General features: G+C 38.9%; 1 protein-coding gene across 1 annotated transcript; it reads left to right on the top strand.

Annotated features, from left to right (window-relative positions):
* The first annotated feature begins 44,452 nt into the window (after nucleotides 1-44,452).
* Nucleotides 44,453-105,817, top strand: fgf12a (fibroblast growth factor 12a). The gene is made up of 6 exons (XM_079379759.1): nucleotides 44,453-45,390; nucleotides 46,324-46,371; nucleotides 48,146-48,256; nucleotides 74,690-74,793; nucleotides 97,887-98,085; nucleotides 104,124-105,817. The coding sequence occupies exons 1-6, from the start codon at nucleotides 45,195-45,197 to the stop codon at nucleotides 104,237-104,239; spliced, it is 774 nt and encodes a 257-aa protein (XP_079235885.1). The 5' UTR covers nucleotides 44,453-45,194; the 3' UTR covers nucleotides 104,240-105,817.
* Nucleotides 105,818-144,179: the final 38,362 nt, after the last annotated feature.

The following is a 144,179-nucleotide window of genomic DNA, read 5'->3' as shown; positions in this document are numbered from 1 at the left end:
TATAAACCTAAGACATAAACTAATCTAACACATGAACACAAGCATTCACATGTTGCAGAAAGAGAGAGAGTGAGGAAAGGATGAGTTTAAGAGAATGAAAATGTGAAATCCCAAGTTTACAGCAATATATGCTATTGCATCGACCTGAACAACCATCAATCACTTATTTAACCCTCGCTTTGAGTTTCTCAATGAGGCTAAAATTTGTATTAAACTGCACCGACTCAGCAAAAGTCTGCAGGTTACTTGCTTGCTTTGCCTCTGGGATTCCCTTTTGTCGTCGCCAACACAGGGGGTGGTTTTTCCAAGTTTGCTGATTGGTTGGATGTTCAGTAGTCGTTGAAATGACGTCTTGGGAAGCCAACGGTTGTGCGTTGGCTGAAGATGCAGAGTTGTGGCTGGTAGAAGTTTTGAGGCGGTCACAGAAGCGAGTTGAACTGGGAGACAAGGTGTGGCGGCAAAACTTAAACTGAGAACACGAAACTCGCAACGGAAAAGAAAATAAACTAAAATAAAAGGATAAAAGGATGAAAAGAGACTAGGTGTTTTTTATTCTCATTGTGGTGTCAGCTGGCACGTAGACCAGAGCACGCTCAAAGAGCAGCATCAAAACGCGGTGGCAAAAGAGAAGAAAAGGAGAAGGGGACTAAGAAAGTATGATGTTGATATTGATGGTGTCCTGAGTTTTTAAACTTGGCTTTCAGACCGTCCCATCTGGACGTCTTGACCAATTAGATACTGTCCTTGCTTGGGGTGTTGCTCTGTTCCTCTACCCAATCAATAAATCAACATGTTATTTGTTGAGTCAGAGGTCCGAACTTTACAGGCTCTTGCAAAGTATACTTTTGAACATGATTTCTATAACAAGACTATGATGCATTTGACAAAGAATTGATTGGAAGAAACATTTAAAGCATGATTTTTCAAACTCATACATACCAAACACACATCTGAATCCTTCAGCTATTCAATAGTGATTAACAAGACATACATAATATTTGATTAAAACATGATAATCTAATGTGTGAGTTACAAACATAATATAGGCTATTTTTATGCTGAGAAATAATTAATAAGTCCTTTTAAAATGATTTTAGTGCATATGAAAAGATTGTCTCTGTGAACGAATGACTTTTAGTCTGGTTATTTGTCTTCTGTGTGGGGGGAAAGTCAATCTAAAGATGCTCGTGAATTCAATCGTGGAACACGTGATGGTCATCTCTTTGACCATCAGTCTTGATTATTTGCCGCAAATTTGACAGTCTTTTTCCTGAATTGGAATTATCAATAAGTGTTCTTTTGTCTCAATGTTGCAAGCTGTTTTGTGAAAGAGGCTTGCTGGTTAGGCTTTTTTCAGACTAGTTGGCGCTAGGATCTGGACAGATTTATGACGTCTTGTTGGGCCCCTCTGGAATTTAAGCTTCTCATGTTTCGATGTTCTAATCGAATCTTAACTTTGTCTGATTTGGTCTCTGATATCCTACAAAATCCCTGTCAGGATTCAATCAGTCAATCCTGTATAAAATATCACAGATTCCAGAATATAAAATATTAAGCAGCACAATTGTTTCCAGCACTGACAATAACCAAATTTCAAATCAGCACATTAGAATGAACTCTGAAGGATCAAGTGACACTTAAGACTGGAATAACGGCTGATCAAAATTCAGCTTTGCATCACAGAAATAAATAAAGAATTTTAAAACAAAAACAATTATTTGACATTGTAATATTTGACAATATTACTGATTTTGTCTGTATTTTTGATCAAATAAATGGAGGCTTGATGAGCATAAGACAGTGTTAATTTCATTGACGAAGACGACGATGAAAAATATTCGTCAACAAACCTTTTTTCTGTGACTAAGACGAGTCTTCGTTAACAAGACGAGACGGGACTAAAATGTTATTTGAGGACTACCGGACATTCAAAATACATCCTATAGGCTAAGTTAACTGTCTTGTCTTTCAAAATGTGCGTCTCTGTCATTGAATAAGGGGCGTTTGCATAGCTAGTCTCAGTATGGCAGCCGCAGTGGACGGATAGCCTACCAAAACGCGAACTAGCGATCTGAAACAATGGCCTCAGCACCCGAGGGGTTAGGGAGTGGGTGACCAGACGTCCCGTTTTTCCCGGGAGTCACAATTCATTGTCGATTAACTTAAAGTTAGTGAAGGTGCGATAGGCAGAATCGCGCTGATAGAAGTGCTCTCTCTCGCGCACGCTCCACTTCTTCAGTTCTCATACAGCGCGCGATCAGTTCTCAGTGCTCAAATACACACACAGCAGTCCAAATGTCTATCATGTAGAGCATCTCACGGAAATACAGTCCGTTATGGTTTAAGTGAGCTTAAACAGGTGGGTGAAAACTGAATGTATGTCAGTAGGCTATTACATACATACCTTCCGTCTTAAATGGACAGCATTCCTAATTATCTGTCATAAATGTTAACCAACAAAACATGTTAAATAAATGTATACTTGTTAAGTAAACCTACTGTATCTGAAAAATGAGTTTAATTTATATTTCTACCAAAAAATTAAACTTTATTCCAGTTTTTCAAAATTCAATCCTTGATTCAAATTTCTCATAACTAAGCTTAATTGTTTTGGTCTAAAGAGAGAAGTATTGATGACTATTTTTGTTGTTAGAATACTACATATAAAATAGCTACCAAAATAAATGTTGGTAACTGCAGTTTGACTAAAAGTTGACAAAAATGCAATGACTTTTCGTCGACTAAAACTATGATAGACTCAAATGACTAAAATGTGACTAAGACTATTAAGCATTTTCGTCTCAAGATAAAGACTAAGACTAAATCAAAAATGCCTGCCAAAATTAACACCGGCATAAGAGACTTCATTCAAAAACATAAAAATAGAAATGCGTCCAGACATTTGACCTGTACTGCATATAAACAAAAGACAAAGACTGTTTCCAGCATATTTATTAACATGATCAATATCAAAAGCAGCAGGCCGACCATGAGCAGCTTTGAGTACTACATTGCATTTCATCCTCAAGTTCTCAAACACATCTGGGTATTCATATGGTCACATGTGGTTTGGCACTGTCCTGTCTCCCTGTGGCACGCACTGTCTTATGGCGCTTTTCCACTGCGTGGTACGACTCGGCTCGACGCGATTCAGAACGGCACGACACGGCTCAGTTTGGCTCGTTTTGTGTTTCCACTGCAGTTTAGTACCGCTTTAGAGTGGGCGGGATTATTCATGTCTCGTTATAGTTGTGCCGCATCTACTGCCGTGACTTCTGAAAAACTTTTTAATTCTGCGTCACTCCATCACGCTTTCGCTGGATCCGCTCCTCGGCTATCAACGAGAGGAACATCTGTACTTCCTCAACAGACGAAGAAACAGACATTTTTTGGTTGTTTAAAAAAGGTGCGCTCATTCAAAACAGTTGCGTTCGATCCTTCGCTGGCTGTGCTGATTTAAATTTAGCGGGTCTGTTGTGTCTTGTGCTGAAAGTTCAATGACGCAGGCAGTGATGATTTTCTCTGGCCAATCAGTGATCAGCAGAGTTTTCACATCATGTTTTGGTAACTGTATGGCTCACTTGGAACCTCGGCCGAGGTGGTACTAAAAAAGTACCAGGTATCAGGTACTGTTCCCAGTGGAAAACCCGCCAAAAGTGAGCTGTACTGAACCGTGCCGTGCCGTACTATGCAGTGGAAAAGCGCTATTAGATGTCTTACATTACAGATGATGGCTTCCCTAAAGACAAAAGTAGAAAAACAATTATTTTATTTAATGCACAATATTTACAAATAATACTATTGTTGTTTAATACATCAGTACATGTTGGAAGTAACATTAGACAAGCATAAGTGATGAAAAATGTTTACCGTTAGCTTTTGTAAACTACTGCAGTTAACTGATTGGAGTGTTTTTGAGGCTGCAGCTACTGATCTGGATGAGCTCACCGATGCCGTGACGTCCTACATTGGTTTCTGTGAGGACATATGTGTACCCACCAGGACTCATTTAACAATGACAAACCTTGGTTCAGTACAAAACTCAAACAGCTCCGCCAGGACAAAGAGGATGCTCACAGGAGTGGGAACAAAGCCTTGGCCAAATACACAGGCCAAATACACACTGAATAGAGAGATAAGAGTGGCAAAGAAAAACTTCTCTGAAAAGCTAAAAACTAACAGCTTTCAAATAACGACTCTACATCAGTGTGGAAAGGCCTGAAAGCCATCACCAGTTACAAGACCCCTCCCCCCAGCACCGAGGCCAATCAACAACTGGCTGAAGACTTCAACAAGTTTTATTGCAGATTTGAAATGCAAAAGCCTGGTCTGACACCCCAAACCCACTCTGACAACACAGCCATCAACACCTTCCCCCTCCCCCCCCTACTGTTTCTCAGCCTGTAATCAAGATCTGTGAAGATGTAAGCAAAGTCTTCAGGAAACAGAAGATTAGGGAAGCCAAAGGCCCAGACGGTGTCTCTCGAGCCTGCCTCAAAGCCTGTGCTTTCCAGCTATTGTCCATCTTCACACTGATCTTCAACATATCACTGGAGCTGTGTGAAGTCCCCTCCTGCTTAAAATGCTCCACCATCATCCCTGTACCCAAGAAACCAAAAATCACAGGACTTAATGACTACGGATCTTGCTTTAACATCTGTGGTGATGAAGTCATTTGAGAGGCTTGTGTTGACTCACCTGAAGGACTTTACTGGTCCCTTGCTGGACCCCCTGCAGTTTGCTTACCGAGCAAACAGGTCTGTGGATGATACAGTTAATATGGGACTGTACTTCATCTTCCAACATCTGGACAAACCAGGGACTTATGCAAGGATCCTGTTTGTGGACTTCAGCTCCGCCTTCAACACCATCATCCCGGACACTCTTCAGAATAAACTGACACAGTTCTCCGTCCCCACCTCCGTCTGTCAGTGGATCACCAGCTTCCTGACAGACAGGCAGCAGCTAGTGAGGCTGGGAAAACTCACATCCAACATCAGTACTGGCGCTCCTCAAGGCTGCGTTCTCTCCCCACTGCTCTTCTCCCTCTACACCAACGACTGCACCTCTAAAGACCCCTCTGTCAAACTTCTGAAGTTTGCAGATGACACTACAGTCATCGGCCTCATCCAGGACGGTGACGAGTCTGCTTACAGACAGGAGTTTGAGCAGCTAGCTGTCTGGTGCAGTCACAACAACCTGGAGCTCAACACGCTAAAAACTGTAGAGATTAGAGATGATAGTGGACTTCAGGAAAACCCCCCCTGTTCTCCCCTCACTCACCATCATGAACAGCACTGTGACTGTAGTGGAGTCATTCAGGTTTCTGGGCACCACCATCTCCCAGGACCTGAAGTGGGATACTCACATCGACTCAATCGTGAAAAAGGCTCAGCAGAGTTTGTACTTTTTTTGTCAACTGAAAAAGTTCAACCTGCCACAGGCGCACATGACAGTTTTACTCTGCTGTTATTGAGTTGGTCCTGTGCTCTTCTATAACTGTATGGTTTGGGTCAGCCAACAAATCAGATATAAGAAGACTGCAGCGGACTGTTAGGTCAGCAGAAAGGATCATTGGTGTCCACCTGCCCAGCCTTCAGGACTTGTACTACTCCAGAGTGAAGAAACGGGCAGGTAGCATCATCACAGGCCCCTCTGACCCTGGACACGACCTGTTTGTGCTTCCCCCCTCAGGCAGACGCTACAGATCTCTGTGCACTAGAACATCTAGGCATAAAAACAGTTTTTTTCCCCCATGCCATCTCCAGCCTAAACAACTAACACAGGAATTATTACCTGTGTCCTGTTTTTCATGCCTGTAATTCATTCCCCATCTCTAATTATTGACTCTCTCCCTAGTACTTTGTAAATATATATACATATTTTTCTAAACAGCTGTATATATAGAGTAAATGAGGCACAAATCTGTACATAAATCTTCTGTTTCAGATTCTTACACATTATTAATATTATTATTATTATTGTCAAGTCTTATTTAAAGGTCCCATGTTTTTTGGATGCTTTTATATAGGCCTAGGTGGTCCCTAGTGCTGTATCTGAAGTCTCGTTCCCGAAATTCAGCCTTGGTGCAGAATTTCAGCCACTACGAGCCAGTCCCAAAATGAGCTTTCCTTAGGACGAGCCATTTCTGTGTCTGTAGCTGTAAATGCTAATGATGAGGAGAGAGGCGGGGAAAGGTGGAGGGTGGGTGTGTGTCCTGCAGCTTGCGGCCACGGTACCATGCGCTAATGTTGACAGTGGATGTATCGCAATGGCTCGTAGACACGCAGTCGTTCAAGCTTTTCAGTTTGACCCAGAATCTGATCCGGATGGAGAAGCAGCAGATGAAGAAGTTGCAACTCAGCGGCTACAGCAGGACGTCTCTGAATGGTTTGGTAATAGTTTAAAATATTGTGTCTGGATACGGTCAGTGTTTCCCACACATAGACTTTACCTGGGCGGACCGCAACAATATCCACCACCCGCTGCCATCAGCTCCCGCGTCTCACACACACGAGTGTAACTTTAGCACAATATTTAGTAACTTTCAGACCCTTTAAGCGGCTTTTTTCCCATAACGGGTACATACTAACAAACCTAGTGACTTAAAACAAAAACAAAACAAAAAAACCTTATCATTCAGTTGGAAGATGTCTCCAGTACTGCCCCGCGAGAGTGAGGTCTCTCTCCTGCCGCAGTGTCGCCTCTCTCAACTTCTGTTCTGAGCAACGAGTGGCAGAGAAGCAATGCTTTCAGTTTGCCTTAAAGCAGCAGACTCATCAAAAAATCATTTACAAAACAGCGTTTACAAGCACTTGTCGCTTACTGACTGTCTGAACTTTTAAATATGAACATAATTTGTCTGTTAATATGCGCAGTTTATTACTCAGACGCAAAACAGTGCTTCGCTCGTTTGCAAGCCATGATGTCTCTCGAGGAAAAAAAAAATATTGCGCTCGCCTCGCACGGTCGTAGCTCATTTTTTCATGGGCGGGCAAAGCAGAGAAAGGGAAGGTAACCTTTCCCCGTATGACGACATAAGGGGAAGATTCCAGATCGGGCCATATGAGCTTTCATTTTCTCAAAGGCGAAGCAGGATTCCCAGGGCTCGGTTTACACCTATCGCCATTTCTAGCCACTGGGGGACCATAGTCAGACTAAGGGAACTCATATTAATGTTAAAAAACCTCATAAAGTGAAATTTGCATGCCATGGGACCTTTAAATGCTTCTGTTCTCATGTCAGATATGTATGTATGTATTTATATATGCATGTATGTACCAAGAGCTTCTTAAAATCCACAACAAATTCCTCGTGTGTTTGCGCACATTGGCGAATAAAGCTGATTCTGATTCTGATTAACTGTTTCACTATTCAACATTCAAGTTTAGACAATACATTTCTATAACATGTTACACACTGCATTTATCTGCTGACAAGATAGCTAGACAACTAATGAGAACTCATATTTAATTATAGCCTACATAACGCTTGCAATAAAACGGAAATAAAAGCTTGGCCTTTTTCACTAAAAAAAGAATCGTAAACAATGACAAAAACACAATGCTGCATCATACTTGAAGAGTTAACGTAAATAAATACAAAGAATCAAATGGAAAAAACAAGAACTTTTCCTTACCTGAATGGAAATGTGCGCTGCATATTCTAGAGCTGCTAGTGTCTATTCTGCTTATCGCTTCACTGCTGCACTACAGGCGCGTTTCTCGGACATCTAACCTTTAATTTCCGATTATTTATAAATTAATGTTAGTTCCAGCCCAGAGGGATCACCCAGCCACCGAGCAACAAGGATCTAATTTTAATTTCGAACATTTTTAAAAGCAGGATTAAATAAATTAATCGCAATCCCACTGTGCATCAAGATCCTGCCGCCATTGTTTTGAATGCGCTCAAACGCTAACCGGAAATGTCCGAGGAACAAAGACGTCCTTCCTTATACCTCCGAATATCCGTTGAAATGGTCTATAAACGAATGTGTCCGCCCCAATGTGTCACCCCGCCCCAATCGTCCAGATTGCACTCTGGAGTACTTGGCTATGATTGGATATGATCGGTTATGATTGAATGTGATTGGTTCGTGCGATAAATCCCGCCTCTTGTTTTCATGTGAGCTCTCGGCATGAATGAAGGAAATAATGTTATTGACTAATTATAAAATAAGTAAACAACTCTCCCGCTTAGCTTAGATATCTCTGCTTTGTGTCATGTCAAAATGAAACATGAAATGGCTTGAAAACATGATTGTGCCAGTTTTTAGTGAGCATTCAGCTTGATGAAATGAAAGATGTATCTTCTTGGCTGTGAGTCGTGACAATGTTTGTGACAGGGCTTTTATGACGTTGACCCAAAACTAAGTTGACTGTTAAAAAAACCGCTGAGCATCAGTTCACAAATAAAAAATGGTGTGTCTATTTACAAGTGCACATAAAGCGCCTTGTTGGCCACGGCTACTTACGCTAACTCCGCCCACCAACATGTGATTACAAAACATTAGTAAAGACAGTCATCATGTAACAACTCCAGTAGCGCAAATGGTAAAGTACATGGTGGAAGTCCTTTTTGACGCGGTTGACCTTGGTTCAAATCCGTGTTTTGCCAAACTTTTTTTTTCTACCTTTTTAAATCAGATATCACGTCGGAAAGGAATGTATTTTAAGTAAGAATGAAGGAAATAATCTAAAAGTTGAACTTTAAGTATCGGGTAGGGTTAGGGTAGGTGTAGGGAGGGATTTATTGTCCCAATAAAGTGACATCCATTTAGCAGTTTGAATTAAAATTATAATTATAATTTTCACTAGTATAATGTACTACAATACGGAGGTGCAGATAATTCCCACTGTTTGCAATAAGTAGTATAAATAGCAGAAAATCCAGCTGTAAACAGAATATATAGCTATTTGCACTTCGTGTAAACACATTAAGTGTAACAGGGACATTAATTTATATATATATATATATATCCTATATAAACTTATAACTGCCTCCTCATTTTAAAACGCCACCGCAGGGCTCACACACACACACACATCCATATAGTACAGTATAATAGTATAATACAGTATGTATATATATGTATCTTGGAGAGGTTAGGTATCCAAGTCACAACATCTAGCTACTTGGGTGCCTCAGTTCTTGGACCACTTCTCTTTTCTGTCTACATGGCATCACTAGGTTCTGTCATTCAGAAACATTGCTTTTCATATCACTGCTATGCTGATGACACTCAACTCTACCTCTCATTCCATCCTGATGATCCGACGATAGCTGCTCGCATCTCAGCATGTCTAACAGACATTTCTTGCTGGATTAAGGACCATCACCTTCAGCTAAGCCTAGCTAAGACAGAACTGCTTGTAATTTCAGCAAACCCATCAGTTCATCAAAATTTCACCTTCCAGTTAGGCTCATCAACCATAACCCCTTCAAAAACAGCCAGAAACCTTGGAGTTGTGATTGATGATAAGCTGAATTTCTCAGACCACATTGCTAAAACTGCCCAGTCTTGCAGATTTGCATTATACAATATTAAGAAGATCAGGCCCTTTCTCTCTGAACATGCAACACAGCTCCTTGTTCAGGCTCTTGTTCTGTCCAGACTTGACTATTGCAATTCTCTCTTGGCAGGTCTTCCAGCCAATTCCATCAAACCTCTACAATTAATCCAAAATGCTGCTGCAAGATTAACCTGAAAAGAACGCACTTCACATCTCTGTTTATCAATTTGCACTGGCTACCAATATCTGCTCGCATTAAATTCAAGGCATTAATGTTTGCCTACAGAACCACCACTGGCTCTGCACCCCTTTACCTAAACTGATTACTTCAGACTTATGTGCCCTCTAGAAGCTTGCGTTCTGCAAGTGAACGACGCATTATTGTGCCAACCCAAAGAGGCACAAAATCACTTTCACAGACTTTTTCATTAACTGTTCCCATCTGGTGGAATGACCTGCCCAACTTAATCCGAGCAGCTGAATCGTTACCCATCTTCACGAAACGGCTAAAAACACATCTCTTCCATCTTTTTTGACTCTCTAACTCTAGCACTCTCTATTCTAATTTTATTTTATCTATCTGTCTTCTTTTTATTTAAAAAAACACACATTTGACCCTCTATCAATTGCATATTTGTTCTCTAATTGCTAGCTTTTCTTGTAAAACTAACACTAGCCTTCTTTTTTCTATTCTACTTGTTTCTTAAAAAAACAACAACAACAAAAAAAAACACTTGGTTTCTTTTTTCTATATTCTATCTACTTGTTTTCTTAAAAAAACAAAACAAAAACCTTTCTATGTGTACTGCGTTAGGCTAACCAAGACTTGTCATAGCACTTGCATGTTGTTGCTCTTTTGTTGATTTTGATTGCTTCTTATGTCCTTATTTGTAAGTCTTACAAGCTTTGAGAAATGGAGACAGTTTCAAAAACTGTGTAAGCATTTTCAAAAAACTGTAAATGGATAATAAAAACAGAGAGGAAAAAAAAGCATATAGTAAAATAAATGTTATCAATATCAGCAACATCTTTTCTCTTTTTTCTCTGTATAATGTTGATATGGTAACTAGTAAATATTGTAAATTTTGTTATGCTAGCATGTATGGAATTTTTTTAAACCACATGTGTTACAACTAACCCCGCGTTACTTTGTGCCCCATGCTCTCCTATTGCTTAGAGTTATGACACATAAAACCCCAAAGGCCTATGCTAGAACGTTCACATGGTTTTTACGCTTGTCATTTCATGAAACATGCTCTGATTGTAGAAAATGTCATTATTTACAACAGATTCTCCCAACTGAAATGAGTCCAAACTCAAAACAATACGTTGTGTATTTAGTGTGTAAATAATACCAAAACTCATAAGTAGTGCTGAGTTATTTGCTGATAAATAGAATGTTTTCATAATTTAATAAAAATAAATGTTGTGCTATGTACTCTAATATGTCAGAAATATCATACAGCTCAGATAATCATGTGTCATATGTCATTTGAAAGGTCTCAGAGTAGAAAAAACAAGCATAATTGTTGGGGCTTTGACTAAACTTGATTGAGGCATTACTTCAAACTCAGAACAATTTCAAAACTGACAAGGGCTAAGAAAAAGGCTACCTTGGTTCCAAATGCTGTAACTTTTTATTTCTTCATGACTTCACCACAAAATTTAATTTACATACAGCACACACGTTGGGGAACATCATCAAATTTTTTTTTATTATTATTTCTTTCCTGAGGTGTTGAATGTCAAATAAGAATTATATGAAACATTTCCCTTGACCACATTCATATTTCTTACATTTCATCACCATTTTTAAACATGAGAATATGCAAATGTAAAGACCATACACCACAACATCAGGCCTTTGAGTGCCATCACAGACTGACGACCCAGTGCAACAGCCAAACAGCTTCAACAGACTGATGAACCAGAAGGACTTCCATCCCTTCCCTTTTCATGCACAGGTGCTGCATATTTATTTGATCACTATAGAGACTGCTTCAAATTTTGTTATTTTAATAACTGCATTAATCTTGCTTATTCACTGGTCTCACAGCAGTTCTCTGAATTCTGTGTTTCTGATGGGCTCCAGTCTCGTCTGCTCCACCCTGGTGGGCTCCTGTTCCGTCTGCTCCACTCTGGCCCTGTCCTGGCCACTGGCTCTGCCCTGGCTCCGCCCTGGCTCCCTGCTCTGTCAGTGTCACTCTGGGTTTCTGCTCCGCCTTGGTGCTCTGCCCTGCCGGCTCTGCCTCAGTCCTCAGTCTCTCTACTTACACATGTATTTGTATTTGCAGTGCGTTTCTTTATTTGGTTGTGAGCATTTGCAGTGCGTGTGTTGTCAAATTGATGAAGTTATTTTTTTATTTGCAGGTGTTTTTTTCTGTTTGCAGTGCGTTTCTTTATTTGGTTGTGTTGTGAGCATTTGCAGCGCGTGTGTTGTCAAATTGACAACAAGTTGTTTTCTTAATTTGCAGCGCGTTGTGCTCTCTCGGCCACTGTAGTTTTTTGATAAATGTGACTCAATATAACAGTGCGACTACACTAAAAAAACTTTACTGTTATAAAAACACAGATTTGTGAGCATTATTGGAATTGAATTGTTAGAATAAACACGTAACACACATGCTTGTCATCACAGACTCTGACCAATCAGAATAAAGTGTGTCGTCATCAAGGCTTTCGCAGCCGATTTTAAGCTCGTTTTGCTCTTGTGGTACTTTGATTGCACATATAATCGTAAGGTGGCTGCAATGCCGATCAAAGTCGGACAAGCCTACAGTCTTTTGAACCAGTCTGCTTCAGTCTCTGTGTCAAACGTCCCATCTCTAAAACAAACACATGACCAAACAGGAAATGGAACACAGCTGAACCAGTTAGACACTAATAAAAACACAGCATGAATGGAGTCTATGACCAGAACAACAGACAGGAACACAAGACACAGGAACGCCCTCTAGTGCCTCACAGTGGTGCAGGCAACCGGGTGTGACACCTACCTTTTGACTCTGCTATGGTTTTGGAGTTATGAATCATTATTTTTGTGTATGTCTATCAGAAAACAACAGTTTTTAAAATGCCTTCAGGTAGTCAAGGGCTGAACAAAAAGGCCTCTTTTGTTCCAAAATGCTTTTGGATACTTTATGGAATTACAAAATTCAAAATAGATACAGCTAACATCTTGGATAACATCACCAAAAAAATTATTTTCCTTCCTTCGGTCCTGAGATATTGAATGTCAAATAAGACATATGAAAAATTTCCATTGAGAGCACACATTTTTCTTACAGTTTTCTCAGCTCTTTCTCAGCAGGAGAATGTCCAGATGCAGACTATTTTTTCCCCTGAAAGTACAAAAAGTTTTCTATCAAACGATAACAACCTTTTGACTCTCCTTGCTACAGTCTTGCAGTTATGAGTCATTATTTTTGTGTATGTCACTCAGAAAAAAACAACACCTTCAGGGAGGCAAAAATGCCTTCAGGGCTTAAAGGGTTAAACCCAGTTCGCTATTGTAAAACAAACTTTTTGCAAAACTCTAAACACAGTTATCTACATCACACACATTATTTGAAACTAACAGCTTTTTTGCTTCATTTGGGAAACACTGCCATTTAAATGCCACACTCATTTCCTGAAGACCTATAGCCAGTAATGTGTGAAAACACTTATACATAATTTATTCAGATTTAGATATCAAAACTGTGTTTATATATATGTCATTCTACAGCTCATGTCAGTTCAGTATTGATTCAGTTAAGTTGCATAACTGTGTAACATTCATCAGTTCTACATACATACTTTATATACAGTGTATGTGGCTAATTATTTTATGTTTGTGTGTAGAGGTACTACACAAAAAGACTATTTCTAGAAAAGTTAAAAAGCTTTGCAAGATGTGTGATATATATATATATATATATATATATATATATATATATATATATATATATATATATATATTAGGGCTGTCAACGCATGCGATTAATCTAAAAATTGTAACGCATTAATATATTTTTTTACGCAAATTAATCGTTTGATAAGGTTTGACCCCAACTTTTTGCCGTCATCGCAGCGCGGAAGGTTCCGGATTGCCTGAGTCCCAATATGCACACTATCCATCCTAAATTCTATGTGATATTAGTAATTTTCAGTACTATTTAGGGCAGATAGGGTGTATAGTATGCACATTGGGATGCAGGGATTGTGTGATTATGACGCTGGGCTAGATGAAAGTGAAGCGAACGTGGAGAGAGAGAGAGAGAGAGAGAGAGAGAGAGAGAGAGAGAGAGAGAGATTAGAATACTCCTATGTGATAAGGGTACAGCGAACCAGTGTTGCCAGGGTCGCGGTTTTCCCACACAATTGGGCTATTTTGAAAATACAGTCACAGGAAAAAATTACAGAACCGTGGGTTGCGGTTTTTTGGGCTACTTTTATAATGTACCGCGGCCGCCCAAAGTGTAGCCTATATACAAATGTGATCGCAAAAGGAAGTTATCACAAACACTCGATGGTGGTTTAAAGTGAGTTCTGAGTAAAAGTCTACTATTAATCTCTTAAATTGTCTTATGTAGCATGATGCTAATGTTAGCTCTAATGTACCTGCAGAACAGGTCCAATTCTTCTTCATAATGCATTTTGTCATAATACTTCATGTAAGGTCGCAAGAAAATATTTTATTTATTTAGAAATACTTTTGAAAATAGTTGTGTAAATGTACTGGGATTGAAGCGATGTGGCTTGGTAAACGTTTTATTGCCAATATAAAGGCTGATAATGGCTGAATTGAAACAAAAGAATAATAAGGATTATGTCTCATACCTGGCGGAGATGTGAAAGGTTATATTTCCTTAAATTAGTTTGTCATGCATTCCTTTACTTCAACACATTTACAGGTAAATCCTAGTTTTTAAATTTGCGATTAATCGTGATTAATCACAGTCCAGGACTGTGATTAATGCAATTTTTTTAATGGATTGACAGCACTAATATATATATATATATATATATATATACAGAGGTGGGTAGTAACGAGTTACATTTGCTTCGTTACATTTACTTGAGTACATTTTTTGGGTAACTAATACTTTTAGAGTATATTTTAAAATGGGTACTTTTATTCTTACTCAAGTATATTTTTAGAGAAAAAACGGTACTTTTACTTCGTTACTGTGGGCGACTCTCCTCTCGTTACTGTATCTTAATGCAATACAAGTTAAAAATGCTTTGGTTTATTCCAAACGCGCCGTCTACTTTTCTCTGGGCAATGAACGATGCCCATTCGCGAATGATTCATTCTTTTGAGTCGATTCTGTTTAAAGGCTTAATCAAACCAGTTGGCAAACCAGTGAATCGGTTCGCGAATCAGTTTGAATGATTCGTTCAGTTCCCTGCCGCACGCGCTGAGTCTCTGAAGCGGTTCTCACTCAGATAACAGAGAGTTTAAGAAGATCTTTTATTAGATGAACACCGCGTGTGCTGTCTACTGTTCCACAGGTATAGGCCACGATACCACTAAGACATTACCAGTTTGTTGTACATGTACCTTACATTAAATACAATGTATCATTTATACATTAAATAAGCTGTCACAGAGTATGAAATGAACACCCGCGGAAGCCGCGTTAGCTCTGTGCAGCGGCGCGTGGCCTGCTCTAGACACAATTAATATTCATATTTTTACAATATTTACGCTTGCAAAAATATAGGCTACATTTGTTTACAGTTTGCAGAACAGAAGATCCGTCAATATGCATTTGTTTCGTTATGTTCAGAGCAGTCATGTGAGGCGTTTTCAGAGGTTTCAGTGTCAGAGGTTATAGGATAATACATAATTAATTTACTTTAAAATATAATTTAATTCAGTGATGCAAATCAGAATTTTCATCAGCTGTTACTCCAGTTTTCGGAGTCATATGATCCTTCAGAAATCATTATAATATATCGATTTATTACCAGTGTTGGAAACAGTTTTGCTGCTTAATATTTTTTGGAACCTGTGATATTTTGTTCAGTATTCTTTGATGAATAGAAAGCTAAAAAGAGCAGCACTGATAATAAATCAACATGATTTCTGAAGGATTATGTGACTCTGAAGACTGGGGTAAAGGCTGATGAAAATTCTGATTTGCGTCACTGAAATAAATTACATTAAAATATATATATATTTTGAACGGCAGTGTGTGTGTGTGTGTGTGTATACACATACACATTACATAAATGTAATCTATATATCTAAATAAAAATAGACTATATTCAGTACCTACCAAAGTAACTAGTAACTAACTACTTGAGTAGTTTTTTTATCCGATACTTTTTTACTCTTACTCAAGTAACTATTCAGACTATTACTTTTACTTTTACTTGAGTAAATATTTCTAGAAGTACTTTTACTTTTACTTGAGTACAAATTTTGGGTACTCTACCCACCTCTGTATATATATATATATATATATATATATATACAAACATCACGTGACTTTATAATCACGTGACTTTCCCCCATTCATTTCAATGAGCCTCCAGAAAAGTCACCACACGCTTTGGGGTCTCTGTAGAAAGTCTATGGACTGAAGGGAGACAAGCCTCCGCTGTAACTTTACCTGCGGGTGTCGCTGTTGGACAGTGTTACTTTATAAAAACGAGTGACTTTTAAACTTTTAATGTCATAGAAAATTCGTAAGCATAGCGTGCCAGCTAAACGCTAATGCCCAATTGTCAAAATTTTGATAGTAAGTGGCACAAAAATGTAAACAAAGTCATCAATCAGTAATTTTTTCTCTTCTTATATATAAAAATGTCTATAACTCCAAAACAAAATGAGATATTTTCACCAAATTTGACACACATATGCAAGGGCACACTTTAAGGACACATAAAAATTTGGTCGGATTGTGTCTCTTGGTGGCGCTATAATTGAACAAAACAAACAAACATGAAATTGCCATTGACTACAATAGAGTTTTATGATATAAAATGTTATATGTTTCTAATGCATTGGTGTACCATTACGAATCTTTGTATGTACCATTGAGACCATGATCTGAAAGTATTAAAAACGTTTTGAGACAGTTATAATGAAATTTCAAATAAATGTTAATAGCTTTCTGTGAATTTTGCCTATTATAATGAGACTGATATTAATAGATTCCTTGGGTCATGCTGAGAACAGTGATACCAATGCTGCCATAGTCAGCCAAACTTCCTGTCTGCCATTTTGATTTATATTGAAAACCTATTTTTTCAAACTCCTCCTAGACTGTTGGTCCGATTTTCACCAAAATCGAATCATATCATCTTCAGACCATGCTGACAAAACGTTACGAATTTTGTGTTGATAGACAAAACCGTTTTCGCATACCACAGCAATGAATTTGAGGCATGATGTCAAAATGACACTTGAGGCTGTATCTCTGCAATGCTTTGGCATATTGACACCAAACTTTGGCATATTGACACCAAACTTTGTGTGTGCCATTGTCACCTCACACAGAACACACCACGTCGAATTGATAATGGTGCCACCTGTTGGTCAAAAGTGAAAAGTAATTCAATCATATTACTAGTAGTTTTAAATGATTTTTCAGCCATTTGGACTACAATAATCTTAAAATGGCTTCAATTGCTCATTGCTGCATTTGGTCTGTTGCTTGTAGTCTAGTGCTTGGCCCCTTAATTGCTGCTTGCAGCTATATTTCTTCTTGTGAAATTTGGCACACTGATAGAGAACAGTCTCAAGACTAACCACAACAAGTTTGGAGTCTCTAACTCAAACTCTCTAGCGCCACCACTTGTCCAAAGTTTCATTCAATTTATGCTAATAACATTTTAACCGTAAGGCACAGAAGGAACATTTTTTTTTCCTCTGAATCCTTGGCACATGTAAGGTTTTTTTTTTTTTGCTATTTTCAATTGTTCATAAAAACCTACTTCTTCAAACTTTTCCAAAAAGCACACAAAAATTGATCTGAGGCTATATCTCCGCAACGGTTTGGCGTATTGAGACCAAAATTGGTGTGTGTATAACAAGCATGACCTGAGAATACCTGCAGTGTTTTGTCGCAGTGCCACCTAGTGGTTGGGAAATATGAAAAATGGTTATTTTTGCTTACAACTTCTCAATGGTTTGGCCAAAAATCACAAAACTGGTCTCTTTATATTCAGTACATCATGCCGAGTCTAAACATATCCAATTTTCGCATGTCAGCCATTTTTTATTTTGTAGTAAAATGCTATATTTTACGAATGCATTGACGTATAATTACCAAACTTAGTATGGGTCATCAGCACAATGCCCTGAAGGAGCCTGAGAAGTTTCGAGTAAAATCAAATATTCACATGCTTATAACTTTGGGTGTGCTCGACTTATTTTCATGGGAGTCACCTTTTTAGACTCCAGAATCCTTGCTGAGTCCAGCGGTACCAAACATGCCAGGCTTTGCCTTATGATTTGTGCAACATTGCATCTTAGCGCTTAAAAAACATTTGCCAATATCTTAGAAACCGTTACTCCAATCGACATGAAACCACCATAGGAAATTCGAAAACTTAGCGTGCCAGCCACATGGTAATGCCCAGTTGCCAAAATTTTGATAGTAAGTGGCACAAAAATCCAAACAAAGTTGACAGTCATTTTTTCTCTTCTCGTATATAAAATGTCTGTATGTCTGTAACTCCTAAACAAAATGAGATATTTTCACCAAATTTGACACATATGTATGGACACACTCTAAGGACATAAAAAAAAAAATGGTGGGATTGTGCCTCTTGGTGGCGCTATAATTAAACAAAACATGAAATTGCCATTTACTACAATAGAGTATTATGAAATAAAATGCTATATTTTAAGAATGCATTGGTGTACTATTACAAAACTTTGTATGTACACCAAAATGATTTGATTGCAGCACCACCTGTTAGTCAAAACTGATCAGCCATTTAATCGTATTACTACATTTACATTTACATTTAGTCATTTGGCAGACGCTTTTATCCAAAGGCGACTTACAATTGGAGAATACAAAAAGCGATTAATCTTGAAGAGGCAATCAGACAGAGGAAGTGCTCGTAACACCAAGTCTCAGTCATTGTTCAAATAAGTACAAGCTTATGAGAAAGATGGTGGAGAGAAAGATAGAGGGAAAGTTTTTTTTTTTTTTTTTTTTGAGTTTAGGATGAAGTCAAGTACTGCCGAAAGAGATGAGTTTTCAGTTGTTGCTTGAAGGTTGCCAGGGATCCGGCGTTCCGGATAGGGGTGGGAAGATTATTCCACCAGCCAGGAATGGTGAACGAAAATGTTCTGTATAGTGATTTTGAGCCTCTCTGTGATGGTACCACAAGGCGTCGCTCACTAGCAGATCTCAAACTTCTGGAGGGGATGTAGGTTCGTAATAGTGAGTGGAAGTAGGAGGGTGCAGAGCCTGTGGTAGTTCTGTACGCAAGCATCAGTGACTTGAACTGGATGCGAGCTGCCACTGGTAGCCAGTGCAAGGAGATGAAGAGAGGTGTAACATGCGCTCTTTTGGGCTCGTTGAAGATCAGTCGTGCCGCTGCATTCTGAATCGTTTGTAGAGGTTTGATTGTGTTTGATGGCAGACCAGCCAGAAGAGCATTGCAGTAGTCCAGTCTAGAAACAACAAGGGCCTGGACAAGAAGTTGTGCAGCATGCTCTGTCAGAAAGGGCCTGATCTTTCTGATGTTGTGTAGTGCAAACCTGCAGGAACGAGCAGTCTTTGCAATGTGCTCTTTGAAGGTCAGCTGGTCATCAAAGATTACACCAAGATTTCTGACCGAAGTTGATGAGGTAATCATTGATGAGCCGAACTGAATCGTGAAGTCATGCCGTAGAGTCGGAGTGGCAGGGAAGACCAGAAGTTCCGTCTGATGTTCTTTCATCCACGCCGAGATGTCCGCCAGGCAGCCTGAGATCCGTGCAGCTACCGTTGGGTCAAAGAGAGATAGAGCTGCGTGTCAAAGGAATTTGTTTTCATTACAGAAGCTTCCACAGTGCAACATAATAACAGTGACAGAACAAAAACACAGATAATAAAAGAAGAATAAATAATAGAACAAGAAAATAGGGAATAACAATATACAAATTGACAATTGTATGTACAGGTGTATCACAATAGACAGTTTTGTATGTACAGGTATATTATGTGTAAATGAAATGTAGACTAAGTATGTGTGTTAGATAAATAAGTGTATACGTGTATAAATAGTGTGTGTTCCACACTTATTGCCAAATGTTCATGAGATGGATTGACTGAGGGAAAAAAACTGTTCCTGTGCTTGGCCATTCTAGTGCTCAGAGCTCTGTAGCGTCAATCAGACGGCAACAGTTCAAAAAGGGAGTGTGCTGGATGTGAGGGGTCCAGAGTGATTTTGCCAGTCCTTTTGCTCACTCTGGATAAGTACAGTTCTTGGAGAGTAGGGAGGTTTGTACCAATGATTCGCTCAGCAGTCCGGACTACCCTCTGTAGTCTTCTGAGGTCAGATTTGGTAGCTGAGCTGAACCAGACAGTTATTTAGAAGCAAATGTGAACAATTTTGAATTATTGTGTGTAACAGATGACAGCTATGTTGCAGTTGTGTGTACAGTAAAACTATAAAATCATATAATAAGTGAATGAATGAGGCATTTATTTAGTGCTTTCATTGTGTATTGCTGTACACCCAAAGTGCTTTACAATCGTATAGGGATCTCTCAACCACCACCAGTGTGCAGCATCCACTTGGATTATGCGACGGCACCCACAGTACAACGGCGCCAGTGCATTCACCACACACACTTTGATTGCAAAGACACTATTTAAACTTATTGACACATTATTTTCCTTTTTTGATATTGTGCAGTGCTTTGACACAATTTGCATTGTAAAAAGCGCTATATAAATAAAGGTGACTTGACACCAGCTACAGGTGGAGAGAAGAGATAGTGATAGAGCCAATTCAGTGGATGGTACGGTGGCCAAGAGAGCTCAATGCACTGCAAAATGAAAAAAAAACACCTGAAAATTAAGAAAACAACTTCATCAATTTGACAACACACGCGCTGCAAAAGCTCACAACACAACCAAATAAAGAAATGCACTGCAAATGGAAAACAACACCTGCAAATTAAGAAAACGATTTCATCAATTTGACAACATGCACTACAAATGCTCACAACACAAACAAATAAAGAAACACACTGCAAATACTTACAGCAGAACCAAACAAATAAACACACTGCAAATAAAATTCTTTAGTGGTTGTGTTGTGAGCATTTGAAGCCCATTTCTTTCTTTTTTTGCGCTGTGAGCATTTGCAGGACCTGCTGTCAAACTGATGAAGATGTTCTCTTGACTTGCTGGTGCTTTTTCTATTTGCATGTGTTTTCTGAAGTTGCAGCGCGTTGAGCTCTCTCGGCCACTGTAGGATGGGGATTAATTGGGGGCCATGATTGACAAGGGCCAGTAGAGGGAATTTTGGCCAGGACTACACCCCTACTCTTTTACGAGAAGTGCCATGGAATTTTTAATGACCACAGAGAGTCAGGACCTCGGTTTAACATCTCACCTGAAGGACGGTGATTTGATTTTAATTAAAATCTGGTCGTGCCGCCTTTAGCAACAAAATCTGCAAAGCAATGGTTCTGCTAACTTGAGATCAGTCTTGTACAGCGTTGTTGTAGAGTTTTGGCCCAATCTGCCCATTCTTCTTGCCCCCCCCCCCCCCCATGCCACCCCCCACCCAAAACAAAATCCATACTTGATGAGCTCCTGTCTCGACATCTCCACAGCCCTCTTCCTTTATGGCTGGTGATGTTGATCTGGACAACTATGTCAACACCCTTTCCCTTATATTACAGTTTTTTTTTTTTTTTTTTTAATCCTTACACAACAGTTTTTGAAACTATGCTTCCATTTCTCAAAACACAGCATGCAAAACATCACAAACATCTTGGTGTTTTTTCATAGTAACTCTACACACAAACATAAAATAATTAGCCACATACACACCAAACAACACACAGATGTGAAAAATGTAAAACACTACTCTGATGTGTATTTAGCTTGTTCAGAGTGCAGTGGAGTTTGTATGTATGTACAACTGATGATTTTTACAGTTATGCAACTGAACTGAATCAGTCAATCAATACTGAACTGATTTGAGCTTTAAAATTACACTATTGACTTGTTAGAGCTGCTTTACACCAGAATTTGAATTTGATACTATTGTGAGGCTGCTGTAAAACAATCAGTATTGTATAAAGCACTTTGAATATGCATTACACACATAATTTATATGCATATAAATTTTGAATATAAATATTAGCAAGTCAACTTTATTTATAAAGTGCTTTATATAATCTAGATACAATGTAAACAGAAATGCAAGGTTGTAAAAATCATCTTTCTTAAAAAAAAAAAAAAAAAGTTTTGTACAAATGATGTTTCACAGTGCGTTTCCACTACAGCATCAAATCTGCACTCAGTGCTGCTGGCAACGCTACAACGCCACTGCTTTGGGGCATGTCAAATTTAGTGCAGAGCATGACTCTAAAAACAATGTTTACACCCTGTTTGCGTTTCATCTTCCTCTTTTCACAACGATTGGTTTTCGCCAGGCATTTTTCGCTTGATATTTGCATAAAGTTACGGAGGTTCTAAGCGGCCATACATTATTATAATTTTTTTCTTTCTTGTTTTTTCGTGAAAGAAACCACAATTTTCTTGTGATCTCGACATAACAAATATTGTTTTCTCGTTATCACGACATTGCTGTTGCTATAGTAACGAACACAACCTTGACAGGAACATTCTAAAATACTTAACCTGGCTTAATGTGTTAATTGAGAGTGTTTTTAAAAGACAAAACTCAGTATACAGTCATGGCCAAAAATATCAGCACCCTTGCAATTCTGTCAGAAAATGCAACACTTTACTCAGAAAATTGTTCCAATTCCAATTTACATGCTTATTGTTTTTGTTTGCACTGCAACAACACACAAAAAAAAAAGAGAAGAAAAGTCAAACTTGATAAAATTTCACACAGAACTCAAAAATGGACTTGACAAAATTATTGGTACCTTGTCAAAATTGTAAGAAATAATTGCTTTTCAACATGTGATGCTCCTATAATTTGTATTTAGATACATTTGTGGCAAGTTACAGGTGTGGGCAATATAGCAATCACACTTGCAACCAGTTAAAATGGAGAAAGTTTGACTCAACCTTTGTGTTGTGTGTCACACTGAGCATGGAGAAAAGAAAGAAAAGAAAGAAGTGTAAAGAGCTGTCTGTGGATTTGAGAGAAAATAATTGTGGAAAAACATGGACAATCTCAAGGCTACAAGTCCATCTCCAGAGATCTTAATGTTCCTGTGTCCACTGTGCGCAATATCATCAAGAGGTTTACAGCCCATGGCACTGTAGCTAACCTACCTGGATGTGGACGGAAGAGCAAAATTAATGAAAAATTACAACGAAGGATTGTTCGAATGGATAAAGATTCCCGATTAACTTCCAAACAAATTCAAGCTGATCTGCAGATACAGGGTACAATAGTGCCAGCTCGCACTGTCTGTCGGCATCTGAATACAAAGGGACGCTATGGTAGGAGACCCAGGAGGACACCACTGCTGACACAAAGGCATAAAAAAGAAGACTGGAGTTTGCCAAAACTTATGTGACAAAACCGCAATCCTTCTGGGAGAACGTACTGTGGACAGATGAGACAAAAGTAGAACTTTTTGGTAGAGGACATCATGGCACTGTTTACAGGAAAAAATAAATGAGGCCTTCAAAGTGCTTCTGGCACTGGATGCCTTGACTGTGTGAATGGTATCATGAAATCTGATGATTACCAAAGAATTTTGGGGCACAACGTAGTGGCCAGTTTTAGAAAGCTGCGTCTCCACCAGAGGTCATGGGTCTTCCAGCAGGACAATGACCCGATACACTTCAAAAAGCACTCAGAAATGGTTACAAACAAAGCGCTGGAGAGTTCTGAAATGGTCAGCAATGAGTCCAGACCTGAATCCCATTGAAAACCTGTGGAGAGATCTCAAAACAGGAGTTAGGAGAAGGCATCCTTCAAATCTGAATGACCTGGAGCAGTTTCCAAAAGAAGAGTGGTCCAAAATTCCAGTAGAGAGGTGTAAGAAACTAATTAATGGTTACAGGAAGCGATTAATTTCAGTTATTTTTTTTCCAAAGAGGGTGCTACCAAATATTAAGTTAAGGCCAATAATTTTGTCCAGTGCATTTTCTTAGGTTCTGTGTGGAATTGTATCAGATTTGACCTTTCTTCTCTGTTTTTTTTTTTTTTTTTTTCGTCTTGTTCCAATGCAAACAAAATAAAAATAAATAAATAAATAAACATGTGAGTACCAAAACATTTGCTACTGCAACAATTTTCTGAGAGAAGGGTTGCATTTTCTGACAGAATTGCAAGGGTGCTGATATTTTTGGCCATGACTGTATACACATAGTAATTCATACAGACAAAAAAAATGAGCCCATAATAAGAACGCAATTCGTTTAATTCCGCATTAAGCGTTTTCCTCCCATAGAATAGGCTTAATGTGTTAAGGCAGTGTTTTAAAAGACCAAACTCAGTAAACACATCATTAATAAAGCATTCCATGTACAGAAAAACAAATAAGCCCATAATAAGAACGCAATGCATGTAATGCGTTAAGCATTTTACCCATAGAAAACAGTTAGGCTATAAGAAAAATGCTTAAACTGCTTGGATTAAACTCACTTCATTTTTCTCTGTCGTTTAAAATTATATATAATAAAATAAAATTATTATATATAATAAAATATAATAATTTATTTGTGATTTTATTAGTCATGTAGGATAGGCTGTAATATCATGTGCGTTACAAGCTTATGCTGCTATGTGTGTGTGTGTGGTTTACAAAGAAATGTAGAAAATACAAAAGATTAGGCTACGACACTGTATAACATCACTGAACTAAAATATGGACATATGGAAATATCTTATTAATATACATTTATTAACAATAAAGATTAAAAATAAGAAAGATGCACATTAGAAATGGGCTATACGCCATAAATGAGAAACAGTGATGAGTCGTGCATCAGTAACGTAACAATAACAGATAGAATTTCAAGCACAATGATCATATTTATTCAAGCATTTAACATTTATAAGTTAATTAAGTGTCAATAATGAGTAATAAAAAGTTTGTTGCCTCAAGACAACATTGTACTACAACGGACAAATTTAAACATTTGACATTTTCATGCATAAAAACAATTATATATTTATTGTTAACATCATTTTCTTTAAACAAATACTTGAACAGTATAGTTAGTTTTATCTAGTTTTTCATGTATTGCATATCTCATATTTAATAAAATGCAATTTCATATACAGATGTTGCCCTCAGCCAACCATTGTGGATCACAGGTTGAGTTGTTTCAAGGTAAAAGATTAAAAATCAGCATAACCTTATCCTAATATGCACCTTATCCTTACAAGCATACACATACACACAGAAGCACATGCATGTAAAATCTCCTTCCAAGTAATGACACCTCACTGCTTGTGAAAGCCACCGAGAAAGCAATTCCTCTCAACAGAAAAATCATAATATGTGCATATTATTTTTACAAATGCATTACAAAATTTTGCAAATGTGCAAATACATTTAGATAATTCAAACTCTTTTCCATACAAATATAATATACTTGAATTATAACCTAGTATGCCTGCATGGCCTCATGTGATTTCATTATGGTACAATGTTGCCTTGAGTCAAGTTTTTTGTAATTTCCTAAAATACATTTGATTATATATAATGTAAAGTTTTTGAAAATACTTCTTTACTTATTAATGAAGGTGACTCAGAGTTTTGTAGGCAATTATATGGATGACAATTGATGGTAAATGCACTTTTCATTGGAGAAAATAGGGAGTCATGTGACGTGCAAATGTTCTGATATTGGAAGCAAAATGGACCCCAGTGGGTCATGTGACCACTTTTTTTTTTTTTTTGCATTTTCATTGATTAGTATTTGAGTTCCACTACCCTGAGATAGCATTTATCAATTAAATGGGTGTCTCATTTTATGAAAAAACCCTAAAATAAAGTATGTTGCCTGGAGGGTTAAGTATTAAATTATAATTATAGGCTATAAGCTCCTTAGAGCTTGTGCGTATTTGTGTTGCCGTGATGCACCAACACTGCTTAAAATAGAAATCGTTATGTTACGTTTCTTCCTGTTGTTTCAAAGATTAAAGACAAAAACACTTTCCCAAATAGTCTGCAGTAACGTGGTAAACGCTAAAATGTGGGGTTTTAATAATGTTAGCGTTCTGACACTTGGAATTTTAAGATGCAGAATAGTAAAAAAACACCTGTTTGTATTGAATAAACAAACGTTTTTGCATGGTAGTCTTATATATATATATATATATATATATATAATTTTCGTTTGCAATGTACAAGAACAGCTTCATATTTAAATGATTTGGTCTTTAATCAGATGAGAATATAGCTATTAAATATAGCCTACTATTTGTGTAATATTGATGATTAAGTTAGAGGTTTTTTTTTTTTTTTAGGCCTATTTTTAGACAGAATTTTTTGTTAAAAAAAATTAAAAGGGGACAACAGCGGAAATACATTCAAGATTTCTCCAAGAAGAAACCATGTCAAAGACAGGTAGATGCAGTAAAGTGCAGTGCATGTCAGAGCCAATCCACCAGGCAGGGCCAAGTTGGCCAGCAAATTAGCAGCCCTGAATCTGGCAGCACTGGTCAGAGCCAACCAGAGAGGGCCAGTGAGGACTACACCAGCAGCCATCTATCTGCAGCGACAGGTGAAAGTCAGAACATGAACAATTATTACAAAAAGTTCACTAGACACACACACACCGTCTTGTTTGGACAATAAAATAAGTTGAGAACAAGCCTGTTCAGTTGTTTTTATTTATAAAAAGAGAGATGAGTTGTTCAGGCACTTGTGCAGTGCTATTTTTTGTGTTGGGCCACATGACTTTTCCCATGCCCCCCCCCGGCTGGTTCTTGGTCCCCCCTGTGCCACCCCATTAAAAAAATCCTAGAATCGCCCCTGGTCGAGATCACAAGAAAACAAAAAGGAAAAAAAAAGTAATGCATGGCTGCTTAGAATTCCCGTATCAAGTCGAGGAATCTCTCAATGCTGTCTCTGCGCCACTTTCAATCCCATAATGCACCACGCAAGCATTTAAGCTCAACTTCCATAGGAATGAATTGAAAACGCTCGCTCCGCTGCACTCGTTACATGCCAGTGGAAAGGCACCGTAAGTGTTTTCACACATGATCACTGTGTGTAGGTCAAAATGAAACACAAGAGCTTTTAATTTTAAATGATGTGTGTAATGTAGAGAACTGTGTTTAGAATTTTGCATGTTTTACAACAGCAAACTGAGTTTAAAGCATGTATGTGATTGTAGTTTTGCAGACTTGGTCTAAAATTTAGGGATATGAGTGAATGGTTTCACTAGTGAATAATTTCACCTCAAGTACTCAAGTCAAAGTACCGTCTAAGCATTTTTAAAAACCTATAATACTCTAAAGCAGTGGTTTTACCTCCAGCACTGCACATTTTGTATACATGCCCTTCAATGTGCATGCTATCCACCCTATCTGCCCTAAATAGTATTGAAAATTACTACTAATTTTCTATAGTACTAAGTACTAATATCACATAGAATTTAGGATGGATAGTATGCACATTGGGACTCAGGCTATCGGTGCATTCCAAACGGGATATATCGCCCTCCAAAGGGCACTTCGGAATGAAAACAATCATGGCCGCCATATTGAAGGGTCATTCCAAACCGAAGTGCTCAAAACTAGCCACTTCAAAGGGCCCTTCGGAATGAAGGATTTCGAAGGGTACAACTGATGGACACTTCGGGCCCCCATGATCCTTTGTGCAGATTCTTTCCATGATGATGGCGCCTCCATGTGGACATGGGATGATGATGCAGTTGTTTGGTCCCCTACACCCTTCAACCCTTCAAAGCTCTCACTCCGGAGGGTAAACCCTTTGAAGGGATTAGGGCATAGGGATAAGCCCTTTCGAATGGAATGCAGGGTCTGTCTCCCTATATCTGACACACCCACTTCAGTTCTTGCAGTCTCCACTAATGAGCTGATGAGTTGAATCAGGTGTGATAGATGAGGGAGACATACAAAATGTGCAGGGCTGGGGGTACTCCAGGACAGGTTTGAGAACCACTGCTCATGAGCAATTGTGATAAATGTGTAAACGATTAGGAAAACTGCTTTTCCTGTGTTGTGTGTATAATTAACTAGTTCATTTTAGGTTTAGGGCCAATTGAAAATATACCAGGTTCTTTCTTCTTATTGTGTAATTAGTCATGTCCTTTGGAGTGTTTTTATATGCCATTTGTGTTGTTTAGTTAATTTGTATCAGATAATTTGAACGTCTTGTGTGTTATCCATATGGTGTTTTGTGTTTGTGTTGCCAGTACATTTTACAATAACAAACATGCTTTAATTGTTTAGATTGGTTGGCACATTAAAATTTAATGACACATAAGAGAAACAACCTCACTGTGCGTGTTTAACAATAAACAACCAAAAATGGGTCAAAATGCTATTTATCATTATCATTTATTACATGTGGTAAAAAGTAGGTTACAAACTGACCATCTTCTGCAAGATTCCAGGTTCAAGACTGAAAAACTCATTTTAAAACTGTACGGGTTAGGCCTACCATCTGCAAAGGGACTCTGTTATGAATTTACAAAATTGCCATTGTGAATATTTGATGAACAGTTGTCCTTGCTTTGATAATTAAACTAAACTGCTCAGTTACATCCCCGTCTGGCAAGTGAAAATGTTGGCCTGCAGCGTCCTCTAGCGTTCGCAGTAGCTCAAGGCAGGTGCGAAACTTCCTTCCTGCGCTAAAAAAAAAAAAAAAATCTTTGTCTTTAAATGTAGGCTGCATCTGACGTAGGCTCTACGCCTTTTTTGGCTCCCTACGGACACGAAACAATTGGCGTTTTAACTATTTATGCCGCCTTTTACCCCGTGTCACCAAAATACATTGCGCGCATTACCTCATCAGCGGCCATCCTGTCATTCATCCCTGCAGTTGAACTTTAGCGTGCATGGGGCACTCATTACACGCCTGCTAGACCGAGGCATTTGCAAATTAATCTAACGTCCTTGCGCAGCCTGCATCTGGAGATAACTAAGGGGAGTATTTACTAGTCTGCTACTGGAAAACAAGTAGCAAGATGCACTCGAGATGCCTCACTCGAGGCTCTCTTCCTTTGCCCTTTGCTATTTTTGATGCTCCGAACACAGAAGCTGCACTGTATAGCTACTCGAGGGGCTCACACTACAGTCACCCTCTGTTGTGATCCTGTGCTCGTTTGCGTGGATTGACGAGGGATCCACACCAACTCAAATCAATGAGGTTTCTGAGGCTTTTCCTGAAGAAAGGAGCGCATATGCTGCAGTGTCTCTGTGGACAACGATCGGAGCCGACTACAACCACCAGCGGTGAGACATTTAGCTGTGCATGCTCTCCGCTGAGCGATGAAAACGCTCTCATTGGCCGCTGGCGCTGGTGAGCACATCTTCCGTGTCTGCGGTGCTATGCGCTCCCACTTCAACGCATTTGTGCTAACTTGTTTGTGAGGGCTCATGCGACTTCTTGCGACCACTCATGTCATTCCATCTCACATCTTATGACACGAAACACATCTCCATCATGGTCATGAGCACGACCGCTGCTGCAATCCCAGCAGTTTATTGCCGAAATCCGTGTCAAGGACATTTCTTATTGTTACCGGGTGCAGGGTCAATGTAGGAAACTATTGATGCATATGCAGTAAATGCGGTCTGCGAAGCTACGGCAGACATACACGTCCTGAGCTCAGTTGAGGTGAGATGAGCTTTCTAAAACAGGCACCGGCAAAAGAGCTGGAGTGTCCTCCAGGACAGGGAACTTCTGCACGTCATTCAGCACCCTGGACAGCAACTCAAATCCGCATCGCTCCCAACTCTGCTACAACTGACACTCGCCTCCTTCAGAGTAGCTTGTGCTTCTCATTGCACATTTCTGACCATAAGAAGGTCCGTCCTTGTAATCATATCGTAATGTGTGTCTATTATAATAGCTTTCATGAAAGCATTTCTTAAGTGCATTTGTAAAATTCAGAATATATTTACTTCTCAGAAGATACCTTCTATTCTATACTTACAAAGAAGATATATACTATACTAACCCAACAATTATAGTATTTACACAAAAGATCTTTAAAGGCATCCATACTCTTGTTCACAAACATCTTAAAGAAAAGAAAGGAAATTCTGTTATGATTTACTCACCCTCATTTTATTACAAATCTCTCTTCCTTCATGGAAGAAGATGATACCCTCAGTCTCAGTTTTTACATTCACTTTCATTGTATGAAATACCATTGAAAGTGCATGGTGACCGAGTTTGTCATCTTGGCCAACGTCTCCCATTGTATTCCATAGGGAAAAAAAATATTAAAAAATCTCATCATTACAGTAGTAAATTATTTTAATTTCAGTCTTCACTTTGAGGATTATTAAACATCCTTATTATGTACAGGTACAGATAAAAAAAAAATCTGCCTGTCAAAAATAAATAAAAAATGAATAATGTTTAATTAAACATTATTTCCACACATATACAACATTTACAAATGCGTGCAGTAACAGAGAGTGTGCATAACTCTTACGCTGCAGCTATATAATCCTTCACTTCATTAGGCTTCACCTTCATTAAACCTCTGCTGACCTATACACCTTTTCTTTGTATCCATTATTTTGAAGGCAACTTAATTGTGCACAGAAGATCAGTTCTGTTCAACTATGCTGCAACGCATACAATCTCTTACGGTAATTTTTACTGCTTTGAATGGATTGTATATCAAAGTGCGCAGAAAACAGAAACATTGAACTCAGTGTAAATATGAAATATAATAAAATAATGTAGCAATTTTCCTCACAAGCAATTATTTATTGTAAAAAATATAAATATTTGTTTAAAATGCGTTATTATATTAACTACAACCAAACTACAGTATATGTATTAAAGTTAAACTAAATGTTTTAGATAAAATGATGATTAAAAATGTAATGTACAAGAATGCTATTCTGTAAGTGATTTTAATTTTTTTTTGCCTTATAGACATTTTTCATGAATGCCTGAAGTCACACCTGACTCTTAACTGGAAGGATGCATTGCATTTCTGGTCTCCAGTGTTTCTAGTCAAATGAGCATATATTTTGAGCTGATAATCTAATGTTAAACCTATTTAAATGTTTTTAAAAAGCACATGGCTCCATAGCGCCATCACTTTACATTGTCAAAATGACCTTCATTTGTCAGTGCCTCACTCCTCAAAGTTTAATGAGTGTGTAGATGGCACGAAGCTGCAAACGATAGCTACATTAAAAAAAGATGGGCACTATTTGAATGGGTTCCTATGGAGACCGGAACAGAAAAGCATCCAATCGGAAGTTATAATTCATAATGGTGGTGTTTACATTGCCATTGTTTACTTAGGAAAAAGGTCTATTGCACAAGTCTTTGCAATGTATTTTAGGAATGTAATATACACATTGTAATATGCTAAGCCTATGCAACACTAAGATTTCTAAAATATGTTACATCATGTCTCTTCTCCATCATTTTGTCCAGTCAGGGGCCCTTGTCCTGTAAAACGTGTATAGATCACTGCCTTATTGACTGTTGTGCTTAATAATCACACAAAACAAAATGAAAGAGCCAAAAGTAAATATATTAACTGTTAAAAACAAACAAACAAAACAACAACAACATCAACAATGGCATATACCAGGGGTGTCCAAACTCAGTCCTGGAGGGCTGGTGTCCTGCAGTTTAGATCCGACCCTAATTAAGTAAAAGCACAGAAGTACTTGCTTTTAAAAGTGCTTAAGTACCAAAAGTAAATTTCCCTTTTTACGTCAATGCACTGTTTTATTGTTGTATGTAATACTTGGATTACCTCTGAAGCAACATACAATACATTATGCTTACTGAATACACAGACTAGCTTGTAGTATATTAGGAATGAAGAGCTTTTAGTGTGTTAAAAACCTATGAAAAAAATAATAATAATAATAATAATAAATATGTATATATATATATATATATATATATATATATTAACACCCTATACCCAGCCCCACAAAAGCAGCATGGTAGTGATCTCACACAGCTCTGGCAGTGTGTGCACACATCTATGTGTAGCCATTCATCCACATTTTAACTGACTGAACAGTGAAATTGCTGTAAATACAGACTGATAAGAAAAAAGAAAAGAAAATCAAACCTGCTTTAAAACCCAGCTACACAACTGTAGCTGTATAACTTTACAACAGCAACAATGCTTTAACAAAAAAGCAAAACAGCATGATTTATTTGACATCAAAACAAACATTCAAAAATGCTGTCTAATCACTCTCGTTGTACTTTGATGTCTTCGAGTCAAACACCCATAGTGCTTTGTTAGTAGAAGCACAACAGTTCTTCTGTGGCTTTATAGGTAATATTTTTGTTTACACAATTTAGCAAAATCAGACAATATTGTGTCTAATATTAACTTATTATTGAGTTGTTGTAAATAAATATCACATTTGCAACTGTTCGGTGTTCAAAAAATGCTGGAAAATCACTTCATGTAAGCCTACAAGAGTAATTACTGATAGACTGTCTGAAAAAAAAAAGTCACATTTTAAAGAAGAAAAAAAAAAAACCCACTGACTTTCAAAGCTGCTACATAGTAATAACATTCTACTTCAAGGACCTTGATAGAAATGTAGAGGAGTGAAAAGTACAATATTTGTGACCCTGGACCACAAAACCAGTCTTAAATCGCTCGGGTATATTTGTAGCAATAGCCAAAAATACATTGTTTGGGTCAAAATGATCAATTTTTCTTTTATGGCAAAAATCATTAGGATATTAAGTAAAGATCATGTTCCATGAATATATTTAGTAAATTTCCTACTGTAAATATATTGAACCTTAATTTTTGATTAGTAATATGCATTGCTAAGAACTTAATTTGGACAACTTTAAAGGCAATTTTCTCAGTATTTAGATTTTTTTGCACCCTCAGATTCCAGATTTCCAAATAGTTGTATCTCAGCTAAATATTGCCCTAACATATCAATGGAACGCTTATTTATTCAGCTTTTATTTGATGTATAAATCTCAGTTTTGAAAAATTGACACTTATGACTGGTTTTGTGGTCCAGGGTCACATTTGTCTTTCAAATGTAGTGAAGTTAAAGTCATAAGTTTCTAGAAAAAAAAATTATATAAAAAAAAAATACAGATAAAAATGTACGTAGTTACTGTCGGCCTCTGGTGACAGTCAAGTCAAGTCAAGTCAAGTCAGCTTTATTGTCAATTCTTCCACATGTACAGCACATACATACAGAGAATTGAAATGGCATTACTCTCAGACCCTTGGTGCATACAGTTAACATTAAACACGTTCAGATACAGATAAATACAGTTTAAACATATGTACATACAACTATACAAATATACAAATGAGGATATTGTAGAAAAAAATAAGAATTAGATCGATAAGTGGCATAAGGCGCATGGCAGATAGAGTGCAAAACCAGTTAAGTAAAAACAACACTGTGTAGATATACTGTGTAGACAGTGCTCCTTTTTTGCATTTTTTAAACTATAGAATGCAGTTTTTTAAAAATTAATCCATGTTTGTGTAAAACCTGATGATCCTTTTTTATGCTAGCATGATTTAAAAAAAATAGTGCTTCTGTGAAAACCAGAACATCTGTGTGACCTAGGTAGGAAGAGTGCAGAATCTTAAATATTTATTAACTATTTTACATCATATGGTTTGTTTTACATTTTTTCCAAATACTAAAGCTTTCAGTTTAATTACTTGATTTTGAATCTGAGATTTAGCATGTGTTTGTCTACCTCTGGACTGTACCATATATTCCATTTTCTTTGTGCAGTATCCAGCCATCTCTTACTGCACCACTTTTGCTTCAATCCTACAGCACAGAAATACAAATAAGTACACTGTGTTTAATTGATGACTGTTGTGAGACATAGGGTACAACGGGGCTAAAGACCCACCTTAAGAAAAAAGTGCTATTTACTGCACCTAAAATGTATAATTACAGAAAAAATATATACGTTGTATTGAACATTAATGGAGCAACAGATTTTGTTTGAAAATAAATCATTCAAGTTGTTTATTTTGTTTAAAAAAAAAATTTATAAATGTAAGAGGTGGCAGGGGGTATGGGGTAAAAGGCACACGGTATTGATACAAATACTTCAGCTAAAATAATGTTGTTGTTTTTTTTTTTAAATAATAATGTTATATAAAGTTAATACTTGTTCAAAACAATCACTTTAGTAAAGTTTGTACTATTTTCTACTTATTTTGAAAAATAAAATAATTTTTGATCAATAAATATTGTTGAATTAATGAGGAGAGTCATAGAATTACAACATTAACGCTTTTAAAAGCCACTTTTTAGTGTGTTGTCTATTCAATGTCACTGTCTAAAAGGATAATTCATCTTTTAATTGTTTATTTGGGGCATTTAGAGTTTTTTTCTCAGCAAATATTGATAAATAATTGTTTGCAGCTAATTAGATTAATTAATGAGCAAATCGTGTAATTATTAAGATTTTTAAAACATTAATTGACAGTCCTAATTCCTACTCAATGTGTCATATAATGACATATTATAAATACAACTTATCCACTACCTGGTAAGAACATCACTAAACATGAATTACAATTAATTTAACATACAATTTTTATTTAAACACTTTTGGAGATTTTTTGAAGCCAGACATTTACCTACTTCAGTCATAACTGAAGTAGAAATGTGTGTGCTTAATGCATGAAAACAATGATCATTGGTTCTTACATCAAGCACGCACGTTTGAGCTTCCGTTTACCATATTTAATGTGCATAAGATAAAATGAAAACGTAATGTACTTTTCAAGACAAAATAAAATTGTAAGGAGTAAGTTTTTTCTTCAGAAATGTAATCAAGTAAAAGTACAAGTAGTCAGTTTAAATTGTACTTGAATAAAGTATGTATGTATTTTACAAGTATTTTACACCTCTGATTATCTCTAATATGGACACACAACATAATATATGATATTTAGCCTACCATCTGAATCTAACCATGGCATGTCAACAAATGGAAAAGTCAGCGATCTGTTAATTATCATGTTAATTACTGTGCACCTTTAGACCCAACAGCAGGGATGCTTTTTACCCCAAATACCATACATTTTCTTTCGTTATTTAAAAACTGTTGCTTTAATTATCTTAAACAAAACTGAAAATCATAAAGAAGACTTTTGTCTCAAAATATTATTAGTGATTCTCATTTGCTACTTAAATCTACAACAATTTAAAAAACATAAAGATCAAGTAAACCAGTGGCATGAGCAAAATGTGCTGATGATTCACAGGGATGCTTCACACTTTGACTGGATATGGCCCCATGACTAAATTGGGTTTTGAAACCAGGACAGGAGTTCTCAGGAGCATGCTCAGGAGACATCATGCACAAACCACCATATCTGCCATATGTAATGAGCTGTCACTTCTCGGTTGAATTTGCTGAAGCATCATGGGAGAATTCAACATAAATGTACATATCTTGCAAATGATGGAACTATTGTATAGGACATTATTATGAACATGCAATACAAGTAAATACTTGATTAATGCTGTTTAAACATTTTACCATAGTAAAGTGCTTGATCTATGCCCTTTGCATCATGCAGTGGGCATAAAAACATTAGCAATAACATGATTTCATAGTGAAAACCCCTCGTGCTTGTTCAGCTGATGGAGGTGCATAATGCAACACACTCTCATCACAAAAGAAAAAGAAAAAGAAAGAAAGAAAGAAAGAAAGAAAGAAAGAAAGAAAGAAAGAAAGAAAGGAAAAGCTAATAGGTTGATGAGAGGGGCCTTTTTGCATTCCCATACTGTGAACACTAGGAGGCAATATTTCTTTGAAATATGTCTTAATACGTTCTTGGATTTGATGCTCCTGATGCTTTATCTCTCTTGGTTTGAATGTGGAATAGTTTTGGTGATGCAAGTCTTTTGATACCTGTATTGGACTTTATGCCTATACTTACATAAGTGATTCTAAAAGAACTCTGATTATTCAATGTTGTAGTCAGTTATATCTCACGTTCAGTCTCTGTAGTTGGTGTGCTTCAATTCTATTTTAAATTCAGACTTTGTATATTTTTCACATGGTGAATTCATTTCTCAAGTTTATTACATTTCTTGAAATGTCTTTCACTGTGTTTAGCTGGAAGAACAATCAATAATAGTTGAGTTTTTAGGCAAAATTGTTATAGTTCTAGAATTGTATAAGGATCCTTATCCTCTCTCAAAACTGAGGTAGTACAAAACAGGATGTATTGTGACAACTATCATGTACCATTCTGTCTCAAGATCTGCTTTTGTGTCAGAGATTAATGAAAAAAAAATGCTTTGTGTCATTTGTTCAGTCCTCTGAAATAGAGGTACTTTTATCTAATATACAGTATCTCACAGAAGTGAGTACACCCCTCACATTTTTGTAAATATTTTATTAAATCGTTTCATGTGACAACACTGAAGAAATAACACTTTGCTACAATGTAAAGTAGTGAGTGTACAGCTTGTATAACAGTGTAAATTTGCTGTCCTCTCAAAATAACTCAACACACAGCCATTAATGTCTAAACCGCTGGCCACAAAAGTGAGTACACGCCTAAGTGAAAATATCCAAATTGGGACCAATTAGCCATTTTCTCTCCCCGGTGTCATGTGACGCATTAGTTACAAGGTCTCAGGTGTGAATGGGGAGCAGGTGTGTTAAATTTGGTGTTATCGCTTTCACTCTCTCATACTGGTCACTGGAAGTTCAACATGGCACCTCATGGCAAAGAACTCTCTGAGGATCTGAAAAAAATAATTGTTGCTCTACATAAAGATGGTGTAGGCTATAAGAAGATTGCCAAGACCCTGAAACTGAGCTGCAGCACGATGGCCAAGACCATACCGTGGTTTAACAGGACAGGTTCCACTCAGAAAAGGCCTCGCCATGGTCGACCAAAGAAGTTGAGTGCACGTGCTCAGCATCATATCCAGAGGTTGTGTTTGGGAAATAGACGTATGAATACTGCCAGCATTGCTGCAGAGGTTGAAGGGGTGGGGGGTCAGCCTGTCAGTGCTCAGACCATACGCCGCACACTGCATCAAATTGGTCTGCATGGCTGTCGTCCCAGAAGGAAGCCTCTTCTAAAGATGATGCGCAAGAAAGTCCACAAACAGTTTGCTGAAGACAAGCAGACTAAGGACATGGATTACTGGAACCATGTCCTGTGGTCTGATGAGACCAAGATAAACGTATTTGGTTCAGATGGTGTCAACCGTGTGTGGCGGCAACCAGGTGAGGAGTACAAAGACAAGTCTGTCTTGCCTACAGTAAAGCATGGTGGTGGGAGTGTCATGGTCTGGGGCTGCATGAGTGCTGCTGGCACTGGGGAGCTACAGTTCATTGAGGGAACCATGAATGCCTCTGTGACATACTGAAGCAGAACATGATCCCCTCCCTTCGGAGACTGGGCCGCAGGGCAGTATTCCAACATGACAACGACCCCAAACACACCTCCAAGACGACCACTGCCTTGCAAAAGAAGCTGAGGGTAAAGGTGATGGACTGGCCCTATTGAGCATCTGTGGGGCATCCTCAAACGGAAGGTGGAGGAGCACAAGGTCTCTAACATCCACCAGCACCGTGATGTCGTCATGGAGGACTGGAAGAGGACTCCAGTGACAACCTGTGAAGCTCTGGTGAACTCCATGCCCAAGAGGGTTAAGGCAGTGCTGGAAAATAATGGTGGCCACAAAAAATATTGACATTTTGGGCCCAATTTAAACATTTTCACTTAGGGGTGTACTCACTTTTGTGGCCAGCGGTTTAGACATTAATGGCTGTGTGTTAAGTTATTTTGAGGGCACAGCAAATTTGCACTGTTATACAAGCTGTACACTCACTACTTTACATTGTAGCAAAGTGTAATTTCTTCAGTGTTGTCACATGAAAAGATATAATAAAATATTTACAAAAATGTAAGGGGTGTACTAACTTCTGTGAGATACTGTATATTATAATACCATTGTAAATATTCTCATCCTTGCCTTACTTCCATAACTGTTACGTAGCCGACATAGCTGCACCACCACAGCCCCCTGTCAGGCTCGCACAATTAACTTAAAAATAGAGCACTTCAACCCCGCGTCTAACAAGGTGCCCGGAGTCTCCTCTCCCACTCTATCAATTTAAATAAAAAAACGTCCAGATACCAATGTATGTGTTATAAACAGAAAATATTTATTAATACATTAATAAGAGACAAAAGGAAAACATAAACTTCGGGAGGGGGGATAAAGCCAAAATAATAAACATAACTCCCAAGCTAACTACCGCATGAACAAAATAAAGATCAAACAAAGATCAACAAAATAAAGATCAAAGAAAAAACAGACTCTTACCTCTTTTAAAAGGGTTTACTCGATACGGATGTTGCCTAATCGGACTTGTTTTCCCCACATCAATATCATGAAATAAAACATTTGTTTGTAATGGAACATCAGAGAATATAGTAGGAAATCCTTCAATTAAGGCTGAAACATCTGCACGTTGAGACTCTGACATATAATTTAAGTACAAACTCAAATCCTGCAAAATTTTAGAATTTTGCAAACGTCCCGTAGGAATGGGGACGGACTCCACACTATCCTCCTCACTTTCCCCTACTGTAGTCACAAAAGCAACGGGAACTGCCGCACTCACCGTGGCTACTTCTGACGTTTTCCCCTTTTCTCTTTCATGATACTGTTTTAACATATTAATGCGGCACGTACGCCGATCTCGTCTACGTTCAGGCGTACGAATCACATAGGATGTATCAATCAACTTTCTCTCCACGACGTACGGCCCAGTGAATCTATTCCGTAATGCTGAGCCAGGAACAGGCAATAAACCCAATACCAAATCGCCAGGCTTAAAGGAACGTTCAACAGTACGTCGATCGTACTGAGCTTTCATTACCGCTTGAGCTAAAGTTAAATTTTCTCTAGCTAAATTACGGATATACTTCAAGCGCTTACGAAACGTATCCACATATTCTGATACAGACCTCGCCGTAGGTTTAGTAGCCAGGAGTTGTTCACTTAAGAGCTTTAAAAGGACCGCAAACGGTATGTCCAAAGACCAGCTCCGCAGGACTATACCCAAGAGAATCTTGTACAGACTCTCTAATAGCGAACATAAGCAAAGGAAGACTTTCTGCCGAGTCCCGACTAGGGATGGGTATCGTTAAGGTTTTAACGGTATTACTACTCTTATCGATACTGCTTATCGATCCGGTACTTTAACGGTATTCTTATCGGTACTTTTTGTTTTACTTTGTTTCTTTGTTCATATTCTTACAGTATCTTATCTTATGTATATAAAACACTAAAAATGCCTGCACTTCATCAATTTGTAAATGCACCAGTGTGCAGGTATTTTTAGTGTTTTATATACATAAGATAAGATACAGTAACAACATGAACAAAGAAACAAAGTAAAACAAACTGACAAATACAATAAAACAAACACACAAACGAAATGAAATAAACAGTGCTTTCATTTTTCCATGAAGGTCTACTAATATTAATGTTCAGGTAAGTAATAGTTACAAAAGTAATCAAATGTAAATGAGCACTGCATAGTTTTCACTGTATGTACTGATAGATTTATGCTTATTAAAGCTATAACGTTGTTCAGATTAAGAGCTGTGGGTGATTTTCTCTTTGCATTTTGTTCTTTGATTAACATTGATGGCTCAAGCTCCAGTCTGACACTTTAAGACAATATACTGACACGCATCGGATTTTCTCCCAACTGTTCTCGTCCACTTAAAACATAAAAGTGAAGACTCTCATAACCGGCCATTTTGACACATTGTGTGTGTATTTTTTGGCATATTTTTGTGTGTTATTTCGACGCGCCCGAAGCTCAAAGTGTGCTTGTCCGGCCGCGCAGGCACACGCGCGCACACACACGCGCGCACACACATTTCAGCCTGGGGAACAGCAGATTGTACTTTCAACGTTTTACTATCAAATATGTCCTGCAATGTAGCAACAGTAAAGACGGCATTTTATAACAATCACTGATTGAGCTGATTCAGATGTTAAGTTTTGATTCGGAGGAACGAATCCGCGCCGCTATGAAGGGAAGGGAGTTGTGCTAGAAGAAATGCGGCTATAATCCTTGGAAGCCAAAATCGAAAAAAAAATAAAAAATACTTAGCTTAATATAACAGCCACAGGCCTAAAGTGTGAGCAGATGTTTGAATAGTTGGTTCTCTCTTCTATCATAATTAAACAGGACTTTCATGTTGCGTGTGCTGAAGCTCCGCGTGAGCGCGATCTGGCTTCTGAATTGCGCATAGCAAAAATGCATCATAGACAAATGTTTGAATATTATTGCACATAAAAACAGCTGGCGACATATATATATATATATAGAGAGAGAGAGAGAGAGAGAAAGAGAGAAACAATAAATGTATGTGTGTTTTCTTAATTTCTCCAATACCGACAGAAGTACCGATAACGTCAGAGCTTATCGATACTCCGGTCTTTCATAATTTAGCCCCGAGACCGATTTAATACAGAGTTTCGGTACCCATCCCTAGTCCCGACCAGAATCCACGCAATGTGTTTTTAACATGGTTTTGAGCGTTTGATGAAAGCGTTCTAACGCTCCCTGCGACTGAGGATGATAAGCGCTCGAAGTCACCTGCGAAACCGTAAGATCTAGCACCTGTTTGAATACTTTCGACATAAAGTTAGTTCCACGATCTGTTTGTATCACCCGTGGTAACCCAAAAAACGAACAGAATTTTATGAGCTCTTTCACAACTGTTTTCGCCTTTAGACTGCGTAATGGTACAGTCTCTGGAAAACGCATTGCTGCACACATAAAGGAAAGGATATATTGATAGCCCTCCCGTGATTTGGGTAATGAGCCCACACAATCCAAAATTAACCTTTCGAAGGGTTCCCCCATGACTGGTATAGGGCACAAGGGGACCGGTCGAACTACCTGGTTAGGCTTGCCTAACATCTGACATTCACGGCACGAACGACAATAATTCGCTACACTAGTCCGCAAACCAGGCCAATAAAAATATTTAGACACGCGTTGGAAAGTTTTATTAACCCCCAAGTGACCTCCCATTATATGATCATGGGCTAACTTTAAAAAAGCCACCCGGACTACAGAAGGTACTACAATCTGATATCTAGAGGCCTAATTAGCCTTTTCGTTTGTCACTGAATTCCACTTGCGCATCAAAACATCATTATCCCAATAATAACCCACCCGGACTCCGCCTAGTTTACTTTTGTCAGATACTGCCACCTCTACACAGGTTGATAACGTTGAGTCAGTTTTCTGAGCAGTTACAAGCTCCGCCCGACCTAACCCTAATTATAGGGACTTCAACACCAGCCCTATTATCCACCTTAAGAGTACTGTCCACGGACAGCGAAAGCTCGGTTGGATTTGTAACTTGCGAGAAATGAGTCAGACAAATCCACCAAATCTTCATAATTTCGTCTGAGAACATGTCACAGCACAGACAGGGAACACATCGGGATATTCCACAGCTATTTTCGAATCACACACAGGAATCTTCATCACAATTGGGGAAGGAAACACTTTGCCTCCCGCTAAATTATTACCGAGGATGACATCAACTTCATCCACCGGAAGTTTTTCACAAACTCTCACATTCACCATACCTTCAACCAAGTCCGACCTTAAGTACACCGAATGAATTGGAAGTTTAACACATCCCAATTCTATGCCGCGAACAAGAACATCCATTCCAGTATACGTCTCAGCCAAGAGAGGCAGAATTCCCTTCCTAATGATAGATTGCCTGGCACCCGTATCCCGTAAAATGGAAACGTACTGTTTGTCTCCATTGTCTGAAAGAGAAACCGTCCCTCTCGTCAAAAATGGGTTAAAATCAGGCAACTTCAACTTAGTTTCTAAATTTTCTTCCTTTGGAAGAACCCCCACGTGCGCTATTTTCTTTATTCTAGACGCATTTTTCTGTTTCCACGCTTTACAGTCAGCTATAAGATGGTCAGATTCAAGACAATAGAAACAAGAACGTTTTCTCTCTGCACCTCTCTCAGGGCTTTTTGGAACAATTTTCGTCCGCGCTTCTGATTTTTGCGTTGAAATTAAAAGAGTTGGAACTCCAGATTAAGCAACAAGAACATAAAAATCGTTTACTGTATTTAAGAGAGCTTGAGTTGCTCCGTGTTACGATGCAGGAAGAGCGTGCAGAGGGTGTTCAAACTATTCAGTCTGTTGGTGTTGTAAATTCTGATCAATTTGATCCAGGTCGATATATCCGATTAGTCCCGCCGTTTAGGGAAACGGAGGTTAACGCTTATTTTACAGCTTTTGAGCGTGTAGCTGGGAAGTTAAATTGGCCGAGGGATATGTGGGCACTTATGTTGCAAAGTAATCTAGTTGGTAAGGCTCAAGAAGTTTGTGCCGCGATGCCTATCGAGGATTCTTTGAACTATGACTTAGTAAAGACTGCAGTACTCAGGGTTTATGAACTTGTGCCTGAGGCATAGGCAGAAATTTCGAGGTCATAGTAAATCTGATAATCAAACCTTTCTCGAATTTGCAAGAGACAAGAGGAATATGTTAGAAAAATGGTGCGCTGCGTCAAAAGTGAATACTTTTGAGGGTTTGCAGGAGTTGATTCTGCTTGAAGATTTTAAGAACTGTCTTCTTGAAAGTTTGGTGGTACATCTTAATGAGCAGAAGGTTACATCTTTGGCGGAAGCGGCAGTTATGGCTGATGAGTACGTGTTGACTCATAAGAATATGTTTGTAACGCGTGCACATCAGAATGTAAGAGCGATGCCAAATAAAACATTAGTGTTTTCAAATACGTAAAAAACAGACTCTTACCTCCCTACTAGCCTCAAAACAGGAGAAAACAGGAGAAAAAGCAAAACGGCTCCCTCCTCCCTACCTAAGTCTCCTTTGTTAAACAGGCAGTTCAACGAACTGCCACACCATCATTTGTATGACATCAACATAACAACAAGCTTGGTAACACAAGGCTACAAAATAAACCACCAAGCAGGGAGAGAGGAGAACTCGTGGATAAATCTTCCAAACAGGCTTAAATCAACCGAGCAGAAATGCCACCACGCTGCCGCTGACGTCACCGTAACTCCGTGCACCTGTGCGCATTAATCAGCGCTAATAGGAGAAAAAGGAAGAGAGAAAAAATCCACAACACAATAATAATCAAACAAAATATACACAACGTAAAAACAACCACATACTCATTAAATAAAGAACACATGTAACATTAACATTTAACAGTTTCAATAATTTATGATAATTTTTATTACAAAAGTCTTAGCTATCCCATCTCCTAATTTTGTTACCAGATTCTCCATAGTATTTGGAAGATTGTTAATCCAGAGCAAGGACCTTTTAAGAAGAAGAGCATCAAAGTGCCGCTATTCTTACAAGCATTTTACTAAGTCCATGATGATGCAAGGAGATGGCTGGAAGTGAATTCTTAGCCCCACATTAAATTTGGAAAAGGATGAAGGAGCGTATTCCCAAACTGAATTTTTAATGCTGCTATTTTGCACGAGGCAAGGCTTTTTTGTGTCAGAGCCACGTGATCCACCCACTGCAGTGTCAGAAACCAGTGTGTACCCCACATAGGTACACAACCCCCCACCCCTCCCCCCGATTCTCCCGTCTCTGTTTGCCCCACCAAGAATACCCTCTGAAACCCAGTGCTGAAGAGCTTAGCACTTTAGTTAGGCACAGTGCATGACATAAATGCAGCATTGCTGTGTTCTATGATAGTTAGATCTGTATCTCTAAAGGGGAGGGGTTGTGTTAATGCATTAATTACTAAAGTAGAACAATACATCTCTGTAGCAGTGTAAACCTGTTATTAGAATTATGAGGCACTATAATCTAAACACATTTCTATATTACTATTATCTTGTTATATATCATTGATACTTAAAAGGATTATCTGATCCGAAAGCAGCATTCTACAGTATCCCTTACAATATAGTTATACCTTGTCAACAACTTTTGATTAGATATGTGTGTGAGTGTGCATATATATATATATATATATATATATATAATTAATTAATAAGTTAAATCACACAGTCCCGTCAGATGGAATAGCAGTTTGGAAATTTCGTTTTTACAAACTTCAGTTTTTGAAATTAGTTTTCTGCAACGGTTAATCTGTAAAAATGACATATAAAAAAGTAATTGCAGAGTGGGCGGTTATTGGATTGTGTCAGCCAGACCTTAATATAATGGGCTGCCACATTTGCACTAAATACACTGAACAATACAGTGACAAACAGAAGGCGATCTGTATCATTAGGGTGTACTTTAATCAAATTAGTAAACAGATGGGCAGACAATTAATACATTATTTGGATAGATGACAATGAGATAACAAGCAGAATCTGAACTGAGATCATTCTCTGTTACTGTATGTGCCACATTCACACATAAATAATGAGCCAGAGATGACCATACAATTCTCTCCTCTCTCTCTCTCTCTCTCTCTCTCATATATATATATATATATATTCTAACTCCTTCACTTGCTCGCTCCCGTTTACCCCTGCGAGTACCTCATACAAACCTCAATCACGTATGATTGCGTAGAGAGAGAGAGAGAGAGAGAGAGAGAGGGGATATCACACCCCATTTACTTGCTCAGTGTAACTGTGAAAGAGACAGCACTAGTCTCGATTTTACAACATTCCGCCAGGATTCGCAGTGTTCTCGCTGTGCTAGACACGGGACATTTAAATTGCAACTCGTTTTGAACAAAATAAGAAATTTCGACGTGAAGAGCAATGCAATGAACTCTAATAGAAGAACCATGAAGAGCTGTAAAATAATTTGGAGAGCCCAGATGTTCCGTGAAGTTGTGTGCGCACCGCTCATATACGCCTATAGAGCCTGAGAACGCGCGTTCTTGTGTCATGGGCTCTATTTATTATGAGGATTCATGCAAAGATATCTGGAATGAACTAGACATGTGGATCATGTAGCACTCGCTTGAAAGAGGAATTACGCGTCTGCTGTCTTCGGCACCTGGAATACCTGCCCATGGTTACCCATGTTCACATAGGACGGTTTTTAATTGTTGTTGTTTTTTTATTTAATTGTTAATATTATTGGTTTTTTTATTTTTTGCTTTTAAGACGGAGAACGGAAATATGCTTTATGTAATCGTGTGTGAAACTCACAGCCGTCTGGGTAGATCGTCTGAGAAGGGAATGAGTTTTCAGTCCTAATTCACAGGATTCTTTGGATTTTTCTCAAGGAATTGGAATGAGATCTGGCTAATTTTGCGCAGACAATACAGTCTTGTTTATTTATTATTCCCAGTTATTGCGTTAACAGCTGCACCCGTCGAACAGCTCGTTTAACTGAATAGGCTACTCGAGATGGCCGCGATCGCCAGTTCTCTGATCCGACAAAAACGCCAGGCGCGGGAATCCAACAGCGATCGGGTATCTGCCACCAAACGCCGCCCCAGTCCCAGCAAAGACCCCCGCTCTCTCTGCGAGCGACATTTCCTGGGGGTCTTCAGAAAAGTCCGCTTCTGCAGCGGCAAGAAAAGACCTGTTCGCCGGCGACCAGGTCAGTGGTGGATGCTTTTTAAGACATCAGCCCCCACCCGAAGCCTCTGCTGCAGTCTACAGCTCCGCTGGAGGAACATAGCCTATATCCTCCACTGTATTTTATATTATTTATTTATTTATGCCTCCCCAAAAAAATCCCACCTGTTTCATAGCTCACGTGCTGTCTATTGCTGTTCACCAACCGATTTGCCATCCTAGCAATCTGACTGCATTGTCGTTTTATGTTGATATATCTGATATGTTTTATTAATGTTATTATTACTGTTATCAATGAATTCAGTGGCTGACATTTTGACATTTTCATCAGAGGCTGTGTGATTGGTAAAAGAAGAAGAAAAAAAAACTTATTTTTATAGTACAACAATACAATTTAGTAATAGCCAGAATCCAGTGGCACTGCAGTGCACCAGGGCATTCTTAGATTAAATGTTTAATGGTACATGTTTGCCTGATGGAAGATCCAGTTTAAACTGGAAGCTGTTTTGAAATGTGACAGAACGATCTCGAACCAGCAACAAACAAGTGACTAGCAGGTCATACCAGCTTAAGCTGTTCAAGCTGGTGTTTACACCAATTAATACTCATTTTAGACCAGCTAGAAACCACAGCTACCATCTTAAGTTGGATTTTCCAATAGGGACTGCTTTACTGCAGTATAGGGAGGGATTGTACACTTGTTTTATTGAAGGACTTGGTCTCACTGCCCAATGAACCAATGCCCTATTGTTCTTTTTTAGCTCACATAAAATGGCACAATGCATGTGAAACGAAAGAAAAAAAAATACAAAGCTGTCCTCTCTTCCTCCTTCAAAACACCTTCTCATGATGTAGAACTAGAACATCCCCTCTTCCCAACATATGATCAGTTATTTGACGGCTGTTGCTGTAGGATTTGTCTGTAAAAATGTTGTTTTTCCTTCTCCCCCGTAAGATGCACCCTCGAAACCTCCACAGGTGTCCCGTAAGGGCGTCAGGCTAGGTCAGTAGATCAGCTTCCATCCTTGTGCTGTGTCTTCCAGTTATCCACCCCATTTCGTGCTCATGGGGGACTAGCTCCTGTCTAATGGCAGTCGCCAATGTCTGCCTTGTCCTTGTAGTATGCTTCTGACTATTGTTCTATCTCTCTGTCTTTGTGTTATTTTTATGTACAGTATGTCTTCTCCTCTCTGTCTCTTTTCTCCTTTGTACCTTCTTTACTGCCCTCTGATCCCCTTTTTTGGTCTCTACTTATTATGTTTCTGTCCCCATTATTATGTGTGCTCTGTCCTCTCTGTCTGTTTCCGTGCAGTGAGGCTCGTGTATGCTCTGTGCTGCCGATGTGTCATGTTTCTTCCGTCAGTTGTGGTGACTTAATTAGTTGAGGATACCATTCACCATTTCATGATCATGCCATCATTTATCAGCACATCCGATTGTAACTGTTTTTATTCATGAAATGGGGCAATATGGAACATTTATGGTTCAAATAAATTATATTTGCAAGTGGAAAGTATGCAAAGTGTTGACGCAAATATGACATGCATTATCTCATGCATACATCCAGGTGAACACATGCTCAAATCCACATGTGAGTGCATACATTCTTATAGGAGTAGAGACATGCATGTACATTAATCTCACAAACATATGAGGAATGTGTCCGAGTCACATTTCACCCCAAAAATCCAGTCAAAGCAGAAATATTATTTTACACAAAGACATTTTATCCCAATTTAGTGTTTTTTTATATTGTGACATTATTTCATAATAACTATGTATTTTTTTTATTTTATTTTGTAATGTAAAAATCATCCTCATTACTGTTATCTACTTAAAAAATACTTTATTACAGATCTAATATTTGGATTTACATTAAAAAGGTTTACTTTAAAAAAAGTCTCCAGATTCATTAGGAATAAGAATTTGTAATGACAGCCAACACACACACACACACACACACACACACAAAATGTAATCATCATGAACAATGTTACAGTGGGAAAAAAAAATCTTAATAGTCCTTCAACAGTCTCTATTTTTTATGCTTTATTTATTTATTGTTTGTTTGTTTTTGCTTCAGGGGAAGTATGACCTGGACATGTTTTCAAGAGATTCAGCACACACTGACCCACATACATGTATTAAACCCAAAACCTTCTCCCCAGGTTAGAGTCATTTCCTATGGGGTCCCCTATGCCAGTTTTTATTTATAGAGGTGTGGATTCTGTATGTGATTTAGTAATGTTCTTCCTAATGGATGTAGACAGGCTCGTTTGTGTGATTGATGGCCCTTCCAGCCTGTCAGAGATATTGCGTCTGCAATGGATAGATGGGCCCTAGATGAATAGCTGATCATGAACTTCATAGACATTCACAACTCTTCTGAGCTCTGGTATTGAACGCTGTGGGACTCTTCTGCATGCCAGGTCATCCATGTGGCCTCTTCACTCCTCACCTCTCAGGCCTGCCTTTAAACATTTATTGTACCTACTTGTACAGGTCACCACTCCATCTGAAAACACCTGTTATGACTACAGCTGGTCTTCTAAACTCCAGGTGTCCATAGTGAAATTGATTAATGAGGTCACAGAGAGCAAATATGCAGAGCTTTATCAATACAGCCATTCACAAGTACATTCACTGCCATCACTGGATAAGAAGTCAAGAATGTATTTAAAATAATGTATTTCTTTTGTTCACATGCTGAAACAAATTGTTGGGGTGAATTCTGACAAAAATGTGGGTTGGGGTGGGGCTGTGTGTTTATTTTCCAGAGCCGCAGCTGAAAGGCATTGTGACACGACTGTTCAGCCAGCAGGGTTTTTACCTGCAGATGCAGCCGGATGGAACCATCGATGGCATCAAGGATGAGAACAGCGACTACAGTGAGTGATTGGAACTGCACCAAATGTGCATGCAAAGCAGAGTTCATTGTACCACACTAATTGCATATAGGGGAGACCGGGGCTTGGTGTCACACATTTTACCTCAGCGAACAATCTTCAGGGTTGATTTATTTATGAAAGTCTTTTTCTGTACAATCCTTCAGCACAATACTTAAAAGGATAGTTCACCCAAAAATGAAAATTCTGTCATTAATTACTCACTCTCATGTCAGTCCAAACCTGTAAGACCTTTGTTCATCTTTGGAACACAAATTAATTATTTTTGATGAAATCCAAGAGCTCTCTGACCCTCCATAGACAGCAACACAACTGCAATGTTCCCAGGTCCAGAAACGTAACAAGGACAATGGTAAAATAGTCCATGTGTCAGCAGGGGTTCAACTGTAATTTTAAGAAGCTACGAAAATACTTTTTTGTGCACAAAGAAAAAAAAAAAAAACTGTTCTTTATTCAACAATTTTTCTCCTCCCCATCCCGTCTGCTGCGGTGCACCGCCATTTGGAGAAAGTGACACACAACTCATGTGCATGCTTCCTCTTCATGTAAACGATGCATGCGGGGGCTGACACATGTGCATGTTCAACGTAAGCAGCAGCCAGTTGTTTACATGAAGAGAAGCATGTGCATGCTACGTTTCTGGACCTGGGAACATTTCAGTTGTGCTGTCTATGGAGGGTCAGAGAGCTTTCTGAAGGGATAAAATAGTCTAGAAGGTTACTTATTTGGTATACAATTAGATTAAACATGTGTGGCATCTTTTGCACTTTACTTTCAATCGTCATAATATGTCAAAGAATAATGAACTATCAATACCTTGGCTTAATAAATGTTAATGATTTCTCACAAACATTTTATTTATTTTATTTTTTTATATTCAACAATCAATCCTGGAAAATGTTTCAGAAAAATTGATAGAAATAGGCTACTTTTCCTATCATATGATACTGATATTTATCACAATATTAATTTACCATTAATGGGGAAGAAAATGTGATAGATCTAAATGTAAATAATACATGTAAATACAGCTTTAATATAAATAAAGCTTTGATCACAATTAAACTCCAGAGTAAACTACCTTTTAATTTACGCCCCCATGAAATCCATTTGATTTTTTTCCCTGATATTGTGTTTTCTGTTAAATATTTTTATGGATTCTTGTGATTCAATACAAATTTATCATAAGAATAGTGTCTAATGAAATTAAGCAATTTAATCAATCTTTTAAAATGTAAAAAAATTAAAACAATTAATTTGCAACATTTTTATCTTTGTTAAATGAGATGCTGCACAACAGAACTGTAAAATTTTATAAAACTTGGCTGTATGATATTCCTTAAAATATTATAATATTATTATTATTAAATTGAGAATTACATTTTAGTAGTGATATTTCTGTCATAACTTCAAGTTAAAACAAACTTTTAAACCAAACTATTTTGATGGTTTGTCATGAAGATCTTTCAGTTTTAGTGTGGACTGTATTTGAAGGCAGTTTTTTGGAACATGAAGTTCATGTGTTCATGTCCTCATATATTGAGACAGCTGCTGAAACACTGCGAGCATATAACGTTTGTTTGAGTTTTTGTGTAATAGATGGAACCATGCCATTCATTTACACATAGACATGAAAAACATGCAGACATATTAGTGCATTGACTGGCTGCTATCACCTTTATTTCTGCTGTGTGGTCAGCTGTTCGATTAATATTGGACCTCTATGGAATCGTGCTAAAGTATTATCATTGCTTTTTAATTACAGGTGGTTCTTTTGAGAACCAGTAAGTTGTGGGTTTTAAACTTCTACACCAATATTTTAGAATAGACTAACAATCCCCTGTGAGGCACCAGGTTCAGAACTAATGAACTGTTCTTTCCAGGGCCCTGCAGGTCATCCCTATCCCATTCTATACCCAACAACATCTGTGTCTAAAACAGACTTTGGGGCAAAACATAAAGGGCTTCCCAAAATCCTCTAAATAGTTTTTTGATGGCTTTTGTTGGGAAGGATTTTCACTGTAGATGTATCCTCACTCATCCACGAATACTCTAGATCTGACCCACTACTACAGTAATTGTATTATTATTATTATTATTGCTTTATGTGCACAAAAATGTTTTCACAATAGTAATTTATTGATAGCTGGGGTTAGATCTAATGCAGCTTTCTTACCTTTGTTGTAACATTACTGAGTCCAGATTATACTACATGAATGGGCATGCCTGCAATTAGCATTTACCATAATACACGCCCACATAATCTCCATAAAAGGGCTCTATTCAGAACTTCTGCTGCACAGCCATTCTTCACTCTCTGCAAACATATATGTGACCCTGGATCACAAATCCAGTCATATGTTGCATGGGTATATTTGTAGCAATTGCCAACCATACATTGTATGGGCAAAATGATCAATTTTTATTTTATGCCAAAAATGATTAGGATAGTAATTAAAGATCATGTTCCATGAAGATATTTTGTACATTTCCTACTGTAAATATATCAAGTTTTGATTAGTAATATGCAATGCCAAGGACTTAATTTGGACAACTTTAAAAGCAATTTTCTCAATATTTAGATTTTTTGGCACCCTAAGATTCCAGATTTTCAAATAGTTGTATATCGGCCCTATCCTATAAATATATTTCTGTATAACACGCTTCAAATCGTCAACGACAAAAATAATATACATTTTTGCTATATTTCTTAACTGAAAATATCCCGTCTTTACCACAGAGTTCACTTGCTTATCAAATTTAAACTCCAATCGAAGACCACCCCATGGTTTCTTACTTGTTTATGTAGATTTGAGGCAGTAGCAACTAGACCGATTAGCATATGTGAGGACGGTATAATGGATGTGCCATCCATAACTTAATCTCATGGTAGCAAGTCATGAAATCACCTAACTCATCATGATTATCTGCATTCAGTGGAAGATTGAGTTGTGCAGTTGTGAATCCTCTGCATTAAAATGGTATGCAACATTGTATTTCCGGCAAATAAAACCAAGCGGAAGCATATATAAAGAAAATAAAATGGGCCCCAAAATTGAACCCTGGGGAACCCCACAAAAAGAAGCTGCAGAATCAGAAAAGTAGTTACCCAGCCATTTGAGAGCAAAACCATTTTAGAACATTTCCCCATATGCCTACCCATTGACTTAACTGATTTAAAAGGATGTCATGATCAATCGTGTTAAATGCTGCCGCAATGTCAAGAATTGATGACAGAATGGCGGTGCAGTCAGACGCAGCTCTGGGTCCCAAAAACGGTGCTTTTATGTCTTTTAATGTCATCTGTTCGTCTCCAAATAGTGTAAAATTACCGCTAACTCACAAGGAAATCACTCCAAAACACATATGGTCGCCAAAGCCTTTTGGATATCGGCAACGCATACAAACTCTAACTCTCGCCGGCGGCTACTGAGAAGCTACGAGGCCTCTGTTTACTGCTGATGCTACCCGCACAAGGCAGCGTCGCAAGCGGTGTGAGAGGACGGAAGCGTGGTAGCGCGGAGGTATACGAGCTAGGCTAAGGGCTAACCCCATAAGACCGGCTCTTCCAACACTCATGCTCTCAAACGTTCGCTCTCTGGAAAACAAACTGGACTTAATTCAACTCAGTCGGTCTACACAACATGAGGCAAGGGATTGTTGTGTGTTTGTTTTCACCGAAACATGGCTAAACGACAATATCCCGGACTCCACCATTCAGCAGCATGGGCTAACCAGCTACCGAGCGGATAGAGATTCATTACTATCTGGTAAGACCCGCGGATCTGGCTTGTGTGTGTGTATATCAACAAAGACTGGTGTAACAATGCTGCGGTATTATCAAAACACTGTTCATCGCTGGTGGAGTTTGTTTGTGAAGTGTCGACCGTTCAATCTGCCGCAGGAGTTCACGGCCATTGTTATTGTCGCGGTTTACATTCCCCCGTGTGCAAACGCTAAAGATGCGCTTCGTGAACTGTATAGCACCATTAGTGAACAACAAACAAATAACCCCGACGGCTTCATCATAGCCGGTGACTTCAACCACACAGACTGGAACATGTTTAAAGAGGCAGGCTCTGGCTCCCTGTCCGCGGTGGGCTCTGGCAGCTCCGTGTCGCAAAGAGGTGGTTGACTGGACTCTGGGTTGTCGGCACTCACATGTGGTGACCCTGGGCTGGAATCCGCTTCACCCAGGGTGGATGCTGATCCGGCGGTCCACAGCGCACAGTTGATGTAATTCTTAAGCATCCAGCACGGATCAGCTCGGGACATGAGGAAGCGGATCTCCTCATCCAGCCCGCACCAAAATCCCTCCATTAGGGTGAGGTCGTCACATGTGGCAAGATGGCAAAGATCCACAAACTCTACCACATACTCCTCCAGGTCACGTCCGTCTTGGAACAGGAAAATAGTAGCCACCGAAGCGCTGACACTCGGGCTACGTTGATTGAAGCTAGTCTGTGCTTCATACTGTTTAGGTCGGTTATTCTGTTATGTACTATCCAGGTAGGCAGACAAGACAAGGGCAGGCAGGAATATCCAAAACGAAAGGCTTTAATAACAAGAACTAGAGACGTGTAACATTAAACAATAACTGACACCAACTGAACAGAGCGGAGACTTTAAATAGGCAGTAACTAAGGCAAAACACAGGTGAAGGGGATTAACTAATAATGAGCTAACGAGGCAGATGAATAAACGAGCTAGGAACAAAACCAAATAAGGCAACACAGGAAAAGGCATACAAAACAGAAAAAGACAAAACTAAAATCCAATATCCTAACATATTTAAAACCAAAGGATCCAGTCCTGGGCCCGTATTCATAAAGATTCTAAGAATCCTCTCAGAGAGCTCCTATTTTATCTAAATTTCTAACTAGGAGTCTTATCTTAAGAGTGATTCAGGACCAATCTGAGAGCAACTCTGAGCAAGGAAAAGACAAAAACTTTTATCTTAGTGAGGAAGCAGGGCTGACCCCGTTGCTAGGAATGACACAGTCTTTTGAAGATTGTGATTGGTTGGTTGTCAAGAAGGAAATAAAAGAGCGCTTTTAAGAGTAGGGCATATTATAAGCCTTCACTTTGAAATTACATGCGTAATTTTTCCTCTCTCTCTCACACACACACACACACACACACACTATATATATGTATATATATTCTTTATTTACCATGCTGTCATACTTGTTTTATAGGAAATGAACAGATACATAGCCTATTAAGTGCTGTAACAGACCCAAATCATCACTGCTGCATAGTTGCATTTTTCCAGTTGCCAAATATGTTAATGTAGTGATTACGTCCATTTCTGGCGCTATGGCATTTCAGCGTGGTGTCTGAGATGTTAGCATGTCTTTAATAAGATCGGTCACAAACATGATCCCTGCATGATCTAATGTGTAGTGTCTTATTAACTCACTGTCATGCATTGTGTGCAACACATTTCTTCTCCCTCTTCATGTTTCGTCCATTTTCTCCACTGCTAAAGAAACTCTTAAGCCCCTTAAAAGTCCTCGTCCGTACTCCTAACAATTTTGGACCTTAAGACCTCTCTTAAGACCTCTTTTTTCTTTACTAGGATCTTTTCTTTCATTTTAAGCGGAAACACCCACATTTCTACGAATTTTCTTAGAATTTTGTTACTAGGAGCAACTCTTAGCACTAAGATTCTTCATGAATACGGGCCCAGGCTTTTTCAAAAGAGGTTGTATAGCATGTTTTAAGCAAGATGGAACTATACCATTTACTAGGCTACTATTAATAATACTAACAATGTTTGGGCCTACAACATCTAAAACTTGAAGAAGACGAGGAGAAGGAATGACATCTGATGCACAATTTGTATGTTTTTTAAACAATTGTTTATTGAATTTTATTCTGGGAACAGTTTAACAGAACAAAAAGCAGCTGTACAAATTTAGAACCCACCACAACCCATCCCATCCCCTGGTAGACTTAAAAAAAAGTAAAAAAAATAATAATACTAACAATAAATTAATTAATATTAATAGATAAATAGCAATAAAATATTTTTACAAAGATTTTAGAAAAGATGACACAACATTAAAAGCTGAATGCCATGAATTTACAGTTTTCACATTAGATCCATGTATACGAGAAGTTGAGAGTTCCATCGAGATAATGTCCAACAAATACACAGTCCAGGTTCATCTGTCCATTGTGTGAGGAGGATTCCAACTTTTTTGACTAGCAATCTTTTTGCTTCTGTGAGAGCAACTAACAGGAAACATATTTGTTGGACGAACAAGGTGAATCTAAAAATGTGTGAGAGAGAGGGGCACTCCCCAAACAAATGCCTAAAACTCCTTGGGAACAGAAATTACACTTAAGAGAAGACGACAGATTCATAAAAAACGTTTCACTGGAGTCAAGTAAACCCTATGCAGCAATTTCCAATGAATCATTTGGTGATAGGGTTTTTAGAAGACAATTTAAACATACCCCATTTCTGATCCGAAAATAAAACATGCACATCCTAATTAATATCCTTAGTCCAAACAGTTGTAATAGATAAAGGTTTGTATGAATGCTCAAGAAGAAAGAGATAGATGACTGAAGCAGAGGAGGGAGATTCCTCAGAAGGAAGGATTACTTTGCGCAAAGGGTGAACAGGCAGTTGAGAGTTCCAAGGCACCCTATATGCCCGTAGGGCCGATCTAATGCGCAAATATATAAAAAGGAGGTGCCTGGCAGATTATATTGAGTTTTGAGATTCTGGAAGGATTTTAAACCACTGTCATCATAGATGTCTGTCACAAGCTGGCTCATGGCCTGTGGCAAAAATGAGGGGACACAAACAAGAAGTATAGGCCAAAAAAGGTTGTCTTTATTGTAAATCAAAACTATTAACTTTAAACAAAGAAAAGGAACTGAGGTGTGGAAATGTCATAATGTAAGGTGTATGTAAAATGCATGGATGCGTGAATCCGTGTGTGTACATGACTGAGTGGAAAAACTAAGACATAACTATAAAGGAACAAACAAAACAGGATCATACCTGGAGGAGCAGAGAGAGAGAGAGAGAGTGGTTAGTGAAGCAGTTTAAATACCCTGAGCCCAGGTGGCTCCAATCACTAACGACGCTCCTCTGTCTGCAGGAGGAACCGCCCCTGCAAAGCAGAGGAGGGGCTGTGACACCCCCCTCCTTAAAATAAGGGTCCCACCCTCAGCCCAAAATGTGGCCCAACATATTTAAAACAAATCCAAAATTCCCCAAAATGAAAATAAATAAATAAATAAATACCAGTCCCAGCGTGTTTACTTAATAAACAGAGTGTTTATTATGAGTCCATTGCGGACAATGAAATGGAGTACTGTTTAAAAGATTATTATTGTGGAAAACAGGCCTATGCCATATTGTAACTAGTTGTGAACGTCTTTCAACATCCCTCCATGTGGAGAGGAGGTGGGTTACAATGGGACCAAACGAGATTTACACTGCCTAAGCGGAACCCCCGAAAAAAACAAGATGCTTAAATTTATACGTATAAACAATAGATTCCTCATTTGCTCTCCAAGACACAGAAGCATCAGGATCAAACCAAACTGATAAAGGGCGGAGGGAAAAGGCTTGAGCATACAGGCTAAAATTAGGGAAAGAAAGACCTGCATGTAATCTACATCGTTGTAAGGTAGTCAGTTTAATACGAGGACATTTCCCATCCCATATATATCGTGAAACACATGCATCTAGTTTGTTCCAGTAGCCAACCGGTGGAGTGTGAGGAATTATGGAAGAAAATAAATTAATACGTGGGAGAACATTCATTTTAATCACCGATATACGAACCTGAAAATAAGTAGGAAGACGAGACCGATTTTCTAAATCTGAGGATACTTTGGCTAGAATACTGTTATATTTTTTGAGACAGGACAGGACATTTCCTGTAGGGAAGAAAAACATCTATCCCCAAGTACTTAACGTTTTGAACCAATGGAATAGATATAGAAAGGGAGATGAATCAGTTTTAGAATTGAGGGGAAGTAAACATGACAATAATTTCAATAAACTCAGCAAATTTATTTCTGAATTGACTCCAAAAGTTTTCATGCTGTAACAATTTAGGGTTAAATCGCCTTTTAGTGGCACGAGATGACAGAGGGATCAAAGATAATCTGCACAAATTTAATAATGATCCGACAGAGATAAGGAACAGATATCGGCATCACGAACAGCTGAAAATAAAGAAGTAGAAATTAAAATATAGTCAATTCGCGAATAGGATTTATGAGTAGCAGAAAAGAAAGTGAAAGACTTAGCAGAAGGATTTAATAAACACCAACTATCCACCAATGAGGATGAGGTTACACATTGCCAAATTTGTCAGAACAAAAAGCTTGAGAGTGTGATTACTTTGGTCCAGATCTTGCTAGGATATGTGACATTGCAGAATTCGTATCTGCACCCAATACAATTTCAAAATCCGAAAATTTCAAGAGATACTTTGACAAAACAGAGAAAAAAGTAGGGTCAGGAGTACAAGGGGCATAAACTGAAAGCAATACAATATTCATATTATCCACTATTGTTTTTATATGTTATTCTACCATCTGTATCACAACCTTTATCTAAAATAGTCATATTTAAAGTCCTCCGCACCAATATTAGGACATCCTTGGTTTTAGTATCTGAAGATGAGTGAGATACCACTTCATAAAACTTATTATTACACCTGTGTATATCCTCCTCTTTCAAATGGGAATCTTGAACTAACACTATATCAATCATTCTTCTTCGCAAAAAAAACAGAAAACCTGTACGTTTGTGAGGTCCATTTAGGCCATTAATATTACAACTCAGAATATTAAGGTCAGTCATAGGTATCAAACAGAATTACAGCATAATGAGACAAAATACAAGTTTGAAAATGAAACCATTTGAGTCTACCATAAAACCACCCCCACCCTTCCTGTTACTATTTAAACAAACAAAACAAACACATTCCCATGAACTATGGCAGATCAAACTAAGAACAAACCGTGATCTGCCAGCACCACTTAATATGGTCCGTGGCGTCAACAAAAGCCTGCACATTACTGAAACACCAACATTAGCCCCATAGTCACAAACTGACTAGATAGTATCTCTATAAAAAAAAAGAAAGAGAGATAAAGAATACAACTAAAACAAATAAAATAACATCATAATCAGTAAGCGATACTGTATGCACAATGAAAGCTTCTACTAACTATGAATTAAGAAGTGAACATTAAAGTGAACAGTGAAAGACAGTTACCTTTATTTATATAGCGCTTTTTACAATGCAAATTGTGTCAAAGCACTGCACAATATCAAAAAAAAAAAAAAAATGGAAACCTAACCATTTAGAGTATCTCTTCTCTGATTAGACAGCAAATGTCCAGCTGAAGTTCTGATTACTGCCAGACCTGTTGAATCAAGAAATCACTTAAATAAAACGTGTCTGGCAAAGTGAAGCATGCTTAAAGAGCAACACATCATGCCGTGATCTAAAGAAACTCAAGAACAGATGAGAAACTAAATAGTTGACATGTATCAGTCTGGAAAGGGTTATAAAGCCATTTCTAAGGCTTTGGGACTCCAGCGAACCACGGTCAGAGCCATTATCCACAAATGGAGAAAACTTGGAACAGTGGTGAACCTTCCCAGGAGTGGTCAGCCTACCAAAATTACTCCAAGAGCGCAATGACGACTCATCCAGGAGGTCATAAAAGAACAATATCTAAAGGACTGCAGGCCATACTTGCCTCAGTTAAGGTCAGTGTTCATGATTCAACAATAAGAAAGAGACTGGGCAAAAATGGCATCCATGGGAGAGTTCCAAGGCAAAAGCCACTGCTGACCAAAAAGAACACAAAGGCTTGTCTCACATTTGCTAAAAAATATCTTGATTATCCCCAAGACTTTTGGGCAAATATTCTGTGGACTGATGTGACAAAAGTTGAACTTTTTGGAAGATGTGTGTCCTGTTAAATCTGGCATAAAACCAACACAGCATTTCATAAAATGAGCATCAAACCAACAGTCAAACATGGTGGTGGTAGTGTGATGGTCTGGGGCTGCTTTGCAGCTTTAGGACCTGGATGACTTGCCATAATTGATGGAACCATTAATTCTGCACTCTATAAGAAGAATCCTGAAGGAAATTGTACAGCCGTCAGTTTGTGACCTCAAGCTCAAGCGCACTTGGGTTATGCAGCAGGACAATGATCCCAAAAACACCACCTCTGAATGGCTCAAGAAAAACAAAATTAAGGTTTTGGAGTGGCCAAATCAAAGTCTGCACTTAAATATGATTGAGATGCTGTGGCACGAGCTTAAACCGTCCATTCATGCTCGAAAACCCTCCAATGTTGCTGATTTAAAACAATTCTGCAAAGAAGAGTGGGCCAAAATTCCTCCACAGTGATGTGAAAGACTCATTGCCAATTATCACAAACACTTGATTGCAGTTATTGCTGCAAAAGGTGACACAACCAGTTATTAGATTTAGGGGGCAATTTTTTTTTTCACATAGTGCCAAGCAGGTTTGGACAGCTTTTTTCCCTTAATAAATGGAATCTTTGTGTAATATTACAATTTCTTTGATCTGAATCATTCAAGTGTGACAAATATGCAAAAAAAAAAACCTAAAAAAAAAAAGCAGGAAGGGTTTTTAATTTTAAAAACTTTTTCACATTACTCTCTCTCTCTCTCTCTCATGTGAGAATGCTGTTCATGGACTTCAGTTCTGCATTTAATACAGTAATCCCCTCCAAGCTGATCTCCAAGCTCAGCCAGCTTGGAATCAGCACACCCATCTGTAATTGGATTCTAGATTTTCTGACTAACAGACCTCAGTCCGTCAAGTTAGATAACCTCTCCTCCTCCATCATCACCCTGAACACCGGCGTGCCACAGGGCTGCGTACTGAGCCCTCTCCTGTACTCCCTCTTCACCCATGACTGTGTTCCTGTTTATGGCTCCAACACCATAATCAAATTTGCAGATGACACCACGGTGGTAGGTCTGATCAAGGATGACGATGAATCAGCCTACAGGGATGAGGTGCAGCACCTGGCTGTATGGTGTGCCACCAATAATCTACAGCTAAACACCCAGAAGACAAAGGAGATCATTGTGGACTTCAGGCGGACTAGGAGTCATGCACACACACCCATCTACATCAACGGAGCTGAAGTGGAGCGTGTGTCGAGTTTCAAGTTCCTTGGCATCCACATCTCTGATGACCTCACCTGGTCCCATAACACCTCTACTCTGGTCAAAAAGGCACAGCAGCGCCTTTACTTCTTAAGGAGCCTTAAGAAAGTTCACCTGAATCCCAGGATCCTTGTGGAATTCTACCGCTGTACCATTGAGAGCATACTCACGAACTGCATCTCAGTATGGTACAGCAATTGCTCCGCATCTGACCGCAAAGCACTCCAGCGGGTGGTGAAAACTGCTCAACGGATCACCGGCACCCAGTTAACTTCCATTGAGAACATTTATTATAAGCGCTGTCTGGGCAGGGCAAGAAACATCATCAAGGATGCCTCTCACCCTAACCATGGACTTTTCACCCTCCTTCCATCCGGCAGGCGTTACAGGTGCCTACGCTCTCGCACCAGTAGGCTCAGGAAGAGCTTCTTCCCCGAAGCTGTGACACTTCTGAACGCCACACCACCAATCTAACCTGCACCTGCTTATTACTGCACTGGTCACAGTACTTTAAACACATGCATTTGCACTACTCATATTTTGCACAGACTGCACATCGTTCAAGTCATTACACTATAAACTGTTTAAAGTTGTTACTGTACAAGCACAGTAAACTATTTCTATAAAATATTGCACTACTGCTATTTTGCATAGAATACATTGTTCTATCAATACTTTGCACACTCATCCAGCTGTATTTATTTATTACCACTGTTCTCACGTTTCTGCTGTTCATAATGTGTATACATAATCTGTAATCTATATAATCTACATTGCTCTGTTCATAATGTACATACAATCCCTACACTGCACTCCTATTTTATATTCTGTATATACTCTGCTCAATACTGTATATAGCAATTCCACTGTATATTCTGTAAATCATATCTTCACTTACTCTGCACTTATATGTATATAAAACACTATATTCTTGCACTTCTGGTTAGATGCTAACTGCATTTCATTAGCTCTGTACTTGTACTCTGCATAAATGACAATAAAGTTGAATCTAATCTAATCTAATCTAATATATATATATAGATACACACGTGTATATATAGAGTGGTGTGAAATGTGTGTGTATGTACAGTGCCCTCCAAAAATATTGGAACAGTAAAGGCAAAATTGTTCTGTTGGCTGTGGAGTCAAGAACTTTACAAATATGATTAAAAGATGACTATGAGACAAAACTACAGAATGTCACATTTTATTATTAGCCGTTTCAACACATACATTTTTTACCAGCTAAGAAGTTCAGCACTTTTAGAGTTTCACCCCCCTATCTGATATGAGCATAAGTATTGGAACAGTTGCCTCACAGGTCTTTCTAAGTTGTGTCTAAGCTGTGTCCTGTTGCATTAATTCTTCAGATATTAAAAGCAGGGAATGTGTTGTATCAGTTATATCCATTACTTCTCTATTCTGAATCTTGCATTTGATGATGACACACACAAACCAGGATGAAGATGACGGAGCTGACTTTGAGAGAAAAGCAAGCAATTTGGATGCTAAAAGAAAAGAGGAAGTCAATTAGAGCTATAGCAAAAATAAAGAGCATGGAGAAATCAAGAGTTTGGAAACCACCAGCGACATCAGCAACCAACAACTATCTGATCGCCTGAGAAAACAACAGTAGTTGATGACAGACAAATAATAAAAGCTGTGAAAATGAACCGTAAAAGACTTATCTGTAGAATCACCAACAACTTCCAGAAAGCTGGGGTGATGCTCTGACAGTCTACTCTCCTCAGGAAACTTTGACACAGAATTACAGATGCTACACAGCAAGATGCAAACCTCTGACCAGCACCAAAAATAGAAAGGTTTATTGGGAAGGAATTAGAGTTTGCAAAAAAGCACAAAGGTGAGCCAGAAGAGTTTTGGAACTGTGTTTATGGACCGATGAGACAAAGATGAACCTTTATCTAAGTGGTGGGAAATCAAAAATGTGGAGAGAAAAAAAGGGAACTTCTAATGATCCCAAGCATACAGCCTCATCTGTAAAGCATGGTGGAGGTGGTGTCATGGCATGGGCATGCATGGCTGTCTCTAGAACAGGCCCTCTCAACTTTACTGATGACTTAATGTATGATGACAGTAGCAGAATGAATTTGGAAGGGTACAAAACCATCTTGCCTACCAATATTCCAGAAAATGCCACCAGATTCATTGAGAAGTGCTTCATACTGCATCAGGACAATGACCCAAAACACCCAGCCAGTTCAGTCAAGGAATTTATAAGGGCAAAGAAATGGAAAGTCTTAGATTGCCCAAGTCAATCTCCAGATTTAAATCCGATTGAACATGAATTTCACCAGCTGAAGAGGAGAGTAAAGGCAGAAACTCCCCAAAACAAACAACAATTGTAATTGGCTGCATTAAAGGCTGGGAAAAGTATTTCAAAGGATGAGACTGTCAGGGTTGTGGGGAGAAGGGATGAGGTGAGGACTCAGTACTGCAGAGAATGGGCTTTTATTAATAAAAGCCCATTCTCTGCAGTACTGAGTCCTCGTCTCGTCCTCTCCCCCCACAACCCTGACAGTGTGAACTGGCCAAAAGAGAGGACTCAGCAGAGCAATGGGCATCTTCCTGTTCCCATCTCCCTGCCCCTCCGCTCATCAGATGACTGCTCAACGCTGGAGGCTCCTTTCTCTTCGGCAAGGGGGAGCCAGTGTGAAGGATTTTGCTTACCAGTTCCTGTTAGTAGCGGAGGGACTCAACATCAGTGATGCAGAGCTCAAGGACATGTTTAACACCAGCCTTAATGAGCCTGTCCATGCCTGGGAGATGGGAATGCTGGGGATACTGTCCTTCTGGCAGTTTGTGGGGTATGTCTACCACCGTGGAGAAGAGGGTGGCCTTCCTCCTCTTGGCCCTCCTCCCATTCCCCTCACAAACCACCTAGTCCCCAGTCCTCTGATGACCCGTAAACGGAGGAGGATGAAGAATGGGCATGCTGCAGTTGCGCCCCCAGAGGTAACCCATGATGCTGCAACTATGCCCCAAGAGGCGACCGAAGACGTTGCAGTGGCCCAATTGATGGCCAAGGAAACTGCAGCACCCCTGGTGGTGGCCATAGAGGTTGCAGCACCCCTAGTGGTGGCCGACGAAACTGCAGCTCCCCCAGAGGCTGTTATGCCTCCGCCTCGCTCTCGTCGGAGGAGGAAGAGGAAGGCTTCTTCCACCCCTCAAGGCCCGGAGGCCATTCCAGAGCCCTCTGCTGGTCAGGAGACCATCTCTGAGCCTCCCAGGTACCTTGCCCTGCCAGCTCACCTTGCCCTGCCAGCTCCACCCAAGCTCCTTGCCCTGCCGGCTCCACCCAAGCTGCTTGCCCTGCTGGCTCCACCCAAGCTCCTTGCCCTGATGCCGGCGCCGCCCAAGCTCCTTGTCCTGCCGGCACCACCCAAGCTCCTGGCTCTGCGATCTGTGCTCAAGCTCCTTGTCCTGCCGGCACCGCCCAAGCTCCTTGCCCTGCAGACTCCACCCAAGCTCAAGCTCCTGGCCCTGCCGCGCCGCCCAAGCTCCTTGCTCCACCCTTGCTTCCTGTCCTGCTGGGCCCACCCTTGCTGCCTACCAAGCTGCTGGTCCCGCTCTGGCCTCCTGCCGGGGTTTCAGAGGTGCAAGAGCCCGCCTGGTCCGTCCCTCCAGCTCCCCCCTGGTCCTCAGCCAGGTCTCCTGAACGGCTGGAGCCCCACTGGTCCGTCCCTCCAGCTCCACCCTGGCCCTCAGCCAGGACTCCAGAACTGTTGGAGCCTCCCTGGCTCAACCCTCCCGTCCCACCCTGGACCATCCTAAAGACTTCCTGGGCTTAGTTACTGGCACTGGCTTGGCTTCCATGGCGTCCCTTTGGGGGAGGGGTAGTGTCAGGGTTCTGTCACTTCGGTCTAGTTTAGTCATGGTTTTGTGACGGAGCCCTGACAACTCCCTCCTTGTCTTGTTTTCTGGTGAGCGCGCGGCTTCGAGTGTGCTCGAGCTGCGTGCTCTCTTATCTGCGTGCTCTGTTTCATGTTGGGGCGTAGTGTTCGGATCCCGGCACTCCTGTCTTGTTCAGACTCTGTTCTGGTTTCGTGTCGGGGTTCGGACACTCACGCTCCAGGTTTGTTCTTGCTGGGGAGCGTGCGATTTCGAGTTCGCTCGGGCCGTGCGCTCCTCTGTGTGTGTGTTTTGTTCGGCACGCGGTTCGGTTTCGGCCGCGTGCTTTTTCTCGTTTTGTTTTGCTCTGTGTTGCACGCAGTTGGTGTTTTTTCACTGGCTGCGGGCTTTCATGTTTGTTTTTTGTGAACACGCGGCTTATGAGTCTTCTCATTAGCTGCGTGTTCCTGTCCTGTTTTGCACATGGCTAGTTATTTGTTTTGCTGGCCATGTGCTTGTGTTTTTGTTTTGTTTGAGCACATGGCTGGTCTTGTTTAGTTCTATGTGCGATGTGCTCTCATGTCAATTGTCTTGACCCCACCCACCTTGTTTCCTGATTATTAGTTAATTTGCCCCACCTGTTACCTCATTACCCTCCTCATTTGCACCCTTTATAATCACCTTGTGTTTTCAGTCCTGTGCCAGTTCGTCGTCGTATGTTCACCTGTCATGTGCTGATCCTGCCTTGCCTTGTCGTGCCCTGTCCTGCCTTGCCAAGCCTTCCAGCTGTCCTGTTTTTCCCCTACGGGGTAGTTTTGGTTGGTTTTGTTTATTTTTATTATTAATAAAAGCCCATTCTCTGCAGTACTGAGTCCTCGCCTCATCCTCTCTCCCCACAACCCTGACAGAGACCAAGAGTCTGGTGATGTCTATGGGTCACAGACTCACTGCTGTGATTGTGCGCAAGAGATCTGCAACTAAATAATAGCTTTTAATCTTTTATATCTGCCTTATGTTCAACTGTCCCAATACTTATGCTCACATCAATGAGTTGGATGAACTCTAAAAGTGGTGTTCTTTTTATTTGGTAAAACATGTATGTGTTTAAAGGCTAAGAATAAAATGTGACATTCTGTAGTTTTGTCTCATATTCATCTTTTAATCATATTTCCAAATGTCTTGACTCCACAGCCAACAGAGCAATTTTGTCTTTACTGTTCCAATACTTATGGAGGGCACTGTATGTATGGCTAGCGTTTCCCAATCCGTCACGCTGTCTCATCAGGAAAATCAGACTTGTCTATGTGATTCAATTTGCCAGGCATCTGCCCAGGTTCAGTAGCATCCTTTTATCTCTGTGGCAGGTAAATATGCCCTTGTCCTGCATGCGGAAATTGTGGTCCTATTGTGAAGGAAGCAATAGAGACTGCCTCTCCAGCTGAAATGAAAAAGGGGTTTTGCAGCCCTTATTTCATCGTACCAAAGAAAGGTGGTGGGTTACAACCAATTATAGACCTGCGGGATATGAATAGGGCCCTGCACAGGCTCCCGTTCAAGAAGCACATGTTGGCTTAGGCATACAAGTACAAGGTCTTCCCCTTCGGGCTGTCCCTATTGCCTTGTGAGTCCAGAATGGGGCAAGGCACCCCAGCATGCATTGTGTGGCTATCAAACCAGTCTGCCTTTGTAGGTTCAGCCTTTGGACTGGGGCGGTGCCATGATTACTAGGCCCCATTACCAGCATATAGACTCAGGCCCCCACTCGGTACAAATCATGGACCGGGGAGAGGGGTGTTTGTGTTGGTCCCGGCCAATGAGCCTACTTGCACCCACCCGGACATGGTTCTCTGAGCCAATGCTCCTTCCAAGAGCCCCTCACTCAGGCTAGATCCCCCTCTATGAGCCAGGCCTATGATTTGAAGTAAAGCCTCCATCAGCGAAACGTGCCTTGAGTTTGGTCTGGCATACTCTCATGTAATTGTAAGACCCCAGTCAGGCTACGTGCCCAATGATTCCACTACCCCTTTTAGGGACAAAGTGATGAACTTGCAGGCGCTGTCTCAAGACACAGCAGAGCCAGCCATATCATTGCTATGTCCAGTGCATGCTTTCCTTATTTACTTGGACCACACAAGTTTTAGAGACTTTGTTTTAAAGAACAGCTCTTTGTATGTTTTCTGGGACAGCAGAAGAGGAAGGCTGTCTCCAAATAGAGGTTGGTCCAGTGGATTGTGGATGCTATTGCCTTGATATATCAAGCACAGGGAATGTGCCATACCATTGTGGAGTTCCAGCACATGACACTGTAGCAAATTATATAGCTCAAAAAGGAATTGTATATAAATAATTACAATTAATTATGATTAATTACAATTATTTATATCGGCTGACAGTAATAACTGTAGCAGAATTAAATTGCCATCAACTGATCTGTCCGTCCAGCGAACATTCAGTGCAAGTTCATATCAACTCTAAGAAAGGATATTTTCTTGGCCACAGAAAACACTTTCTTAAGTATTAATACATTAGAACATGTAGTAAGCGTCAAAATCGTAAATGGACATTAACCCTCTGGGGTCTGAGGTAATTTTGGGGCCCTTGAGATGTGTTGACATGCCCTGATATTTGTGCTTATTTCAGCTACTTATAATATACTATTGACCAACATGTATTTTTTTTTTGTATTCAGCACAAACTATGCTACAATAATATGTGACTAAGGTGGATGTACATGTTTGCATTTGTTAAAAAAAAAATATTATGCATGGTTAGTAAATTTTGGGGGAAAAAATGTAGCTGAAATAAGGCCATAAAACCCACACTAAGGGAGGGAGTGGTAATGGGCTTGAATATTAAGTGATTTTCACCTGAGAGACAAAGGGCCCTCCCCTAAAGGCTGCTAATAGGCCATCAGTGTGACTGTGACTGAGGCAGGTAAGAGAGTGTGAGGAGACTGAAATAATGGGGTTTTTAAATTATTTGTATTTTATTTACAATACAGTATAATCAAAACATACATAATGAAGGTCAAAGACACATTATTGTGCACACTGATCTAACCACAGAGATGTGAACAGACTTTGAGTCATTCCTGCAACAGATTCTGTTCAACAAGTGAAGCAAGTACCTGACATTTACTTATTTCCGTGGATCAAGAAGAAAAAAACATAATCAGTAGTCAAGGATCTTGTTTTACCATAGAATATCAGTGTAGCTGACCATCTGATGTTGGTACAGTGATCTCAGAGGAAAACATCTTGAAGAAAGTCAGCAGGATTTATCTGTGGTTCAGGTACCTGATTCAATAAAATCGTCTCAGGTTATGTATGTAACCATGGTTCCCTGAAGGGAACGAGACGCTGCGTCGAAACGCATGTGGGAACGCCTTCAGCGTGACCAGGCTCTGAATATGATGTGTAATCAGTCAAACAAGGGCGAGGCGTCACGGGCGGGGTGACGTCACGACCAGGAAGTATAAAAGCACGTGCGGCGGAGCCGGCGTCAGCTTCAAGTCATGAAGCAAGCGCTGGCAGGGATGCCGGAAGTGTGGCCGTGCCGTGCTGTCGGTGCGCACCCGCACGTGGTGATCTCTTAGGTCTGGGAGGAAGTGCTTGAGCGCACGGAACACAGCTAGGATCTCTAGCTGGTTGATATGCCACGTCAGGTGGCGACCACTCCACAGACCGCGGGCAGGGTGGCCACTCATGACTAGGGGTCGACCGATATGTGTTTTTCAGGGCCGATGCCGATACCGATTATTACAGACCAAGTAGACCGATAACCGATATATTGAACCGATATATATGTCTGGTGTAAAAATTAAAATGAATGTCAAAATTAAGAATAACAAGGGCTCTGACAAAAACGGCCTTCCCTAGTGTTGGTTGCACTTCTTACTCTTGTCTTCCCCCATGCATCCATCTACAATAAGGGTAATATATAAATAGAGAGTTAAAAGTGGGGCCACTGTATGCTTCATGATTAAGCCTATGAATACTAAATACTACAGCTAAACAGCTTGGGGAAATGTAAGTATTTGGCTTCAATAATTTACATGTTAGAAATGTATGTGTAATAGCATAACCTCTCATAATTCTTCATTAATTATTTTCGGTTGACTAAATCATAACCTAGAAGAGGTGACTATTCAATTCATCATCTAATGCACATCAATTGATTAATTTAAAAAGCGCAATGTATATAATACGTGTAAATTATTTAACTGTCTTCATAGCTCCATTGTAGAAGTTGCGAAGAAGACCGCAACTATTTTAATGAAACTATAACCCTAATAGCCTGTTATAGGCTAACTTGGTTCAATAGCCTATTGAAATGTCCCAATTTCCGTCATCCTAATCTTGGCCTATGTGACAGTAATTTAATCTTGGCCTATGTGACAGTAACTTAATCTTGGCCTATGTGACAGTAATTTCCATTAGTTTTCATTTACAGAGCAGTGCAAATGAAGGCATAAAACATTATTTTAATTTATCTTTTAATCAAATGAGAGTTGAACTATTTTTTGGCAAACAAATGTGTTTTCTATTAAAATTAAAACATGTAAGAAATAGCGTATTGTATGATTGTTCTTTTAAACAAAAGTTGTAATAATTGTAGTAGCATTAGTAAATAAACCGAACTTTTATTTTGACGGGTTGCCATGAGGACCTCTTAAGTTTCTGTAGCCTATTTATGATATGACGATCGTTTTACTCAAACGAAACAGTCAAATGCTCATGAAGTAACTCTCAGAGCAGTTCTGGGGATGATGTTCATGTATTTATGTCCTCATTTAGTGACATGGCAGATGCGGAATACACCGCGAGCGTCGCGCACTTCAGTGTGTGTGTGTGTGTGTGTGTGTGTGTCAAAACCGCGCGTCTGTGCCTTTCACATATACAGAGACACGCCGAACATGCAGAATTCATATTTAAATAGTCTTTTTGCAGCTTAATGTTTACAGATAGTCCATATCATGAGTCGATTTAAGTGTACTGACCTACTTTTGATTAATTCATCCAAACTTTGACTAATTCCGTGACTCCGCGTTATACAGTAAATTCCATATGACTGGATTCCGCGATTCCCCCTGCGTTTCCCCCATCTCGGAAAAGCATAAATAGATAAAATTGAGGTTTTTACAACTTCAGTGTAGTGGATTGTAATTTATTGCAACTTGTGCAAGGTCTGCTGCTGCCTTTGAGAGAGAACTGATGCGTGATGAAGCAGCACCAGTTAGCAAGCGCTTTCGGTGTGAGAGCGCCTTTAGTCTTCCACGTTGATTGGTCGGACTCCTGACTCTCAACAAATCAGATGCGTGGTGGGCGGAGACTGCTCTAGGCCACAGAGTGGTGAGTTCGGACAGGCTGCATCAGAGCCAAATAGCGCGTTTCAAAATTAAATAATTGTATCGGCACATCGGTTTTGAAAATGACCGATGCCGATTATCATAAAAATGCTTAATATCGGTGCCAATAATCGGCCAGGTCGATAATCGGTCGACCCCTACTCATGACCTCACCCCAACTGGTGAGGGAAGCGTCCGTCGCTAGCGAGACGCGGCGACAAGGAGCTCCCAGCACCGGGCCCCGGGACAAGAACCAAGGATTCCTCCACATGTCTAAGGCACGGACAGCGGCGTGACACTTTGACAGCGCGGAGCGAGTCTCCCCTCAGGGAGACCCCCTTGGTCTTGAGCCACCACTGTAGGGGCCTCATGTACAGCAGGCCAGAAGGAATCACGCTGGATGCAGCTGCCATGAGCCCAAGCAGTCTCTGAAACTGCTTGACAGTGAATGGCTGGCCTTCTCACACTCTCTCGACTGCTGTGAGGATCGACTCGATCCGAGCAGGGGTCAAACGAGCCTGCATCGTGGTCGAATCCCACACTACACCTGGATAAGTGGTTCTCTGAGCTGGAGAAAGCACACTTTCCTTGGCGTTTAGTCTTAACCCCCCAAATCTTTCATGTGGGCGAGAACGATACCTCGATGCCGAATCGCTGCCCGCTCTAATTGAGCGAGGATTGACCAATCATCGATATAATTGAGTATGCGGATGCCCTGCAGTGGCAACGGGACCAGTGCCGCATCCACGCACTTGGTGAAAGTGCGGGGTGAGAGTGCTAGGCCGAGGGGAAGAACCTGATACTGATACGCTTTGCCCCTGAAAGCGAACCTCAGGAACTCCCTGTGAGAGGGAAGGATGGGTACATGGAAATAGACATCTTTGAGGTCTATCGTGACAAATCGGTCCTCGGACCTGATTTGAGACACAATCTGCCTGACAGTGAGCATCTTGAACTTCAGCTTTCTGGCTGAGCGGTTCAGAAGACTCAAATCCAGTATGGGCCTCAGCCCCCCATCCTTCTTTGGAACAATGAAGTACAGGCTGTAGAAGCCGGCGTGGACATCGTGAGGAGGAACCAACTCGATGGCTTCCTTCCTCAGCAAAGTATCGACTTCCTGTTCCAAGACCAGAGCCTGCTCGACCGTAGTCACACAGAGGTGGCCCATCGAACTGGATGGAATAGCCAGCCTCTACCGTCCGCCGGACCCAAAGAGACACATTCGGCAGTGGCTGCCAGGCTGCCAAACGATCTACTAAGGGAATCAGTCTCTCGAGACTGACCTCTGGTGTTAGAGAAGCGGCCAGACCGCTGCCTCGCTGCGGCGCACCGGCAGGAGACGCGTAATCTGGCGGCCGAGGCGAGTTTCTCAGGCCCGCTGAAATCACACGCGGAAGAACCTGAGAGTAATACTCGCTGGGACCTGCTGTGCCCTGGAACTGCAGGGTTGACAGACAAATCCCCGGAGGGCACCGAGGGGAGACGGTCAACCGTGTGCCGCGGTGTAATCCGCTCCACCCCAGTAGGGGTCGTCCTCCGTAGTCCTGGGGCTCACCCGTCAGGACCTCTGAACGAACCAGACCCTGCAAGGCAGGACCCAAAGAGACACATTCGGCAGCTCACTGCCCAATGATCTTCTAAGGGAATCAGTCTCTCGAGACTGACCTCTGGGTTCAGAGAAGCGGCCAGACCGCTGTCTCGATGCGGCGCACCGGAATGAGACGCGTAATCTGGCGGCTGAGGCGAGTTTCTCAGGCTCGCTGAAATCACAGGTGGAAGAACCTGAGAGTAACACTCGCTGGGACCTGCTGTGCCCTGGAACTGCAGGGTTGACAGACAAATCCCCGGAGGGCACCGAGGGGAGACGGTCACCGTGTGCCGCGGTGCAAGCCGCTCCACCCCAGTAGGGGTCGCCCTCCGCGGTCCTGGGGCTCGCCCATCAGGACCTTTTGCGTGAGGAGCTGGTATGCGGAGGAGGCTGCGCCCGCCCAGCAGCCACCTGAGTTTAGAGAGCCCGCATACCCTCTGCCCACCAAAAACGTTGTAAGCAGAGCAGGAGCCTTCAAAGGCGATGCCGTAGAGGGAGACAGATAGCTCGCAAGCGTCTGTTCATCCCGCGGCATTGCCGCATACCGCGCTCATTCAGTTCCCGCGGGAACGAATGGCCAGGACGAAAAGATTTCACCCGCGATCTCGACACCTCAGTGAGAAGATCAGGGAAAACGGAAGGCTCCTGTGTAGAAGTAGCTCCTCACACTGGGGCGAGAGAGGCAGCGAAACCTCGTCAACGCTCGTCACATCAGCCTTCCTTGTTTGACTGATTACACATCATATTCAGAGCCTGGTCACGCTGAAGGCGTTCCCATATGCGTTTCGAGGCAGCTCGAAGTTCCTGGAAGGGAAGCAGAAAAGTGCTATATAAATGTAATGAATTATTATTATTATTATTATTATTATTAGCTTGATGCTAATTGTACCTCTAATTATTTCAGATGCATTCTTGTAAGCATTATGGATATTTTGTGTTTCTGATGAAGAAACACAAGTTATTTATCTTAATTTAATGCTGTATATTGAGCAGCGGACGATGTAAAGCACACGAGATACATACGCTACATGATGAAGAAATGCGTTGTTGGTCTGCACCATCTAGTGTGCAGACATGAATAAGCAGAAGGCGAACATTCGTTTCACACTCGGTGTGAAAGCAACGTTCGCAGGTGATTTGCCTCGCTTTTTTGCATCGCGCTCAGTGTGGAAAGGCCTTCACTGTAAAACAAATAAATAAAATAAATTTGGTAACTCTTTCTATAAAGCCCATATTTATAACACATTATAAGGCTAATTTAAGGCATTATAATGAAATAATAATGCATTATAAAAAACCTTATAATATGTTATATCATCTTATGAATATTCATAAGAACAGTTTTAATGTATTATAATATTTTCTAATTAGTGGTTATAGCTTTTAAGAGTATGATGATTTATAACACACAGTGAACACATTGCATCCACTTAAGTTACAATGGATTATATTTCTCATAGTTATCATGTATTATAAGTCTCATATCTTGCCACCTTTCTTATGCTAATTTACTTAAAGCCATCAATGACTATTTATAAGTATAGTAATAATAATAATAATAGTAAAAAAAATTCTCTCAAACAGCCATGAGATCAGATCAGGTGAATGTGTAATATGACACATTTGCTTTTAACTATTTTTATTTTAATATCAGATGGATTATTTTGATGGTACCCTTTAGACAGCTGTTGATAAGTAACTCTGCAACTTCATGTTAACTAGCAGTCATTGGAGTATTAGTAGTATGTCTACTAAATATGTTAACACTTTATTTTGATGGTTCCCCAAAAGACAAAATGACTTTAATTAACTTTGCAAGTATGTCAACATTCTACCTACATGTCAATAGACTAAGGGTACCATCAAAGTAAAATGTAACTTAAAATATAAACATTGCATTTTTATAATATAAGCATTGCAATTATTAACTAGCTCACATAAAAATTAATATTAGCCTCACAGGGAACACTCAAATAACACTCCAAACCTAACCACTTACAAGATGTACTGTAGTAAAATACTATGCAGATCTTAAATATTGTCAAGATATATAGTCCATTATCAATGAAAGCGTAGATTTAATGGTGTTAATTGTGTTATAAATAATCATAATCTTAAAAGTTATAACCACAAATGTGTAAGCATAATAATGTATTATAATTGATGTTATGATTATTTATAAGACGTATACATAACGTTTAAGACGTTTATATAACGTATGAAAAGGTTTTTTTTTTATAATGCATTCATTATAATGCCTTAAGAATACCCTTAATGTATTACAAATATGGGCTTTATAGAAAGTGTTACCAAAAAATTCTTATTCAGCTGGCAGTTGGAACATACCTCTTTCCTCCCATTGTTGTACAATGGCTTTTGTACATTGTACAAAGTCCATGGCTTTTCAGGCAAATTTACACCACAGAGCAGCAGGCACTGATATTTATCAAGTGAGATCAGCTGAGTGGACAAGAGCATGCTGGCAGCTTTTCAAGCCACGATACCAAGCATCAGCAGACTGGGCTCGTTCCTTCACTTGAGAACTGTGTAGAGGAAGGAGGAGTATGCCATTTTTATCTAGGATAATGCATATTTCTTGTCTTATCTATCAAACTACAGATTACTTGAGCAGTAAATTGAGTTTTATGTCTATGTATACCTATGCCAGCTACAGTATGTAAACCAAAGTCTAAGGATTATCCATGAATTTTCCCAAAATGGTAGTTTGAAAGTGTAAGATGATTCTTGGCTTCTAAGCTGTGCCAGTGATTCAGCCAGTTGTGCATCCAGTGATTCAACCAGTTGTGCATCCAAATGTTGTAAATGCTACTACAGTGGTCTGCCAAAATGCCAAATGTCTATGAAAAATCTTAGACAGTGCAAACTCATAATTCAATGAAAAGTATCAAGGATTTTTTTTTCTCACAAGGTTATGTGTTGAAGAAGCTACAGTACCTCATCATCACAAAGGCAAAATGAATGTGTGATAATATTTTGGTTTGCCCAGTCCAATCAGGCATGATTTTGTTAACGTTTTTCCCGATCAAGATTCAATCAAGTGAAAAAAAAAAAAAAAAACGGTTGAACAAGATTTTAATGCATTTAAATATAATTAATATTAAAAATGTTCCTAGGTAGCTTATGGTTCAGAAAATTTTGACTACAGTAAGACTTCACAATTGAATCGTGTATTTTTGTTTGAACTGCAAATCATTTGTCTTACCTCTTGACATTACTTGTTGGACAAACTTGTTGGACCACTTTTGTGGAAGCCATATTTCAATGCTATAGATCCATATTTATTTGGACACTGACACAATTTTCATAATTTAGGCTCTGCATGCCACCAGAATAGATTTAAAATAAAACAAACAAGATGAAATTGAAGTGCAGATTTTAAGCTATACAATGTGTGCAGAATTATTAAGCAATAAAAAAGTTGATATTCAGGTCATTTTTTTCCCCAAGAACATTTTACCAATTCCAAACCACATCAATCTTAATAACTACTATTAATGTTGTATTTAATAATTTATAAGTGATATATAATTGTCCATGAAGGCTGATAGTCAAAAACTCCTTATTTCAGGTGTGCAGAATTATTAGGCAGGTTTTCTTTTACAGATAAAATGAGCCAAAAAAGAGATTGAAGTCAAGAATAAAAGTAAAAAAAAAAATAATAAAAAAAAAAAATATATATATATATATATATATATATATATATATATTTATTTATATATGCCCATGAGAAGGATGCAATACTAATGCAATAATAGAATTAGCAAAGTTAAGGCATGACCATTGGGCAGTGAAAGCCAATTGGCCAGTCATTGGGTCAGCACGGTCAGAAAAAAACAGGTGGAGAAGAAAAGACACGTTAACTGCAAAAGAATTAAGAATTAATGTGAAGAACTAAGTGAGAAACCATCAGGAACCATTTAGTCTCCAGCACCATCATTTTTCAGAAATGCAACCTTCCTGGAGTCTCCACAAGTGCAATGTGTCAGGTTCTCAGAGACTTTGCTTGGGCAAATTTTTTTTTTAAATTTTAAATTTTTTCACTTAATAAGAATAACATGCTGAAGTGTTGTGAAGTACATGAAGACTGCTTTTTTATAGGCTTTATGGACAGATAAGTTGAGAGTGACTATTGAAGGACCAGCATCACATCCTCTTGTGCCACTGTTTGAAGAATTTATGTAGCTCATTTTTAATCAATCCTGCAAGACAGACTTTTCCGGATAGGAGAGCTCCCAAAACTTTCTGCCAGATTCTGGAAGATAAACTCTTAGTTTCTATCAGAAATGCTAGGTTAATTAAAAGTTTATCACTTTTCCCAGTGTGGTTCAAGCAGTATTGTTTATTATTGTATTGTATTATTTTTCAACCTATTGTTTTGTAATGTTTACTCTTTGATTTCCCTAGCTCTTTTCAATCTCATCCCCGTCGGCTTAAGGGTGGTGGCCATTCAGGGAGTCAAAGCAGGTTTCTACATCGGCATGAATGCGGAAGGCTTCCTCTACAGCTCAGTAAGATTCTCCTTTCTCAGTTTGCATGTATGTGTGTGTGTGAATGTGCCATAATGCTGTTTTCTTGGATCTCATTTATTTTGAGAGCTCAGCCTCATTTGCATAAAAAGTGAAAAGTACCGCATTCCTGCAGAAAATCTTACCTTTGCCATCTTGATTCAGTGGTTAGTTTTGCAGTCTAAAATCCAGAAAAGTGGCTTCTTATAGCATGGGTTACAGTGTAAGAGCGCAGTTTAATGCTGTGTTCCCTGTTGGGTAACACTTTACAATATGGTGGCAATAATATGCATTCATGCTTAAAGGTGCCATAGAATGAAAAACTGTCTTTACCCTGGCATATTTAAATAATAACAGTTCTGTACATGGAAATGACATACAGTGAGCCTCAAACACCATAGTTTTCTCCTTCATATGTAAATCTCGTGATTAAAAAAGACCACTGAAAAACAGGCGAATCAGAACATAACACCGACTGTGACGCAACAGTCGGGATCACTACGCCCCCAACATTTGCATAAACCCGCCCTTGTTCTAAGCCGGCCGAACCATCAGAAGCTCTGCAGGTATTGTAAATAAACAAACGCGGACAACAGCGAAAATAACAAAATCAATTTTATGTTCCAGGCCGTGCAGGGGGTGTGAAGTGCAGGGATGGGTTGGTGTCTGTATTCAGAAAGGCACAGAAAGCAAATAACGCGAGCCACTAAAGGGACATGGTTAGCTCCTTGCTAGCGGCACCCTGTTACAGTACATAAGATTTCACTCTCAGTAAGGAGAGATGAGGATGATGGCGAATGACTTACAGATCCTGAGCACCACTGACAAGCATCTGATCTTGTGAAATGTGTGGTAAGTACTGTTGCTCCATAATGTAAACATAGTTTGTGTGATCGCGTCTCTTGAAAGTGAAACTATAACGCGATCGATGGATCGTTCAAAAGCAGTTTCAATGCCTCGCATATTAATAACGGCTCCCTGATGCCCGCGTTTTATATACAGTATAATTACCCCACGATATAACTGCGAGAGAAAGTATTTAAATATATATTTTCCTCCCTGTGCTTCATTCTTGCTGATGAGCCGTACTGTGAAAAAGCCAATCAGAGCAGAGCTCAACATTGAGCAGCACTGTGAAACAGCCAATCAGAGCAGAGCTCATTATTATTCATGACCCTGCCAAATAAGCCAATAACAGACCGTTTCATTCTAGGGAGAAATCCTAGGGTTGTAAATGGACATGTAAAATCGTTTCTGGAGATTTTTTGCCCTTACCTAAGCCACATACCTTCTGTGTAGATATCAGAGAACAATTTAAAATGCTGTATCAATGCATTCTATGGCACCTTTAACTAATGCACAGATGATCATGAGTTGATATATAACTCATGAAGAACTAAATTATTTATTAATAATTACTGCATCAGCAACTAATTAACATTCTATATGATTCATAGACTAAGTAATCAATAAATTGTTATTAGTTAAATGTGTCATATTGTATTAATTACTTAGTAACATATTATATTAAGTAATAGTGTAAATTCATGTGTTAATTACCACAATGGGTCGAAGCCATACATTTCACATTCCAATTGCTTTAATTAATCATTAGCTAATGATTTGCAAAGATATAATTATGTTATTACTTTACTTGTTGAGGTGCTTTTTGATGTTTTGAGGGAAAACAATGCATAGATTTTTTCATAGTTATTACAAGGCTTTTTAATTGAAGTACACAATTGCTTCCGGCTTCGCTACTGTTCGGAAGATCTTGCTTACTGCTCCGTGCTTTGCTCCCTGTTTATGTACTTTTCTCACATTTTTCTAAGATTTTAACTTCCGCAGATCAGCGCAGTACTCAAACAACACATTTTTGGCAAAAAACATTAAACTAAAACCTTTTCAGGACTGGAATAATACTACTAAAAATAAGACACTTTGCCTCCCACTGCCAGCAGCTTACATTCCAACATGACACAGCTGTCTACATTCAAACAGACGAGAAAGAAAATGCCTCTTGTGGAATCTACTGGCTGCATGAACTGCCACAGACTTCTACAAAGGATTTCGGTTCTTGAAACAAAGTTAGTTTGGATTAGCTGGATTTCCAAAACAGGTGGAACACACAGCAGATCATCATCATGGACCACCTCAGCACATAGCCGGAGAGTCCCATGAATCTAGTGAACCTAGACACAGTTTATACCAAGTGTAGAAGAACATCGTCTCTGATGTGAACAAGGCACTTCGGAACATTCTAATGAAGCACAAGACTGCAAATCAAATAATCATCCATGTGAGGAAGAATGATATTTGGAAAGACCAGTCAGAACTCCTTAAGAAGGATTTTAGTGAACTATTTGAAAGTTTGGAAGTTCAGTCGTTCATCAGTGGACCACTCCCAGCAAGGGAAACTAACACGTTTTCACGGTTGCTTGGGCTGAATACATGGCTACAAAAAACCTGCAGTATAAAAGGGTCAACTTCATCGACAACTTCAGTCATTTCTGCAGCCACAGACAACTGTTTAACCCTCTGGGGTCTGAGGTGATTTTGGGGCCTTTGAGATGTTTTGACATGCCCTGACATTTGTGATTATTTCAACTACTTATAACATACTATCGGCCAACATGTACTTTTTTGTATTCAGCACAAACTGTGCTACAATAACATGTGAGCATGTTTGCATTTTTTTAGGAGAAACAAATATATAAAAAAAAAAAAAAATCTATATATATATATATATATATATATATATATATATATATTATGCGTGGTTAGTAAGTTTTGGGGGGAAAATGTAGCTGAAATAAGGCCATAAAACACACACTGAATACTTCTGAATAAGACTTTTGAGTAATCAGTCTTGTGGGCTAGAATATTCATGCCAAAATGATGTGAAAATCAATGTGCTTACTCCTTGATATCACAGATCGACCGGGCTCCATCACCAACCCATCACAATGATCTCTGTCACCTGAATTCTAAATCACATCCACCTGCACCTCATTAGCACCCAATCATCTCCGCACTATATAAGCACACACCCCACGCCAGTTCATGGTCCGATCTCGACAATTCGAAGTGGACTCTCTCAGATCTTCGCTGTTACTCACCTGATAACTACCTGCTAACGTGCTTATCTCCTGCTCCTCTCCTTCGTGGTTCCTCCGTGCCTCCCTCATCCATCTTCCTCCAGCGATCATCCTGCATTGTCTCCATCATCCGTCTGGGGTGTGTGCTGCCTTCAGTCCTCCACGAGTTCCTGGCAAGATACAACATCCATCAGTATATCCTTTCCTGTTACAATGTTCACTCTCCATTGAGATGCAACCTTACTTATATCCCACAGATCGCGTTCATCATCTCTCTCCTTTCCCGGCAAGGCGCTTCAGTGGGCTGAGACGATCTGGGCTCAATTGGGTAATGTTACCCACTCGTTCGATAACTTTATCGCTCATTTCAGAGAAGTTTTTGGAAGGCCCTCTGGTGATACCTTCATTAGTGACCAGCTGTACCATCTCCAACAGGGGTCCCTGTCCTTTAAATGAGTATGCCTTAAAATTTCGAACCCTTGCCGCTGCAAGTGGATGGAATGAGCGATCGTTGATAACCACCTACATTTACATTTACATTTAGTCATTTGGCAGACGCTTTTATCCAAAGCGACTTACAATTGGGGAATACAAGAAGCGATTTTTCTTGAAGAGGCAATCAGACAGAGGAAGTGCTCGTAACACCAAGTCTCAGTCATTGTTCAAATAAGTAAAAGCTAGCAAGGGAGGGAGAGAAAGATAGAGGGAAAGATTAAGGTTTTTTTTTTTTTTTTGAGTTTAGGATGAAGTCAAGTGCCGAAAGAGATGAGTTTTCAGTTGTTGCTTGAAGATTGACAGGGATCCAGCATTCCGGATAGGGGTGGGAAGATTATTCCACCAGCCAGGAATGGTGAACAAGAATGTTCTGGAGAGTGATTTTGAGCTTCTCTGTGATGGTACCACAAGGCGTCGCTCATTAGCAGATCTCAGACTTCTGGAGGGGATGTAGATTCGTAATAGTGAGTGGAAGTAGGAGGGTGCTGAGCCTGTGGTTGTTCTGTATGCAAGCATCAGTGTCTTGAACTTGATGCGAGCTGCCACTGGTAGCCAGTGCAAGGAGATGAAGAGAGGTATAACATGGGCTCTTTTGGGCTCGTTGAAGACCAGTTGTGCCGCTGCATTCTGAATCATTTGTAGAGGTTTGATTGTGTTTGATGGCAGTCCAGCCAGAAGAGCATTGCAGTAGTCCAGCCTGGAAACGACAAGGACCTGGACAAGAAGTTGTGCAGCATGCTCTGTCAGAAAGGGCCTGATCTGTCTGATGTTGTGTAGTGCAAACCTGCAGGATCGAGCAGTCTTTGCAATGTGCTCTTTGAAGGTCAGCTGGTCATCAAAGATTACACCAAGATTTCTGAACGAAGTTGATGGGGCAATCATTGATGAGCCTAACTGAATCGTGAAGTCATGCTGTAGAGTCGGAATGGCAGGGAAGACAAGAAGCTCTGTCTTTTCCAGGTTGAGCTGTAGGTGATGTTCTTTCATCCATGCCGAGATGTCTGCCAGGCAGCCTGAGATCCGTGCAGCTACCGTTGAGTCATCTGGTTGAAAAGAGAGATAGAGCTGTGTGTCATCGGCATAGCAGTGATAGGAGAAGCCATGTCCATGTATGATGGGACCCAGTAATGTAGTGTATGTGGAGAAGAGGAGGGGTCTAAGAACCGATCCCTGAGGATTTCCAGAGGATTTCCTACCGGTGAGATAGGATTCAAACCAGCGAAGTGGAATCCCAGTGATGCCCAGTGATGAGAGGGTAGACAGGAAGATCTGATGATTGACAGTGTCAAAAGCAGCAGAATGATCCAGCAGAATGAGGACTGATGATTTGGAATCAGCCTTTGCAATTCGCAGGGCTTCAGTGACTGAGAGTAGTGCAGTCTCTGTTGAATGGCCACTCCTGAAGCCTGACTGCTTAGCATCCAGTTTGTTGTACTGTGAAAGAAACAGTGAGTGCTGGTTGCAGACAACTCGTTCGAGTGTTTTCTCTACAAATGGAAGGAGAGAGACAGGCAGTGGTGGACGAAGTACACAAATCAAGTACTTGAGTAAAAGTACAGATACGTATTATAAAATATTACTCCAGTAAAAGTAAAAGTACTGCTTTTTCAATTTTACTCAAGTGAAAGTACAAAAGTACTGATAGATAGATTTATTTTGCAATTTTATATAGACTACTTGATTTAATTTTATATTAACGTATATTTTTATAATCCTACTGCTCACCTGGGATTTTCCCAAAATAACCACTATATGGAGTCAAGATATATATTTTGTTGTTGATATGGCCTATGTTGACGAGAGTGATGTAGTGATGTTCACTGTGAAGCTTACATTGTAATGAACCTGAGAGAAAACTTATCTGACCGTCTAATTTTCACCAGTAAGAATTTTTTTTTTTAAAGCTGGTTGTTTTGCAGAATGTCACATATGACACGAGAATTAGGCTGAAGTTAGGAAGAACATTTAAAGGAAAATATAATTATATTTTCATAATGATTTTTTTTTCTTCTCAAACCTTGTCTGTGGTGTAAAAACACCCCTATCCAAATGCCCCCAGAGGGCATCACTTCCCACTTTGATAATTACTGTAGTTACCATGTAATCAATCTGGGTGGTTGAATAAAATATTTGGACTTTATATCTAAAATTACCTCAACTTGGCACCAGCAAGTTTGCTAGCTAGACAGTTAGCATCAATCACAATATTTACTTATTTTCAGTATGGTTATGAATAAACATTCATATCTGTCTGCTCGGCTAGTTGATCTAAACAATATAAAAATGTATACTGTTGATAAACAATATAAAACATAGGGCTAGATGCGTAGCATTTTAATAAAACTGCTAAAGTTACAGCAGTGGGGAATATGAACGTGCATCAATTATTTTATTTAATCTGTGTTATTTTAATGTTTAATTTTTGACCTAAAACATAGAGACACTGTCATTGATCTGTTTGCATTGAAGCATTTCAGTGGGCTTAAATAGATCCCCCTTTACAGCAGATTTGACCTAAATATGATTTTCAGTTACAATAATTAATCCTAAAATTCGACATTAGTAACTTACTTTTAGCAGCATCAGTTGCGCGCACAAGCGCTCACAAGATCTCCAGTGTTTACTTGTGAGTTCAGTTCACTGGAGACTCGATCTAAACGGTTCATTTGAATCAGTGAGTTGTCGACTTGAGAACAGCTGCAATCGGATCATTCCAATTCGTGAATGAATCGTTTGTTGCGATTTGCGAACCGATTTAACAGGTTCATTAAAAAGAATCAGTTTGTTCATGAATCAGACACCGCTTCTGCATCTTGGAGCTCGTGATATATTTTAAGGAGTAACGATGTGTTTTATGAAATGTAGTGAAGTAAAAAGTACGATCTTATGCTTTGGAATGTAGTGAAGTAAAAGTAAAAGTTACTCAAAATAACCTCATCCGGATACGTGAGGGGGACGAATGGAAAACCGCTTTTGTGACCCCTACTGGGCACTATGAATATTTGGTGATGCCGTATGGCCTAGTCAATGCCCCCTCCGTATCCCAAGATGATATCCTCCTCTACTCTCGGAGCCTGGCCGAACATCGCCACCACGTTGCGGAGGTCCCTCAATGTCTTCGACAGTTCCAACTCTTCCTCAAAGCCAATAAATGCTCATTCCAAGATTCAAGATTTGCTGTCCACAAGGGACATCAAGATGCGCCTGCATTGCAAAAAGCTCACTCCCAGATTCGTTGGCCCCTTCACCATTCGGAGACAGATTAATCCGGTCACCTTTCAGTTGAATTTGCCTCCACGTTACAGAATTAATCCCACCTTCCATGTTTCCCTCCTGAAAACGTATCACTCTCCTGTCTCCACAGACAGGAATTTTTAAAGGCATGTTTTGTTATCGAAAGCCTGTGAGGGAGTGACAATGGCCTTGAATATTTAGTGATTCACACTTGAGAGACAAAGGGCTGCCCCCTAATGGCCCATCAGTGTGACTGTGACTTTGAGGCAGGTAAGAGAGAATGTGAGGGAATTGATTTAAAAAAAAAATAAAAAAAATATTTGTATTTTATTTACAACACAATATAATCAGAACATATACAATGAAGGTGAAAGACACATTATTGTGCACACTCATCTAACCACAGAGATGTGAAAAGACTTGGAGTCATTCCTACAACAGATTCTGTTCAACAAGTGAGACAAGTAAATCATACCTGATATTTATGTTGTCAAGTCACTGTTATTTATATAGCACTTTTAACAATGCAAATTGTGTCAAAGCAGCTTTACTGATCCACCATCTGATCTGGATATGGACTGGATCCGGGTGGCTGCTGTGACCATCTGATCTGGATGCAGTCTGGATCTGGGTGGCTACGGTGACCTCGGAATAAGAAAGAAACAGACTAGCATAGATGCCATTCTTATAATGGTTTAACAAGTGCAGCGGGTGTTTTGGGAAGTGTTCCCGGTTCCGGTTGACCTAATTAATGCAGCCTAACAATCCTTTAACGGATTTAAATTATAGAAATGTGATAGTGTATTATGTGTAAAACAGATTAAAGAGATGGGTCTTTAATCTAGATTTAAACTCGCAGAGTGTGTCTGCTTCCCGAACAGTGTTAGGTAGATTGTTCCACAGTTTGGGCACTAAATAGGAAAATTATCTCCCGCACGCAGTTGATTTTGATATTCTAGGTATTATCAAATGGCCAGAGTTTTGAGATCGCAGCGGACATCGAGGAACATAGTGTGATAAGAGCTTACTCAAATACTGAGTAAAAGTTCAAATCAGCATACGCAGTTGGAATCAGTTCCAGAAGAGATCATATGTGCTAAAACATTATCCACATTTAAATCCAGACTCAAAACTCATCTGTTTAGCTGTGCATTTATTGAATGAGCACTGTGCTACTTCTGAACTGATTGCACTGTAGGGTAACACTTTATTCCGATAGTCCACTTTAGACATTCTACTAACAGTAAGTAACTTTGCAACTACATGTCAACTAGCAGTCATTAGAGTATTAGTAGACTCCCTGCTTAATATCTTCTAACACTTTATTTTGATAGGTCCACAACATACAACATACTGACTATTAGAAACTTTGCAAGTATATGCCAACTTATTCTACTAACCCTAAACCTACCCTACTGAGAGTTAGTAGACATGTAGTTGACATGTAGTTTCAAAGTTACTTATAGTTAGTAGAATGTCTAAAGTGGACTATCGAAATAAAGTGTAACCCAATGTAGTTTATGTATGATCATTGTACATTTTTAACTGTTTTAAATTCATTTTAAATATTTTTTTTAATAATTTTAAAAGTTTTTAAATTCCTTGTTTTATTGTTGTGATTATTTTTAATGATTATTTTACTTCATTTTATGTAAAGCACTTTGACTTGCCATTGTGTATGAAATGTGCTGTATAAATAAACTTGCCTTGCCTTACCTTATTAATTTTTTTGTATAAAAATAGCATTATAATTCATTTAGGTACTATTTATACACGATTTGCTTAAAGTTGTCTTGTGTTTGATGTGAAATAAACCAAAAAGATTAAGATTATTAATCAGTTTGCACATAAAGAAATTATTAATTAATTAACTCATCAGTCTGGTACCAGCAAATTACTTCTTCTCACCGGTGATTTTTTTGATGATTTTAGAGGACAGTTACTCCTCTTCACCCCCTGCCATTTCAAATAGTACAGCGGCGAACGCAACAAGTATAAAAACCTTGTCTGTTTGGGAAGGTGTACGCGCAGTCAGAGGAGACTCGCGGAGCGGAGCTATGTGAAAGTATAAATCCCGCTTCTCTTGGATGTTTGGAATTTGAAAAGCACGATCGGCTCGTGGGCGTGAACACATTAGAGATAATGAGTTTAGATGGGAAAAACTTGACATCACATTGGTTTCACATGAATTACTTTATCAGAGTAATATTTGTTTTGGACGTCACTTACTTCATTTAAAAGTAGACTTCAAGTCTTCTATATATGTATTTCTCATGTCTTTGAGGCAAGTATTCACTGAGATTCAGGTTGTTTTATTTATGTGTCTATGAAGAGAGGTGACAGAGACCGAGGCAGCAGAGAGCGCACCCGGTTTATTTTCTTTATTTTACAAAAGCACATTTTTTTGCTGTTATAATGGCTATACACAAATAAAAGTAGATCCTTTGCAGTTTCAAACGATAACGTATTCTTATCTGTACGATCAAAAATGACAGAGTATTTTTAGTTCTTTTCGTGGTCATCAAGAAAATATGAGACAGACCACACTGCTGCAGGCTTCGACTCCAGATGGTTAATTAGACAGCCCACTGCTGGTGGTCTTGGCAGTTGCAGCGGTCCCCTTTCCTAAAGCCTAGGTGTGAGGATCTGAGGCTGTCTGCGGTCTGTGCTAGTTCAGTGACTGCTCCTCTTCTTAGGATTTTAAGTAGCGGTCTACTTGAGCTCTTACCTAGACAGTGCTGTCTCCCCTCTTTGGGATAAGTAAATAGCACTCTCTGTGGTCTGGATAGTTTCAATCAGTCCCCATTCTGATAGCCCTTTCCTAGGCACATAGCTATCTGAGGATATCTATGTGCTAGCCCAGTGACTGTTCCCCTTCTTAGGGTCTTTAAGTAGCGGTCTACTTGAGCTCTTACCTAGACAGTGCTGTCTCCCCTCTTTGGGTTAAGTAAATAGCACTCTCTGTGGTCTGGGCAGCTTTGTGTAGCTTTTTCAGTTGCTTTAGCCTCGGATTGAGTTATAATAATGAATAAAAATAATATTGAATAAAAAAGGAATAAAAAATATTAAATGTTGGGTGCTTGGCAGGTCAAAGAAATGTTGATACTGGAGCTGCATAAAATATCTGTTAGAGAGTCAGTCACACCTGAGGAGCATGGAGAACCAGCTTTTAAAAGGCCTCACAATGACCAGTCAGACACCAGTCAGGACTGTTTTTGAAGAATTTGCAGATGTATCTGTATCTGAGAGCATAACTCCAACAACTGCTACCATATAGCTGGAAGCATACCTTGAAGAGACCACTGTGCATTGTTCAGACAAACCCTTCTGGGCAGTTAATAATCTGCAATTTTCATCTGTGGCTCAAATGGTACAAAAATATCTTTCAGCCACATGCAGTAGTTGTCAGGGTTCAGCCATGTCCAGCCATGTTCGTCTCGTTATCTATGATTATCCCCTGTATATTAGTCCTGTCTGTTCAGTTAGATTTCGTCTGGTCTACTCGTTACTCCCCGGTGTTGGATGTCTGTGTCTTGCCCTGCCTTGTCTTGCCCTGCCTTGATGTCTCCAGTAAAGGACTATTATTTGAAGTTATATCCTCGTCTGCGTGTTCCTGTGTCCTCCCTCGTGTGTGCACCGTGACAGTAGTATGGAAAGTGAAATTTGTTTGTGCTTTTTGAGACTTTTTTTTTTATCATGCCCTTGGTTTGGTAGTGGAGGTTATCAGATATTGTGACATTTATTTTAACTTGTTTGTGCTTTGACCCATTTGTTCCAAATGTAGCAAATTAGCTCAAAAGGGAATTGTATTTAAATAATTACAATGAATTATGATTAATTACAATTATTTATATCGGCTGATAATTGTCGCAGGAATAAATTGCCATCAACTAATCTGTTCGTCCAGCGAACATTCAATGTAAGTTCATATTAAGTCTAAGAAAGGATATTTTCTTGGCCACACAAAATACTTTCCTAAGTATTAATACTTTTGTCACGAATCTGGTCTGTGGACTTCTGTTTACTCACCACCAGAGGTCACTCCTCCATCACATTGACTCTTGCACCACACCTCTGTTGCACTTCACCCACGAACTACAATTCCCATCATCCATTGCACTGACGACACATATACAGCTGATTGCACTAATCACGCTCAGCTGTGTTAGCTGCCTTACCGAGCCATTCTGTGTGTATGTCTAGCTCTGAGTCTGGTTCTGCGTATAACACTCTCCAAGTGTTAGCTGCCTTACCGAGCCATTCTGTGTTTTGTAAGTCTAAGTTTAGTTTGTTTTGTTTATAGTCTTGTTTCCTGTTTCTGCCTGTGTTTCCTGGATTAACCCTTTGCCTTGCCCTTCGGACTCTGTTTGTACCTCTCTTGGACCACTGCTCGTGTACCTGGATTATCTCTCTGCCTTGCCCTATTGGATATTGTTCGCCGATCGCCGACCCACGCTTGCCCTAGGATCTCTCTTGTGTCAGTTAACCACCTGAATAAAACCATCAGCTCTGTTTATAACAGGGTCTATAACTTATACTAAGCCTCTGTTTTGTTTAGTTAAATGTACGATACTTGTATTGCCTTTTGGTCGTTGAACATATCAACATATTTGATAGTGTTGCCGCTATCAAAGCAACCTGGGCATCCATGCCACCTCAGCAGTGCCACAAACTGATCAACTCATGCCACGCTGAATTGAGGCAGTAATTAAAGCAAAAGGAGCCCCTACCAGGTATTGAGTACATATACAGTAAATTAACATACTTTCCAGAAGGCCAACAATTCACTAAAAATGTTTTTTTATTGGTCTTATGAAGTATTCTAATTGGTTGAGATCGTGAATTGGTGGGTTTTTGTTAAATGTGAGCCTAAATTATCACAATTAAAAGAACCAAAAACTTAAACTACTTCAGTCTGTGTGCACTGAATTTATTTAATACACGAGTTTCACAATTTGAGTTGAATTACTGAAATAAATGAACTTTTCCGCAACATTCTAATTTATTGAGATTCACCTGTATATGTTGCATAGGTATCAACATATAATATAAACTCTCAATTAGATCATCCGAAGATGAATTGATAGAGACCAAACATGGTATAAATAAGGTAATATTAACTAGTGATCTATCATAAGCATGCATACAACAGGATACAATATACAAGAACATATACAAGAACAGTAATAATATACACAATGACCTGAAGATATGTGTGTTCATTCAAAGAAAGGTTTTTCTATGAATTAATTAGAGAAGAGTACATTTTTTGGCATAATGTCTCTTTTCTAAGGGGATATGAAGTGAGTGCTGCTCTGCCCGCATTCCTTTGAGCAATAAAACTAGTGTTATCAGATCGGTTGCCATGGAACCGGGGACCTGAAGTCATTGACAGACATACTAGCACCCAGTATGTGTATTGGGTGAGGGGTCTGTGACTATGTGTTAATCTAATAACTACTTGATTTGTTAGATCAAATGCAAAATTGTGTGTCTGATTGGTCACAATGTTGTTTCACAATGTTGTTTGTTACTGTTGTTCATATTTATAACTAAAATCATTAGTCTCAATGTGTTGTAGTTGGAAAACTGCCACACCACAAAAAAGTACAGGTACAAGTACAGGTATTGTCAAGTACCAAAGAATATATCAGTACTCATACTCAGTCTTTAAAAAAATATATTGATGTACTACTATGTACTATGTACATTTAAATTAATAATTTGACCCAATGCACTTTTTGTGTACATACATGTTTTTACATTGTACTTATAATTTTAAAAATAACTATATGTAATTACATCTGTCTAATTTCTGTAATTACATTCATAATGTTAACACTTAAACCTTCCCATACCACCAAACCTGTCCCTAACCTTACACATATCCCACCTCAATTGCAGCAAAAGTGTTTTTCAATACAATATGACCACGAAAAGTACATTCTACTTCTTTTTTGATGTAAGTACATAGTAGTTAAGGCCACCTAATATAAAGTGTGACCAAACCATTTTGTAAATATAATCTACACTTTTTTAAATATTTTTTTTTTGCACCTTAAATCAGGCTCATATAGCAGGGGTGTCTAATCCTGCTCTTGGTGGCCCAATGAAGTTTCTAGTAATGTTGAAGACCCGAAGACGCCGGTTCAATGAGGATTAGAGCTAAGACCTAAACCATTCTTTTCTTTAAGGCAAAATTTCTCTTTTTTTTTTTTTTTTTTTTAAGTAGAACAGCTTTTTCTTGGAGAATTCATGAGAGATCCTGAATCAATTCATTTTCAAAGTTGAGTGAATTAATTCAATTATCAGACTCATCTGGTTCTCAAGATCACCTGCTCAGTGATGCAAATGATTGCAGTGGTTAAGGGCTCACTGGAGAATCACTCTGAACCCCTCACATCCAGCACACTCCCTCTTTGAACTGCTGCTGTCTACAGAGCTCTGAGCACAAGAACGGCCAGGCACAGGAACAGTTTCTTCCCTCAGGCAATATATCTCATGAACATTTGAACACTTAACAATAAACATGAAACACACAACACTATCATACATTTATTTATTTAACACACATACTTATTACATTTCAAATTTGCACCTAACATACCTGTACATACTAAATTGTCTATTTTGTATATTGTGTTTGTGTTATTTTGCACCAAAACAAATTCCTTGTATGTGCAAACATACCTGGCAATAAAGCTAATTCTAATTCTGATTCTAAAGTTGTTATTGCATCTGCTTATCTCTCAAAATGTTTGTAAGTGGTTGGACGATAGATAGACATATGACAATAGACAAGTTTATATTGTGATTGGTAATTTGGAGAGATCAGCAGATGCAGAACAACAAATTCATAGATCTGGTGATTGATAATTTGGAGAGATCAGCAGATACAGAATAACCAATTTATAGATCTGATGACCATACAGTACTAAATGGGAATTTGTGAATGGAAAAATCAAGTAAACCCAAAGTAAATTGCATTCGCAACGTACATTTTAGTACTCAGACCTTTCAAGGTTCACTTTAAAAGGTTTTTAAAAGGTTTAAAAGGTTTTTTTCTCTCTATTTTTTGAAGACTTTACATATGGTCCAAAAATCTAGTGAATCGCATTCAAACCCATAAAAGGACCAAGTGTAAAAATATCCTTAGGCAGTGTTTTGCCAGTTGTACTCAACTGTGCTTGAAAGCAAATGTAATTAATATTTCTACTGTAGATAAGATCTGTACTGTACTGTACTGTAGAGCGGTCATATAAACAAAACAGTTAACAAGTGGTCAATATTTGCTGCAGGCATGTAGTGCATTCAAAGAGACATTTTAGCTCATAGCTTTTGCGTTAGTCTTCCTGAAGGACTTTGGTTTGTAATGTTAACTGCTGATTTGTGTGGGAGTTTGGGTCTAGATCTATATTAAGGAGATATTCTCCATTATTTATCACGCTTTCACTGTGACCTACTTGACAACAGAGTGGTAACCGCAACTCTCTTTGTACTTCAAATGCATGTGTCTTTAATGAATGCGATATTCTCCGTTATTTATCACGCTTTCACTGTGACCTACTTGACAACAGAGTGGTAACCACAACTCTCTTTGTACTTCAAATGCATGTGTCTTTAATGAATGCAACCTTTTTAATGATATTATTATTACAATATTATTTAATTAATGTGTCTGTAAATACATTTCTGCAACACCATCTGTATTACCCTGATTGAGGTACGTATTACGGCTGTTCAGAATTCAAAAATCTGGGGAGTGTCTCTAAAGGTTAATACTCTATCGTGTTGGCAATATCCCCTACACCAAACCCAACCCTAAACCTACCCGATAGTGTTAACAAATGCAAAAGTGTTGCGAAAATGATTTTTTTTTTTGTGAACAATTATTTTTATTGAGAAAAATATAAAAATAAATAAAAACAAGCCCACACCAATTCAGAAAAATCATTTAAGAAGTAAAGATCTGTAGTCAAAACCACATCCTTCCCTAATCAGAATGATTTGTCATGAGCAAGCTGAATCCAGAAAAGAGAAAGTGCCGAGCATTCCCCCCAAAAAGTGTAAATATGTACCAAGTGCCCCCTGCAGACATAAATTGCAATTTGGGAAAGGTGACACATGCATATAGAAGCGTTTTAAAGGGGACAGATAGCGTCTATGTAGTAATTACCAATGGATCATCTGATGATTTGGGTTTTTTGAGGATGATGTGATTGTCCCAGGCAACTCCATATGCGCGAAGCGCTGACCTAATACGAAGATACATGAAACAGGAGGTTCCTGGTAGATTAAAGAGAGCCTTAATATCTTGAAATGATTTCAGGCCTTTATCATCATAAATGTCACCAAATAAATTTAGTTTACATTTATCCCATTGTGGACAGTAAAATGGGTTTTTACCCGATAAAAAAATTATTATTATGGAACAAAGGTGAATGACGATGCCACCTCAAGTTTGGCTCTATCTTCCTGGTCACCGTTCTCCAAGTAGAAATAAAATGTGTTATGATAGGGCCAAAACGAAGTTTACATTGTCTAAGTGAGACACCAGCAAAAACCAAATGCTCTATATTGTGTGGAGAAAGAAGAGATTCTTCAATAGCTCACCACGAGGTTGACACATTTGGTTTAAACCAGGCTGACAGTGCACGAAGAGTAAAGGAGTCATCGTATAATTTAAAATTTGGAAAGGACCAGCTACCATCTGATCTGCTGCAATGTAAAGTAGGTAATTTAATTTGGGATTGTTAACCATTCCAAATATATTGAGAGATTACCGAATCGAGTTTTTTCCAATAGCCAGCAGGTGGGGGTAAAGGAATCATAGAGGAATAGAAGTTAACGCATGGAAGGATGTTCATTTTAACAACAGAAATTCTTGCATGGAAAGAAGCCAGATCTGAGGTGACTAGCCAAGTTTTCGTTCAAATGTTTTGAGACAATATCCTGCAAGGACGGATAGATATCTACACCTAAGTATGTGACAGAATGCACCACTGGAATAAAACCAGAAAATGTTGCAGACCCAACACAAAAATTGAGAGGGAGCAGATATGACTTTGTCCAATTAATTTTGTACCCTGATAGATTACTAAACTGATTGAATAAATGTAAAACTGATAGAACTGGAGTGTCTAAAAATAGCAATATGTCATCTGCAAATAAAGATATGTGATGTGAAGTGTTCTTAATGGATATAGGAAGTATAAATTCTGACACGTACAGCTCGAGCAAGAGGTTCTAGAGATAAACCTCTTGCTCGGGGGAAGTCGTGGCCTAATTAGAGACCCTAATTAGGGTTAGAGAGTCGGACTCGTAATCGAAAGGTTGCGGGTTCGAGTCCCCGGCCGGCAGGGATTGTAGGTGGGGGGAGTGAATATACAGCGCTCTCTCCACCCTCAATACCACGACTGAGGTGCCCTTGAGCAAGGCACCGAACCCCCAATTGCTCCCCGGGCGCCGCAGCATGGCTGCCCACTGCTCCGGGTGTGTGTTCACGGTGTGTGTTTGTGTGTGTGTGTGTGTGCATTTGTTCACTACTCACTGCTGTGTGTGTGCACTTGGATGGGTTAAACGCAGAGCACCAATTTCGAGTATGGGTCACCATACTTGACAATACGTCACGACTTTAAAGCAAATAGTAAAGGTGAAAGAGGACAACCCTGGCGAGTGCCTCTTCCAATTGGAAATGATTGTGAATTTATCTGGCCAGTAAGAATGGTGGCTGAGGGATTACCATAGAGGATTTTAATCATACTTATTAAGTTAGAGCTAAAACCTAGGTGATCTAGCACTGCCCACAAATAGTTCCACTCCAAATGGTTGAATGCTTTCATTGCATCTAAAGAGAGTATAGCAGCGGGAGAAGTCAATTGTTCAGATGAGGAGATTATGTGCAGTAGTTTTCGCAGATTATCTGAAGCAGAACATGATTTAATAAACCCCGTTTGATCAGGATTAACAAATTTAGTCATAAAGCCTTCTAGGCAGCAGGCTAAAACTTTTGCATAAATTTTAACATCTGTACCAATTAGAGAAATTGGGCGGTAACTAGAGCATAAAGTAGAGTCTTTATCTTTTTTAATAGGAGAGATATAATGGCCATGTTCATATTTTGTGGAAAGGATCCTTGATCAATCGAATATTGCATCATATCTAACATAAGTGGTCCCAAATCGGACCAGAAGGTCAAGTAGAACTCAACTGGTATGCCATCCAGGCCTGGGGACGTCCCCTTGCTCATAACTTTAATCGATGATTCTAATTCAATAAGTGATAAGGGCCTATCTAAAGACTCAGAGTCTGATTCTGACAGATGTAGAAGATTAAGATTAGATTATAAGTGTAAGATGTGGGTTCACATTTAGAGTTGGAGCTATATAGATCACAATAGAAGGAACGAAAAGTGTCATTTATGCTCTTCTGGTCAGTCAGAACCTCACCGGTTTGAGATTTCACCGCTGTAATATTAGCAAATTTTTCACTATATAACGCAGTCTTATAACCAGTAAATGGCTAGATCTGCTACCTTGAAAATAATAATTCTGTCTGGATCTTTGAATAAGAAGTTCGGCTCTCTCTCTATATCACAAATTAAGTTCTTTCCTAACAGTTTCAATTTTAGCTGCCATACGATCAGAAAAAGTGTGTTGGTTTGCCTGTTCTAATGATCGTAGATTGGATTCCGGGTCAGAGATTTTCTTGCAGTGAATTTTCTGGCGAAAGGAGGCAAATGATATTGAAAAATTCTTTATGAAGCCCTTTGTCGCCTCCCACAATATCCGTGGGTCATCTACTGAGCCTTTATTGGTCAATAAATTCACGTAGATATCTTTGCCCCAAAGTGATGGAATCCAAATCGGCAGTGACCGTTTCAGAAAGCCGATCAGGTCATCCTTCTCAGCCCCTTCATGTAGTCCCATCAGGCGGTGATTACTGTGTCTGCTGCGGTCCTGTAGATCAATCACTTGTTGTTCGAGGGCATCCAGACGCACAGTGTGTTCGTTGATCACCTTTTTCTGCTCTCTCTGTTCCCGGATTAAAAAGTCAATTTTAGAGCGTATATTCTGGATTGTAGTCATGTGAGAGGAGAATTCGATGCGCATTGCTGCTAATTCAGTTTCCAAAATGTCCTCAAATAGCTGATACAAACGCGTGATACTTACTTTGTCTGGAGTTAACGTTCACGCATGAAGCGTTGGTATTAATCCCTAAACATATAGGGGACGTTACAGATTTTTTTCCGGGATATTTCCTTCGAAAATGAAATTTAACCACAGTGTCCTCGGCTCAGATGAGGGGAGATAATGGCGACTCCTATGTTCATTAGTGCATCCCAAAACACAACACTTGTAAAGCCTCTTTGGTGTTGACATTGTATATATCTCCAGTAATGGCGGACCTCAGCTTCTCACTCAGGGCTGTATTTATGCTAATAGGGAAGAGAGCGTCACAAATGGGTGGGACTTTTCCCCCTCGGTGACGTGAACAGAGGGAGAATCTGAAACAGCTCGTTTGGAGAGACTGTTTATGATTTATTGGTTTTATAAAAAAATGTGTTGGTGGATTTTTAACATTATAGGCTGATTCTTTTCATACACTGCTGCCACACAACTGTGTTGAAACAGCTTATAAAAGTGATTTTTGCATAATAGGTCCCCTTTAAGGTGTGGTTATGAGTACATCACATAATGATGTACTCATTATGTGATGAGTACATCATTTCCTGGAACCGTTGACTTGGTGGACAAGTCACGAAGCAAATCAATTTTGAACCATCCCGAATAGGAGTCAACTAGTACAAGGCAGTGTTGCCTGTTCCACTCAAAGATGTTTGTAGCCACAGTTGACCATGGGAGATCTGGAATGTGGTGTAATTGAAGAGGCTCTTTTTGTTGGTGGGGCTTCAGACTGTTACAGATAGAGCAAGACAGCACCTTATTTTCAATGTCTTTGGTAAGAGAAGGCCAAAACACAATGCCTCGTGCCCGACGCTTGGTTGCCACAAGGCCTGGGTGGCCTCTGTGAACAATTGTGATATATTCACTGCGTAGTGATTCAGGAACGACTATTCTCTGTCCCTTCATAAGTACGTCTTCATCCATTGTGAGCTCATCCTGAAGGGAAAATACTCACGAATTTCCACAGGCAGCTATGACTGGCTATATGCCCATCCTGACTTAAGAATACTGCAAAGGCATTGAAGAACTGGGTCCTGCGCAGTATGAGTTTGCAGCTCTTTCAGTCTGGAAGACAAGATGTGCTGTACTGACATAACTTCAAAGTCAGTTGGCTCCAATTAAAATGTAGCAAACCTTTGTCCACTATTGAGGTCAGAGAGGGGCCGTGCCATAAACTGGGCCCTGGAATGTGCTGTCCAATGCTGTATACTCACATATCAGTTTTGCACCTCAGCTGTTTTAATTGTTTTTGCTCAGTAGCCTAATTAGTTATTGGATTTTCTTCTGCCGTTTTACTACAGTACACCCTCAGATGATAATAGTGCAATAGAAGAGTGGGGATTTTAGTCTTAATGGGACATAATTTACATTATGTACAGACACACACATGCAGACAGCACATACTGTGAATGCAAATCAATATCAGCCTCTCTGCTCTTACATTAGCTGAAGAGATTTGATTAACACAATGGTTGTAAATGTTGATTGCTGTAAGAATTGAGAGTATTAGATCACTATATAAACTGGGTCACATAAAGCTCTTCAACACTAAGTCTGGGCACTGTACCATCTGATGAAATTGCTGTTAATTAATTGTATGCCAAGCCTGGTCAGAGAGGTTTGACTTTTTTGTTTCATTGAATGCATTTTCAGTAGCATTGTCATGGTTTTAACCATTATAAGCAATGTACTTGGATGTGCTGTGAATGATTGACTTGATTTACAAAGGTACCATGGAATATTTCGCCACCTTTGAAAAAAAAAAAAAACATTAAAGGGATAATTCACCCAAAAGTGAAAATTCTGTCATTAATTATTCACCCTCATTTCGTTCCAAAACCTTCATACCTTTGTTCATTTTCAGAACAGAAATTAAGATATTTTGGATGAAATCTGAGAGCTTTCTGAGCCTGAATAAACAGCAATGGAGCTACCTAATTGTTGAATGAAGTCATTTTTGTTTTCTTTGCACATAAAAAAGGATGTTTGTAGCTTCATAATGTAAAGGTTGAACCAATGATGTCACATGTGAAATTGATTTATGATTTTGGATAAATATAACTTATTTGTCATATTATGTGGGCATAAAATGCTCTCCTTTACTTTTCCTTCACTCACTGAGATGGAACTGTGTCCTTTCCAGACTACCAATGTGAATGAGGCAGCTGTCTAGACGCTACTGACCTTATCCTTTGAATAGAAATGACCTGTCAGACAGAGAACTCAGGAATAAAAATTCATCTAGTTTAAGCAGCTGCCTAATCTAGACTCACATAAATTCATCTTCCTTTATAGTCTTCTACACCAGATGTGTCAGGTCTTTTCTCACAAGGCCTTTGTTATATTACACATGCACTCCAGCATTAATAATCTCACATTCATCAAGGTATTAGGCTTTTTCTCCATATATTTAGTCATTCTGCAAACACAACAACATGTCTGCCCTTTGGTCATTTAAATGTCTGTCTTCTGCAGTGTTTGTTGTGCATTTATTCAGGGTTCTTTTTTCATTTTAACATCATTTTAACTGCCTTCTGCTTCATTCTGCTGTTTTGCCTTATTGGTCCTTGTTGGCTTCATTTGGCTGCTTGTATTACACTTCTTAACTCTGCTAAAGATTGAAATGAGTTTTGATTTTACTAAGTGCATTCAACTGCTGAATTCAAACTAGGGTTGTCTATACTACCTGGAGAGCACGTCCATTAATCGCAATGATAGTCGTTGGCACTAGACTCCTGGAAGTACAGTATGTAATTTAAAATATATCATTTTTGCTCATGGAACCACAGAACAAAATAACATTTACAGAACATAGTCAGTCCCAGATCCTTCCAAACCTCTCACTGTCAGTACCAACATATTACAAAGATTTGTTGTTTCCAAAAATCATAGTTCCAACAAACATTTGCAAACAGCATATCAAACTTGTGTGGCTAGAACTACAGTTCTTGACCTGTGGTTAGAAGCATGTGGTCAGTGCTGTTTTTGAAGAGTGCATTAATGTGTAAGGGAATGCCAGAATATGATGTAGGTGTCACAGCTCCATTGCAAAGGTCGAATAAAAGGTGCTGGATCTATTCACAGGGAGTGAAGGTTTGTTAAAACCTTCATAGTCCAAATGAGATGGGAGGGTGGGGGCTCTGGAGGAGGATGTAGAGCAGGGATACCGGTCAGACGGGTCCAGGGATGAGTCATAGGCAGGATAAACTAGGGAAAAGACAGAGGCAGGAGCAGCTATGGCAGAGAAGGTGGTGGGAGAAGCCATGGTGGAACCCTAGTTCCAGGATGAAAGCAAAGGAGGGAGAAGAAAAGGCGAAAGCTTGGCTAGCAGAACCACGGCAACGAGTGAATGAGACAGAGCCAATGGTGGTGGAGACACAGGCAGAGCTGAAGAGCTGGCTGGACCGGGCGACACTGAAGGTCCTGGAGGCCAGGGCAGACCCGCAGGAAAAAGTGGCATCTCAGAGTTGTTGAGAAAGCTGCTGACTGAATGAAATGCATAGAGTAAAGTGTACATACTGCATGTTAACATTGTTTAAAAAACAATATTGTGATCTTGAGTTTATTAATTAGAAAATGTTATTAAACCACCACCTGCTCTTTACGTCATAAAAGTAAGTGATATAACGATGAACCAATGTGGTTTAAATGACGGAGGTGTCTGTCTGTCTGTCTGTCTGTCTGTCTATCTATCTATCTATCTATCTGCATTTATTTTAATTATTCTACATGTAGCTCACTAATATGTAAGAAAGAATTGAGTCATGCCTGATTTCCCCAGTAACTCATTCATCTCTTCTTTACAAACCCTAACATGGTGTTGGGGTCATTTTGACCCAGATAGGATTTTCCTTTTCCTGAAAATGCCAGGAGAATAAATACTATTAATTAACTATTCTTTTTTTTTTTTTTTTTTTACTTGTTAGATTTAGGCTATTTCATTTTCTAAATCCTGTTCTGAACCTTATTTTCAGCTACATGAGCATTGTAAGAAGCTGAAATTATTTGTACTTTTTCATATTATTGTGTACATATAGTGTGTATGAACTAAAAAAATCAAAGTGGGCACACCATAACTCCAGAAATAGAAAACTATTTATTTATGTTCTCACCACAGGTGACGTTTCGAGCTTAGACGCTCTTCATCAGACGATCAGACATATACCCCCGGTTTCACAGACAAGGCTTAAAGCTAGTCCTAGACTAAAATGCAAGTCTGAGCTGTTTCAACTGAAATAAACTTGCACTGACTGATCTTAAAATATATCAGTGCCTTTGTTTTGTCTCAAGATGCACAGTAGTGATGTTTTTTCTAAGGCACGTTTATAAAAATGACTTAAATGTCCTAATTGAACTATAGCCTAATCCAGGTTTAGTCTAAGCCCTGTCTGTGAAACCGGGCCATAGTGTGTAACCATAAAATTGTACTAAATGCATTTTAAAATAAGAAAATATGTAAATAAATGTAAATGTGTAAATAAGGATTGTGTAAATGCACTGTAAAAATCTACAGCAATATTAAAAAAAAAACAACAACAAAAAACGTTTTCAATGTAGAAAAACACATATACTGGATGTGTTATGTCAGTTACAACAGATCACCATTTGTGCAGGTTCTTATTTCACACTACTGATATAAATACTCTAGCCAACCTTTTCTTTAGGACTCAAAGGTCAATCTGCATTTAAAAGTACAGTCTTCTTGAAGCCAGGTGCAGGGACAGTCTGTGCGTTGTGGACAGGTCTAGGTCTAAAGTTCATCAATTTTGGCTAGAGTCCTGCAAGCCACATTTACCTTTGTAGCATCCCTAGCAAGATAGCGTCTGCTGCATGACAGTATGTCACCAGACGCAGATAAGAGATGCTAACTCCTGCTGACTCTCTCTAACCCCCACAGATCGGTGACTGTGACTATTTTGTACACAGACATATAAAAGTCACACACTTTGCATAGTCATTCAAGCCACAAATAGAAATATGACTATTTAACCTGTCTTTTTCCTTTTCCCACCTATCACGGGATAAGTTCATTCACATGTGAGTTTATTTATTTTATTCATTTATTTATTTTTTTAATCCTCAGGAGATGTTCACACCTGAATGTAAATTCAAGGAGTCCGTGTTTGAGAACTATTACGTTATCTACTCATCCACCATGTACCGTCAACAGGAGTCGGGTCGAGCCTGGTTCCTGGGTCTCACCAAGGAGGGTCAGGTCATGAAAGGCAACCGTGTGAAGAAAACCAAACCCTCTTCACACTTTGTACCAAGACCCATTGAAGGTAATTGTATTTATTTTTTTACATTTAAATTTGCTTTCAAGTAGAACTCAGGAGAAGAAGGTTCCACACTCTTCAGCAATAAAAAAAAAAAACCAATGAAGCACAATTGTTAAGTTTATCTAAAATAATTTTTGCTTATTAGTATGGTTGGACTGGATCATCAAAGGTCAGCAGCAAAGACATTGGTTAATAAAATGGGATTAGATACATTTGTGTTGTTTGAAATATTTAATTATTGCAGGTTCTGAGTTTGCATTTCACGGTTTTAATTCATTTTGATTAATACTAAATCATTTTTTTTTGCGAGTGGGATGAATTAATACACATTCACATTTAGTATAGGACTACAGTAACAGCATGTTCACACAGCGCACTGTCAGTCAATAAATGGGGAAAAAGCTTTTTTGAAAAAGTAACTCAGATATTTTCTTGTAAATTAAAAAGTAATGCGTTATTTTACTAGTTACTTGAAAAAAGTAATAATATTACGTAACTCGCGTTACTTGTAATGTGTTACCCCCAATACTGGTGTCATATGTTATTTGAAAGGTCTCATCGAGTAGAATAAAACAAGTATATTTGTTTGGGGCTTTGACTAAAGTTGAGTGAGATGATATGAAACATTTCCCTTGACCACACTAATTTTTCTTACATTTTATCACCTATTTCTCAACATGAAATTAAAATGCAAATAATTTTCTTCCTCCTAAAAATATAGAAATATTTATACGAACGCTTTTTTCAAGTTGGTATCTCGTAATTACGGTAATTATGATATGGTGTGAATGCACCTTTATCTAGATCCAAGCAGCTATTATTGGTTTGTCTGGTTGAAATGATTGATAGAGCTGTGTGTCATCAATGGTAGAATTTGGTAGGAGAAACCATGTGCTTGTATAATGGGTCCCAGTGATGTAGATTCGGTGATGGTAGACAGGATAATCTGATGATTCACCGAGTCACAAGTGGCAGATAGATCCAGCAGAATAAGAACTGATGATCTGGAATCAGCTTTCTCTAATTGCAGGGCTACAGTGACCGACAGCAAAGCAGTCTCAGTTGAATGGCCGCTGCTGAAACCTGATTGGTTAAAGTTCGGTTGGTCATTCTGTGAAAGAAATAATGTAACTGTGTCTATAAAGTTGAGAACCAAATGGTCCATTCCATTAGAATAACAAAGGAACAGCAATCCTCAGGAACGTCTCGTAGATTGCAGGATCTCCAGCGGGAAGGTCCTAACAGTATTGTTTCTAGCCGTTTTGTCTTCAGGTATAAAATTATATCCCAGTCAGAACTTTGGGAGAAGCTAGGATTCATACAAGGTTTAGGATTGTGTGAAAGAAGACATTCTAACATCGTTATTGAAGACCTGCTACACTACCATCTTCATTAAAATCTTCTCCCCACAAAAATTTTGGTCAAGCTCTAATTTTTTGTATTAGAGAAATTATTTTACACACTGACATTAACACATTGGTGAGCCACCCAAAAGACTGCTCAGCAAAAATACAGTAAAGATGATGATACATGGGGCAGTTTTTTAGTTTAGAAGGAGTAGTATGCACTGGCCTGTCTAGACAGATATCGTCTTGACAGATATCGTGTGCAGATAGGACACAGTTTAGCAAGATTGCGTTGCCGTTTGTGTGTGATGTTAGAGCATTGTTAAGAAATAACAAGAATGTATTGGAAACATACTACCTCCTACCTGACTCTATCTGAGAGGTGAGGAAAAATACACTTACTTAAAATTATATTTTTTATATCTCAAATAAATTATTGTATTCTTGAAAACAATCTTTTATTGTACTATTGAATAAAATATTAGTTAAACTGGTGTGGTGGGCATTCTGGCACAATATGGCTGCTGTCGCATCATCCAAGTGGATGCTGCACATTGGTGGTGGTTGAGGAGATTCCCTCTTCCATGTAAAGCGCTTTGAGTACCCAGAAATGTGCTATATAAATGCAACAAATTAATAATTAATTAAAACATCATTTTATCGTACTATTGAATAAAATATTAGTTAATTATTAAAGAAAGAAAAAAAATTAATAGCCATAATATGGACTTTTGTAAATGCTGTGATACTGTGATGCTCAGCTACTGTTATTTCCTTCTTACATTGCTGATTTCACCATAACTATTCACCTGAACAGTTTATGTTGCTGTATATGGTATCATTGTAATCATTGGCCATCAAAACATAGGGTTAGACATCACCAGCCATCAAAACGTAGGGGTAGACATTTCTGTGTTATCATGTTTGGTTCAGGAGATATGACACAAAATACATCATTTGGTTATGGTGGAAAGTAATGCCATGGCAACCACAAGGTGTTTTTGCGATGGCTGCATTTCTGAAAATGTTCAGGGCACTAACCTGTACGATTGTACCAAGTTTCATGCTTTTATGAAAAAGTGAACATATCACCTCAGATTTTGCTTAAATCACCTGGACTATAATGCTTACAAGAATACATCTGAAATAATTACAGGTACAATTAGCATCAAGCTACATTGAACATGTATGCAATTAATAACGTTTTTACTCAAAACCCACTTTAAATCATCATCAAGTGCTTGTAATAACTTCCTATTGTGATCTAAAATGGATTTTGATTCTATAATAGGCAGACATGCACTCTTTGTATGTTTTATAATGGACTGATCGATACCTGCTTGTCATGTGTCATAAACATCCTTTATTGTAAAAAAAAACAAACAAAAAAATACCATCAGCTGCATAAAAAAAAACACATATCTTTATAATTATAGGTCTATTTGCTTTCATATTTCATGTGTAGAAAATTTTTTCTCTTTTTTTATATATAACCGGAAGGGCAAGCGATATGATTACATGATTGACAGGTCTAGAGTGAACGAGCTCTGACTCATAAACTCTCGCGCTTGTGGAAGAAAATGCACGGTGCTCTTCAGATCACATAATTCAGTGGAGAATTAAGGCAAGGCAAGGCAAGTTTATTTATAGCACATTTCATACACAATGGTAATTCAAAGTGTTTTACATAAAAGGAAGTAAATAATCATAAAAAAATAATCACAACAATAAAACCAGAAATTTAAAAACGTTTAAAATGATTTAAAAATTTATTTAAAATGAATTTAATAGAAATGTTATTCTGTATAAAGAACATGTGAGAATAGTTTGTTTTTAAATACCAACAATAACAAGAACTCAGCATTCACTCTCCTCTCTTGCGGAAAAAGTAGGCCTACTTCAGTGCTTGTGGTCAATACAGTCTTCTGAGCTTTTAGCCCTACCGAGTCAAACTTTTGGGTAACAGCAGTTGCTCTGGCCTTGTGATGCAATGCTCAAATCTTATTGGACGGCCCGTGTTTTTGCTTTGCGAAACTTAAAAGAATCGTCGGACTGGACGAAAAAAAAAAAACATTCGCATTTTTGGTGCGTGAATGCTCGTGGTCTATGTGGAAGCATCCATAGGAAGCTGTTGTTTTATTCCAGTGCGTCATCGCGTCCGAAATCCGTTTCGCCTTTTTCGTGCTTAGTGTGGAAAGGCCTTTAGGTTCCAAAATGTATATGGAAAGACAGGACTCTCAAGTTACAGCGGAAGTTTGGAGTGAGATTAGGGGAGGGGCCACGCAAAGGTGAGGAGCAACTCAAATATTTACAGCACCCAAGTTTTTGCTAGCAGTTCAATTTTACCTATTGTTCATAATTGACCAGCACAAATAGAAATGATAACTTCTGGTAAATTATGATGAAAGACAAATTCATTCTAATAAAATAAAAATATTTATGTTTTTAAAAATACAAATGTATCAAAAATCAAAAGAAACTTTACCCCAAACGTGCCAACTGAACAGCAGTAGGCCTACTCAATGTACGCGAATATCCGCCAAAGTTCAGATTTTTCCATTTGCGCGATTCGCTCCAATCACGCATTACCCGCGCCACAACGCTCAATTCGCGCGAATCGTGCCGCAGGATGTCTATTCGCGTCTTTGCATTGACTTAACATGTAAATCACTTGTGCTTAACGCTTCATTCGCGTCTGGTGTGAACGCACCATGAGGCAGAATCGTGTAATTTAAACGGAAACAACAACATCCTAATTTCTGATTGGCTGGTAGGTGGCATTTGACTCCGTATAACTCGAGAGAGCTATGAACTCGGCAGAGAACTTCCCTCCGTTTTCCCTGGTCTATTAATTGTACATATAGCGGGACAAGTTATCCCTTTCTCAGCGTGAGAAATACAAGGTGTGGCGTGAGAGTGTGTGAACTGGTTGAAATGTGTGAGTCTCACGGTGAATGCGTGAGACTTGAGAGTCCTGGAAAGAAGACAACATATGTGAGGTAGTAATAGTTAAGTTTGCAAGTACGTAATAGTGACACTTTGCTTTGCGAGCACCACTTACAATAATAGTAATAACTAGTAATAATAATAACAAGATATGTACATTTTCTGAAGAAAATGTGAGTGGTGCTTGCTGTAGCAAACCTAGGGTCTTCAGTGTGATTGCAAGAGACCCAACTCTCATGTCTGTGCAATGTTCCGGTGCTGGGATATGGCTTCATGTTGTTGCTAGGGTGCTCTAAATCATTGATAGGCTGATTTTCACAGTTTATATAGTGATATTTAAAGACTATCTGCCAGTCTGAATCAAAAGAGTCCAACCCTGTGATTCTATGTTGTTCAGGTGCCAAGATATGCCTGGCTCAAATTACTACACGGTTGCTAGGGTACTCTAAATGGTTGCGTGATGCTTTGCCTTGGTGGTCTGCAATGATTTTTTATTTTTATTTTTAAATAAGAGGGCTTATATGCAAAAAATCACTGCAAGTTATGCAAGAAGTCAAATATTTTTCCTTTGGAATAAGAGACACTGATAAATCGCACACAATATCAAGAGTGTGTATAATGAAAATATGTTTGATTTTAATTTCATGTTGACTTTAACATTTTTGAATTGTTCATTTTTTAAATAAAAATCCAAAACGCATAACTCAAGTATAAGAGCTCCACCATAAATCTCATAACTCTTAATGGGCCTCATTCGTGAAACACGAGCAGAACAAATTTTTGTGTAAATCCTTCGTAAAGCCGCTCTGACGTAAACTTTCGAATTCATGAAAATGTTCCTATTTTAAAAACGTTAGCTAGTACGAAAGAATGTACACCTGTTCCCTACCACATGTAAATGGTGCGTAAAACTTTCTCTGTTCTTTTTGGCAAGCTGATGACACTGAATTTTGATTTTGCCTTTATAATATTTTACAAGTTTGTTTGCTTTTTTTTGCTTGTTTTGTAGCTGAGAGTTGATAAATTGTTTAGCTCCGGTTTAGCTTTGGGTAGAACGCAGCGCTTGTCACTGTCACTTTTTACCCAGCCGTCCAATTAATGGAGGAGAAGCAGGACAAATACCACACTGACCAATCATCCTACTTGTACAACAACTGAAGAGCAATAGAGAAGTTAATATTACTGGTTACTGCATTTTTATATTCAGTAATATTCTTCAAAATGAGATACTAGTAATATGTTACTGCCATGGATATTCCTTATCATAGCAACCAAAGCGTCTCAGCTGAAAAAATGCTATGCCACTCAAGCGCCGCCAGCTGGCCGTTTTCAGAAGAGCACCTGACATTTTTCAGGTTTCACATTATTGAATATGTATTGTTAGCCATATGGCCTATTCATCTTTTTTGCATTTATGCAATATACTGGAGCCAAACTTGAGAAAGTAGACCAGAATATTCCACTGCATTCCTGGACACGCAATTTGCGTAGCTGTAATTCATAAGCGGGATTATGCTTATTGTGTATGAGCGTTCATGAGCGCCCTATTTATGAATGATTGGAATTCATTAACATACGCATGTTTAACTATCAAATCAGATGTTTATGAAGCGTTTGTGAATCTGGAGGAGAGTTTTCGGGAAGGACCATTTTATGCATAGATTACTCAGAAGTGTTTCACGAATGAGGCCCATTGAATGCAGTCAAAAGTTATGAATATTAATGTATTGATATGTTTGCATATTGCAGTTTGCATGTACAGAGAGCCTTCACTGCATGAGATTGAAGAGAAGCAACGGTCCAGGAAAAGCTCAGGAACCCCAACAATGAACGGAGGCAAAGTGGTCAACCGGGACTCCACATAGCAGGGTCCAAATGCTGGAGGCTACTGCGAAAGAGTAACCCCTTCGCCTTGCCCTCACGACTCCAACCACGGGAATAGTACAACACGCTACAATAAAATAACAAACTGAACTCTTGCCTGAGAAAACCTTTAGAAGAACACAGAGATGGGGAAGAGAAATAAATGTTATATAATAAGGAGCTGAACTCACATGTTATGCAAAAAAGTTAAATGGACATTCATTTGATTTTCAAAAATATTAATATTATTTGGGGTTCATGTTGTGAGAAATGAGCTTTAAAACATTCTTATTTTTTCATTTTCATGTGAATGCTATAGCACCTATTTATGCTTTTACTGTCAAATTGGGAATGTTTCTCTTTTCGCTCAATGTCATTATTCCTGTTTGTGAATATTATGCAGATTTGAAGTGTTTTGTCTTATTTTATTTTATTTTTGGTATTAACTGAGAGGTAAAGGTAAATGCACTTTGTGAATCCAAATTATTGAAATATCAGGAGGGTGAATCTAGAATGTATGCTCAGATATTGTAGAACATTTTTGGATCTTAGAGCATTCCACTGCTTATTCATTTTGGTATGAGGTAATATCCATTTTAACACTTCTTCAAAAATTTTGCCTGCCTTGATGTACATATGTCCAGCACAAGTACACTGTATGTGTGTATGCTCAACACCTCCAAACTGCATCTTGGTTTCATTTGGAATGCGACACTCTTTGTTACAATGAACAGCTAAACTTTGGATAATAAGTAGATGATTCCCTGTGAATGATCCACAAATTCCCTTGCACTGAAGCAAACTTACAAAATCTAACAAACAACTCCGGATTCCTTAGTCCTAAAAGTGTGATGCTGACACCAACCCTGTCCAGTCAAAAGCACAAAGAAGGGCAGTTGTGTTGCCCCCGTACAGGGTTTCCAGGAAGTCAGCCTGGACAGGGTGGGTGGATTGTGGACTAGGTGGAGTCTGGCATTCATAAGTCTTCCAATAAAATGGCCATCTGAGCTGTGCCCAAGTATGCAGCAATGAGGTGCAACAAAACAAAGAGACTTTAAATGCATAAGTCATCAGGGGGTGGTGATGGCGCAGTGGATAAGACACATGCCTTTGGTGTGAGAGACCTGGGTTCGAATCCACTGTGAGACACCAATGTCCCTGAGCAAGACACTTAACCCCTAGTTGCTCCAGAGGCGTGCGACCTCTGACATATATAGCAATTGTAAGTCGCTTTGGATAAAAGCGACTAAATGAATAAATGTAAATGTATCAGAAAGTGTGTTTGTAGTTAACTAAGGAATGATCAAATGAATAGCACGTGTACAACGACTGTAAAAACAGGCACGCAATGCAAAGACTGTCCAGATAAACTGGGTTTTCAGAAAAGAAAACACTGTAATGTGTGTTTCCTTTTGCTCTGTACAAACAAAACTCTTTATTTTTCATGTTTGCAGATGTTTTCACCTTAAAGAAATACAATCATATGTGCATTATGAATAATAAGATATATAAAATATGCATTGATATTATAAACAGAATGAAATTAGGATTAAGAATAAAAGTATGATACTTCAAACTTTAATCCCTGTGTGCATAGTTTATTTTCCAAGTATTCCCATGAGCAATTTTATTATTATATACAGTAATTGCATTTAATGCAGCACAGGCAGCATTTAAAATGCATTTACACAGAAATCAAACTTGCAGAAATAAGAAATTAAATCTTTTAAGTTTTGGATTACTAATGACACTCCCTACAGGGTTCATTGTCACAAAATAGACATACTTAACTTCAAAATTTGACTGTTAACTTCAGAAGGTCAAACTAATACAAAACTAGGTAAAACTAATACTACTGGTCTTGGTCCTTCTTGGGTGTCACTGTTAGAGAGACATAATTGTTCTTAGGTAACATTAATTAGGTAATAACTAAAATATAGTTCTTACTACAATTAAAGAAAAATAAACATATGCATTAACAGAATATGTATATAATTATTGTTGGATATAGTCGAGAAGCTGAACTATTATTTCTGGTACATTTGATAAAGAATTAATATAAACAAAACCCAGATTTGTGCCTCAATACTAAGCAGTAATGGGAAACCAATTTGTAGGAGATGCCGAATATACGTAGACACATGAAACGGTGAATGAAAAGTATGAAAGAAATAACAATTATAAATGATAAATGTTTAACTATGACTAGCTATGACAACAACAAATGACTAACCTCAACTGCCTCTGGGGAGAATCAGAGATATAAATCATTTTGTGCAACTTTTAATGTGGCATTGCATCTCTACACAAAATTTGGTGGCGGCACAGAGTCTCCTCAGGGCAATCTTAATGCCTTGTTTTTAAAATTCTATGCAAAATTCAAATGACTGAAAAATGTTTTATTCCAGGTTTAGGTAAATCCAGTGATATCATCCTGAAAGTTAAAGCACTCAAGCAGCAATCCAACTTCACATTTTAGAATGGCACTTCTCTGCCCTTGATTCTCCTTGTTGTCATGGAAACAGACCTTCCCTACTGTCTGTAAGGAGAAAGAAGAGGAGGAGATGGAGGGGGAGGAAGGCTGCTTTCAGGCAAATTATCTGTTCTTTTTGTGGCAAAGAGATTGAGATTGTGTTTGTGATTGTTTCTCTCCTTCTCCTTTCAAAGTCACACTATGTACATATGGACACCCAATGGAAGTGACGTACAATTATAAGTATCTGAGAAGAATGACAGCATGTGTGTGTGTGTGTGTGTGTGTGTGTGTGTGTACGTATACTGCTGTGTGAAGGAAATGGAGATAAACATCTTAATTTGGCCTCCATGTACAACACAAATTAAACTGTCTGATCAAAGACATTTATATCAGTACCAAACCCCAACTTTTATTAAAAGACACTTAATTTGTTACGTGTTACATAACTGCAAAGCCATGCTGAACCAAGCTGAACTGATTCTGTCAGTGCCATAGTAACACATAGGATCCTGTGTACCCTAAAGCCCACTGACTTGTGTAAAAAACTCCTGCCTGCCTGCAAATCCCCTCTTTTCTTAACAGAATATTGACTTGATAAATCTACAGCTGTAAAAAAAAATTCATCACTCTGTAATTCCATTATTCTATATTTTCAATTGCTCTCAACACTGATTCTGTTGTTTGATTAGAGATCGTCATTTTAAGGGATTGCCTGGTTTTGTTTATTCTCTTCCTTCCTCTCTTGGGAGGGACAAGAACACCCTTACAGACTTGGAACATCAAGGTCATCATTATGAAATAATTGGTCTCCTTTCAATTAATGTGACTGGCCTGCTCTCTTAGATCTTTAATGCTACAAAACATCAAAGATTTGATTATGTTGGATTATGTTTTTCAATAATAAAGCTATAAGAAAAGGTTATGGAGAATTCATTAGAAATAATGTCAGATGAAAAACATTTCATGGCATTAATTTGTGCTATAGCTTTGTTGTCATAGCAAGTCAGGGAAACAGGGGAAGCCGGATCTAATTGCAGCTTTAAATTTTAATGAACAAAGTTATAATTCACAGGTAAGAAACACAACAGCTTTATAACAACAAAGACAACACTGAACAAAAATAGTCCAGAACTGAAGGCTTAAATACACATGATAATAATAAAAAGTGCACAAGGAAATCAATAACCATGGAAACAAATAAGCAATATGAAGTAAGGAAAACAAAACCGAAAACCAGTTAAAACTAACCAAAAGTCCATAGAAACTAAAACAGAACTGAACAGAGCAAGTGCATTTGTAGTATGCAGAGCTGCAATGTTTTACTCCATCCACACACAAAAAGAAATTAGTAACACAAACAACTACAAACATATATACACTCGCATGTCAAGACCCGTACTTTTCATAATGACAGCATTAGCTATGCAAATCTGCTGCAGTTCAGTTACCAGTTAAATGCTTGAATCTCACATAAATGTATCCCTCATCTCACTGCACCAAGAGAATGCACAACAGTCAAAAGCAAAGAGCAAAGCAAACTGATGCACTACCTGTTCTATAAGGACAAAGTCTGTGTCCTTCCTGATAGGACAGGGGGTATTTACGGTAAGGTGTGTTCTTTATTTTGGTTCATGCAGGCATTTTTGACCTAACAGTAAGTCTTGCCATGTAAGCTTATTTTCTCTGATAGAAAGACTAAGGAAGAAACTGTAAAACTGTTTGTCTAATGCAATAAACTGTGAAACAGTGGAGTGACTGAAACCTTCAATAAACCAAATACTGTCTGTGGATTAGGCTATAGGACATGTGAGACTAGAAATATTGAAAGGGCTGTCAGAATTAAAGTCTACAGCCTACATAACCTACATAACCCAGAAGCTAATTTTGTATACAATAGATTTACTTCCATTGCTATAATAATAAATTTGGAAACAATGATGTAAAGTTTATTAACATTAGTTAACACATTAGGTATCATGACCTAACAATGATTTCATAGTTTTTGTTTGTTTCTAGGTTTTATATTAGTTTCTACATACATATGATGTATTTTTATTTAGTAAGTTAAACATACATTATTTTATTCATTATGAACAAACATGAAACAATTTAGTAAAGTATTAATTTAGAATAATAAATGCTGCAAGAAATATTGTTCCTTGTATTAACAAAGTGTGATTACAATATGCAATATAAATGTGAATGCATTTATTTATTTAACACACAAACAATAATTAGTTGACCTAACTGACAATCAAATGTGGCTACTTCCATTTTATAAGACATTTTAGATTTTATAGTGTTAATCTGATGTATGGACTATTATGTACACTATCCATGTTACTGTAAATGCTTTCTGTCTATTGTTTAGTAGCCCACTTTACACAGCTCTGGCATTTTAGCTTTTGATGTTTGGTGTTTTCATTTATTCTATGAATGATTATTCTTTTTTTTTTTTTTCATTGATATTGTGTTTTAAGTGATTCACTTGTTACAAAGTCAATTAAGTATTTTGTTACTTTTACACCCACATTAACACACTGGTTAGGAAGGACATGTTTAAACAAATTACTTTGTCACTCCACATTTCATGCCTATTTCATCAAACTACCCACAGAAATCTATTTCAGCTTAGTATCATCCCTATAATATTGAACCATATGTTTGTGAGTTGGATGTGCTAGAATAAATAAATGGAGGTTTGCTGAGGGGACACCTACACACAGAATTACACAATATTTCCAGTCCACAGGAACATTTAACACACATGGTGACAGCAGACATGACATGAGCTAACAAAGCAGTACAGCTTAATTGTGCTAACAGTGTCCCGGTATAACCAACGCTATCTCACGGCAATTTGTATGTATTTTACAAGGTGGCTAATTCCTACGAATTTGCACGACCTCACTCGTACGATTTAGTACGATTTGTCTAAACCCCAGTGACAGGTAGGTTTAGGGGTGGGGTTAGGTGTAGGTCATTCGTACAAATTCATACGAACGGGCAACTCATAAAATGCGTATTATGAATTTATGAAAATTAAAATACGTTATGAAAATACGGTATGAATTTGTACGAGTGAGGTCGTACGAATTCGTACGAATTAGCCACCTCGTAAAATATGTACAAATTGCCATGAGATCGGGCTGGTATAACTGCAGTGGAAAAACTTGGTAACGCTTTAGATTACAACCCGCAACGTACTGCATAAGTAAACAGAATTTACAGTGTAACTTTTTTTGTAATTATAGTGTACCTATTCAGTGTCTCCAAGTAGGTATAAGGGAATAGGCTAATATGTGAAGTTTGGGGAATAATAATACTAATACATTTTATTTATAAAGCACTTCATATTTTATCTCAAAGTGCTACAAAAGTGTCATAATAAAATAAAACAGTTTAAGCAATTAAGAATCTCAGTTAAAAAACAACTACCAACTAAGATTAACACAATTTAAGCACTAAAAGAAACATAAAAATTAAACTGTTTTTAAAACCATCAGTCATCTGTGAAGGCCTCAGATGTTCAGGAAGGGACATTGAAGGACTTTTTAAAAAGGTACGTTTTTAAACCCTTTTTAAAACCAACAGTCGTTTGTGGAGCCCTCAGATGTTCAGGGAGGGCATTCCACAGGCGAGGGGTGGTGGCACAAAAGGCTCTGTCCCCAATTGTGCGGGTCTTGGTCCTTGGAGGAAGGAGTCGGTGAGTGTTTGTGGAACGGAGAGAACGTGCTGCGATCTGTGGAGTTCTTTAAGGTAGGAGGGAGCATTTCCATGTATACACTGATGTGTGAGGAGAAAGACTTTATATTCAATCTGGCCAGAAATGGGAAGCCAGTGTAGAGATTGAAGAATTGGAGTGATGTGTTCGTATTTACGCACCCTCATCAGGATCCTGCGGCACTGTTCTGTATATGCTGGAGCTTCTGGATGCTCTTGTCAATAAAGGGGTAATAACCTGTAAAATTACAAATTATTTTAACTGTAAGTATTTTGAAACTAAGGGGTACCTATTCTAATATTATATGGCATGTAGGCTATGCAACGTTCTTATATTTGCAAGGGATTTAGCAAAAACATACACTGTGTATGTAGGCCTTCTTTTTAAACACGCTGGGTTATTGTTTCGATCCAAACGCTCGGTTGAGACTGTTGGGTTAGAAAGCTGACTTGATTTGACCCAATTTGGGTTGATATCAGGAATATGTAACCCAACAGTCCGGGCTTAGGAACAGTGTTGCCAAGTCCGCGGTTTTCCCAGGGAATTTTTACCGGGGAACCCTCCTCGAAATGCGATTGGGCTAGTTTTGGGTTAATTTTGAGTAGCAATTAAGTGGGGTTTGTTGTGAAAACTTGGCAACCCTGTTTAGGAATGTGGAGGTTCAAACGCGAACTGTTCTGTGTGCGAAGAAATCCGTGTTTGTGGTGCTTAAGATGGAAACGTGTGGAAAATAGGAAAAAATAATTGAAGCGCAGACGAGGGACAACTTTGAAACAGTCTGGAGTGTGTTCGTTTAAAACTGGAACAGTGAATATGGTGATCGGGAATTGGAAACAGCTTGAATGGCGCTTGAGACAATGGGTGTTTGCGGCGCTCATGACAGGAATGTGTGTCGAAAATACAAGAAAACTAATCGAAGTGAAGAGGAGAGCATTTTTTGAAACTGTCTGGAATGTGTTATTTCAAAACTGGAGGGTTTTGTCTGAGTATGTTCTTACAACATTGAGCGGCGATTGAAACCGGGAACTATGAACTAGTCAAAATGGTGCTTGAGGACGTGGATCAAAACTGTAAAATCAAAGACGGTAAAATCCTGTCAGTTTGCTATAATACATAGTTTAATCTTGACTTTCAGTGTTTATTACTGTGTGTTTATTGACGTGATGGTTTGGCCATAATAGTTTAACTTCATCAAAAAACATGAACAAATTGAACAAGCTTTTAGAACTTGTATAAACTGTATAATTATGGAGTTGCTTTGCTTTTTTTTCTGAACTGGTGTAATACATTTTTATATTTTATTATCTGTTGCCCGTGTTGTTACTGTTGTCATATTGTGTGTGATTTTAATTTAAAAACCCACATTTCAAATAATATTTGAATTAAATAAAACTGTCACCATGTTTATTGATATATTACCTGATGTATAATGTATGACCTACTGTATAAACAATCGTTTTAGAGCAATTTGTTGTAGCCACTTACCCTGTAACTACATGGAATAAGGGGGAAACAAGCACCACTTTAATTTACAGCCCGCAAATGTTGTATTTACCCTGGAAGTACATAGAAAAAGGACGTAACAAAGCACCACTTTAATTTATAGCCCGCAAATATTTTATTTACCCGGTAATTATATGGAATAAGGGAGGAACAAGCACCACTTTAATTTACAGCCCACAAATATTGTATTTACCCTGTAACTACATGGAACAAGGAGGTAACAAAGCACCACTTTCATTTACAGCCCACAAATGTTGAATTTACCCTGTAACTACATGAAATAAGGGAGGAACAATTTGGGTGTACACACAGAACAAGTGTATATTTGCACAGTATTTGCAGAGAAAAATATTACACTAGTTTTAATTTAATTGTTTGATGGCCAAATTAAACCTTTTTTTATATATACATACAGTATAAAAAACAGTATACATCCACTGAAATACAAATGTTGTATCATGTATTTTTTTTCTGTGAACAGCTGGAAAGAGGTAAGCTTGTTTTAAGCTGCATTGAACCTTGATTTGTACATCATGCAAAGTTATTTGGTGATAGTGGTGTTGGGAAGTTGCTGGTGTGAAGCTGCTGAGATTGACAAATAAGCTTTCATAAGGTAAGCTGACTTGTGAATTATAAATCATAGCTTAATCTCATTAACTCATTTCACTAGATGTCCAGTTTTGTTGTTCAGTAAACTCCATCATGTTTCCTTTAGTAGCAGAATGGTTAAAACAGGAACGGGAGAACGGGAGATGGCGGCCTCCTGTAGCGCCAGGGAGAAGTGCAGGACCCGGACTCGTGACACTACCCCTCCCTAAAGGAACGGCTTCCAGACGTTCCACCAAGCGCAAAAGTCTGGAGGGAGGTGGAACCAGGGGATGGTGAAACAGGGGGAGGGATGGCGGGCCAGGTCCGTGTGAAGGCAGAGGGCCTGGAGACAGAGACCAAGCAGGAGACCGGGGCGGATTCGGAGGGTTGGACCAGGGAGACTCCAGCCGAACAGGAACCCCAGCGAACGGCCAGGGTGGGACCGGAGGGACAAACCAGGCGGGCACCGCCGCCTCGGGAGCGCTGTGAGCGGGTACCGCCGCTTCGGAAGCCTTGAGAGCGGGCACTGCCGCCTCGGGAGCTTCGTGAGTGAGCACAACTGTCTCGGGAGCTTCGTGAGCGAACGCCGCGCTCTCAGGAGGAACGTGAGTGAGCACAGCTGTCTCGGGAGCTTCGTGAGTGAGCACAGCTGTCTCGGGAGCTTCGTGAGCGAACGCCGCGCTCTCAGGAGGAACATGAGTGACCACAGCTGTCTCGGGAGCTTCGTGAGCGAACGCCGCGCTCTCAGGAGGAACGTGAGTGATCACAGCTGTCTCGGGAGGAACGTGAGTGAGCACAGCTGTCTCGGGAGCTTCGTGAGTGAGCACAGCGGTCTCGGGAGCTTCGTGAGTGAGCACAGCTGTCTCGGGAGCTTCGTGAGCGAACGCCGCGCTCTCAGGAGGAACGTGAGTGATCACAGCTGTCTCGGGAGCTTCGTGAGCGAACGCCGCGCTCTCAGGAGGAACGTGAGTGAGCACAGCTGTCTCGGAAGCCTTGTGAGCGGGCACCGCCGCTAACTCCACCCTGAAGGTTGAGCCGCTCATCCATAGAACCAGGTTGATGTACTCCTCCAGCGACTCCTCAGGGTCCCAGAATGGCGTCAGGGACTTGAAGGGCTCGGCTAGGCAACCCCTGAAAAAGACCATAAGACAGGTCTTCTCCCTCTCCGATCGCCGAGCCAAATCGAAAAACTCCCTGGCGTACTCCTCCGTGCTCCGGACTCCCTGGCGAATGTTGAGGAGCCTCCCTGCTGGACCCATGTGTGGTGGGTTCATTCTGTCACGGATCGCTGAGAGGAAAAGACGAGGTCAGGGTCCAAATGCAGGTGAGGTCTTTAATAAAACAAACAAAGGCCAACACGGCACAACAAACACTTCAGCACGACAGATCACAAAATGGCAAGACAAGTAATGAACCCACACCAGAGTGGTGGGAGAGGGGAGACTAAATAGTCAGTGGCAAATGGGGAACAGCTGTGGGTGTACTGAGTGTGATGATGCGGCAGGTGTGTGTTATGTGGCAGGTGTATGTGATATGGGAGAGGAGTCCGGGAGAACGGGAGATGGCGGCCTCCTGTGGCGCCAGGGAGAAGTGCAGGACCCGGACTCGTGACATAGGCCTATAAGAAAATACCAGTGTAAAATGATAAAAAGAATATTGTCTTTATAAATCACTCCCAAACATAGGATTATTGTTTAGACCATACCACGTAATATTAGAAGGTACCCCTTAGTTTCAAAATACTTACAGAATAAATTATTTGTAATTTTACAGGTTGCTACCCCCGTTATTCCCCAAACGTCACCACATTATTCCCCTATATCTACACGGATATACAGTATAATTACAAAAAAAAACTTACGCTGTAACTTCAGTTTATATTTACGCAGTTCTTTGCAGGTTGCATATCTGGTTGTTACCCCCTTATTACCCAAACGTAACACATTTTTCCCTTATACCTACACGTACGTTCTTTATAGGATAGATAGATAGATAGATAGATAGATAGATAGATAGATAGATAGATAGATAGATAGATAGATAGATAGATAGATAGATAGATAGATAGATAGATAGATAGCTTGTTTACAAGAGTATCATGATGCATGTATGTGATCCTGCTGATACAGGAGCTGGCGTTCTAACGTTTCTCATCCTGAGGAGAGAGTTCCAGTTCCTGTCTGCTGCTGAGCGTTTTGAGATTGTAGCTCCATATAACTTATATATAACTTAATATAACTTAATTCACACCATATTTCTGATATTATCTATCAAACTAAACTAATCTGATCGTTCGCTTTTAATCTAAAACCGCAAGTGCAGTGCATTAGCATTCATTAGCTGGTTAGCTTTTCATTCACGTTTCCATCTGCGTTTTTATAAAAGGAAAGGACGTGACCAGTGGCCAAGTATGGTCACCCATACTCGGAATTTGTGGTCTGCATTTAACCCATCCAAGTGCACACACACAGCAGTGAGTAGTGAACAAACACACACACACACACACACACACATAGTGAAAACACACCTGAAGCAGTCGGCAGCCATTTATGTTGCGGTGCCCCAGGAGCAGTTGGGGGTTCGGTGCCTTGCTCAAGGGTCTCACCTCAGTCGTGGTATTGATGGTATTTATTGGACAATGGCATTTATTGTCCAGTCGCTGGACATTCATTCCCCCCACCTAAAATCCCTGCCGGACCTGTGACTCGAACCCGCGACCTTTGGGCTACAAGTCCGACTCTCTATCCATTAGGCCATGACGCATTTATTACTGTTTTATTTGTATTTTTTTCTCACTCTGTTTCTTTCTCTCTCACCCCGTATTTTCACGAGCTCATCAAACAACGTGGTAAGTCGGAATCCGTTATCAATCACGGTGAGTAAAGGCTTCTTCTCCTGTTATTGCTGTTTGCACCGCATGACACATGTACAGTTTATCTCTCTCTGTCGGCAACTAGGAATTCACATGTAATAAATGCAATAGTTAGGCTGACAAAGAAGATATCAGAACTAGAGACACACATCTAAACTTTAGTTGAGGACAGTAAAAATTTGAGGGCTGTAGATAAGGCTTTGGATGTGACTAGCTCAGGGAGTCCTGTACATTGTTCGGTTCTGTTAACAGAGCCCATGCAGCAGGGCAACTAGGTGACTGTGAGGCGGCATAGTCGCGGGTCAACTAGTCGCCTCACGTCACAGAAGTCAGTTAATTCTCAGCACATAGAGAGCTTTCACCTAGATATCACACTATAGAGACTGTGTCTGTTCCCCAAACTAGAAAATACAATAAACATCCAAACCAATTTAAGAGTAACAATTTAATTGACAACAAATAAAAAAAATTATATAATACATAGAAACAAAAGATAAAGCTTGGCTCATTGAATATCAGGTCTCTTTCTACGAAAGAGATTTTGGTAAATGATATGACTACTGATCATAACTTAGATACTCTTCTTTGACCTGGCTAAAACCAGATGATTACATTATTTTAAACGAGTCTACCCCCAAAGATTACTGTTATAAACACGAGCCACGTCCAAAAGGTAAAGGGGGAGGTGTTGTTACAATTTATAGCAATATTTTCAGTATTTCTCAGAGGGTGGGCTTCAAATATAACTAATTTGAAGTAATGATGCTTCATATAACATTATCCAGAGAAACAAGTGTTAATGATAAATCCCCCACCAGGGCACCATACAGACTTTAAAGAATTTGCACATTTTTTTTTATTTAATTATTTTTTTATCAGAGTTAGTTCTAGCTGCAGATAAAGTCTTAATTGATGTTGATTTTAATATCCATGTTGATAATGGAAAAGATGCATTGGGATCAGAATTTCTAGACATTCTGAACTCTATCGGGGTTAGAAAACACATGTCAGGTCCTACTCATTGTGGAATTGATGTTAATGGTGTTGAAATTCTGCAGCAAATTGATGATATCTCAGATCTTTATATAGTCTTGTGTAAACTCCATATAGCTAAAACTGTAAATTCTACTCCTTGTTACAAGTATGGTAGAACCATCACTTCTACCACAAAAGAATGCTTTGTAAGTAATCTTCCTGATTTATAACAAATCCTCAGCATATGCAATAGCTCAGAAAAAACTTTATGTAACAGAAAATATAGACTCTCTCTTTTCTAGCGTTTTAGATACGGTTGCTGCTTTACGCATAAGGAAGATTAAGGATAACAGTTTGACACAGTGGTATAATGAGCACACTCGCACACTAAAGAGAGCAGCCTGAAAAATGGAGCTCAGCTGGAGGAAAACAAAAATAGAGGTATTTCGTAACCTATGGCGACTCAGTGCATCTCAATGTAGTATGGAAACCGCTCCAATCAGGACTGCAAAGCACTACAGAGAGTTGTGCGCTTAGCTGAGCGCATCTCAGGGTCTGCTCTCCCCTCTCTGCAGGACATTTACCTCAAACGCTGCAAAAGTAGAGCTGTTAAAATCATCAAGGACTCAAATCACCCAACCATCTATTCACTTTGCTTCCATCTGGTAAGCGTTTCCGTAGCCTGATGACAAAGACTGAGGCTGCATCCGAAACCGCCTACTTCTCTACTATATAGTAGGGGAAATGCAGTAGGCGAGCGAATAAGTATGTCCGAATCCTTTGGATTCATAAAAGAGTAGGCAGGAATTACCTGGGTGACATACTAATTCTCACGAGATTCGGACGTGCGTCTACTTAAAGTGCGTCCAAATATGCCTACTTCTCTACTGTATAGTAGGGGAAAAGCAGTAGGTGAACGAATAAGTATGTCCGAAACCTCAGTATTCATAGAAGAGTAGTCGAGAAGTTCCCGGATGTCCTACTGCTTCAGCCCAGATTCTTGAGTGTTCATCCGATGCACACTTTTCTATCCCAGAAGCCTCACGCGAGAGGATACGTCATCATCACGTGATGGAGATCAGCGATGCGGGTGTTTACAAATGTGAGTATTATCGATCAAAAACACGGTTACATGTGTTAAAATCGCATTTCTTGAGCTACTGTATAGTAAATTGTTGATTTGCTGAAGGTGTAGATGCTAGACAGTAACGTTACAGTATATTTGTATCGTGAACAGCTCCAGTAAACACTCGCGTCTCCAAAGTGCATTTACATAAACCTTATACATCTTAAAGACCATTAAATGTCTATTTAATAAGAGACAGGAAAATATTCTAAAAGAATATTCAAAGGATCTCAGTGAGCTGAAAACCTTTCAGTTACTGAAATATAAACAAAAATATAAAGTAAAAAATCATTTTGTTAATTCTAATACAGAAATCAAATGACATTGTGCTGTTAAAATGACTGCTTGTGTATTATGTTTGTGCATCTTTGTATGATCTGAAATGTCTGCAGACTATGGCAAGCCGTTTTACCATTTAATCTATAAGCCGTACTAGTATCTATTTTCATGTTACTAGTACTTATTTTTTAGATACTAGTATCTTTTCCATTAAGTACTAGTACTTATTCATTAGATACTAGTACTTATTCGTTAGCTACTAGTGCTTATTCTTTAGGTACTAGTGCTTATTCTTTGGGTACTAGTGCCTTTTGTAAAGTTACTAGTACTTATTCATTAGATACTAGTTCTTATTCATTAGATACTAGTACTTATTCCAATAGTGACTAGTATTTACTTATACTCTTCTTGTTAAGACAAAATCGAACTAGTTCTTATTTTTTAGTTACTAGTAACTTTTTAGACCAGAGATATCCTGAACTTAATAGATACTAGTACTTTTAAAATTTGCATTTCCGCCCAGTATGCTAATCGTATGTTGAATATTAATGAACCAGCAACATATAGGAGAGAGATTAGACAAGAAACAGAAAGGAGATGAATGTACTTTTTTTGTGGAAACCACATAGAAAAGAAACAATTATTTGTACACAAGCACATAGAAAACCTATTTTGTCAGTTTTGTAAGCACTGTAATTACATAAACATAGTAGTCTAATGTGTTTGTTGATCATCGATTGACCTCTAGTGGCAGGATGGAGATAAGACACCAATTTTATTATCTGTGATTTTCCTCTTTTTCCTCCAGTAAAAACAATAAATATCATATCAGGGCTGTACCTTAATGTTTTTGCATATTAGATTAGATTAGATTAGATTCAACTTTGTCACCGTGCAGAGTACAAGTACAGAGCCAATGAAATGCAGTTAGCATCTAACCAGAAGTGCAAATAACAAGGTTTATAAATAGATATAAAAATGTGTATATACGTTGTTTTATGACATATAGTGCAAGTTATGAGGTAGATGGGGAGAGACTAGCTCAGTGCAAATGACTGTACATACAATTTAGGTTGCAAGGAAATATAAACAGAAGGTGCATTATAATTGAGGTATTTAAGTAGCATATGTTTATATATGGCCAATGACCTTCACGGCATCCGGAGGTAGAAATGTGCAAGGGAATGTGCAAATATCAGAAATGTGCAAAAAAGCAGGAAATAAAAGAACATTGTGAGTGAGGAGTGCAGACAGGTTGTTGAACAGTGCAGTGTTTGTGGTAAATGTCTTTAATGGAGGGTAGCACGACACCAGTGGTGTATTGGGCAGTTTTCACCACCCGCTGGAGGGCTTTCTGGTCCGAAACAGTGCAGTTGCCATACCACACTGTGATGCAGTTTGTGAGTATGCTTTCAACAGTGCAACGGTAAAAGTTCAGCAGGATGTGGGGGGACAGGTGAGCTTCCCTTAATTTCCTAAGGAAGTAAAGGCGCTGTCGTGCTTTTTTGATCAGGGTGGAGGTATTGAGGGTCCAGGAGAGATCCTCAGAGAGATGGACACCAAGGAACTTGAAGCTCGCCACGCGCTCCTCTTCGGCCCCATCAATGTAGATGGGAGTGTGTGTGTGGTCCTTCTTAGTCCGCCGGTGGTCTACAATCAGCTCTTTGGTCTTCTGGGTGTTGAGTGCAAGGTTGTTGTTGGCACACCGCATTGCTAGATGCTGGACCTCATCCCTGTAGGCCGTCTCATCGTTGTCGCTGATCAGGCCTACCACCGTGGTGTCATCTGCAAACTTGATTATGGAGTTAGAGCCATATACAGGTATGCAGTCGTGGGTGAAAAGGGAGAAGAGGATTGGGCTCAGCACACAGCCCTGTGGTACCCCAGTGTTTAGGGTGAGGACGGAGGAGGTGTGGTTATTGATCCTAACAGACTGTGGTCTGTTGATGAGAAAGTCCAGGTTCCAGTTACAGTGGTAACACTGGTGCTACAGACACTGAATGTTTTTAACATTAGTGTTCTGTATAGGGCACACAAAATCCGAACCTTATGGTTTTCAGACAAACATTCTCTTTATTTGGAAAAAAAGGCCAAACATTATTAATAAAAAAAAAAAAAAAAAAGGTTTTCTGTATGTGTAGGGCTGCACGATTTGGTCAACAAATTAGTTTTTATATACCAATAAATAAAAACATTAAACAAAATAAGGAATATTACTTTTGTAATAACACTACATGTATTTTCTATAATATACAAAACTGAGTATTTAAGTATACATATAATAATAAATATAGCTGCAAGAAAAGGGAAAAACAATTACACTTCTCTACACTGAAGAAAAACGTAAGGATATTGTGGAAGAAAATTCATTTTATGTTCATTTTATGCTTCTGTATTGCAAAAACCTTTTTGGTATGGCTGTGTAAAATTGGGAAAGGGTCTGGGGATTTCTAGCCTAAGATGTATGGACGACAAGGGAGGGGTCCATAGAGGGTGTTGGGGAGGAAACCAGACCCAGGGGAGATGGGCCAGATGTATGGTAATGACCTGAAAGGTTATTTGGGCCCTAAATATAAGAAGATATGCTTTTGTAGAATGATACAGTAGAATGTTGTTTTTACTTCAACATATGTGGAAAATTACAGCAAAGAGATGTTTTGTAACCTTGTGACCTTGAGTGTCTAGAGTGTGGATATAAGGTGGAGGAGCACCCTCCCCGGATTGTCACACTCTGCAGCAACTGGTGTTTCTGTATGACTGTCTGACCTTCTTTGCAAAGAATTAAACCTTTTAAAAGACTAAGTGTGAGTTTGTCTCTTGCCTGATGAGGTTAAGTTAAAATTTGCCACAACAATATGTATACCTCAAAGTTCTTAATTATTTGAGCTATTTTTACTCGTTATTTTGTGAGCAATAACGAATACTCAATTCATGTAATTTCTTCTCATTCATACTCTTCGCCAGAGGGCGCCCTCACGCAGAAACTCCACTAGTGAGACTCACTTCCTGAAAATATGCATTCGCTGTTTATGTAGCCTAGTAGCTAACATGCAGATAGATGTTTTAATGATGAAGCATAAAGAAAATAAACAATGATTGCGACAATATATGGTTGTATCTGTGTTCTTCAAGCCATCTCGGGTATTTTTATAAGAATAAAGTATGTTTAAACATACGACAGCCTTTATCACTGTATAGAATATAAAGTGGCATGATTTCTGCTTCATTCTGTTTAATGAAACCATGTCAGATCACAAAAGGAACTTATTTCAAACGCTCGATGATGTTATGATGTGAATTTGGAGTAAAAACATGTCAATATACTTTTGTTGGACAACAGGTTTGTAATCTTTTCTTTGTGTTTTTATGGTAACCAATTAGCAAGGTAGGCTAACATACAAAGCCAGTTAGCCCTACTTAACAATCAAATTAATTCAGCATATTAATGTATTGTATTACCATGTGGACTCTGATTGGACGGTTGAGAGGTACTCATGTTTATGTAATGACTTGTTTGAATTAAGATATCTCCAAATACATTCTTACTAGTTCTTTATGAGGTTGAAGATATATCTCCAAATGAACAGGTACTAGTAGTTATTCTGTTTTAGATATCATCTTTTGATTTCTGACTAGTAAGTATTGCATAGTGACTATCTATTTAAATATTACTAGTAAGCATTCATTAGATACTAGTACTTATGTTTTAGATACTGGTACTTATTCATTAGATACTAGTACCTATTTAATAGATACTAGTAGTTATTCATTAGGTACTAGTACTTATTAGACTGGTATCTTTTGTAATAATTACTAGTAACAATTCGTATCTTACTAGTCAGATCTGCTTTTTTACTCGTCTTATGTTATGACTAGTCCAAATGGCTACAGTGGAGTTCAATTAAAAAAATTTGCTAGTAAAATAAAAATTCTTACTAGTAACATTTTGAATAAGTACTAGTATCTAATAAATGTGTACTAGTATCTATTGAATAAGTACTAGTAATGAATAAGTACTAGTATCTAATGAATAAGTACTAGTAATGAATAAGTACTAGTACCTAATGAATAAGTACTAGTACCTAATGAATAAGTACTAGTACCTAATGATTAAGTACTAGTATCTAATGAATAAGTACTAGTAACTTTACAAAAGACACTAGTACCCAAAGAATAAGCACTAGTAGCTAAAGAATAAGTACTAGTGCCTAATGAATAAGTACTAGTACTTAATGGAAAAGATACTAGTATCTAAAAAATAAGTACTAGTAACATGAAAATAGATACTAGTACGGCTTATAGATTAAATGCTAAGGCGGCTTGCCATATGCAGACTGGTGTGTGCAGTGAGGATGGAGAAGTCCACAGCAGCATCCTGGAAATGATCCAGTGCCATGAATGAGACGCTCCATCACTCCACCTGCCCTTACTGCCTCATCTGGACCGGATGCTGCTGTGGTCTCTTCATCCTCAGTGACCCCAGAGCCAGCGAGACCATCTAGAGAATGACCAAAAGAAATCGAGGATGTGATTTTATTCAAGTTTGTCCTGCTGCTTTCTGTTCATACAACATCAGTCAATGGAGCACGAGTTTCAGAAGCGTCAAAAGCATAGTCAAATAATTTCACGAAGAATCTGAAAGTTTTGACTGCTCCATTGACTGATATTGTATGAACAGAAACCAGCAGGACAAACACACACACACACACACACACACAACGATTGAACAGTGTGGATGTGTGTAAATAACGACTGAATGTATATGTTTGGGTGAACTAACCCTTTAAAGCCCCAAATAGAAATTGTATGAAATATATGTAAGCATTTATATTATAGAAGTACCTTGAAGAAATAAACTTTAAGAAACAAGCGGCTTTGTTGAGCGTTTGTGCCCAAGGCACAAAAAAAGCATTTACATTTTAATTTTAATTTTTTTTTTTACATTTAATGTTTTGTAAATTTACAATTATGCATTTGGCAGCTAGATTTTCCCACATGCGTTCTCCTGCTCTTGCTTCAAGATTGTGTGTGGTACAGGGGTGTCATCATGGTCTTCCTCATCCTTTCTGTGCACTCAGGCAACGATAGCCTCGATGTCCCTTTCTCATCCATGATCAGATTCAGTCTGACTGCAGCAGTGAGGGACGTGATGGACGGCAGAGACAGGTGAAGCTGGACACGGTGGTCTTCATCAGAATAAAGCTGCAGAACTGGCTCAGCTGTGTTGAGATGCAGTAGGATGTGGGTTCACTGCCTGTAAATACATGATTTTTAGAACAATTTTGTTTGAATAAAGCTTTTTCAGGTGTTGTTGACTGGTTTATTTATTGTCATGGTTACTTTTATTTACATTTTACTCATTTGTTCATGTTTCCTATTGTCAGTTAATAAAATATAATTGTTTCATTGACACATGCATTAATTCATTACTTGACTGAAAATTGAGATGTATTCACCTTGACTGCATTTGTCTAGTGTACAGTCATGCATAGCTATGGCATATGAAAAAGAAAATTACATTTAGCTTGTTTTACTAAAAAATATAATTAATTATTGGTCAGCATTTATCATTATTATTGTTCATAAGTGTTGGGCAACCAGTGCATTCTTAATTTCTAAGTAGTAATACTTACATTTTTGGAGTAAAATCAACAATCCTCTCCAAAGGTAAGATCTTTGAGCAGCTGATGGACACCTCCTTTGTGCAGAAATTACAAACATGGAGGAAAACATACTAGGTAGGGTTGTGGATTTATTGATGCTTTGAGATGTTTGTGCGCCTGTCGCTCTTATTTTATTTTTATTATTATTACTGCAGAACATACAAGCTCAGGGAAAGATGGTAGTAGCTTTAACAATGAACAATCGTAATGACACAAAAGAAAAGAGAAAGAAAGCAAATAGAATTGGTTTGCGTACATAATAGTATGAGATTATATACACAGGGACAAAAAGAATAAATATCTTTGAATAATCATAAAATTAATATAATCATAATGCATTAAAATTGCATTTGTTTTTGTTATTTATAAGCCTCAGGGATGAAACGAGAGAGACATTCAACAAGAAAAAAAAAGGAAAACAAAGGAGATTTAAGCCAGTTTTGCATGTGGATGAACGATTTTGGTTTTTCGTAATAAAAAATAATATCTTTAAGGATTAAACTGTAGGGTTATATTAGTTGAGTTAAAAATATAAAAACTTAAATCAACCCTAAATTTGTTGGTTATACTACAATCATAAGGACAGCTGTTTCTTCAACAAGACCAAAATTAAGCATATTTCATCAGCATCAAAATATTTACAGATAGATGAATTAAACCTGTCGCTCATATCTTTTGTTTTTGCGCTTGTTATAACGTCATAGATCACATGATAACGTAAACATGGCAGATCTCATTTATACTCAACGGGATTTGGCTGTAAAGTACGTACTCTTTTAGCGCTCGTTAAGTAAGTACTTCTTGAAAAAAAAAGTACCTACTCGTTGAGTATGCGGTTTCGGATGCAACCTGAGAGACTTAGGAGGAGCTTCTTCCCCCAGGCCATCAGGCTCCTAAACTCTAACTCTGTGTCATAACATCACATGACTCCATGTAAATATCACCATATCAATAAGCTATTCATAATTTTTTCTACCTCATATTGCTGCTATTTAAATACCCTGTACAACTTTTTGCACATTCCTCTTTATTACTAAGTCAACAACATACTGACCTGCACATTTATATTTTTATCTTTTTTTTTTTTTTTTTTTCTACTTTTATTTTTCTTAATATTTGTATACTTTATAATTGCACTGTCCTTGGAGCGGACCTGACCTACATTTCACTGCTGGTTATACTCTGTATAATTGTGTATGTGACAAATAAAAAAATCTTGAATCTTGAATAAATTATCTTTCCTTCCTGAGGATATATTACCTGGCAAGACATTGAATTTAACTTTCAATCTTAAAGGAAAAAATCCACTCTCTTATAGTATAATAGAACAAAAGACATCATAGAGTGAAACAAACCAGCAGTGTCCAGTGGTCACCCTCGTTTACAGAGCCCACCAGCAAATCATACACCTGCAGATTCATCTATGGGTACACAGACAATTACAGATTAAACATGAACATTTACGATAAACATATCAAAATAAGCAAGCTTGTTTACCTTCTTCATTTCAATGGCCTTGCCATTACACAGATTTGTCATTTGAAATGAATCGATGACAAATTCCTTTCCTGCATACCTGCTTGCTATGCAAGTGAGGTAGGCATTGATAACCTGAACAAGACAGTGGTTCAATCATTTTTCAGTTCCACACTTGTTTAAAAAAGCATGATGATGAAGTCCAAATGAGTGAAGAATTATTAGGAATTGTGTGAAGACTCTCTCACCTCACTCTCAAGCTTCACCCCAGGTTGGAGGCGCTCAAGATCCCAGGTAAATATTTTATATGGACCTATTTTGCTCCACAGTCTTCCTCCTACTTTTCCTGCCCAGATGTCTTGTAATATTGAAAGTAGTAAAAAAAAAAAAAAAATGATAATAAATAATGATTCTAATGATAATAGAATGTTGTTCTCTTTACATAGGTTTTTAAAGTTGGATACATACAATCAGTGCAAGGCACAGCTGAGGAGGGCGCAGCCTGGGGGGCACTAGAGCAGGTGGTATAAGTGACTGGAATAGTTGTGGCAGGGAAGCATGTGGTTGTGATGGGTGAGGTGACCTTGGGAGCTTTTGGTGGAAGAGCTTCTAAAAAGTGTACCAGGTGATTAAGGTTTACTCTGGAAATAGTTTTCCATGGTCATCCACAATGTGTATGCTTTTGCCTTCAACTTTAGTGACAGTGTACGGGCCAAAGAAATCAGGATCCAATTTACCCCCCTTTCTCTGCTGACTTCCTTTGTTTTGCGTCAAGACTCTTGTCCCCAACCTGCATGACAAAAGCCTCTCCTTGATCCAGTTTCCTCTCTTATTTTTTATTTTTTTGCACCTGTGCCATATTCTCCTGAACAGTGTGGTACAACCTGTCCTGCAATTTAATGCAATCAGAAATGCACTCCTCTGGAATCATTTCTTCCACACTTTCATCGACCTACAGTAAAGAGGACAATTGTGCTTACACATTGAAAAAATACTGTAATAGAAAAATGTCCAAATATTTAACTATAGGGCCTACCTCATAGGTGTCTGGTACCTCACATGGGTACCTAGCCTCACGACCAAATAGCAAAATGGGGAACATTTTGTTGTTATCTGCTTTTTTGTAGTATGGGGAACATTTTGTTGTTATCTGCTTTTTTGTTCGCAGACCAAACATCGTGGCCTCCAAATAATCAGCCCACGAACTTGACCTATTATCTACCAACTTGCTCAAACATCTGTAAAACGGAAAAAAATAAATAAAAAAGATTATATTGCCATATACAAATGGTCTCATATTTTATATATATATGGAATGTGTGTTACCTCTGAATTGTGCCATTGAGTCTCTCAACCAGTCCATTTGTGTGTTGATGGTATGGCTCACATAGACTTCTCTTAATTCCCAGAGTTTGGCACACACCCAGATTGATCTGTGTACAGATCAACACAAATCTCATTTACAAATAAGTAGTAAGAATCAGTTATTTCCTTATTTGGAAGAACAATTAATGGAATAAAAGACAAATAAAAAGTAAAGCACTAACCTTATTTACAAATTCAGTGCCTTGATCTGTTAGGAGTCTTTTAGGGGCACCAAATTTGTTGAACAATTTTACTATGCAGGCTCACACTAGAGGTCTTCACGGGTCCAAAAATTCGTACCCGAACCCGAAGAGACCCGTAAATATGCTGCACATAACCAACCCGGACCTGTATTTTATTTGAAAGTGGGTAGTACATTAGGCATTTCTCGGGTCTGCACGGGTTCGGGTCCCACTTTCAAATAAAATATGGGTGAGTTTAATATGTGAATCCTTCGTCATGTTTTCATACATCTATTATTCCATCAAAACTGATTTTGATAATATATTTTAGATCAAACACTGTGCTGCTTGTCAAAAAAAGCAATGTTCTCTGAAGAACCCAACAGAATATACCCCTATCGTGGTAATTCGTGTTTTTATGAAAAACACAGGTCTTCACGGAAGACTTGAGACCCGAGGACCCGGGAACCGTACGGGTTCGGGTCTATATTTTAATTGGTCAGCCAGGTCCGGGTCGGGTCCCAATCTATTACTTCGGGTCCCAGGTCTGTTTAACATTGTATGTAATACCCAAGTCGATCGGAGAATACCGCACCTGCCAGTGATCAGTGTCAGTCAGCATGCCTAACTTGCAGTTTGTAAAATTAGGATGAGAAAAGTGTGAGCGGGAAATAATGTGAAAAGAAAAGAAAAAAAAAAAACACGTGTTACCTCAGCCACCAGAAGCAGAGCGTGGGCGGAGTTAATGTAGTAGCTGCAAGCGAACAGTGATCATGGATTCCTTCATGAGTGATGTGAAAAAAAAAAAAAAGCTGAAACAAAACTGAAGAGAAGCACCTGTTATCGAACACGCACGCAGTAAAGCACTTCTTGTTCTGTGCTGTTTTTTTTTTTTTTTTAATAATTGCTCCGAGTCTTTATCACAACCAACAAAAAGTTATTGTAGGTTAAACGCAACAGTCGAAGTTGACTCGAGAAAAAAAAACTGCAAAGTTGCGTTAGTCATCCGTCACCGACCGTAACAGCAAGTAGACCTTTAAAGCTGGAATAATGAGTGGATTAAGAAGGCTCCCATCGACAATAGAGAGGAACAACCTAACATGGATGGAAATTTATTGGCAAGGAAGATTGTAGCCATCACAGTCAGGGAGAAGGCTAACGGTTAAGGGTTTTTTTATGTTTTTTCGCAAATTGTTTATTGACTTAATAGCAGTTTGCTGTGCAGTATGTGCCGATCGGGTGCAGTCGGATCTGTCTTCACAGCCAGGTTCGGGTCCAACTTTCGAGTAATGGTCGGATCCGCGTCGGGTCCGGGTGGTACATTAAAGGCATTTCTCGGGTCTGCACGGGTTGGGGTCCCACTTTCAAATAAAATATGGGTGAGTTTAATATCTGAATGATGAAGGATTCACATATTAAACTCACCCATTTTTTTATGTCCACAGACCTACCTGTCACGGTGCACACAGCAGGGAGGAACAAGGAACTGCAGACAAGGACGTAAACTCAAACAAAAGACTTTAATGTCGACATCAGGACAGGGCAGGACACAGACACAGACACAGACACAGACACAGACACAGACACAGACACAGACACAGACACAGACACAGACAGGAACACTGGGAAGTAACGAGTAGACCAGACCACATACCACAACACAGACAGGACTTAAATACTAGGGATAATTAGACGAACAAGGCTGGAACAGAATAAACTACTAATGACATCAAACGAGGACAGGAAACAAACCAAATATGGGCATGGAAACACAGGGAGCACGTGGAAACACAAGACACACACACAACAGAGGTCTGACACTACCAGGGGCCTGTTCCATAAAACAAGTTTACCAAATAAACCAGGCTTATTTCAGTTAATCTGACATATTTTCACTTGATTTGGTTTCTGAAAGCAAAATTACCATAGCTCAAGCTCAGTCACTGTGGCAACTTATGCTGGCAAACTAACCTGGTCAAGAGCAGGCTAACTGTCAGGCTAAGCTGAGCTCCTCGAACACTGACCAATAGGAACGCATCAATATTACCACTGACTCTCTCACATACAATCAGTTGAATTTATTATCGGTCCAAAAATAAATGTATACAGAAAATACCTTAAATAATCAAATAAATAAAAAATAGGCTATAACCAACTCTATTTAATGTGTTGTGCCCAAAATGTAGGCTAATGACATTTTAACATTGTGGCTACTAGTGCATTCAGTTGATCAGAAGTTTCTAGCCATGCAGCCTTTCTCTCTGAATTTATGACAGCTGTACCTATGGTTATTAGAACATTAAAACATTGCAATCTAAAATAGCTCTTTAAAGCATTAAAGCATAAAAACACAATCAAAAGTGAAAATCACTGAATTTAAATAAATAATAGAAATCAGACTACATTTTAACTGATAAGAGGAACACACATTTAACTCATTTGAGCCATTGCTGTATTAGCCAGCTTACATTTGATTAACAGTTACTGCTATCATAAAAATACACTTAAATGTAGGATTAAAATTCTGTGTGTCACATTTAATGTCCAACAACAAATATTTTGGTCACACTTTATATTAAGTGGCCTTAACTATTATGTACTTACATCAAAAAATAAGTACAATGTACTTCTTGTTTTCATATTGCATTGCAAAACACTTCTGCTGCTATTGAGGTGGGATATGAGTAAGGTTAGGGACATGTTTGGTGGTATGAGCAGGTTTAAGGGTGGGGTTAGGTGCAAAGGATGGGGCAACAGTGTAATTATAAATGTAATTACAGAAATTAGTTACAGATATAATTACATATAGGTATTTTTAAAAATATAAGTACAATGTAAAAACATGTATTTACACAATAAATGCATTGTATCAAATGATTAATTTAAGTGTAAGTACATAGTAGTTAAGGCCACCTAATATAAAGTGGGACCAATATTTTTAGCAAAATGTATATTTTATTCAGAATTCTTGCACTATTATTCTATCCTGCTCCGTCTGTGTAGCGCGCATGCGCGCCGCAGCAATTGTTCACTTGCGTAAGTCCCGCCCACTCCTGACATAATCTCCTGAAATATACCTGTGACGTGTCAGTTATGCACTGAGGAAAACACAATGTTTCAAATGCGTTAAACAGCACAAATATTCGCTGTTTGCCATGGTGGATCGAATTGATCCATGATCGACATTAAGGGCTGCTTCAGAATAAGCGTGTTCGTCACATTATCCTGACTCATTGAACCTGGATCGAATTAGTCAGATTGCGTTAACTTGAATTGTCCTTTATGAAACCGCTTTAGTCCCGATTGATTTGTTAGGTTATTTCAAGTCAGGTTTTGGACTTTAATCCCCGCTTTTCTTAGCGTCTTTTATGGAACAGGCCCCAGGCCAATAAAAGCGCTTGTTTATGGTATCCAGGGTTTTTTTAATGCCACAGTGAGCACCTATTGGGCTGCTGTGGAGGTCTTCAAAAAAAAATTGGGCACTTTTTTTCATGCTGACCACTTTTGCCAAAGTACCTTCTTTTTTAATATAATACAAAGCTTCATTTAAAAAGTATAAAAATCATTATAAACAACCAGTGAAGCCACTAAATCCAGGTGTACATTTTACATTTCTTACTTTCAAAAATGAAGTTTTTAGCCCTTCTAAGAAATATGTATTTGTCATGTCTGGAAAGACCCTGAGGTATCTTTCCAAATCTTTTAAAGTCTGTCAGTACTTTGAATTTAGCCTCATCCATCTTCAACACAACAGTGCAAAATCTAATAAATGATTCTTATATATAATTGGTCATTACATGTAATTGTGCACCACTGGTCTCTGTCATCTAGCCATTTAGTCAATAGAATAGAATAGAATAGAATAGAATAGATAATGTGTCATCGGCTTAGCAGTGATAGGAGAAGCCTATCACATGTATGATGGGACCCAGTGATGTAGTGTATGTGGAGAAGAGGAGGGGTCCAAGAACCGATCCCTGAGGAACTCCAGTGACCAGTTGATGTGGTTTGGATACCTCCTCTCCCCAGGCCACCCTGAAAGACCTACCGGTGAAATAGGATTCAAACCAGCGAAGTGGAATCCCAGTGATTCCCAATGATGAGAGGGTAGACAGGAGGATCTGATGATTGACAGTGTCAAAAGCAGCAGAAAGATCCAGCAGAATGAGGACTGATGATTTGGAATCGGCCTTTGCAATTCGCAGGGCTTCAGTGACAGAGAGTAGCGCAGTCTCTGTTGAATAGCCACTCTTAAAGCCTGACTGTTTAGCATCCAGTTTGTTGTACTGTGAAAGAAACAGTGAGAGCTGGTTGAAGACAACTCGTTCGAGTGTTTTTGCCACGAATGGAGGGAGAGAGACAGGTCTGTAGTTTTCTAAAAGAGAAGTGTTTAATGTAGGTTTTTTGAGAAGTGGGGTTACCCGAGCCTGCTTGAATGCTGTGGGGAAGATGCCTGTGAGGAGAGATGTGTTGATATTGTGTGTGAGTGCCGGTAAGAGTGTGGGAGAGATTGTTTGGAGAAGGTGTGAGGGGATTGGGTCGAGAGGACTTGTTGTAGGATGGCTTGAGAGGAGAAGTTTGGATACTTCTGCCTCGGTGAGGGGACAGAAGGAGAAGATGGGAGTTAGAGCAGTGGATGTGGTTGAATGGAGGTCCTGTGTGTGTGGAGTTCAGAACTGGTTAATGATTGTTCTAGTTTTGTCTGTGAAAAAGTGGCAAAGTCGTCAGCAGTTATCAAAGTGGTGGGAGGTGGAGGAGGGGGACAGAGGAGAGAATTAAATGTTCTGAAGAGTTTACGCATGTCTGGAGCGCTGTTGATCTTGTTTTGGAAATGTGAGGATTTGGCAGTGTGGACTTCAGTAGAGAAAGATGAAAGCAAAGACTGATACCTACTCAGATCAAGGATCGTTTGATTTGCGCCACTCTTAGTTTGGACCGATGCTCACGAAGAACATCGGATGACCAGGGGTTAGAAGGGGCAGCCATTGTTGGCCTGGAGGAGAGAGGACAGATGTCATCTAGACAAGAGGTTAAGGTAGAGCATAAAGTGTCAGTAGCTGCAGTCACATCCAGAGATTAGAAATGGGTAGGTGAGGGAACTACAGAGGAAAGAAGGGAGGGGGAAAGGGAGCGTAGGTTGCTTCTGAAAGTAACCGGTAAGGGAGATGGTGGCATCCGGGTAGCAAAATGTAAAGTAAATGTAATGAAGAAATGGTCAGCGATATGTAGTGGTTGTACCAGAATGTTATCTGTAGTACAATTGCGTGTGTAAATTAAATCAAGTTGGTTGCCTGATTTGTGCGTGCTAATAGTGGTAAGGCGTTTGAGATCAAATGAAGCTAGGAGTGAATGGAAGTCTGTAGTAGAGGGCTGCATTGGGTTTGGGCTCCCGCGGGACCCGCGGGACCCGACGCAAATCTCGCGGGAGCGGGTGGTTTTACCTTTGCTGCAGGCGGGAGTGGGCGGTCAGAAAATTTTGCGGGAGACCCGCGGGAATCGGTGTGATTTGGTGTGCAATAAAAATGGAGTCAACACATGAAGTTGAGAAGAAAATTAAAGTGGCTGTTTACATGACAAAAGTAAAGCAAGGCAAGTCAGACATCTGGAAACAATTTTCAATTGTCACAGAACAAAATGGTTAAGAATTAAACTTCGTTAGTTGCGATAAATGTGCAAAAGTGTTCGTTTATAACGGACATGAGTAAGCAATGTAAGGCCCAGTGATCACATTTGTTTAAGTAGGCTACTTTATTTTTTAAATATTTTTTTTTAGTAGGCCTATTTATTTAGGCTATTTCCTTTTTGCAATAGCCTGTTAAGCAAGCTATTTTGAATGTGAAATCTGTGAGATTTCTTGAGGCATTCTATTTATTTTATTTATTTTGTTTTGTATTTAATTTAAATTATATAGCCTATTTTCTAAGTTCTGTGTGTTTATTTATTTAATAAGTTAAAGTTATTTCATATTTGGCTTATTTAGCCTATACTTACAGGTAAACTGTCTGTTTGGAGTTAAATTGTTTGTTAATCGTTTAATTAATCGTTTGTTGCATGTGTGTATCATGCAGTAGCCTATACGTTTTGAAACGGAGGTGCCCATAGTTTTGTTTTAACGGTTAATTTTTTATAACGGTAATAAAAAATACTCAATGTTTTTTGTCACGTGTTGTGCTTTGGTTTAGCATTACTTCATCTTATTTAAACGCAATCATGTTTAAAGCCTGTTATTCTGGATGTTAACTTATTTAGTTTGAGCATTTCTGAACATTTTTCACAAGCTCTGAGAGAAAGTCCGCGGGAGCGGGCGGGAGTGGACACAAACATTGCGGGCGCGGGCGGGAGTGGAACTAGCAGGTTGCGGGAGCGGGCGGTCCTGGTCAGAAATTCAGCGGGAGCGGGCGGGTGCGGGTTTAATAAACCAGTCCCGCGCAGGGCTCTAGTCTGTAGCATAAGGCCTGTCTAGGTGAATGCTGAAATCGCCGAAGACTAAGAGTGGATTGCCATCCTCCATGAAAGAGGACAGCAGCCCGTCCAGCTCCTCTAGGAAGGTGGCTAGAATTTTGCCAGGGGGACGGTAGATTACCACAATCTGGAGTTTGATAGGAGCTGTTACAGTAATGGCCTGAGATTCAAATGAGTTGTGATTGCCTAGGGGAGAGTGGGTTGAGTATTTCCAATTGTTTGAAATGAGCAGACCAGTGCCCCCACCCCGGCCAACTTGCCTTGGGGTGTGAGAGAAAGAGAAATTGTGAGAGAGAGCAGCTGGGGTTGCTGAGTCTTCTGGACGAATCCAGGTCTCAGTCAAGCCCAAGATGCTGAGTGTGGATTGTAAGGTAAAAGCAGAAATGAAGTCAGCTTTGTTGACAGCTGGCTGGCAATTCCAGAGACCCACAGAGAAATAAAGAGGTGCAGTGGAGGATGTAGAGATAGGGCGCAGGTTAGCCGGTTTACGTAGCCTTCTGCGTGTGTTTTTAGAGCGAGGTTGAGAGAGAACCGGAATGGTTTGGAAACACATGATAGAGGATAGGAAAGGAGAGTGTGTGAGGGAAGATAGAAATGATACTTAAGTGTGTGCTCGATGTCGTTGCTCGGTTAAAATCGCGCAGGAAAAAGTCATTGGTCGTTTTGGTTTGGAGGCTGAGCACGACGGCTGAACGCTTCCGCAGACGATTCCGTGTCAGCGCTCGGACATCAAATAAATACAGTCTAGGAAACAAGAGTGAAAACAGCTGTGGCCATCTTCTGATCCGCCCAGCCAATAAGGTTAAAGGACTGCTAATAGCTCAAGATGAAGCTAACAATTCGCACAATCACACAGGCTCGTTCTTAGCTGAGGCGCAAATTATTCTAATTACCAGTAAGTGCAGTCAAACATATAAACCTCAACGGAAATGTAGAAATAGGTAGGAAACGAACTATTCCTTCCTAGCAGCAAGTAAATAATTTAAACAACAGAACCGCGACCAAGTATTCCAACACTTACGCGAGCTGGCGTCAGATGCTAGAAACATGGCTTTCAAATGAAAAATAGCTATCAAACAACACACCTAGGTTCCTAACTGATGAAGAAGAGTTGACAGAGCAGCCGTCAAGTGTTAGATAGTGTTCTAGGTTATTACATGTGGGGGTTTTAGGTCTGATAATTAACACCTCTGTTGTTCTCAGAATTTAGCAGTAAGAAGTTACTCGTCATCCAGTTTTTTATATCGACTATGCATTCCATTAGTTTCTCAATTTGGTGTTTCACTGGGCCGCGAAGAAATATAGAGCTGAGTATCATCAGCATAACAGTGAAAGCTAACACCATGTCTCCTGATAATATCACCCAAGGGTAGCATGTAAAGCGTGAAAAGTAACGGCCCTAGTACCGAGCCTTGAGGTACTCTATACTGCACTTGTGATCGATATAATACCTCTTCATTCACTGCTACGAACTGATGGCGTTCAGATAAGTACGATTTGAACCATGCTAATGCACTTCCACTAATGCCAACAAAGTTGTATGGGACATGAAAATTCCTTTTACAATTAATCCACAAGTATTGACGCATATCTTTCTTGTTGAACTTGTTTACTCACGACTCAGGAGTCCATGAAGTCCTTTTGTTTCTTCATTTATTTAACAAGGAACCTTTTTACATTTCTTACAGTTTTCTCACTTGTATCCTCTTACATTACAACAACTTATTTGTTGTATCTTGATGAAATATGTGATTCCCGTTATGATCGTTTGTGATTACGGTCAAAAGCTTGTGTTCTCCGAAACTTGTGCCTCTTACCCACCTCTCACGTGCGCAAATTAACCATGCACGTGAACTAAGAAATGACACTCTAGACATGCGCAGTAACAAACTAATATGAACTAAAAAATATCCAGCATAATATAACACAAATAATTAGAATAATCAATTTGAAATAATAAATTATGAAATATGGCTCTTACAAAAGTGTTCTAGTCTATTTAAAAGAATGTTGTGGTTGATAGTGTCAAACGCAGCGCTAAGATCCAGTAGAACTAATAAAGAGATACAACCACGATCAGATGATAGAAGCAGGTCATTTGTAACTCTAATGAGAGCAGTCTCAGTACTATGATACGGTCTAAATCCTGACTGGAATTCCTCACAAATACTATTTTTCTCTAAGAAGGAATATAATTGTGAGGATACTACCTTTTCTAGTATTTTTGACAGAAAAGGGAGATTTGAGATCGGCCTGTAATTAACTAGATCTTCAAGTTGTGTTTTTTTAATGAGAGGCTTAATAACAGCCAATTTGAAGGTTTTGGGGACATATCCTAATGACAGTGATGAATTAATAATAGCCAAAAGAGGATCTTTGACTTCTGGAAGCAGCTCGTTTAGTAGTTTAGATGGAATAGGGTCTAACATACATGTTGTTGGTTTAGATGATTTAACAAATGTATACAATTCTTCCTCTCCTATTGTAGAAAATGAGTGGAATTGGGGATCTATAGTGCACATGATCTGATGCGATACTGTAGCTAACGGCTGCATGATTACAATTTTATCTCTGATAAAAATATCTCTGATTCATAAAGTCATTACTGCTGTGCTCTTGGGAAATGGCAACACCTGTTGATGCTTTATTTTTCTGTAATTTAGTGACTGTATTGAATAAATACAGGGGGTTATGTTTGTTTTCTTCTAGAAGAAACAAAAAGTATTCAGATCTAGCCGTTTTTAATGCTTTTCTGTAGGATAGGGTATTTTCCCGCCAGGCTATATGAAAAACCTTTAGTTTTGTTTTCCTCCATCTGTGCTCCATTTTCCGGGCTGCTCTCTTTAAGGTGTGAGTGTGCTCATTATACCACGGAGTCTGACTGTTTTCTTTGATCTTCCTTAAGCGTAAAGGAGCAACTGTATCTACAGTGCTAGAAAAGAGAAAGTCCATAGTTTCTGTTACATCATCAAGTTTTTCTGCACTGTTGGATATGCTGAGGAATTGAGATAAATCAGGAAGATTACTTACAAAGCAGTCTTTTGTGGTAGAGGTGATGGTTCTACCATACTTGTAACAAGGAGTAGAATTTACAGTTTTAGCTATATGGAATTTACACAAGACTAGATAATGATCTGAGATATCATTGCTTTGCTGCAGAATTTCAACACCACTAACATCAATTCCATGTGACAGTATTAAATCTAGAGTATGATTTCGACAATGAGCAGTGGTGGAAAGAGTACTGAAAATATATACTCAAGTAAAAGTACCATTACCTTCCAAAAAATGTAGTGTGAGTAGAGTAAAAGTACTTGTCCAAAAAAACTACTTGAGTAAGAGTAAAAGAGTATCTTATTTAAAAGTACTCATGAGTATTGAGTAGTGAGTTCTGAGCTGTGGATTCTACCCCGTCATAATAAACGCTGTACACTGCAATTTATACATGTGTGCCCCTGGAGCACAAAACCAGTCTTAAGTCGCTGAGGTATATTTGTAGCAATAGCCAAAAATACATTGTATGGGTCAAAATTTTTGATTCTTCTTTTATGCCAAAAATCATTAGGATATTAAGTAAACATCATGTTCCATGAAGATATTTTGTAAATTTCCTACCGTAAATATATCAAAACTTCATTTTTGATTAGTAATATGCATTGCTAAGAACTTCATTTGAACAACTTTAAAGGTGATTTTCTCAATATTTAGATTTTTTTGCTCCCTCAGATTCCAGATTTACAAATAGTTGTATCTCAGACAAATATTGTCCTATCATAACAAACCATACATCAATGGAAAGCTTATTTACTCAGCTTTGTATAGATGATGTATAGATCTCAGTTTTGAAAAATTGGCACTTGTGGTTTTGTGGTCCAGGGACACCTTTAAAAAAACGTTGTACATTCTGGAATTCACATTATCTTGTTTGTCATAAAGAATGAAGAATATCTATAATCCAGCAGTTTTGATTGATTTTGACTGCCAACTCTTTAAAACACATCAAAACAGCACGGAAACAGTATTCAGCTGAAGAAAAGATAGAAGTTATTCTCAGTACAATTATCCCCATTTAAATAATAAAGTTTGAAAAATAGATTTAAAATCATGTGTAAGGCCACTGAGAGCATGCTGTTGTTGCACATAAAATATTAATGTTTAGAATAGTGCAAATACAAACACCATTAGAAACTCATAGTTCAGCATCACACAGCATGATATGGGTTAAAATGAGAGCCCATTTCTCTCCAAAACGGTGCCAGTTTTAGCGTTTTGCAATAAAGAAACAAGACTTGATCATTTGTTACAATTTTAACAAATGCACTTTGTTCTAGACGTATGGCATCATGTACATTGCATGTACATATACATTACTCGAATTGTTATGTCGATAAAACAATTTGTAAGGAAAAATGCATTAAATAAAGTATTTCTGGGGAAAATTTTTCAAAAGAAAACACAAACGCACGTCTTGCTGAGCCGCGGCGGTCTCAGTGAATCAGCAGCATCCACAACTGAATGCAACAAAAAGTGTTGAACTTGCGCGAGTGCACATGCTAAATGAAGGCGGATTGAATAAAATGGATAAAAAAAGATAAATTAAAAAATCATTTATTAATGAGCTGCAGTTTCATTACATCACGCGCTGACACAGATGCAGTATTAACGCCACGGGTTATCAATAAGGTGCAGATTGGTCCTCAATTTTAGAACAATATTGCAAATCGTTTTACAGTGTTTCCAACACACTTTTTCACAGCGCGCATCACACGCTCAAACTCATCAAAAGTCAACAAGTTCAACAAGCAAAAACTTATCCAAATGACTGCAGCTGAACGCGCGTGAGAGAGACGAAGCAGCGCAAATCGCGCGGCTCTTAAGTGAGTGGGAATTTACTGAACGTGGCACTTGCAGGAGTTAACACTGCACGCAATACCCGCAACCTCACACCACATTTCAGGTCGTGTAGATAGGCAAGCATATATACAAATCATTTAGTAAGCAGAAATCCAAAATTTACCTTAACATATTAGAGGAAGATGTGACTGCATTGATGCTTGAGGAATGCACTTCCAGCAGCCATGATAAACAGCAGTTGGCAGTTAAAGTTTTCTATGCACAATTTGATTTGACGAAAGTCACGACACACTATCTCCCTATCCAATCATATTAATGGATAAAAATAAAATTAAAATAAGCATGTAACGACCACAAACGGATGAAAATAGCGGAGTAAAAGTACCGATAAATCACTTAAAATGTACTCAAGTAAAATGTACTAAGTCCACAATTTTTAAACTACTCAAAAAAGTACAATTACTGATAAAAACTACTTAATTACTGTAACGTGAGTATTTGTAATTCGTTACTTCACACCACTGACAATGAGTAGGTCCGGAAACATGTTGTCTAACCCAATAGAGTTCTGAATGTCTATGAATGCTGATCCTAATGCATCTTTTTCATTCTCGACATGGATATTAAAATCGCCAACAATTAAGACTTTATATGCAGCCAGTATTAACTCATATAAAAAATCTGCATATTCTTTAATAAAATCGGTGTGGTGACCTGGTGGCCTGTATATAGTAGCCAGTACAAACATCACAGGGGATGTATCACTAACACGTGTTTCTCTAGATAATGTTATACGCAGCACGATAACTTCAAACGAGTTATACTTAAAGCCTGCCCTCCGAGAAATACTGAGAATATTGCTATAAATTGTAGCAACACCTCCCCCTTTACCTTTTGGACGTGGCTCATTTTTATAGCAAGACAAGACAGTCTGTTTATTCTCTGCACCATTATTCAAGATTTCCAAAGACAGTTATACTCACCCGTTTATCCTCCTACCTTACTCTCAATTTGACTCTTCTGTGCAATAAAGCATTTTATATTTACTTACCATCTGTATCCAGCCACTTCTGTTACAGCAAGACAATTTGCTGCAGAGAACAACATTTATTGAAAACAACTCAACAAAGGCATCAGTACACTATTAGAGAAATTTTCTGAATACACATTTGAGTAATTCTGAGAACGTAATTCCATGAATAATGAAAAATCTAAATGAAATAATTTAAAATTATTCAACCCCCAAAAGCAAATTTTGTGTAGAATCTTTTATTCTTTATAACCTCCAAATGCTGCCTGTAAGTGCTTAGAAGTGGGGAGGTCGTGGCCTAATGGTTAGAGAGTCGGACTCGTAATCGAAAGGTTGCGGTTCGAGTCCCCGGCCGGCAGGAATTGTAGGTGGGGGGAGTGAATGTACAGCGCTCTCTCCACCCTCAATACCACGACTGAGGTGCCCTTGAGCAAGGCACCGAACCCCCAATTGCTCCCCGGGCGCCGCAGCATGGCTGCCCACTGCTCCGGGTGTGTGTGTGTGTGTGTGTGCATTTGTTCACTACTCACTGCTGTGTGTGTGCACTTGGATGGGTTAAACGCAGAGCACCAATTTCGAGTATGGGTCACCATACTTGACAATACGTCACGACTTTTTTTTTTTTAAGCTGTCACTGTTACTCTTATGCTCACCTGAAAAAGCTTTCAGATCACTAATAATATTTGGTTTTCACTTTGTCACTGCTTTCTTCAAATTAAAACAAATATTTTCAATAAAAATTAAATCTGGAGACTGAACAGGCCACTCAAGATCATTCGATCTCTGAACCAAGCATAAGTAGATTTGGATGTATACTTTGGGATGATTGTCCTGCAGGAAAGTCCATTGATCATTAGCTTCAATCTTTGCATTAAAGTCATCAAAATTCTTGCCAAAATTTCTTGCCCTATGTTGATGGATAAAGAATCCATCATGTCCTTCATACAGTCATGATTTCCACTTCCCGGCACAGTAAAACACCCCTGTAATAGGACTTGTCCACCTCAATTTTTGACTCTGGTAATGGTGTTCTTCTGCTTATAAGTTTTGCCCAGACATTCTGCTGATCCATGGGTCTAAAATGTTCCAGTTTGGTCACATCACTCCATAAAACATTCTTCCAGAGCTCCACAGGTCTATTCAAATTAATTTTAGCAAGTCAGCTTTTTATGTTCTTCTTGGTCAAGAGTGTGCATTTGGCAAAATGCCCCAACATGAAAGCCATACTTGTCTAGTGTTCTTCTTATCAGATGAGTCATTGCTAAAATGCCAGTTTTTTCTTCACTCACTCGCTGACTGAATACCTCTTTCTGGCGAATTATCTCGTAAGAAACAACAAAGTGCAAATGTGTGTACGAATCTGTAATTAAGATATTCATTTCACAGTGTAAACAGCTTCAGTGATTTTAACAGGAGTTTTTGAGAGTGCTTGAACTCTAGACTGTCAGTGAAAATGTTCTTTGATAATGTAAATTATCTTTTTGCTCTCTTTCTGTACAATGAAAGTGTTATGTTAGGGGTGTTGATGGCGCAGTGGATAAGACACATGCCTTTGGTGTGAGAGACCCGGGTTCGAATCCACTGTGAGACACCAATGTGTCCCTGAGCAAGACACTTAACCCCTAGTTGCTCCAGAGGCGTGCGACCTCTGACATATATAGCAATTGTAAGTCGCTTTGGATAAAAGCGTCAGCTAAATGAATAAATGTAAATGTAAAATGTAAATGTTATGATTAGTAGCCTAACTTATAATGTTTTTATTCACATTAACTTTCAATGTTAAATTCACTTTAAATATAAAGTCAGTCGTATTAAAAATATGCATGGCACCCATATCTGTTAATTAAATAAACAGACAGGGGTTTATGCATAGTTAATAGATTACATTAGGTTACTTTGACCATCGCCCACTATAGATCAACTAACATAATCTATGAAGGTGAGAATTAATATATTCCATCATATAATTAATGCGTTTGGGAATGTTTCAAATAAAAAGGAAAAAAATAAATAAAACATAAGTGCTGTTGTGGCTGCTTTGTCTCACATGACGACCCCACCCCAACTCGTGCCCCCTCAAAAATAATGAGTGCATGATGCCCCTGGTAGTACCTCTAATATCAAGCCCTAATGTCCAATACACATCCTCTGTAGAACCACAGAAACCATAACACGAAATGGGTTACTGGCATAAAATTTGCCAAGTTCAAGTGTGTTTATAAAAAAAGGGCCGTTTTATTAGGGCAGTGTACCATATTTAAAGGCCTTATGTCTCTTTAACACATAGTTTGTGGAGGTCAAGAAAGCACACTGCGTAACGGGCTGATGGCACAATATTTGGCTCAGTGTGCCTATATGCTAAGTTTAGTGGTTTCTTGTGCACACATAAAAGTCTGTATATATATATATATATATATATATATATATATATATATATATATATATATATATATATATATATATATATATATTATTTTTGCAAAGGTCCTTGAGGCTATGTAATACAGTGCTAAGAATATTTTAAGAAGAAACCCAAAATGCTTATAATTCATTCAGTCGAATTTTGACTTTGACGTCTTGTACAATAAACTTATTTTCAATAAATTCTTAATTTTCTATTATAAAAAACTAAATAGGGGCAAAAGTCTGGAAACATAAATACTTTTCCATACTCTGCTTTCTTTTTTCCATACTTTTCCAGACCTGGAAAGTACTTAAATCAAATTCCATACTTTTCCAAACCCAGGTGGAACCCTGTTTTAATGTCTTGGAAATCTTTCTAAAGTAATCAAATGATTTCTTCTCTATAGCTTTTGTAAGAGCTCTGTTGACTTTGTTTTAATATTAGCTACTTGAGAACATCCATGGCCTAAATGTACGTGTGTAACAGCCCAAGCTAATTCTCTTTTCTAATAGAGTTTCTAAAGGGTTCATTGTGTTTTAAGACAATTTTGTTCCCCACCATACAAATAAGTGACTAAAAAAACAGCAATGTTGAACAGGGGTTGAATAATTATGACATAGCGGTGTTATTAAAAAAAATCCTAGAACTCAAAAATATTACATTATGCATTGACAATATCATTTTTAATATGCCAGAAATCTGTAATAGAAGCTTTTTTTTTTTTTTTTTTTTACAAAGTACTGGATCTTAAGAAAAGCTTGTATTTGTAAAGTACTGCACTCACTGGGGGTTGAATAATTTTGATTGCAACTGTGTGTGTGTATAAATGTTTTTTTATTTTACATCCTTTTTTCAGTTGTCACTGCTATAATAAGAATTTGTTCATAATTTATTTGTTTTATGTAATGATACATGCCACTTAAAAAGTGTGTTACATTGCAAACGTTTATTTGCCTCGTTAGCGTGTTATTTGTGTATGCATATGCGAGAAACAAATGCGATTAACTATTATTGTTCTTTATGACATTCATATGCAAGTTCAATGGGCAAAGTAATACAGTGTTTACTCAAATCACGGAGTGAACTAATAAGAAATGACAACAGCAAATACGACCTGGATCTTCATGCAACAGGATAGTCAATATGCAATGTGAATTTAACAGCTTTATTTTGCCAACTGGCATCCTTATTCTTAACCCTGTGGAAGTCTCGACACTTTGGATTTGCATCCATATTTTACACGCAAATTAATTTTCTGCTTATTACTTTAAATGTCAACAACGCTTCTATGTAGGCTCCTTGGTGCTTGCTGTGTGGAACATCAAAAAATATTCAGTAAAAAATGAAGAAAAGCCGGACGAAATGCATTTAAAGTCGCTGCACTGTGTATAGAGCAAGGTTCCTCAAATCTTTCCCTGGAGGTAAAATCTTCTGCAAAGTTTAGCTCCAACCCTGATCAAACTCACCTACCTGTGATTTTCTAATGATATTGAAGACGCTGATTAGCATGCTCAGGTGTCTTTGGGTTGGAGCTAAACTCTGCAGGAATGGTCCAGATTAGGGAATGTGTCGTCACAGCAGCAATGCATTCTAGGAATTTAGGTCACGGGAGCTACAGCGGAGACTGGATAATATAGTGAATATAGACGTTGATATTATTTGATGTTTCTATTATTCTACTTAAGATCGCGTTGGAGTGGTTAAGGCTCACTTTACATCATTTGCCATAACCCTTTGCACGGCCAGTGTGAAAAACGTGCTTTTTTTCAGCCTTAGAAAGCTGAAAGAGCAGAGATATTTCCTGCAGACATTAACAGATGCCATAGGCCTTATCAGTGTCTGCATGAAATACCTCTGCTTTTGATTAACCCTATGTTGATACAGTAAGCGTTAATCATTCCAACGCGATCTTAAGTTGAATCACATAAACATAAAATAGCCTATAAAATGTCTACATTCACTACGGAACTCGGATGAAAGTTAAACTGAAACTTGGTAACTAAAATAAGATATGGCTTAATAATTGATCTCTGTAGATTTAATATATACAGTGATTTGCATTAAACCCTCACACTACAAATAAAAGAAAATCGTAAATGGAAATATTATCTGTGGCAGCTCTTTGATCCCCGGCCACTTGTTTGTAAGGATTAAATTTCGTTCATTCATTTATTTGATCGTTTGCATCATTGTTCGGCATCTCTAATAGTATGGAATCTTCAACTTGGTTCATTATTTATTTGCATAGCATCCACAATACACATCGTTTCAAAGCAGCTTGTTCTGTTACCTCTATAATGGCTTAATTCTTTACACTGAGCAGATTTACTGGGCAATTGTGATATATAACAATGCTAAACGATCCACTGTTTAAGATCTAGCTATGTATTCTCCCCTTTAAAAAATAGACATGGTTTTGCTACTCCAACCAAAGTGTTTTAACAGTTAGCCTATATCAGCAGGGGCTCCGTAAGGGGGGGGGGGGGAGTAAGGAATATTCTAAGGGCCCGATGATGGGGGGGGTCCCCCGAGGGGGAAACGTGATTTCTACCAAGGGGAATGGTAGAGCCCTGCATTTCAGACCGGGCCTGACTTTTTTACACCTCTAGGGCCGGGCTTCGGGCCAAATTTCACGTCATAGTTCAGACGCGGGCCGGGCCTCGGGCCTGTTTTAGGCTTCTCCTTATTTTTATATTTTAAACATCGATCAATTAGTGATGAAAAAAATTGCAGCTTCTGCGTTCAAATACATGCAATAGGCTGAAGCTTGCTGCAAAGCCCAAGCAAAAGTAATTACCATGAATGTGTTGGGTGGGGGGAGGGGGGGTCAGTAAGGAGATATTTGAATTATTTACTAATAAACTAGTGTTTTCTATGTCAGTGTCGCAAAGATGAAGATGATGATCCTGACTCGCCATCTCCTCATTAGACACGCCTTTAGAGAGAAGTGCATCTTCACGGAT

This window comes from Barbus barbus (assembly GCF_936440315.1).
Source record: "Barbus barbus genome assembly, chromosome: 26".
NCBI lineage: Eukaryota > Metazoa > Chordata > Actinopteri > Cypriniformes > Cyprinidae > Barbus > Barbus barbus.
Note: the sequence above shows the minus strand (reverse complement) of the source record. Positions and strands in the feature narration are given on the sequence as shown.

Bases quoted from the DNA above. Each gene is read 5' to 3' on its own strand.
- fgf12a (XM_079379759.1), top strand. From the start codon at position 45,195: ATGGCCGCGATCGCCAGTTCTCTGATCCGACAAAAACGCCAGGCGCGG. The intron at 45,391-46,323 runs GTCAGTGGTGGA...CTCCCCCGTAAG, and splicing joins ACCTGTTCGCCGGCGACCAG to ATGCACCCTCGAAACCTCCA. The intron at 74,794-97,886 runs GTAAGATTCTCC...TTTAATCCTCAG, and splicing joins AAGGCTTCCTCTACAGCTCA to GAGATGTTCACACCTGAATG.